The sequence below is a fragment of the Halictus rubicundus genome, chromosome 13 (assembly GCF_050948215.1).
Source record: "Halictus rubicundus isolate RS-2024b chromosome 13, iyHalRubi1_principal, whole genome shotgun sequence".
Taxonomy (NCBI): Eukaryota; Metazoa; Arthropoda; class Insecta; order Hymenoptera; family Halictidae; genus Halictus; species Halictus rubicundus.
This window is the reverse complement of record NC_135161.1, coordinates 7,164,982-7,283,866: the sequence shown is the minus strand read 5'-3', so window position 1 is coordinate 7,283,866 and position 118,885 is coordinate 7,164,982. Positions and strand designations below refer to the sequence as shown.

General features: G+C 45.1%; 8 protein-coding genes and 1 long non-coding RNA gene across 16 annotated transcripts; 4 read left to right on the top strand and 5 right to left on the bottom strand.

The window, feature by feature from the left end:
* Positions 1 to 4,377: 4,377 nt before the first annotated feature.
* Positions 4,378 to 4,716, bottom strand: LOC143360499 (uncharacterized). The gene is made up of 2 exons (XR_013083288.1): positions 4,668 to 4,716; positions 4,378 to 4,577 (listed from the first exon to the last, which is right to left on the bottom strand). It is a non-coding gene; the product is annotated as an uncharacterized LOC143360499 (long non-coding RNA).
* A 12,344-nt stretch (positions 4,717 to 17,060) lies between these two features.
* Positions 17,061 to 18,513, top strand: LOC143360507 (uncharacterized). The gene is made up of 3 exons (XM_076799440.1): positions 17,061 to 18,210; positions 18,386 to 18,401; positions 18,507 to 18,513. The coding sequence occupies exons 1-3, from the start codon at positions 17,061 to 17,063 to the stop codon at positions 18,511 to 18,513; spliced, it is 1,173 nt and encodes a 390-aa protein (XP_076655555.1).
* A 6,886-nt stretch (positions 18,514 to 25,399) lies between these two features.
* On the bottom strand, positions 25,400 to 29,445 carry Ints8 (integrator complex subunit 8). The gene is made up of 12 exons (XM_076798946.1): positions 29,258 to 29,445; positions 28,747 to 29,164; positions 28,428 to 28,665; positions 28,111 to 28,347; positions 27,798 to 28,043; positions 27,457 to 27,706; positions 26,974 to 27,384; positions 26,635 to 26,889; positions 26,310 to 26,559; positions 26,122 to 26,240; positions 25,689 to 26,038; positions 25,400 to 25,599 (listed from the first exon to the last, which is right to left on the bottom strand). Exons 1-12 carry the CDS (start codon positions 29,406 to 29,408, stop codon positions 25,480 to 25,482), a joined length of 3,045 nt encoding a protein of 1,014 aa, XP_076655061.1. The 5' UTR covers positions 29,409 to 29,445; the 3' UTR covers positions 25,400 to 25,479.
* A 3,248-nt stretch (positions 29,446 to 32,693) lies between these two features.
* On the top strand, positions 32,694 to 36,052 carry Ccdc85 (coiled-coil domain-containing protein 85). The gene is made up of 4 exons (XM_076799015.1): positions 32,694 to 33,511; positions 35,066 to 35,438; positions 35,556 to 35,821; positions 35,917 to 36,052. Exons 1-4 carry the CDS (start codon positions 32,930 to 32,932, stop codon positions 35,959 to 35,961), a joined length of 1,266 nt encoding a protein of 421 aa, XP_076655130.1. The 5' UTR covers positions 32,694 to 32,929; the 3' UTR covers positions 35,962 to 36,052.
* An 11,116-nt stretch (positions 36,053 to 47,168) lies between these two features.
* On the bottom strand, positions 47,169 to 53,559 carry LOC143360172 (PR domain zinc finger protein 10). The gene is made up of 12 exons (XM_076798783.1): positions 53,419 to 53,559; positions 53,009 to 53,216; positions 52,517 to 52,919; positions 52,117 to 52,446; positions 51,722 to 52,048; positions 51,426 to 51,635; positions 50,787 to 51,290; positions 50,343 to 50,607; positions 50,117 to 50,258; positions 49,841 to 50,029; positions 49,059 to 49,250; positions 47,169 to 48,950 (listed from the first exon to the last, which is right to left on the bottom strand). The coding sequence occupies exons 2-12, from the start codon at positions 53,171 to 53,173 to the stop codon at positions 48,675 to 48,677; spliced, it is 3,003 nt and encodes a 1,000-aa protein (XP_076654898.1). The 5' UTR covers positions 53,174 to 53,216; positions 53,419 to 53,559; the 3' UTR covers positions 47,169 to 48,674.
* Positions 53,560 to 55,707: 2,148 nt separating this feature from the next.
* On the top strand, positions 55,708 to 58,871 carry LOC143360546 (uncharacterized). The gene is made up of 5 exons (XM_076799500.1): positions 55,708 to 56,227; positions 56,305 to 56,503; positions 56,696 to 57,438; positions 57,722 to 57,920; positions 58,155 to 58,871. Exons 1-5 carry the CDS (start codon positions 56,022 to 56,024, stop codon positions 58,797 to 58,799), a joined length of 1,992 nt encoding a protein of 663 aa, XP_076655615.1. The 5' UTR covers positions 55,708 to 56,021; the 3' UTR covers positions 58,800 to 58,871.
* A 179-nt stretch (positions 58,872 to 59,050) lies between these two features.
* Positions 59,051 to 60,523, bottom strand: Gabpi (zinc finger DHHC-type palmitoyltransferase GABPI). The gene is made up of 3 exons (XM_076799497.1): positions 59,999 to 60,523; positions 59,751 to 59,927; positions 59,051 to 59,288 (listed from the first exon to the last, which is right to left on the bottom strand). The coding sequence occupies exons 1-3, from the start codon at positions 60,520 to 60,522 to the stop codon at positions 59,096 to 59,098; spliced, it is 894 nt and encodes a 297-aa protein (XP_076655612.1). The 5' UTR covers position 60,523; the 3' UTR covers positions 59,051 to 59,095.
* A 559-nt stretch (positions 60,524 to 61,082) lies between these two features.
* On the top strand, positions 61,083 to 107,016 carry Mv (lysosomal-trafficking regulator mauve). 8 transcript variants are annotated; one of them, XM_076799495.1, is made up of 27 exons: positions 61,105 to 61,211; positions 63,002 to 63,184; positions 69,667 to 69,911; positions 76,248 to 76,333; positions 79,161 to 79,529; positions 84,167 to 85,604; positions 89,073 to 89,841; positions 89,930 to 89,995; positions 92,154 to 92,308; positions 92,694 to 92,935; positions 93,017 to 93,186; positions 93,498 to 94,016; positions 96,394 to 96,534; positions 96,603 to 96,912; positions 97,212 to 97,366; positions 97,431 to 97,652; positions 97,752 to 97,948; positions 98,026 to 98,475; positions 100,777 to 101,214; positions 101,342 to 101,542; positions 101,841 to 102,101; positions 102,269 to 104,857; positions 104,926 to 105,112; positions 105,773 to 105,937; positions 106,017 to 106,153; positions 106,232 to 106,467; positions 106,536 to 107,016. In XM_076799495.1, exons 3-27 carry the CDS (start codon positions 69,756 to 69,758, stop codon positions 107,014 to 107,016), a joined length of 10,140 nt encoding a protein of 3,379 aa, XP_076655610.1. In that variant the 5' UTR covers positions 61,105 to 61,211; positions 63,002 to 63,184; positions 69,667 to 69,755. The 8 variants fall into 8 exon arrangements, with proteins under 8 accessions (XP_076655609.1, XP_076655610.1, XP_076655607.1 ...); XM_076799494.1 differs by lacking the exon at positions 63,002 to 63,184 and having other exon boundaries at positions 61,083 to 61,211; XM_076799492.1 differs by lacking the exons at positions 61,105 to 61,211; positions 63,002 to 63,184 and adding an exon at positions 61,542 to 61,640.
* Positions 107,017 to 107,041: 25 nt separating this feature from the next.
* LOC143360545 (ankyrin repeat domain-containing protein 49) lies at positions 107,042 to 108,639 on the bottom strand. Its single transcript, XM_076799499.1, has 4 exons — positions 108,247 to 108,639; positions 107,899 to 108,059; positions 107,484 to 107,820; positions 107,042 to 107,151 (listed from the first exon to the last, which is right to left on the bottom strand). Exons 1-3 carry the CDS (start codon positions 108,392 to 108,394, stop codon positions 107,485 to 107,487), a joined length of 645 nt encoding a protein of 214 aa, XP_076655614.1. The 5' UTR covers positions 108,395 to 108,639; the 3' UTR covers positions 107,042 to 107,151; position 107,484.
* Between the last annotated feature and the right edge of the window lie 10,246 nt (positions 108,640 to 118,885).

Genomic DNA, 118,885 nt, shown 5'->3' with positions numbered 1-118,885 from the left:
TTGTAGACACTTTATAAGTAGGCCTATTAATAATTATTAGACGGCAGTTCGACGGCTGGGCGAACGTGGGAGAATGTCCACGAAAATGGCTACGGTCGTGTATCGTCGAGGATTGAGAGAGACAGAGAGAGAGAGACAGAGAGAGAGAGAGAGAGAGAGAGAGAGAGAGAGAGAGAGAGAGAGAGAGAGAGAGAGAGAGAACGAGGTTTCGCGTAAGGCGAAACAAGAATGAAACGGTCGCTTCCGAGAATGTGTGTTGTCCTTCGATCACTGTTGTTGCTGGTAGTAGGTTCAGGACCGAGTGATTTTCTGCTATTATACAATTTTTTCTCCGACGCGATTTATCCTCTGCGGGAACAAAATTTTCGCGCGCGCTCGCGCGAATCGAAACGACAAATCTCTGCCATTGTTAACTAAGCTAAGTCGAACCGCGTGCGGCCGTCGCGCAACAAGCAGATCTCGAGGGAAACACGAGAAGAACATTGTTCGAGGAAGAAGTACTCGTCGGATTGCCTCCTCCTGATGCGGTAACGACTGTGTGATTGAGAGGGTAAAGAGAGAGAGAGAGAGAGAGAGAGAGAGAGAGAGAGAGAGAGAGAGAGAGAGAGAGAGAGAGAGAGAGAGAGAGAGAGAGAGAGAGACAAGACTCCAAATCCCGTGTGTAACGATCCCGTGACGATGACGGATTCCGCGAGTAACACCGATGCTGCAGTGGCGCGAATAGCGGTCCGTGTTCCGCCGTTCTGGGAGAAGAACCCGACGACCTGGTTCCGACAGCTGGAATCTCAGTTCGTGCTGGCAGGAATCACACAGGATTCCACCAAGTATCACTACGTCAGCGCGAATCTGGACAACAGGTATGCCGACGTGGTGATGGACATCATTAATAATCCCCCGGCGACCGACGCATACGAAACTCTAAAGGCGGAATTAATCCGAAGACTCTCCGATTCCAAGGAACAGAATATACGGCGCCTGTTGGAACACGCGGAGATCGGTGACCGGAAACCGTCAATTTTCCTCCGACGACTTCAAGGCCTCGCGGGTGACACAGTGTCGGACGATTTTCTCAAGACTTTGTGGGTAGGACGTCTTCCGGCGAGTATACAGGCCCTCATCGTTTCGCGCCAGAAGGAATCGCTCTCCGAGTTGGCCGCGCTCGCCGACGCCGTCGCGGAGGTGTCCGCGCGCCCGCAAGTCGCTGCCATACCTTCGGGGCAAGCCGACCTGGTGGCCGAAATCGCCGATCTCCGTCGCGAGATCGCCGCCCTCCGCGTAGGGAAAACGGCTAATAGATAGTCGCACGTCTTTGACGGCAGTGGGACGCGTCGCAGAGGCCAACAACAACAGCGTCAAGGCGATTCCCGGTGAATCGAGGTTCTCGCGATCCTCGCGGAATTCCCGGATATTACGCGGCCGTCGGGAGGACACCGCACGACGAAGCACTCGACGTGCCACCACATCCGGACGACGCCGGGGGCCCCCCTGGTGTCCTGCAAACCGAGACGTCTCGCCCCCGACAAACTGAGGCTCGCAAAGGCCGAATTCGAGGCCATGGTGAGGGATGGAACAGCTCGACCGTCTGAAAGCTGCTGGTCATCGGCCCTGCACCCGGTCCCCAAAAAAGGCGACGCTTGGCGGCCGTGCGGTGACTACCGCGCGTTAAATTCGAGAACAATACCCGACAAATACCCCGTTCCGCGTATAGAAGATTTCGCGCAGTGTTTGGCCGGAAAGACAATTTTTTCAACGATAGAGTTAGTGCGTGCGTACAAACAGATTCCGGTGCACCCAGACGATATCCCGAAGACCGCGATCACGACACCCTTCGGCCTATACGAGTTTCCGTGCGTGTCGTTCGGTCTACGAGACGCGGCACAAACCTTTCAACGGTTCATGGACGAAACGTTGCGCGGCCTCGAGTGGTGTTACGCGTATATAGACGATATCCTCGTGGCATCGACTTCACCCGAGGAGCACGAGCACCACTTGAGGGAACTTTTTCGCCGTCTGGACTATTACGGAGTGTTGGTGAATACGGCAAAGTGTGTTTTCGGGTCACCGGAAGTGGCTTTTCTGGGACACGCAGTGTCCGCGCGTGGCACCCGACCGCTGCCAGGAAAAGTCGAAGCAATTCGAACTCTCCCTCAACCGACGGCTGTGAAGGAGCTGCGACAGTTCCTAGGAGTGGTAAATTTCTACCGAAGATTTGTGCCAGCCGCGGCCCGAATCCAGGCTCCTTTGAACGGGGCGCTGCAGGGGAACCAGCAGGGGGCCGGTAAGGTTTGAAATCCATATACAGTTATACAGAGCAGTTTAGAACTGGTCAATTATGTTTCCTAAAAGTCCAATCTATGTCTGTATAGAGCCGAAATTGCAACAGCGAGCACCCGACGCGAATTTCACGAAAAAATTGACACCGACCGAACGTAAATATAGTCCGTTTCACCGCGAACTCTTAGCCGTGTACAAAGCCGTAAGGTACTTCCGCCATATGATCGAAGGACGCGAGAGAAAGAGAGAGATAAAAAAGAAAACAACGGATTCGTTCGCGTACGGATGATCATGCGCCCATCGAGTATAAATGATAATTACCTGCGAGAAGCTTTCTTTTTTTATTAAGAACCGTAGCGCAGATCGTAAAGTTAAACAAAAAACTGAAAAAGAAACGAAAATGCGCATTACATGTAAATGCTCCAAAATCTCAGAATAACTTGTAAGTGTTAAAAAAAGGAGAAAAGAAACGAAAAAGGATGAAAGATGGAGCGAGCGTTTTCTTTGTGCCCGCGACCGGCATTGATTTTTAAACGATATATATTATTATTATTAATGAGCAGGGAAAGAGGTAAAATTAAAAGTTGTATAGTAAACCATTTTCATTAAATATGTTGTCCGCGAAATGATCTTTACAACGAAATTACATCGTTTTTTCGAGACAAGTTTTGGCACCAAAGCGAACTTTTTTATTTAAACGAAGAGAGAGAGAGAGAGAGAGAGAGAGAGAGAGAGAAATGGAAGATGAAAAAAAAGAAAAAACAATCCTTGAAACAACCGACTGATCACACTCGCAAAAACTATCGATCGTCGAAAGTTAGTTTCATTACACTGCGGACAAATTGCCGAATTTCGGGCAAAAGTCTAGATGTGTTTACTAATGTATATGGATTGACAATTACTCACAGAAAATGAAATTTAACAATACAATTATTGATTATACATAAAGTTCATTGCTTATAAAATATAAAAAATATAAAATGTAACGAAACAATACTAAGATACTTCATCTTTATTCGATATTCGAAGGTTCGAATAAGAAAGATACTTTTTTTTATTCGAAGCGGATTTATTCAAACTTCGAGACATTTTTTCATCTTTCATCTGTATCTTTTCTTCGAAGGCTTCGAATAAATGTTCGAATAACTTTTGCCGAGCGCCGAGCTTCAAAGACCCAGCGACGACAGACGACATACAATGTAAGCGGATGGAGAATCGCGCACGTATGAAAGTTTAAACTTGTGTAATGTAATGTGTAATGTAATGTATTGTGTGAGTGTAATGAAATTATGCAATAAAAAATAATTATTTTCATTCTACGCATTATACGTTTATTTATTGCCTATGTCACTGACGTTTCTTCCGTAATTCACGAGCGAATGTTCTATTTAGGTAGCGAGCGCGGCATGTTTAGCGATGTTGGTATTTGAGATCAGTGATAGTTCCACGTTCTTAGTTCCACAACCGAATAGAGTATCTCGACATTGGGGCCGTTACGGACCGCTCCCAGCACCCACCTGGAGACTCGCAGTTTAACACGGGGGCTGGCAGTCTTTATATATATCTCGTCGGTGTTGTGGTTATGTTCGACGCCTATTCGCTCGGCAGCAACGTGTGTCTGTATATGTTTTTTTTTTTTTTTTTATTAAATATCTTTATTGCTATTAAGCTTAACAACAACAAAAATATAACAAGGCTTGAATCCACTCGGATCCATTAGCCAGTGTCTGTATATGTATATAATACAACAATAGCTCCATCTCGTGTTCATCAGTCAGCTACACGTTTGTAGGTAATACCATTTCTCTAAAGGAAATTGTACGGCAGACACCGACCACCGAATCTTGAAAAGTCAAGTTATTATCCCGGGCCCGTAATGCGATTAAACAAACGAACGAAATCAAAAAGCCGTGATTGGTACAGGTTGAACATAGGAATGGAGGGAGATTCAATTGGACACCGGGCGGGTCCCTCCGGGGTATGATGATAGCTGGGAGGTGTCCTGTTAATAACCCCGGCTTCCCCCAGGGAGTCGGGGTATGCGTAATGTCATTTTCCCCACGGAAAAAAAAAGGGAGATTCAATTGTTTCAATTATCTGGTGTAACTATAAATATAAAAACAGTATATTTGAGTGGTAAAAAGATATACAATCGTATAAATCCTCGTACGTACAAATTCTCATTAATAAACATACTGTTTCGCCAATGCCCTTAAAAATTTTGCCTTCCGAATGTTCGCTGCCTCGCGCTGTATCTCCTCGTTATTATTGGAATTCAATTCCAATAGGCCAATCACTTTAATCTACAACGGCAACACCATATGAATCGATCGCTCTTTAAAAAAAAAAAAAGAAAAAAAAAAGAAAACATTAGTGTACGGAGCGCTACTAACTGCTAGCTGTTTCCTGTGATGCTCGCCGCGTTTCGTATGCAAATGTATCTTCGAGCAACATTTTCCATCATTCGGTCGCATGATGCCTGCCGTAGCTTCGCTGGAACAGCCGTGCCTCGGCACACTCACACACCGCCAGGTCAGCGTGTACGTGTACCAACGAGAATCGCAAGGGTCCGGGACGCCACGATTTATTCATCTATAATACAAAGGTGGGGCATGGCAGTGGTCAGAGGCATTAGATGAAGTATAAATCTAATACTCGAACTACTGTTAAGTCCCATTTTTGCGTCTTCGAGCAACATTTTCCATCATTCGGTCGCATGATGCCTGCCGTAGCTTCGCTGGAACAGCCGTGCCTCGGCACACTCACACACCGCCAGGTCAGCGTGTACGTGTACCAACGAGAATCGCAAGGGTCCGGGACGCCACGATTTATTCATCTATAATACAAAGGTGGGGCATAAAAGTGGCCAGAGACATTAGATGAAGTATAAATCAGATGTCTCGAACCACTGTTAAGTCCCATTTTTGCGTCTTCGAGCAACATTTTCCATCATTCGGTCGCATGATGCCTGCCGTAGCTTCGCTGGAACAGCCGTGCCTCGGCACACTCACACACCGCCAGGTCAGCGTGTACGTGTACCAACGAGAATCGCAAGGGTCCGGGACGCCACGATTTATTCATCTATAATACAAAGGTGGGGCATGGCAGTGGTCAGAAACCGCAGTTGAAGTATAAATCTACTTTCTGATTCACTGTCAAATCTCATTTTTGCGTCTTCGAGCAACATTTTCCATCATTCGGTCGCATGACGCCTGCCGTAGCTTCGCTGGAACAGCCGTGCCTCGGCACACTCACACACCGCCAGGTCGGCGTGTACATGTACCTACGAGAATCGCAAGGGTCCGGGATGCGGCGATTCATTACTCGACATACACTAAATAGAAAAGTGAACTTTTCTTTCTTTTCTTTCTTTTCGGTCGGAAGTGACCTTTTTCATCTAGCAATCTGCGAAATTTAGTTTATAAGATTGTAAAGTCGTCGTTGTAACAAAAGGGAGTCAGTAGGAAGCGTATTGAATTCCTTCTAGTTTCCTTTCGGGTCTCTTGTGCAGCAACCTCCTCGTGGTGAGACCCGGGCAATCGGTATTATTCTGTATTTGTAAAAACTTATAGTAATCTTACAAACAGAGTATAATATCGAGCTAATGGCTGCACAATTATAATTTCCTATAACATTTTAAATTAAAATTTAAGACTTACTTGCCTCTTGGTTTTCTTGACGATCATTATTAACCACGACTTGTTAATCGAATCGAGGCGCTGAAAAGTAGAGCGTAATCCGTTTTTCTGTCATTGATTGTTGGTGATCGTAGCTCGACACATAATATAGATACCAGAGAGACCACGAGCGGATATCATTGTGTATCGCTGCGCGTTGTGCGCTATAGTTACGGTCACCATACTTCCTTGGGGAACGACAAAACGGAAATTGTTTTGTTTCACAAAAAGAAAATTCAAGTTTTGTACTTTGTAATTCTTTTAAAAATTCGTAAAACTGTAATTCGTGTGTGGACGTTGCGTTTCGTTTAAATGCGTGCTTTCATTGATTCGATTTCTAATTGGGTTTTCTCACTGGTCCACGTATTGTTCATTAACGTTTGTTCAGTTGTCGCATTAACATGTTGACTGGCATGTCACCCATATGTGGGTGACGGAATTATTTGTCCTGGTTTTAAAATGAATTTTTACGTTAATATATTCATTGTAGCAAATTTAATTGGGATCTGTAAAATGCAAGAAAGCTGGAGGACTACCCAATATCATGCATTCAATTTTTTCAATTTTTATTTCATTAACTGACTTGCTTTGATTTTATGGAATTTTTGAGGTTTCTAGTTTGGCAGTCAAAGTGTTAAATACGCGTAAGCAAAAATGGACGATGTGTAAAATGTTTTTAAAACGTACATCTCTGTGTGCGAAGCGTTTAAAAATTTTGAACCTATGTTTTGAATCTATGTTGACAGGACTTGTCATTTTGTATCGCCATTTTGGGATTTTTTCACTGCTGACGTAATTTTTATTATACATTCCACTGATTTGCGTGCTCCGAGATTCAAATTTATTTCAATTTCAAATTTCAAACAACAAAATGGCCGATTTGGAGGAGGAAAATATAAAGATCAGAGCAGCGAAGGACTGTCCTCTTGAAGAAAGGACGCGTATGGTCACCGTAACTATAGTCGAGAACCTAGAAGACTCGACTTCGTTCGAACAGCCGTGCCACGATGAGAATAGCAAGGGTTCGGGAGGCGGCGATTCCAGACTCTATAATACAAAGGTGGGATTTGTTATTGGTTACAAGCTGTACACGAAGTATAAATATGTACAGCCTGTCCAATGACAAGTCCCATTTTTGCGCCTTCGAGCAACATTTTCCATCATTCGGTCGCATGATGCCTGCCGTAGCTTCGCTGGAACAGCCGTGCCTCGGCACACTCACACACCGCCAGGTCAGCGTGTACGTGTACCAACGAGAATCGCAAGGGTCCGGGACGCCACGATTTATTCATCTATAATACAAAGGTGGGATTTGTCATTGGTTACAAGCTGTACATGAAGTATAAATATGTACGCGTGTGTCCAATGACAAGTCCCATTTTTGCGCCTTCGAGCAACATTTTCCATCATTCGGTCGCATGATGCCTGCCGTAGCTTCGCTGGAACAGCCGTGCCTCGGCACACTCACACACCGCCAGGTCAGCGTGTACGTGTACCAACGAGAATCGCAAGGGTCCGGGACGCCACGATTTATTCATCTATAATACAAAGGTGGGATTTGTCATTGGTTACAAGCTGTACATGAAGTATAAATATGTACGCGTGTGTCCAATGACAAGTCCCATTTTTGCGCCTTCGAGCAACATTTTCCATCATTCGGTCGCATGATGCCTGCCGTAGCTTCGCTGGAACAGCCGTGCCTCGGCACACTCACACACCGCCAGGTCAGCGTGTACGTGTACCAACGAGAATCGCAAGGGTCCGGGACGCCACGATTTATTCATCTATAATACAAAGGTGGGGCATGGCAGTGGTCAGAAACCGCAGTTGAAGTATAAATCTACTTTCTGATCCACTGACAAGTCCCATTTTTGCGCCTTCGAGCAACATTTTCCATCATTCGGTCGCATGACGCCTGCCGTAGCTTCGCTGGAACAGCCGTGCCTCGGCACACTCACACACCGCCAGGTCAGCGTGTACGTGTACCAACGAGAATCGCAAGGGTCCGGGACGCCACGATTTATTCATCTATAATACAAAGGTGGGATTTGTCATTGGTTACAAGCTGTACATGAAGTATAAATATGTACGCGTGTGTCCAATGACAAGTCCCATTTTTGCGCCTTCGAGCAACATTTTCCATCATTCGGTCGCATGATGCCTGCCGTAGCTTCGCTGGAACAGCCGTGCCTCGGCACACTCACACACCGCCAGGTCAGCGTGTACGTGTACCAACGAGAATCGCAAGGGTCCGGGACGCCACGATTTATTCATCTATAATACAAAGGTGGGGCATGGCAGTGGTCAGAAACCGCAGTTGAAGTATAAATCTACTTTCTGATCCACTGACAAGTCCCATTTTTGCGCCTTCGAGCAACATTTTCCATCATTCGGTCGCATGACGCCTGCCGTAGCTTCGCTGGAACAGCCGTGCCTCGGCACACTCACACACCGCCAGGTCGGCGTGTACATGTACCTACGAGAATCGCAAGGGTCCGGGATGCGGCGATTCATTACTCGACATACACTAAATAGAAAAGTGAACTTTTCTTTCTTTTCTTTCTTTTCGGTCGGAAGTGACCTTTTTCATCTAGCAATCTGCGAAATTTAGTTTATAAGATTGTAAAGTCGTCGTTGTAACAAAAGGGAGTCAGTAGGAAGCGTATTGAATTCCTTCTGGTTTCCTTTCGGGTCTCTTGTGCAGCAACCTCCTCGTGGTGAGACCCGGGCAATCGGTATTATTATCTATTTGTAAAAACTTATAGTAATCTTACAAATAGAGTATAATATCGAGCTAATGGCTGCACAATTATAATTTCCTATAACATTTTAAATTAAAATTTAAGACTTACTTGCCTCTTGGTTTTCTTGACGATCATTATTAACCACGACTTGTTAATCGAATCGAGGCGCTGAAAAGTAGAGCGTAATCCGTTTTTCTGTCATTGATTGTTGGTGATCGTAGCTCGACACATAATATAGATACCAGAGAGACCACGAGCGGATATCATTGTGTATCGCTGCGCGTTGTGCGCTATAGTTACGGTCACCATACTTCCTTGGGGAACGACAAAACGGAAATTGTTTTGTTTCACAAAAAGAAAATTCAAGTTTTGTACTTTGTAATTCTTTTAAAAATTCGTAAAACTGTAATTCGTGTGTGGACGTTGCGTTTCGTTTAAATGCGTGCTTTCAATGATTCGATTTCTAATTGGGTTTTCTCACTGGTCCACGTATTGTTCATTAATGTTTGTTCAGTTGTCGCATTAACATGTTGACTGGCATGTCACCCATATGTGGGTGACGGAATTATTTGTCCTGGTTTTAAAATGAATTTTTACGTTAATATATTCATTGTAGCAAATTTAATTGGGATCTGTAAAATGCAAGAAAGCTGGAGGACTACCCAATATCATGCATTCAATTTTTTCAATTTTTATTTCATTAACTGACTTGCTTTGATTTTATGGAATTTTTGAGGTTTCTAGTTTGGCAGTCAAAGTGTTAAATACGCGTAAGCAAAAATGGACGATGTGTAAAATGTTTTTAAAACGTACATCTCTGTGTGCGAAGCGTTTAAAAATTTTGAACCTATGTTTTGAATCTATGTTGACAGGACTTGTCATTTTGTATCGCCATTTTGGGATTTTTTCACTGCTGACGTAATTTTTATTATACATTCCACTGATTTGCGTGCTCCGAGATTCAAATTTATTTCAATTTCAAATTTCAAACAACAAAATGGCCGATTTGGAGGAGGAAAATATAAAGATCAGAGCAGCGAAGGACTGTCCTCTTGAAGAAAGGACGCGTATGGTCACCGTAACTATAGTCGAGAACCTAGAAGACTCGACTTCGTTCGAACAGCCGTGCCACGATGAGAATAGCAAGGGTTCGGGAGGCGGCGATTCCAGACTCTATAATACAAAGGTGGGATTTGTTATTGGTTACAAGCTGTACACGAAGTATAAATATGTACAGCCTGTCCAATGACAAGTCCCATTTTTGCGCCTTCGAGCAACATTTTCCATCATTCGGTCGCATGATGCCTGCCGTAGCTTCGCTGGAACAGCCGTGCCTCGGCACACTCACACACCGCCAGGTCAGCGTGTACGTGTACCAACGAGAATCGCAAGGGTCCGGGACGCCACGATTTATTCATCTATAATACAAAGGTGGGATTTGTCATTGGTTACAAGCTGTACATGAAGTATAAATATGTACGCGTGTGTCCAATGACAAGTCCCATTTTTGCGCCTTCGAGCAACATTTTCCATCATTCGGTCGCATGATGCCTGCCGTAGCTTCGCTGGAACAGCCGTGCCTCGGCACACTCACACACCGCCAGGTCAGCGTGTACGTGTACCAACGAGAATCGCAAGGGTCCGGGACGCCACGATTTATTCATCTATAATACAAAGGTGGGGCATGGCAGTGGTCAGAAACCGCAGTTGAAGTATAAATCTACTTTCTGATCCACTGACAAGTCCCATTTTTGCGCCTTCGAGCAACATTTTCCATCATTCGGTCGCATGACGCCTGCCGTAGCTTCGCTGGAACAGCCGTGCCTCGGCACACTCACACACCGCCAGGTCAGCGTGTACGTGTACCAACGAGAATCGCAAGGGTCCGGGACGCCACGATTTATTCATCTATAATACAAAGGTGGGATTTGTCATTGGTTACAAGCTGTACATGAAGTATAAATATGTACGCGCGTGTCCAATGACAAGTCCCATTTTTGCGCCTTCGAGCAACATTTTCCATCATTCGGTCGCATGATGCCTGCCGTAGCTTCGCTGGAACAGCCGTGCCTCGGCACACTCACACACCGCCAGGTCAGCGTGTACGTGTACCAACGAGAATCGCAAGGGTCCGGGACGCCACGATTTATTCATCTATAATACAAAGGTGGGGCATAATAGTAGCCAGAGACATTAGATGAAGTATAAATCTAATGCTCGAACTACTGTTAAGTCCCATTTTTGCGTCTTCGAGCAACATTTTCCATCATTCGGTCGCATGATGCCTGCCGTAGCTTCGCTGGAACAGCCGTGCCTCGGCACACTCACACACCGCCAGGTCAGCGTGTACGTGTACCAACGAGAATCGCAAGGGTCCGGGACGCCACGATTTATTCATCTATAATACAAAGGTGGGGCATGGCAGTGGTCAGAAACCGCAGTTGAAGTATAAATCTACTTTCTGATGCACTGTCAAATCCCATTTTTGCGTCTTCGAGCAACATTTTCCATCATTCGGTCGCATGACGCCTGCCGTAGCTTCGCTGGAACAGCCGTGCCTCGGCACACTCACACACCGCCAGGTCGGCGTGTACATGTACCTACGAGAATCGCAAGGGTCCGGGATGCGGCGATTCATTACTCGACATACACTAAATAGAAAAGTGAACTTTTCTTTCTTTTCTTTCTTTTCGGTCGGAAGTGACCTTTTTCATCTAGCAATCTGCGAAATTTAGTTTATAAGATTGTAAAGTCGTCGTTGTAACAAAAGGGAGTCAGTAGGAAGCGTATTGAATTCCTTCTGGTTTCCTTTCGGGTCTCTTGTGCAGCAACCTCCTCGTGGTGAGACCCGGGCAATCGGTATTATTCTCTATTTGTAAAAACTTATAGTAATCTTACAAATAGAGTATAATATCGAGCTAATGGCTGCACAATTATAATTTCCTATAACATTTTAAATTAAAATTTAAGACGAAAATTTAAGAAGTATGTAATTGAACTGTTTTTGAATTTACTTTGGGTTAGCTTGGGATGGGCCAAGGTGGGCCTTCAATGCTTTCCTTGTTTACCCTTGGCCCACCTTCACCTTCTTCGTAAGCTCCTGTCAATTATTAACAGAAACACACAGCTTTCGTTTCGGAGTACTTTTCATTCAATGAACATCGGCAATTCTTTTTCTGTATTTCTAATTAAAATTTTCTTCTGAACTTTCCGAAGTTCCTGTTCTTAAAATTGATATTTTGTGGCTTCCTCTTCTTGTAGGGATAACTCTGGACTACTAACCGAACGATACCGCCCATAACTCTCACGATCGGTGCAACGATCGGTGTACCTTTTTCCGGTATATTCTTATTTCCTTCATCGATTTTGAATATACAGTAGAGCTGTGCGGATTCAACCGTCACGAGCTCGTTTACTTGTAACTTCGAATGCCTTCCTCTCCTTAAAATCGATTATGTCAGAACCGTGCAATTTCGTGTCAATATACAGGCCCTCATGGTTTCGAGCCAGTTTCCATGAGCCATAAATGCGTACAGATACGCAGTCTAGTCATTACTTCCACGGAAGCAATAGTAAATACTCAATCACCGAGATTCCAGCGAACGAGCTGGGAATTACAGTTCCGGACAAGTATAAGCGATAAAAGCTTGAGCACGCGCGATCGACGTGTTGTCCGCAGATAATCGCGGTCTCGCGGAGAGCTTTTTCTCTCACACCCGGGTGTGCCCGTTGTCGACGATTAATCAACGAGACGGCTCCGTAATTAAAAAACGGACCGCGTTCAAGCGGCCAGGACCGACTACGAAGTCGCCGGAGACTCTGGGGAATAGAGCAGACCGTCGCGATCGTCTTCATCACGTCACCGGAGAGAATCCACCGTGGGGAAAAAATAAAGTAAGAAACAAAACAACACAACAACGACCGGGGCAATTAACGGGATATCGTCGGTTTTATTCAGGGCGCGACACGGCTCCCGATAAGGTAAGACTCCTGACTCACCTCTGCGAGAGTTTCCTCCTTGCTCACTTCTCCATGCTCCGGCGCTTCTTCGCGCGTTGGTTTATTCTTGTCCTTCTTGCTGAAACTGATGGACCTGAAGGACCATTTCTTCTTCATCTATGAACGAGGAAACGGTATCAATAATGATCGTAATGACTCTCGTTACGAGCTACTACTCGCGTCTTCCTCTCCTAAGGTCGTTACACGCGCGATTCACCAGTCAACAGGTCGTGTGTCTCAGTCGTCTCCTTGCGCCCCATTGCAGTCTGGAACCGCTCGCCGGCGATAACAGTCGAGAGACTTATGCGAATCGGACAACCACGTACGAGAGGAAACCGCGAAACTCTCGGATTACAGAGGACGGACAGTGGTTCTTCGACGGGGACCTGTCTTTGCTCCGCGGTTTCTGGAAGGGAGCCACAAAGAAGTCGATGAACAACGTCTACTTTTTCGATTAATAATTATTTAATGCGAATTTTGTGCATTCATGAGAGAATTGAGTAGATAAAATATAAAATTGCCGGGAGATTACAGAAGATTTTGAGCGCAATGTATTTTCAATTTATTCAAACGATTAAAGAGAGAAGCAATTTTCAAGGAACGTTGAAGATAATTTTTTAAAGCTAGCTATACGGAGCATTAAAAGTGTTAAACATTTTTTGATAATATGTACAGCGTTTACTCGATATATGTCCGAAACACGGGCCCAGCCAGGGACATATATTGACGAGGAGATAGAAAAGTAAATTTAGAAAAATAAATTTGAAAAATAAATTTATTAAATTTTCAATCTTATATACTTGTCTCTAGTAAGCTTCCAAAGACAAATAAGCTTATGCTACCATTCAACAATTGAAAAACAAACTTCATAGAAGTAGACTTCAAAGTCCTAACCGGTCTCAAGGGACTTATAAGTCGCCTCAGTAAATAAAGGGTTAAACAAGCAATTATGCTCCGAACGATGCGATGTTTGGACTCATTTTGACCGGAAAAATGTGGCGAACGTCGTGTTAGTAAAGGTTACATAAAGAATGATTATCCTTAGTGTTATTGTGATTATTATTATTCATCTTAACCTCTCAAGCACGGCGCGCTCGTCCGCAACACTGTCTCCCAGGGACGGCGCGCCTGGCCGCGGATGGCACAAAAGCCACTATAGTGGTTCGTACTGTGTGAACTGATGCTTTCCACGGAAAAGCCACTATACTGGATCGAACAATTCAAACTGACTCTTTCCACGGAAAAGCCACGATAGTGGTTCGAACCATTCAAATTGACGCTTTCCACGGAAAAGCCACTATAGTGGCGCACCGTTCAAACTAATGCTTTCCACGGAAGCCACTATAGTGGCGTACAGTGCTTAAGAGGTTGAAATGGTCATGCAGAGGAAAAAGTTTGTGAAAATCTTGAGATTTATAATGGATCCAAAAATCATTGGAGGTAGGTTCCCCATAACTCCCACTGAAATGACCTGGTGCGCTTGACAACCGAATAAATTGACCTCGCATTGTTTCAGCAAGAAGAGGTGAAAGCCGAGGAGACCAAGCAAGAGTCTGCTGGAGACTCGCCCGCGGAATCGGCTGAGGCCGCGACATCCACAGATGCCACCAGCCCCGCCAGTTCGGACGTTGTCACCTCCCCAGACAGCAAGGAGGCCAAAAAGAAGGAAAAGGTGAGGTTCTCGTTCAACCCTAATGTTACCACGTCCGTGGACTCCAGAGCGCACAATGTCCTGGAACCCCGTTTTCATCGGGCCAAAATTATTTCAACATTATTTGGGGGGTTTACAGTAGGTCGTTGAACTCGTCTCGACACCCGCACGAACTCAAAAATATTGCAAAAAATCCAGGTGACCTCCAAAGTCAAAAATATTTTTCGAATCTATAAAAAAGTGTAATGACTGAAACTAGGGTAAGGAACCCAATTACTGTGCGCATATTAACTATACTTCCTTTTGAAGCATAATGAATATTAAAAAAGAAATATTAAATTTTTTCATTAAAATCAGTTAATATAGATGTTATGTATCTCTTTTTCAATATTCATTATGCTTAGAAAATAATTAATATACGCACAGTAATTGGGACCCTTACCCTATAACGAATTAGAGTAATTAATTTCCCTTTGAATTTGAATTGACTGAAATGGCTAATACAGTGAATTCTCGATGTATGTCAACAACGCGGGTCTTGTCAGCGTCATGTGTCGTCCTCTGTGGCGACCGAGGCCTCTCGAGCCTGGGGGCCCCTCACGGGGTATACCCCGCGGTAGTGGGGATAATTTCGCGACGTTTATCGTCAAGGCCTTGGCGACATATACAAAGAAATCACTGTATTTTGGATTTCGTATCGTGGAAGAGTTGTCGATGGATGTATAGAAAAATTCGTTGTGTAGGAAATCTAAAAACTAAAGGTAATACAACCGTATTTGATATTAGCTTTATTTAAATGGATGCTACAGCGAACACGTCTTTCGCTTTCTTCCGTTCTACCCAGACTGACTGTCGTGGACCGTTGCGGGTCGCCGACAACGGGCCACTCGTCATTTGTTTATTTCAGGTGATAAGCGTTTTATAAACTCCGATAGCCCTCTCCATCTCAACGGTACGCCGACCGTGTGCGGTCCTAGGCGATCGGGTTTCTATAGCTTGTGCCGACAGCTTCCTACAGTTGGTAACATGCAAGTTGAAAAATTCGGTTTTGGCCCTGAAGAACGGGTTTCCAGACTGCAATGGGGCGCAAGGAGACGACTGAGACACACGACCTGTTGACTGGTGAATCGCGCGTGTAACGACCTTAGGAGAGGAAGACGCGAGTAGTAGCTCGTAACGAGAGTCATTACGATCATTATCGGTACCTCGTTCATCGAGTCCTCGTTCATAGATGAAGAAGAAATGATCCTTCAGATCGATCAGTTTCAACAAGAAAGACAAAAATAAGCCAACGCGCGAAGAACCGCCGGAGCATGGAGAAGTGAGCAAGGAGGGAACTCTCGCAGAGGTGAGTCAGGAGTCTTACCTTATCGGGAGCCGTGTCGCGCCCTGAATAAAACCGACGATAACCCGTTAATTGCCCCGGTCGTTGTTGTGTTGTTTTGTTTCTTACTTTATTTTTTCCCCACGGTGGATTCTCTCCGGTGACGTGATGAAGACGATCGCGACGGTCTGCTCTATTCCCCAGAGTCTCCGGCGACTTCGTAGTCGGTCCTGGCCGCTTGAACGCGGTCCGTTTTTTAATTACGGAGCCGTCTCGTTGATTAATCGTCGACAACGGGCACACCCGGGTGTGAGAGAAAAAGCTCTCCGCGAGACCGCGATTATCTGCGGACAACACGTCGATCGCGCGTGCTCAAGCTTTTATCGCTTATACTTGTCCGGAACTGTAATTCCCAGCTCGTTCGCTGGAATCTCGGTGATTGAATATTTACTATTGTTTCCGTGGGAGTAATAACTAGACTGCGGATCTGTATGCATTTATGGCTCATGGAAACTGGCTCGAAACCATGAGGGCCTGTATATTGACACGAAATTGCACGGTTCTGACATAATCGATTTTAAGGAGAGGAAGGCATTCGAAGTTACAAGTAAACGAGCTCGTGGCGGTTGAATCCGCACAGCTCTACTGTATATTCAAAATCGATGAAGGGAATAAGAATATACCGGAAAAAGGTACACCGATCGTTGCACCGATCGTGAGAGTTATGGGCGGTATCGTTCGGTTAGTAGTCCAGAGTTATCCCTACAAGAAGAGGAAGCCACAAAATATCAATTTTAAGAACAGGAACTTCGGAAAGTTCAGAAGAAAATTTTAATTAGAAATACAGAGAAAGAATTGCCGATGTTCATTGAATGAAAAGGTACTCCGAAACGAAAGCTGTGTGTTTCTGTTAATAATTGACAGGAGCTTACGAAGAAGGTGAAGGTGGGCCAAGGGTAAACAAGGAAAGCATTGAAGGCTCACCTTGGCCCATCCCAAGCTAACCCAAAGTAAATTCAGACACAGTTCAATTACATACACAAGTTTTTATAACAGAAGCAACGCAACGGGATCGGTTAATGCCTGCGTCACGATCGGATCTACACGATCCACGAGGAGGACCGGCGGATCAGATGGCCCCTCGCACTCTATTCTTCGTCGGACACTAACGGAGAATCGTTAATGGCCTTCGGAATCGCTCGCGCTAAACGCAGCGCGAACGATTTGCTGGCGATCATCATTTGCGACGACATAACAAAATGGCCGGAAACCATGGAACCTAGGAGCAGCGCCATCACTACTTTCAGCTTTCAGTTTTCTGTACTCGACCGTCTCGGTCGATCGTGATTCTCGGCGACTGTTGTGAGATCGATTGCTAATTGTGATCGGTGATGTTTCGGGGTGGCGAGGAAGTAGACCCAAGTCCCGTCGGGCAGAAGTCCGGTGTAAGCCCATCGGCGGAGGCCGAGGCCGCGCCGAACTTGTCGTCGGCCTCGACGGAGACCAAGGACGAGGTCTCGTCGACGCCGACCGCAGCAACGGCGGTCAGTAGCCCGGGTGGAGAAGAGCCGGGGGAACCCAATCTGTCTCCCGTCCCTATCGACGACACGAAACAGGAAAAATTAGTCGAGGTCAGTCCAGCCGGTGGACCAGTTCATACCGGACCCGGTAGAAGTCTCCGTTTTCAGACAGTCGCTACTACGCCGTCGTCTATCATTGAGAGGAAAACCAGGGAGGACATTCCTTCCCTGCCACCGTCCAGTCCACCACCGACGCCCATAGACCCGTCGCCGTTGCAGCAGGCTCAGCAGGCTCAGCAGGCCGCGGCTACCGCAACATTGCTCGCGGAGGCCCTCAAGTTGCCTGCCGAGGCTGCTGCCGGCGCAGACAATTTCGTTGCACCGCCGATAACAACAACAATACCCGTCCTATCCTCCACCTGCCCACCTGAGCGTGACGAATCACCATCCCCGACAACACCATCACCGTCACCGTCACGATCGTCACCTCTGTCACCTCCGTCACCGCCGTCCGCGGAATCTCGCGATCTCACCGCTGCACCCCATATACCACACGTTTCACCCCTAGACGAATCCCGCACAGAACAAACCACCCCGGCTCCTCTAGCGAAGCTAGAGGCTCTGCCGGTGGTAGATACGTTCGTCTTCGTCGATAACGTCCCAGAATCGTTCTCGGACCGCGAGCAGAACAAGCTCGTCGAACAGATTACCTCCCCTCCGGCCGAGCAGAAAGAGCAAGTGCCGCCGGAAGAGGAAATGGCAGAGGCGCCGCCCCCGCTCCAGGAAAAATCACCGGAACAGAAGACAGTCTCCGCGGAACAAAAAGAGGAAGTCGTCGAGCAGCCGATACAGTACGTAGCCTGCGAGCTAGGTAACGCCGCTGTGAAACGCGCCGAGCAAGAACACGTACACGAAGAAAAGACACCGACCAGAGACGTCGAGGAGCCGATCATCGCGACACAGGAGCAGCAGGTCTCCCAGGACGAGCCAACAAACGAGCCATTGAGGCCATTAGAAAATGGTGAGTTAACTGCCGTGAATATTATTGGAATATTTTTCTCTTTTAAGAATGTTTTAAATTCTTTTGAATTTATTCCTGGATATTGATCCGACAAGATTATACCAATTTCGTTATTATCTGTGACCATCTTGATTAGTTTTATAAAATCGTTTGCGTTTTGTGTCTTGCATGTTAGAATATATCCATATCTCGTAAAATGGTGCACCAAAAGGTGTAGAAATATTTTTGTGTTGATATGGATCCGCCAAATCCTCCGATTGTGTCAATTGACATAATCTCGAATGGCTCTTTTGCAGGTCCTAAATATGATATTAATCCGTTTTTCCTTTGTCCTCTTGATTTGTTTTTTATACATATTACACAATTTTTACAAATGTGTTTTATATTTTCTGTTAGTTTCTTTGCTGTATAATATGGTATAATTTTATTTTCCATTTGCTTTATTCCTATGTGGCAGTATTCTTCATGTACTTTTTTTGGAAAAGACGGAAACACGGAACAACAACAACAAAAAAAAATAATAATAATAATAATACACGAGTTATTGAAAATAGAGAATGAAACGGAACGGACGGAAGACTCTCCGATTCCAAGGAGCGGAATATACGGCGCCTGTTGGAACACGAGGAGATCGGTGACCGGAAACCGTCAATTTTCCTCCGACGACTTCAAGGCCTCGCGGGTGACACAGTGTCGGACGATTTTCTCAAGACTTTGTGGGTAGGACGTCTTCCGGCGAGTATACAGGCCCTCATCGTTTCGCGCCAGAAGGAATCGCTCTCCGAGTTGGCCGCGCTCGCCGACGCCGTCGCGAGATCGCCGCCCTCCGCGTAGGGAAACGTGACTTCCGTTGGCCGCGTTCCAAGTCGCAAAATGGACGCCCCAGGTATTCGCGATCGCGTAGTCGCGGCGGGAAACACGATTCCACCGATGGAAAGTGTTGGTAGCATTGGGAACATGGGGCCGCCGCGAAAAAGTGCCGTGCCGTGTCGGGAAACTCGAATAGAATGGAGAATTCGGTGTGTGTGTTATCTTCGCCAAGACACGTGGACGCCGAGAACAGAGGGCAAGAAACAGATAGTGTCGGGCGGGGTGAGGAAAAAAAGATGAATTAAAAGAATAACGTCGAAGCGGACGAGTAATGAAACACTCGGATCGCGATTCTCGTGGTGTTGTTGTTCGACAACTGACACGAGATCGAGCTCTCTTCCTGGTTCTCAGTCTCCGCCGGAGACTTGGCTAGAACGGTGTTCCTCAACACACTGTCGTCGTGCTCGTTTACGGTACAAGGCGAACAGGGCGAACTCTCGGGTCTTTCTCGCTATGTCGATAGCTCTCGTCTTGGTCTTGGTCTTGGTCTTGTGCGTGGTTGTCTAAGTGAACGTGCGTCTGCGAGGAGTTTAACGTGGACGTTGTCGTCGGGCCATCGTGCACCGGTTTCGTCACGGCGACGACAGTGGAGTAAGGACTGGGACTTCCGGGCGGTGTCAGAAGAAGCGTCTCTGTCGGGTTTCGCGTGCTGGGCTTGTCGTCCTTGTCGGGAACCGGGAACAACAACTCGCTCTTCGCCTCGGCTACGATACTGCAACTACTGATGGTCGCTAGCGGGCAAGAGAGCTCTTCCGGTGGTAAGGGATACTCGAATGAGTCTGCTGGTCGAGCATTCTGTCGACCGGGATTCGTCGTCTTCGTCCTCCTCGTTCACGAGACTGTCGCTGTCCGCTTCGCGGGGTTTCTCGACTTGTGACGCTTTCGCTGGAGACGCCGAAGAGGGAACCTCGACAATCGGACGCTCCGTCGTCTCCGCTTGATCTGCTGTGGGTTCGGCTAACGAGGACGCCACCGTTTCGTCCTGCGACCGTTCTTCGGGGCGAGGCACTGCGGATTCGGTCGATTTCATCGCTTCGAGATCGAGCTTCTCTGGAGCACAGGCCGCCGCCGGCGAGCCTAGTACAGGTGGCGTTTCGTTGCTTCTATTGCAGGCCGTCGAAGAGAGTGTGCCTTCCAGTAGGGGGGCGGCGGGGGCGGGGAGGGCGCGGGGGTCTCCCCCGCGTCAGCAGGTGCCCCCGGTTGTGGGGGGCGGGGTGTTGTCGGCGCGGGGAGTCTCTCCGCGCCCTGTTGTGCCCGCACAACTGGGGGCGGTGAACTTGGGGGCCCGGGGCGTGAGCTGACCCGGGTCCCCGGGGGGAGCATAGCTCCCCCCGTCATAGGCCGACACCCCCCGGGTTAGTTTCCCGGTGTGGGGGGGTGTCGGTCCTTCCCTCCCCGATTGGGGAGTGGGATCCGTGGGGGTTTGGGGAAAGGAAGGGTCGGGGCGTGCCGGATCGCTCCTCCGACGGCCCTTCCTTCCGGTGGCGGCGTCTTCCTGCCTCGGCCGGGGTGGTTCCTTCGGGACACCGGCCCCGAGCGGGGCACGAAGACTCCGGGAGCTGCGGGTGGACCGAGCTGGGGCTCGGGAAGCCCAATCCGAAGGCTCCAGGGATGGGGACACCGGGCGGGCCCCTCCGCCCGGGGTCTTGTAGCGTAGGCAGTGGGGGAGGTGAACCCCTCCCCCGGGGTATGATGATAGCTGGAAGTGTCCTGTTGAGTACACGCGTGATCCAGGCACCTCCCATTTAGCTTAGGTGGGCGTGGGTTTTTAGTGGGTAGCCTTCTGGAGAATTTTTCCCCAGGGGTAGTCCCACATAACCCCGGGAAAAAAACGGAAACACGGAACAACAACAAAAAAAAAAATAATAATAATACACGAGTTACTGAAAATAGAGAATGAAACGGAACGGGCGACGATGTTGCCGCGACATCGCGAGAGCATTGTAGACACTTTATAAGTAGGCCTATTAATAATTATTAGACGGCAGTTCGACGGCTGGGCGAACGTGGGAGAATGTCCACGAAAATGGCTACGGTCGTGTATCGTCGAGGATTGAGAGAGACAGAGAGAGAGAGACAGAGAGAGAGAGAGAGAGAGAGAGAGAGAGAGAGAGAGAGAGAGAGAGAGAGAGAGAGAGAGAGAACGAGGTTTCGCGTAAGGCGAAACAAGAATGAAACGGTCGCTTCCGAGAATGTGTGTTGTCCTTCGATCACTGTTGTTGCTGGTAGTAGGTTCAGGACCGAGTGATTTTCTGCTATTATACAATTTTTTCTCCGACGCGATTTATCCTCTGCGGGAACAAAATTTTCGCGCGCGCTCGCGCGAATCGAAACGACAAATCTCTGCCATTGTTAACTAAGCTAAGTCGAACCGCGTGCGGCCGTCGCGCAACAAGCAGATCTCGAGGGAAACACGAGAAGAACATTGTTCGAGGAAGAAGTACTCGTCGGATTGCCTCCTCCTGATGCGGTAACGACTGTGTGATTGAGAGGGTAAAAGAGAGAGAGAGAGAGAGAGAGAGAGAGAGAGAGAGAGAGAGAGAGAGAGAGAGAGAGAGAGAGAGAGAGAGAGAGAGAGAGAGACAAGACTCCAAATCCCGTGTGTAACGATCCCGTGACGATGACGGATTCCGCGAGTAACACCGATGCTGCAGTGGCGCGAATAGCGGTCCGTGTTCCGCCGTTCTGGGAGAAGAACCCGACGACCTGGTTCCGACAGCTGGAATCTCAGTTCGTGCTGGCAGGAATCACACAGGATTCCACCAAGTATCACTACGTCAGCGCGAATCTGGACAACAGGTATGCCGACGTGGTGATGGACATCATTAATAATCCCCCGGCGACCGACGCATACGAAACTCTAAAGGCGGAATTAATCCGAAGACTCTCCGATTCCAAGGAACAGAATATACGGCGCCTGTTGGAACACGCGGAGATCGGTGACCGGAAACCGTCAATTTTCCTCCGACGACTTCAAGGCCTCGCGGGTGACACAGTGTCGGACGATTTTCTCAAGACTTTGTGGGTAGGACGTCTTCCGGCGAGTATACAGGCCCTCATCGTTTCGCGCCAGAAGGAATCGCTCTCCGAGTTGGCCGCGCTCGCCGACGCCGTCGCGGAGGTGTCCGCGCGCCCGCAAGTCGCTGCCATACCTTCGGGGCAAGCCGACCTGGTGGCCGAAATCGCCGATCTCCGTCGCGAGATCGCCGCCCTCCGCGTAGGGAAAACGGCTAATAGATAGTCGCACGTCTTTGACGGCAGTGGGACGCGTCGCAGAGGCCAACAACAACAGCGTCAAGGCGATTCCCGGTGAATCGAGGTTCTCGCGATCCTCGCGGAATTCCCGGATATTACGCGGCCGTCGGGAGGACACCGCACGACGAAGCACTCGACGTGCCACCACATCCGGACGACGCCGGGGGCCCCCCTGGTGTCCTGCAAACCGAGACGTCTCGCCCCCGACAAACTGAGGCTCGCAAAGGCCGAATTCGAGGCCATGGTGAGGGATGGAACAGCTCGACCGTCTGAAAGCTGCTGGTCATCGGCCCTGCACCCGGTCCCCAAAAAAGGCGACGCTTGGCGGCCGTGCGGTGACTACCGCGCGTTAAATTCGAGAACAATACCCGACAAATACCCCGTTCCGCGTATAGAAGATTTCGCGCAGTGTTTGGCCGGAAAGACAATTTTTTCAACGATAGAGTTAGTGCGTGCGTACAAACAGATTCCGGTGCACCCAGACGATATCCCGAAGACCGCGATCACGACACCCTTCGGCCTATACGAGTTTCCGTGCGTGTCGTTCGGTCTACGAGACGCGGCACAAACCTTTCAACGGTTCATGGACGAAACGTTGCGCGGCCTCGAGTGGTGTTACGCGTATATAGACGATATCCTCGTGGCATCGACTTCACCCGAGGAGCACGAGCACCACTTGAGGGAACTTTTTCGCCGTCTGGACTATTACGGAGTGTTGGTGAATACGGCAAAGTGTGTTTTCGGGTCACCGGAAGTGGCTTTTCTGGGACACGCAGTGTCCGCGCGTGGCACCCGACCGCTGCCAGGAAAAGTCGAAGCAATTCGAACTCTCCCTCAACCGACGGCTGTGAAGGAGCTGCGACAGTTCCTAGGAGTGGTAAATTTCTACCGAAGATTTGTGCCAGCCGCGGCCCGAATCCAGGCTCCTTTGAACGGGGCGCTGCAGGGGAACCAGCAGGGGGCCGGTAAGGTTTGAAATCCATATACAGTTATACAGAGCAGTTTAGAACTGGTCAATTATGTTTCCTAAAAGTCCAATCTATGTCTGTATAGAGCCGAAATTGCAACAGCGAGCACCCGACGCGAATTTCACGAAAAAATTGACACCGACCGAACGTAAATATAGTCCGTTTCACCGCGAACTCTTAGCCGTGTACAAAGCCGTAAGGTACTTCCGCCATATGATCGAAGGACGCGAGAGAAAGAGAGAGATAAAAAAGAAAACAACGGATTCGTTCGCGTACGGATGATCATGCGCCCATCGAGTATAAATGATAATTACCTGCGAGAAGCTTTCTTTTTTTATTAAGAACCGTAGCGCAGATCGTAAAGTTAAACAAAAAACTGAAAAAGAAACGAAAATGCGCATTACATGTAAATGCTCCAAAATCTCAGAATAACTTGTAAGTGTTAAAAAAAGGAGAAAAGAAACGAAAAAGGATGAAAGATGGAGCGAGCGTTTTCTTTGTGCCCGCGACCGGCATTGATTTTTAAACGATATATATTATTATTATTAATGAGCAGGGAAAGAGGTAAAATTAAAAGTTGTATAGTAAACCATTTTCATTAAATATGTTGTCCGCGAAATGATCTTTACAACGAAATTACATCGTTTTTTCGAGACAAGTTTTGGCACCAAAGCGAACTTTTTTATTTAAACGAAGAGAGAGAGAGAGAGAGAGAGAGAGAGAGAGAGAAATGGAAGATGAAAAAAAAGAAAAAACAATCCTTGAAACAACCGACTGATCACACTCGCAAAAACTATCGATCGTCGAAAGTTAGTTTCATTACACTGCGGACAAATTGCCGAATTTCGGGCAAAAGTCTAGATGTGTTTACTAATGTATATGGATTGACAATTACTCACAGAAAATGAAATTTAACAATACAATTATTGATTATACATAAAGTTCATTGCTTATAAAATATAAAAAATATAAAATGTAACGAAACAATACTAAGATACTTCATCTTTATTCGATATTCGAAGGTTCGAATAAGAAAGATACTTTTTTTTATTCGAAGCGGATTTATTCAAACTTCGAGACATTTTTTCATCTTTCATCTGTATCTTTTCTTCGAAGGCTTCGAATAAATGTTCGAATAACTTTTGCCGAGCGCCGAGCTTCAAAGACCCAGCGACGACAGACGACATACAATGTAAGCGGATGGAGAATCGCGCACGTATGAAAGTTTAAACTTGTGTAATGTAATGTGTAATGTAATGTATTGTGTGAGTGTAATGAAATTATGCAATAAAAAATAATTATTTTCATTCTACGCATTATACGTTTATTTATTGCCTATGTCACTGACGTTTCTTCCGTAATTCACGAGCGAATGTTCTATTTAGGTAGCGAGCGCGGCATGTTTAGCGATGTTGGTATTTGAGATCAGTGATAGTTCCACGTTCTTAGTTCCACAACCGAATAGAGTATCTCGACATTGGGGCCGTTACGGACCGCTCCCAGCACCCACCTGGAGACTCGCAGTTTAACACGGGGGCTGGCAGTCTTTATATATATCTCGTCGGTGTTGTGGTTATGTTCGACGCCTATTCGCTCGGCAGCAACGTGTGTCTGTATATGTTTTTTTTTTTTTTTTTATTAAATATCTTTATTGCTATTAAGCTTAACAACAACAAAAATATAACAAGGCTTGAATCCACTCGGATCCATTAGCCAGTGTCTGTATATGTATATAATACAACAATAGCTCCATCTCGTGTTCATCAGTCAGCTACACGTTTGTAGGTAATACCATTTCTCTAAAGGAAATTGTACGGCAGACACCGACCACCGAATCTTGAAAAGTCAAGTTATTATCCCGGGCCCGTAATGCGATTAAACAAACGAACGAAATCAAAAAGCCGTGATTGGTACAGGTTGAACATAGGAATGGAGGGAGATTCAATTGGACACCGGGCGGGTCCCTCCGGGGTATGATGATAGCTGGGAGGTGTCCTGTTAATAACCCCGGCTTCCCCCAGGGAGTCGGGGTATGCGTAATGTCATTTTCCCCACGGAAAAAAAAAGGGAGATTCAATTGTTTCAATTATCTGGTGTAACTATAAATATAAAAACAGTATATTTGAGTGGTAAAAAGATATACAATCGTATAAATCCTCGTACGTACAAATTCTCATTAATAAACATACTGTTTCGCCAATGCCCTTAAAAATTTTGCCTTCCGAATGTTCGCTGCCTCGCGCTGTATCTCCTCGTTATTATTGGAATTCAATTCCAATAGGCCAATCACTTTAATCTACAACGGCAACACCATATGAATCGATCGCTCTTTAAAAAAAAAAAAAGAAAAAAAAAGAAAACATTAGTGTACGGAGCGCTACTAACTGCTAGCTGTTTCCTGTGATGCTCGCCGCGTTTCGTATGCAAATGTATCAGATATTCGAGGATCGTCGTGTCCCAGATGCAATGATAATACGCGTCCATAGCGTCAGCCGGCGCGCAACTTTTCTGATCGCTCGCTGCCATTTTAAACGCTAAAGAATAATCAACATCCTCTAGGAACTGGCACAATACAGCAGCTTGGGTGTAGCATTGCAAATGAGCGCAGCACTTGATCATGCGTCTGTAAACGAGATCGTCAATTTGCGATCGTGGTACTGGTTGACTAAACAAATCGCTGGCCACCATTATAGCTTCTAAATAATACTTCATTGCACTCTCGTAATATCCTAAAACTGAATACGCTTGCGTTAGCCCTGATGTATCTCGTGCGACGAGCAAAACTGTTCGTGTTCGTCTATTATATCTGAAAACTAACCAAAATTAAGATCCCCCATTAATCTCAACCAAGGAACGTTGCTCGGATAATATTTTAAAGCTTGCGTCAATAGCTGAAACAGTAGTTCCCCTATGGTCCTAATGTTGTAAGAGTTTGCGCTGGAAAACGGTGAACGGTATCGTTAATAATAATAACGCGATTATTGATGTACATACATGGAAACTTACTTTGGTACGCCGGCTGGCCAAAGGGAAAGATACTGCGTGTGCAATTCGAGACTAGATTCGTCACGCAAAACGTTGCGTAGACGCGCCAATAATGAAATAACAACAGTAAGAACCATAGGTTCCCGTAATCTGCCAAGAGTATTCCCGATGCTAGCAATAACGTCTCTCGTGGCGCTACCGGAAGTCCCGCTGCTACCGCTGTTGCTACGCTTTTGCGGTTGGTCTCTGCTCGGCCCAAACGCGGCTAAAACTATAAAAGAATCCGTTTAGTATAGACGGGAATCTATCGAGAAGTGTGCACACTGTCAGGTCACATAAAACAAACCCATGTCCCATGCTTCTCTTGGGAACTTCCGTCCGCTCTTATACTTTACAATATCCTGACAGACACTGCTAATGGCTGCCGCGAATTCTGTATAGCTCCAACGTTTCTCCAAGCTGGTAAGATAATCCCATTCAGCCATATTTAAAAGAAAGACAGTGCAATATTCGATGATCTCTTGTCGAGGTATAACTTGATCGGTCGCTTGTAACGCTCCAAGACACTGCTTGGATCTTGTAACCAGACTTTGCGTGTCGCCTGGAAAAAGTATTTTTATTATCTCATTGTTCGCAGGATAAAAGACAAAAAGAAAAAGAAGATCGTAATTGTAATTGTGCTCACATATGTTCGTTGCTGGCCAAGCATGAAGACATCTCCATATCTCGACCAGAAGACACTCCCAGTTCACTAATTTACATAACTTAAATATCAACGTGTTCCCAGTTTGAGAATGTTGCTGTGCTTCTTTTTCCAGTACAGTCAAAATCTCGATCGAGCCTTCGAAATCATTGGACATTGCCAACTCTCTGCTTTTGGCGAGTAACACATACGAATAATCTTGAAGGAAACCTCTGGGAAGGGACATTACCACGCTCTGCAACGGGATAGGCAGTTCCCAACAGCTATTCACATGCCACAATGGTTTCATCCGGTGCTTCCCATCCAAATGCATCAATATCTCATGGATTTCAACAGTGTTGTAAGTCTGTATTAACTTCTGCTCTAATTCGAACATCTCGACTCTCGTACTCTCTGCGAACGGAAGCAATATCGTGTTAGATGTACAAAAAACATGTGTACCGTGAAATGAACATCCATACTAACTGGTAAATGTTACCAATGGTATGCTCCAGTCGTTCTTCAGCAATAAATCTGGTAATTCGAGTTCTTCGACAGCGACAGATTTCCGAATTTCACCCAATTCTTTCTCATTAAACAATGCCACGTACGCAGAGTCTTCGAGTACTTTAGAAGCGATTCCATCGATATCACTGGTGTGTACAAGATAAAGTAGAAAATGAGAAATACGTTTCCTGTCAATCGTAGAAGTCTTTTCTAAAACATTGGAGAGAGCCTGAAACAAGCATCGTATAGATTTAAGTGTAGAGTAATACATGTATATATATATGTGAACATTTTTTAAGCAGTGAGGAGAGCTATTTTACCCAAAAGAACACGTCAACTCCTTTTGGACCGGCTGCTCTTATTTCTGTGACGTAGTCACCGAGAATGATACTACCATCTAAGATTTTTCTAACTAAATTTAAACACTGGATTTGAAGCAAAAGATCGCGCGCTACTACGATCTTTCTATTCACAGATCCCCCTTGTATATCAAGCTCCAAATTGTCCCTGTAAACTTGGGGAATTTCTCTTGTAACGTTATCAGCCTGTAAAATCTGTAATATATTCTGAAAAAGAAATACGTTATTACTGCATGCTTGAACATTGTTTCTACATCCTTCTTAAAATACCTACCGTATACTGATCTTTGATCGATGCTTGCAACTGTTGAGTAAGGCTCACTGTGACTCCTTCAACGGACACTTCGCATGCCAAGCAACAACCATCTAAAAATTCTTTTTGTACTTTACAATACAGCCAGTTTTCTGGATTCTTCAGCCTATAAAATAGTTCTTTCGCTTGTATAATGTGACGCTTTGCTATCTCATACTCTTCTTTCAATAAATGAAACTTTGCCAGATCATAATGTATCTAAACAGAAACTGAATATTAAAGGAATCAATAGCAACGGAATCGTACTCATTCAGCATCTTCTAAAAGCCTTCTAATACCTGACATTTAAATTCCTCTATATCTGTAGGAAACATGTTCTCCCAATTCTGTTTAATCTCAGTGCTATCTTCGGTCAGCATTTGGAAAGTATCAAAAGATAAAATCTTTGGACTCAATTCTGTAGCTTCCAGAACATTGTTTAAAACATTTACACTGGTAGGCAGGTGTGCTTCCAATTTTCTAATTATATCGTCAACCATCCCAGGCGGTACATACGTCGACTCTTGAATACCTGGACTGATATGCACAATTTGAAATATGAATATGAACATTCCAATGTAATGGATGGTCTAATTACATAAAAGTTTCTGGTCTTACATATGAAGAAATTGTTGCTTCAACTGTTTATTATTCAAAGCTCTGTAGGTGATTGCTCTGATGTGCCACCTATGGTATAAAACTACTGTGAACAGTACTTGGTCAGATATAGCGTGTATAGAAAATTCAGGTACAGCAGGTATTTCGACGGTCATATCGGACGTCACGTAAATAAGATCTTGAAGCAGTGTCATTTGTATCGGCAAAGGTAACTTTCTCTCCAGAACGTCCAAATCCCATTTTAAATGTGCAGCTACTCTCAGTGATAAAATTTTCAAAGCAAGATTCCTGTGGCTCCATTTGTGTGTGGTGTTGGGTTTCGTTTCGTTCGTTTCGGCATCAACGATTTTCACTTCGTTATCCTTCTGCTCAGAATTTATCGTCATAAACTTTATTATCAAATCCGTAGCCGAAGGATCTACAACAATAATGAAAGTGTAATTAAGACGCAAAAGTTCCCGGAATATGTCTTTGACTGTTTCTTCGAACGCGAGGTTAGCTGATTATTTACCAGGGGAGGGTTTCGATAAATGTTGCTGTAATAAAGATGGATTTAATAAAAATTCAAACCAAAGGATCGTGTCAGGTGAAATTGGCACTGTGCCTGGTCTTAACAAATCCACATCCATCATAGCATTCTTCCGAATGTCAGTACATCCCATAAGTTGTAGAAGCCACCATGACCATGATAAATATACGGCTTTTAAAACATGCTTTGAAAACTGTAACAGATGTCGCTGAAATCGAACATGGTTCTTGTATTGGGTATTTGGAAAAAAAAGGATATATAAAATAATTATTTGTGGTCACGTCCTGTATGTATCTTACTCCAATTACTGTATGATTGCAATACCTAAATAATGGGATAATTTACAGATTCTGGAATAATCAGACATTTATTGTTTCAATACGTCAACAACAGGATTCTGTGCGAAGAATAAAAATATTTCTCATACGGAACAGCAAGGCATCGTTGACTACACAATTATTATGCAATAAAATAATATTTAGACGAACAAGGATTCTTTATTGGACTATTTTGAACCTATATTGTGCAAAAACAGTTGGTCAGAATCGTGCAATAAATAAATATTTAACAAAAGAATAACAAATGCGCAGAAAAGTGAATGGTGGCGTCTCTACGGTGGTGGGTTCAAACATGCTAAGCGACATTACTTAGTAATTTTGGCTAACAGTTTGGGCATTTTGCCGCTGCATGATTTGGCGCTGTACGGAGGTTTAGCAAAAGCAAATGGATCTTGCCGGAATTTGTACTGTACCTTACGACAAATTCGGCAAGAATCATTTGCGCGAATAAAGAGAACCGAACAACGTTTCAGAAAATAATCAATAACTAATTAATTGATGCAAATTTTGGTCCAAAACTTTTTGGGGAGATGCATGAAGGTTCATTCTAGCTCTTTCAGTTGCAAAATGTCCACAGGAGTGCTTGACGATGTCAGTAACAGTAGAAATTGTTATAAACTAGATTTGGAACAGAACTAGAAAGGAACAGAGGAGGAATAGAAGCATACTAATCATCATACGATGGGGAAGAGAAGATCTAGAGAGAAGGACTGGGTGGAATCTAGGGAAGAGAAGAGGGGAAGGGTTTTTAGGGATGAGGGGAAGAGGAGCTTGGGATGAAAAGGATAAGGGACATGAAACGGAGGAAGTGGGATGGACAGGTAAAGGAGGGAAAGGAAAGGGTTGACCAGGGTCCACCAGGGTCTACGGGGCGCCTCCAATGACTTGAAGTCACGAGGAACTAACAATTTTTGTCATTGCAGTCCTACTTATGTAATTGATCATATATGTACTTTCACAGAAAAAGGGTTGCACAGAAGAATAATTAATCAATGCGGAACCTGTCCGAAGTACGGGATCCAGGACCAAGTCTTGGTCCGAATCGTTTAAAGGGGCGACGTCACGTGTCGTCTCAGATGACCCGGAATTGAAGCGCATTCCACAGGCTTCTACCTGCCCGCACTGGATGGAAACGGCAAAAGAATAGAGGTGCCGTGTGAGCGCACCTGAGCGCAACAGGTAGAATATTTTCGGCGGACAGGTCTTGAACACCTGGCGCGTGCGACTATCCAAGGAAGAATTCCAACGAAATAGTCTGTGTTCACAAATATTTTTCTACAGCGAGCAACACCGACGGCATTCGAACGAAAGGCAGACGGGGGACCCTTTTCAAATTTATGGCTTCGTACGGTTCGGGATCAATTCTCCCGACGCGACATAACCTTTTTAAGGTGACCTGTAGAATCTACATATTTGCTCAGATGCGAAACTACCATATTAGGGGGTATTTTACCTCGACACAATCGGAACTGCGCCAGCTAATTTAGACTGTGTTTTCACGGAAATAATGGTTCCAGCTACTTCTTATCGCAAGCGTGAAAGCCTACGCTCAGCGCCATCAGCGACAGCTGATATCCTCTTTCATACATCCCGACACATTTCTCATTTCTATCTTCGCGTTCGCTTGCAACGCGAACGGGACACATCACGTCGGTGGAACATATATTCGAAGAAAATTTTGCGTTCTCCGAGTTGTCACGTTGTACAATCAACGAGCCGTCTCATCCCTCGGAAGAAACATTGGATTTTCCGACTATTACTGCGACGTCCCTTCCAAGCGCAAAGGGTTAATGTTTTATGGAAACGGCCCAAACTGTGCGTCGGGTTGCCGACACCGAGGAGTTGTTCGGGCCCCGGCCGGGCCCGTCGAGATCGGGACCTCTCGCGACCGCAGCCAGCATTCTGCTCTCCTCGTAGCCTCCCACGAGGTGAAACACGCCGTTAAGTCCCCTCCCGAAAGAAGGCGACGGCCCAATCGGAGGTGCGCCTCGCGTTCCCGCGTCGCGACCTTAAGGCCCGAGCGTCGTCGGCGATCGCTTCAGGGTTCGCAGACCCCGGTCGTCGCCATATTGGCAGTGCGCGATTTCCTCGCGAATAACCCGCGACGATCCCGAGAGAGTCTCATCGACCGCGGTTTCCTGTCAGAGATTCGCTCCGGATCGACGCGGGACGCGATCCCGACGAACAACTCGCGCGAGTCCCGAACCCGAAGACGAATACGCGCTAGTGTGTCAGGGTGTCGTCGCCGAACGGGCCCTGTTCCCTAACCGAAAACAGGACCGAACTCTGTAAAACGGCCCGATATCACCGGAGGAGCAGAAAGAGAGAGAGAGAGAGAGAGAGAGAGAGAGAGAGAGAGAGAGAGAGAGAGACTCTTCTCTGGTCCCGCGCGAGAACGATTAGGTTGTGCGTGAAAGTCTATCGCAGGTCTGGTGCGCGGTCACGGACGACGGGGTTTCACCCGGGGAATGCCCCACTCGGTGTTACGGCACTGAGCGGCTTGTGAAATGCGGCGGCGGCGGGCCAGCAGCACCAGCAGCGAGAAAAACGGGGGGCCGGTCGGGCGCATTAGCTCTCGAGAGTGCAATATCGTCGGTGTCGTCGCGATCTCGTGAGACAGAGGCTGGTGTGCAGGCGTAGAACAGCAGCTGGGCGAAGAGGTTGTCGGGGCCAGTCGGTAACCACCGGAACCTTCTCGGGGGCCCTATTTCAGGAACTATGCCCGCCCTTGTCGGCCGCCGTCGCCGCCGCCGCCGCTGACAGATGGAACGCGGGCATACTACCACCACGCGCGACCATCACAGCTCTCGGGAGAGCCTAAGCGTGACGCGAGGACGACGACTCTTTAATCCCGCGACGAAGCCAAGGCTGTTCCGCTCCTATCGACTCTCCATCGCGCGCCTCGAACGAACGAACGAACGGTGAAGGAGAATCGTCTCTCTCGGCCGACTGACAAGAGTTGCATCTCCTACGGGTGCTGTCTCGACGACAGGGTTCGGTGACTGGGACGTCCAGAGCCTTCGTTTTCTCGTGGGCCAGACGACGGCGACGGTGTTCTCGAAGGGACCGTTCAAGCGGCGGAGGCTTCGAACAGGACGGGGCCCAGCTGCCGTGAGCGAGCGGTGGGTTTGATCATCTCGCGAGAGCGAACGATAGTAGATAGCGGTGAACGAGCGCGAGAGAAAGAGGGACCGGAACGGTGACCCAGATCTTGCTGGGTCTCGAGCGAGCGCCGAGTCGGGCTACAAGGAAGAAGCCGCCGGTGGTGGAGTTTTTGAAATGGGACACGGCGCTGCCTGAAGCGAAATTAGCCGCGATGTCCAATAAGAGTAAGTCCCAGCCGCAGCAGCAGCAGCCGCAACAGTCCTCGCACGTGATCAAGCCACCAGCGGCAGTGGAACAAGTGCCACCGCGTTATCAACCGCCGCCGCAACCGACCGCCGGCATCCTAAAGAATCATCCTCATTTCGGCGCCGGTTCCTCCGTGTCGGCCGGCGTGGCGACCGGTCTACAAGGTCCCACCGCGGTGACCTTGAACCATCACCAACAACAACAGACGCAACCGAGGCCGATACCGCAGCAGAAGGATGCGCAGGGCAAGTACTCGCCGAGGATAGAGCACCGACACCATCCCCAAGGCGGTAACGTTGCCCTGACAGCGACGGCCCTGCCGAAAACCGGCTACCTGCAGGCCAAGGTCGGCCAAGGTCAATACTTGCCGCCTAACGGTCAGTATCCTCCCACGGTAAACAGTGCCCAAACGCCGCCGATCAGACAGAGGATCACCGACGACGAGTTCCTCCGACTCGGACCCGTGGAGATGCTCAAGTTCGTCCGCAAGACCGAGACCGACATCGCGAGGCTCGCCGCCGAGCAGAATCGACAGATACAGAGCTTGGTGAGTATGGTCCCCCCTTGGTAAATACCTCGAAACATACACACATGCAACACACCTATCGATAGATCGCCGGGGACAGGTACGTACACAGGTAGTCGCGCGCGACGGAGATAGAAAGTGAACTCATCCGGGGCATCGAGGTTCGTACAACTTTTCGACGCACCGGGGAATTTCTGAAATACCGTACCAGAGACGGAAGACGTTCCTCCTCCGTTTCTCCGGTCGACCAACCAGGAAAAGTCGCACGATTGATCGCGACTTTGCTTCAACGGTGCGAGAGTTCCCGTTCAAGTTTCCTTCACTCGCGTGAAAAGAACCAGAAACTCGGTTTTCGTCGTCCGACATACCTATTCGTGCTACTCGTCAGCGGATCTTCTCACTGACTCGTTCCAATCCCTTCCTCTCAATGACGAGAGGATATTTAACGCGTGGCTCGACATAATCAGAGATGCTCGATTAAAATGCAAACATTTGTCGAGCATTAGAATATTCTTTCGTCTTTTGGCTCGATAATGCGGACGATGCTTCCTTCTCAGGGCTTTTGAAACAGTTCCACCGGCCCCGAACCGCTAAATCTCGATTCGGGACCGACGCGAATCTCGCGAGCACGTCACGCGGAAGTTTTCGGGCCTCTTCTAGGTCACGCGAGTCGCACCGGCCACGCACACGTGTGTGCCTCACCGACCGAGATCGATTCATTTCTCGCGAACCAAACACGGTGAATAAGACCAGGATGGCGTTCGACGAAGCTTATTTCTACAGTCGCGATAGCCCTTCCGATTTTGCGGTTGTTTCAAAAATTATATCGTTTCACAAATACAAGCTAATGTAAGGGACTGTCTTTCGAAACACACGTTCGATTACTCCAGTTACTTGGCTGGTGCCATGAGCTGATCAGTAGACTGCGGATTTTATGCATTTATAACAATAACGGGTAAATCTCAAACATCTATCAATCTAAAATAGATTAACCTTCAAGGGCGGCAGCCGATCGTCCATTTCTTTCAGTATGGCGGATATTGTACGATGCTAGGAATGTTACTATAATCTGGGGATATAATATAGGGATATGACTATAATATGTAGATATAATCTAGGGATGTTACTATAATCTGCGGATATAATGTGGGAATGTTACTATAATCTGGGGATATAATCTAGGGACGTTACTACAATCTGGGGATATAATCTAGAGATGCTCGTACAATCTGGGGATATAATCTAGGTATGTTACTATAATCTGTGGATATAATCTAGGAATGTTACTACAATCTAGGAATACAATCTGGGGACGTTACTATATTCAAATTCTGGAAAGCAAACGACGAAAGTCGTGTCTAATAATTTTGACCAAGTGTGATCAATAAATTATTTTCGACTTGCTAAAAAGATTGAAGAAAGAACTTGTTCCCGGCAGTCTACTGATCAGCCGCGAACCTCGGATCCCCTAAAGCATCTACGCGTGTACACGCTTAGAATCGCAACGGACGATTAATTTCGTTGATTAGCTCGGTGAACTACACCCGACTGAAGGCAAAACCGTTTTTCCCGCAGCTGAGCGAGCTGCGAGCGTTGAAGGAGGCGAACCAAAGATTAAGCGACGACAACCAGGAGCTGCGGGATCTTTGTTGTTTCCTGGACGACGACCGTCAGAAGGGTCGCAAGCTGGCGAGGGAATGGCAACGATTCGGCAGGTACACGGCGAGCGTGATGCGCCAGGAGGTCTCCGCCTATCAGAACAAACTCCGTCAGTTGGACAATAAGCAGCAGGAGCTGATCAAGGATAATTTGGAGCTGAAGGAGCTGTGCCTTTACCTGGACGAGGAGCGAGGGGGTGGCCAGAGGGACGACGGTGACGGTTCCAGCTCGAGCACCAACGCCGAGGAGACCGCGCCGCCGAGACTTCGCCACGCGTCCACCTTCAATGGTAATCTCCGTGAACCTGAGGAGCAACTATCTACCCGCGTGTTCAAGGAGAAACTGCTCCGAGAAAGTAGCATAGTAGCCGAGGAACGCAACGCAGACCGCCGGTATACTTTTACAGATCAGACGATGCAGTACGTGAGGAGTTTGGAGCAGCGGGTGAAGCAACTGGAGGAGGACAAGAGCGTCCTGCAGGCGCGAGCGCAAGGATGGGAGGTGCCTCCGGGCGAGATTTGGGAGAATCCAAACAGTCCCGGCGAGAATCCTCATCTGGGAGGCCGGCCGGAAGCGGTGGTCCGAGCTCTTCAGGTTCTCGAGGTCAGGGAACAGCTTGAAAGAGAGGGCGGCCACGACGGGGAGAAGGCTCTAGTTAGAGAAATGTGTAACGTTAGTTCTTGCTTTTATGGTCGTCTGGACAGCCGGTCTAGGCTGCCAACTAGTAGACAACCCATTTGTAATCGAGCTTACACCATTTTCCTCAGGTTGTCTGGCGGAAGTTGGAGGAGGGTCCGCAGACAAGACACTGAAGGCGGCTGTACCATAAACGCGATCACCTCCGGATCGCCGGAACACGTTATCGCGCGAGCCCGCTCGCGCATCGAATGAGTATTATAGTCGTTGGCGCGAAATGTTATGGATTTCATAGATTAATACGCATGTACCTACGAGAATACTTCGATGTGAGAGTCACAGCATGTGTGTCGTATTTTTACAGTATTTATACAGGGTGGCCCACATAACTCTGAACAGCTCAATATCTCGAAAACTATGCCATCGATTTTAAAGTTCTTAGTCTTAAATTGCATGGAACTGAAGGGCCTTTCTGACCACATAAACGTGAAGTGGCCTGCCTTCCCCTTTAACGGGGAAGGGGAGGTACCTTTGTAATTTTCAATGGAACCCCCTATAAAATGTTACATATTTAGATTCTACCGGAAAAAACAAGTCAATTTTGTCTGAAACATTTTTATGTCAGATACTTCCATGATGAGATATAACAGTTTGAAGTTTCGAGTTGTAGGTACTTGAAGCGCTCGGAAATAGCGTTATGGAATTATACGCGCTCGAGTCCTTTGCTTATTCGTGCAGAAATAAAATGTACTTTAAATTAAATGTTCAAAATGTCCACCACGGGCTTGTAAACATTTATTTACTCGAAACATCAAAGTTGTTCTAACATTTTTTAACATTTCGGGAGTCACTGAAGCGCAAGCGTCACGTATTCTTTGTTTCATATCCTCTTTTGTCGTCGGTGGTTCAAACATAACTTTGTCCTTTACATATCCCCATAAGAAAAAATCTAATGGTGTTAGATCCGGGGATCGAGGAGGCCATTGACGAGGTCCCCCACGACCTATCCATTTGTTCCCAAATTTTTCGTTCAAAAATTGCCTGGTGATGATTGCAAAATGTGGAGGAGCGCCGTCTTGTTGGAACCACATTTATCTTCTAACGTACAGTGGCACATCTTCCAAAAGCGTAGGCAAATGATTTTTTAAGAAATCACAATAACTTGCAGATGTTACAGTTTCTTGAAAAAAATAAGGTCCAATCACAAAATCTCCTATTAGGCCACACCAAACATTTAAAGACCATCGATGTTGAAAGGGAACACATCGCATCCAATTTGGGTTTTCCACGGGCCAATAATGCAGATTATGTCTATTTACATGCCCTGAATTCATAAAAGTGGCCTCATCGGAAAAAAGTATTTTGCAGAAAAAGTCATTTTCCACAACACCCTGCAGCCACTCACAAAATCTTACGCGGTGATCGTAATCTGCTATCGAAAGCTCTTGTGATAAAACCATGTGATATGGATGATACTTTTGCCGTTTCAAAATTCGTTGAATTGATGAACGACTAATATGTGATGTTTGTGCAAGTGTACGTTGACTAATGTGAGGATTTAATGTAATTGCAGCAAGAATACTGGCACTATTATTTTCATTGGTGACAGCTTTAGGTTTATTGTGAGTTTTTTTACACAATTCACCGTGCTCGCGAAGCCGCTTTTCTAAATTATGAAATGTTGCATGACATTTTTTGACCCCATAACGTTCAAAAAACATCACTGCTGCACGCCAATAATTTTTTTGGCATTCACCTAACGTTAATAACATATTCACTTCTGTGTCAAAAGTAGCCATAAACACAATGTTACTGCTTGAATAACAGCTCTAAACTGAAAACATTTTCATAGATAAGTGAGTCAAACTCAAGAATTGTAAATATTATTGTTTGTGTTTCTTCAGGAATAAACAAAGGACTCAAGCGCGTATAATTCCATAACGCTATTTCCGAGCGCTTCAAGTACCTACAACTCGAAACTTCAAACTGTTATATCTCATCATGGAAGTATCTGACAAAAAAATGTTTCAGACAAAATTGACTTGTTTTTTCCGGTAGAATCTAAATATGTAACATTTGATAGGGGGTTCCATTTAAAATTACAAAGGTACCTCCCCTCCCCCGTTAAAGGGGAAGGGAGGCCACTTCACGTTTATGTAGTCAGAAAGGCCCTTCAGTTCCATGCAATTTAAGACTAAGAACTTTAAAATCGATGGCATAGTTTTCGAGATATTGAGCTGTTCAGAGTTATGTGGGCCACCCTGTATATAAAGAAGATCGTAGCTCGTCGTTAGAACACTTCGTACTGGACTGTTAACAAACTTTTATTTTGATTACGAAGCGGTGTCGTTTGATTTCGCAGATCCTCGACACGATCGTCCCTAAACTCGTGTCCCTCGTCCTCCATCCGTCGTTCATCTCTTCCGCGACTGTTGCAAGCGTCGCCGAGAGTATTACGCGCGATCCAAAGGCAACACCCATCAAATAATAACGCGGCCGCGGACCCCGTCGACTATACCTTCGGTATACCGCGGGTCCCGTTTTCTATACCGATTCGCTCTCTATTTTTAGCGAGTCAAAGAACCTTTTCTTTCGACTTGTCCGATGACCTACATCTCCCTGCGACTCCGGTCCACGCGGAATTTCGTTTACAGTTTACCGACGCAACCTGAGCTACCTGGCCGCAACACGCTTCCGGAACACCATGCAGCATTCTCAACCGTCGCGCGCATCGGACCGATATTTATCAAACTTTTATCCCGCATCGCACGTGTTTCGACCTGTGCATCGCTGAATTATTTCGACGAAGGATCGCTCGATCCTCTCCCGAAGCCGAGTTTCGACTGGCGCCTCGAGAGGTGCTCGGCTTTCCTGCCTGTACAACGAAAAAATTACCTGAGTACGCGAGATACTACATAGAACCTTGACGAGTTCACGATGGAACTAGAATTGAGGTTCCTTCGACTGTGGATCTCCGCGATAAACTTTAGCAGGTGAGATTTCAAACAGTAGGAGGATCAACCCTTTGCAGCTATTCTGACGCCAAATACCAAACACTTCTTCTGACTTAGACTATTTATATTCTTTTCATTTTATGGATACTGTTCAGGATTCAAACTGTGGAACTCGGTGCCTATTGTCTAACTGGCGACCGCTGTTTCATACGGTTTTTGTCGCGTATGTCAACCGTTTCATTTCTCATTGGCCGAATTTCACAGCTTGAATCCTTCAAATTGAGACAAACAAGGATCGTCCGATATGCGAGCTCCAATCACGGTGCTCCACATTCGACGGTCTTTGTTGTTTAAGGCACCTCCGTACGCCTTCTCGCTCTCTTAACGTTCTGAACGCTCATCAGTCGAAAGGTATTGCTCCAGCACGTTTGCTCTTCTGTCCGCTCTCGTCTCGATAAGTAAAGATTCACATCTCTCGCGCTCTGAGACTCTCGCGATCTCGCATTACTCGGTCGCAGTATTCTCGCGATCTCCCGCGCCGCGTTACGTGCCGTTCAAGATTTCCTCTTCGCGATCCGACAGCGGAAGTTTGCACGCGCAAGATCTCCGTCCGTCCGCCGGCTCGCGACTCTCGTTCGCGCGTTCTCTCTCGCGCTCGCGAGTGCCTCGCACCTCGTGCGTCGTACAACCAGAACCGAGGGAATAAAGTGCAATTTTTCCGAAAGGACAAAAGTTTGATTCTCCCGTTTTCTCCTTGCCTCCTCGCGCGCTCATTTCTGAGTGGTCCCGGCCCCCGGGCGACTCCGACCTTCGGTCGACGCCAACCATTTTGGTCCTTCGAACCGGATCGTGAAGCGCAGGCAAGTGCGGGAGTGTAAAACCTCGCCGATCATGGCAGAAACGGTCGAGACCCAGCTGTTGATGCAGCAAGCTATAGAACGTTCTCTTCAGAATTTTAAAAAACTGGGGAAGAGCAAGTGGACCAAATCCGTCTTGAGGACCCGGATTGTCCATCTTCAAGATCTGTGGAGGAAGTTCGAGCAGGGGTACGCGCGACTCCTCTCTATCATCCCGGCGGAGGAACGAGCGAAGAACCCCTCCTTCAAGGAGGACTCTTTGGCCCACACGGAGGAACTCAACTCTCTCTCGTTCATGACGACACAGCCAGAGTTGGGTATTGTTTAGATAAAAAATTATTTAAATAACGATTCGAATAAAAGATACTTTATCTTTATTCGTTATATCGAAGGATCGAATAAAAAAAGTATCTTTATCCGACGAGTATCGGATAAATACTTTTATCCGACGAATAAAGATAATTTTTTTTATTCGAAGCGGATTTATTCGAACTTCGAATAATTTTTTCATCTTTTATCTGTATCTTTTATTCGATGGCTTCGAAGCGCATCATAAGGTCCCCAAATCATTACACTTCCACCGTGGAAATTTCTGGATAATTTAGGGTCATTTTTTTGACGTAAATCGTGCCAGTAGGAACTGCATCCATCTGGGCCGTCTAAATTGAATTTTTTCACGTCCGAAAAAATGACTTTCTTCCATTCATCAGTCCAGTGCATATGATTTTTTGCATATTGCCGCCGAGCAACCTTATGATGCGCTTTCAACATCGGCTTTTTCTGTGGTTTCTTAAAAACTATGTTTGTATTATTATGCAAAATTTGTTGAACACGTCGCTTTTTGACTGATAATTGCATTTTCCCAACAATTTGACTTGCAACTAATCTATTTTTTGTACCTTCATAGAAAACAATATTCTTTTCCCGTTTCGTTATTTCAGAATTTCCTTTCGTAGAACATTTCTTTCCATAATTTTCTTTCAATTTCAAGAAATTTCTTACTACACACTCTGAACGATTAATTTCCTTTGCTATTTTTCTATTCGACTCACCTCTTTTGTTTAAAATTGCTATTGCAGCTTTTTCGCCTTCGGTCAGAAAATTTCCTCGTGGCATTTTTCTCCTTTTCATTAAAACAAATGTATTACTAAATGTGTTACTAAATACAGTTTAATACTACACAATTCAACAATATGAAGCACTTGCCACTATTATTTCTGTCAATATTAATCGAAATAAAGCACTGCGATTAAACGAATTTCGCATGCGTAGACGTTGTCATTACGCGTTTCGCTCTGCGACATGGACTTGCATGTAAGTGCGGACAAATTTCGAAGCATAGATGTTGAAAGTAAAGGTCGAGTAAAGTAAATAACCCCATTTTGACAACATCATTTGTCCTTTTCTTCTCCATAGGCATGAAAATTTGTATATCTTGAAGTGCGTTTAAACGAATCTCGGTGACTGTACTCATCGGCGCAGTTGCCGAATTAGGGGTCCTGAGAGAGTTTGCTTACTCTGTAGTAGGCTAGGTAGCAGTGGTAATAGAAGGTTACATAGTAGTCGAAGGCTAAATACAAAAACAGGGTAACGAAATCCTAGCGTAGGCAGTGGGGGAGGTTGACGTCAGTGGGGTATGATGATAGCTGGGTGGTGTCCTGTTCAGTACGCGCGTCATCCAGGCACCTCCCCCTTTAGCTTAGGTGGGCGTTAGTTTTGTAGTGGGTAGCCTTCTTGGGAATCTCTCCAGGGGTCGTCCCACATAACCTCGGCTTCTCCCAGGGATACGGAGTATGCGTAATGCCATTTTCCCATGCTACCGCCCCGGCCATCGTGTCGGCGGTTTGAAACGCGATGCAACCTTGATCGCCGCGAGTTTGCGCCGAGTTTGGTGGATCAGGGAAGGTGGGGATCTCACTGCGAAGTCGCCAGGGTCCAGCGTCAGAGAGCTGAGAATCGCCGATGATGTGCGCGTGTAGTTGATCGGACAGGACAATCCGCGATTCATCCTTCTTTTGACCTTTCCTTCAACCGACCTTGAAACACGACAGGTATGTGAGCACACGTTCGACTTTTTCCGTATGAAATACGGTCGAGACGAGAAATCAAACGTTCCGTCGGGAAGAAATGAATCTCTCGACAACTTCCGTTCACCGCTGCAGGAGACAGAGTTTCGGGAAGCGTACCACGCGTTCCGGGAACGATACCTGAACGCGAACTGCTGTGCGCCCACGGGAACCGTTGCGTCTCCGACAGCTTGCACTTCGTCTTCACCATCGTCTCCACGATCGGTGAGTTCACCGCGCATAGCATATGATGTGAATGTGAAAAGCATGTTTCCTCTACAAGATTCCGTTGCTCGAACGCTACAGATGGCACGGAAAAATGCGCATAAATGTCCACAATAGTCACGCGAAGTCGGAACAACTAAATACGAATCACGTTCGCCACCATCATTCCTTCGTCGCCTGCCAAAAATGTTTCGTCGAATATATAGTGCACCTCTTATCGACGTGCAAGTTTCTGACTATCATGCTGTGTGCCTGAGATCATGAACCATCGATCTACGATCTGTGATCGTTACTGTTTAGTAAAATGTATGAAATTAATTATCTTTAATTAAATCGCAAGATTATAAACGGCACGTGTGGCGGTGGCAGCGAACGTGATAGCAGCCCACAGATCCTAACAAAATTTTGTTCAAGCTATAGTAATTTGGTAGTGCAGTGAGTTCTCGATATATGTGAACAACATGGTCTTTCCAGCGTCGTGTATCGTCCAGGAGACATACGCTTCCTGGTCCCTCAGGGGGTGTACCTCGCGGTAGTGGGGATAATTCCGCGACGTTTATCATCCAGACCTTGGCGACATATACAGAGAAATTACTGTATTCCCAAAGAGTTGACAAAGTTGGACGATTCCCGACGGAAAGCGTGTAAAATGTTTCTCCGAGAGCTGTAATCTCGCATACGTTTGAAAATTCGTGTAGAACCGAGTCAGTGGAGTTTGTGCGAAACACATCGTTTCCGGGAACATTGAGATTGGTAAAAGCGACGAGAATCTGGTCTCGGGCGTGTACTATCGGCTTCCGGTATCGGAAGAGTTCGGGTGTGTCGTTGGATTCGCGAACTCCGTCGTCTCGAGCCCGAGACTTCGCGAAAAGTCGAAGCTAAGGGGATCGTCGCACCTAAGGCGTCGCGCGGCTGAGAATGCGCCATCGGATTCCAGAATGTTAATATCTCGCGGCCCAGTCTCTCTGCTGCTCCTCTGGCCCGGTATTTGGAATTGCATCCACATCCACGTAAAACCGATCCGTTTTCCAGGGTACGGGAACATCGTGCCGCAATCCGCGTCCGGTAAAATCGCCGTGATCTTCTACGGCTACGTCGGCTGTTCCGGTAAGCCTATCATTGTAGCTGTTTAAAAAAGGGTGGTTCCATTTAAAAAAGTGATGGTCACCTTGATATCTCTAAAAGAATGACATAAAAACAACATTCTTTTTATGGCATCGTGTCAGCCCCATTGTACCATTCAACTTTGTCCTTACCATATTTTACGTATCTTTAGAAGCAACAAAGATATTTGAGGTGCAAACGTTTGGTGACTCACCCTGTATAGTCTGGTGTCGCTCATGTGCGGTGATATCAACGCTTTATCTACCGGAAGTCTTCGCGGTTCGACGCGATACAGTGTCTACTCGATATATGTCCAACACACGGGTCTAGCCAGGGACAAATATCGGCCAAGAGATATTATTCTTTGGTCCACGCCGAACGTAGAAAAGGACAATAGCGAAAATAGAAAATAATGGAAAATAAGGAAGTTTTGTTATTGGATTAGTAGTGGTCTCCTGGTCTCATAACCATATACCCGACCCGTATCGTGCCCTCGGTGACCTTGGCCCCTCGCGGGGTATACCCCGCAACAGTGGGGTTAGTTCTGAGACTTTTATCGGCTAGGAATTTGGGACATATACAGAATAAACACTGTATCTCCCTTTTGTTTCGGAACTTGCTGAAACATTGTACAACTCAATTATATTCCCATATGTAGCCTCGCTAGCCAATGTAGAACACAGCTGGGACATACTGCAAGTGTTGTTATGTACCATGAAATTGTGGCGTTACGAATGACTGTAACATAAATAACTATTGGGAAAGAGTCAATATTTCCAATAACTGTGCTATGCCAAACGGAAGCTTATAAATCTGCTCTTACACAATAGTCCCAAACGATTGCATTATCGAGTTGTTTACGATTGAAGTTTCTGTTGAAGGATCTATTAAAAGATCCTCAGCCATCCTGACTTCCCAAAAATTCTGGAATAATCGCCGGTACCACTTCCAGCTTGTATCCTGTTCTTCAACCTGTTCCTCGAGAGGATCACCACGTTCCTCGCGTGGGTGCACCGCTTGTACCATCAGCCGAAATCGATCAGAATTGATTAGAATTTCTCGTCGAGGACCTCGAGGATGTTGAAGTACGGCTCGGAGCTGGACGAATTCGGCCAGTCGAGCTTCTATTTGATGATGGTAATTCTAATCATGTTCACGTTCTACGTGGCCTATTGGGCCACGGCCGCCTACGTCCAATTCAGGAGTTGGCAACGCGTGGACGCCGCGTACTCCGATTTTATCAGTTTACAACCATTGGATTCGCAGCCATAGTCACTACAGACCATGCACAGCATTCTCACGCCTACTGGTGCGTCCTGTACGTTCAATTCTTTGAATTAAACGCTATCGTATGAAAATGCTTGTTCATTCCTACCTGGCACGATGTCCCTCAAGGTCATACAAGGTCAGAGACGTTGGCATTGGCCGAGCTAGAATCTGTCCGCTGTAATCGCGCTCTGATTGGTCCGTGTTTTTCGGTAATAACTCCTTAACGAAGCTGCCGAAAACATTTCCGCAAAAGTTACTTCAAATAACCTCGGACATCACCCCTTTCAAAAAGGTACAACCTAGTAAATAAATTGCTATGAATTTTCCACCAAAAGTCTACAAATTCCAATCCATCTGTTTGCGCATTAATTAGAATTAGTTTGCAGCAAACATTCCATGTCAAATCAAGGCCAAATCGAAGCCAAACCTTGACTTCGTTATAGAGAGCAGGTCCGGTACCAAATTCAAATACCACCGCCAACAAACCTCTGTTTGTCAACGTATAACCTTAAAGTCAATTAGAATGTATATGTTACCGTGAATGACCGAAATTGGAGAATGTCGACTTTCACCGGTGAATGTCAACAGATACCAAATACGTCGGTGAAAGATCGAATATTTTATTACATTGTTGTATATTCGGACCCTGTCCGGTGTATGTCGACAATCACAGATATGCTCTGGTGGAGGTCCAAAACAGAAGAGTCAAAAAACAAGCGACTGGCTCTCTCCCGCCAAATCCTTTGTTCTGCTCGGAGTCAATCAGCTTTGTCAGTCTTATGCAAGAATTGCCTCTAAATCCCACCGAAAATAATGAACTTCCTGATACGTATCATAAATGTCCACAGAACAAGCCTTTCATTCAAGTAACTATAAACGGGAATTACTTCCTCATGTACCTTACAATAAAGAGGAATGGCTTAGGCTTATTTGTACCTGATACCTCACTTTCAAAATAGTGGTAGTATGTAGCCCTTTTCTCTCAATTTGACAAAAACCAATACTTTGCTGCGTGTTATTTATTCAGAGTTCTTCTTATTTCTTCCATAATTTCTGAAGACCCAAGGCTTAGAAACTAGATTAATGAATTTTAATATTAACAATGTTAAACAGGACCGCAATGATGAACATATACAATTAGAGAATCGAGGAAATAATAGATACAGTGAAGATTCGAGTTTTGTCACTCCCGACGTTCCCAGCTATTGTCACCCGGACACCTCACACCACTCGAGAACCGGCGCGACGCGGCCACAACATTGTCGCGTATATCGGTGTGAGGCTAGAAGACCACTACTAATCCAATTACAAAACTTCTTTATTTTTCATTATTTTTTTATGAAACTTTTACCAACATATTCGTGGCATTTTTCCGATTAAAATGACACCAAATATGATATAATTCCGATGATATTTACTTGTGTAACAAGCATTAAAAGTTTCGAACACAGAGAAGGACAGCGTATGAGGAAGAAAGAGACGCGACGAGTCGAAGCGTTCGGAAAAGATCAAAGCTCGCGTGAGCGCAGGCCTTTAAATGAAAAATGTAACTTCTTTATTATTAATTATTTTTTTATGAGACTTTCACCAATGTATTCGTGGCATTATTCTGATTAAAATGATACCAAACGCGTTATAATTCGGATCACATTTACACTAATTTTTCGTTAATGTAATTGTTATGGGAAGTAACTTTCATCGTTCATTATACAGGTAAATATCATCGGAATTATATCATATTTGGTGTCATTTTAATCGGAAAAATGCCACGAATATGTTGGTAAAAGTTTCATAAAAAAATAATGAAAAATAAAGAAGTTTTGTAATTGGATTAGTAGTGGTCTTCTAGCCTCACACCGATATACGCGACAATGTTGTGGCCGCGACGGTTCTCGAGTTTCGCCGTCACCACCTGGGACGCCGGCGAGAAACGTCCGACGTTCCCCGGATTTGTCACTCTGAAGAACCGAAAAAGTGACAAAACTCGAATCTTTACTGTACTGCAAAACTATTTTTGTATGTATTTTAGTTAAAAATGTTACCTCAATATTTTTAAAACATTAAAAAAATATTGTTAAAATCACATAAATAAACCATATATGAAATTGAAAAAATAAAGATGACGTATGGAAAAAAACCTTTCCCACCGACGGGATTCGAACACTAGCGTATCCGCTCCGTAGCCCGACGCCCTAACCGCTTTTTTTTTTTTTTTTTTTTTTTTAAATGTTTATTGAATGAAGGATTAGTACAGTCAGCAATAACAGGTAACAACAAACATAAAAAAATAACCACTCAAAATTGCGTTGATAACTAAATGTTCGCTTGTATGCGAATCTCTGAGTTATACATATCTTTGGACGGTGGTTGATTTTGTAGGAACTATGTACCGGCTTGGTTAATATAAGTAATAATTTTTGAGAAATGTAAATTTTTCCGATTTTTTTGAGGTTTTTCATTTTTTGCGACCACAGTTTGCAAGAAAAAAATCTGAAAAAATTCTCAAAAATCTGTCTTGGGATCCAAAATATGCCACATTTTTTCAGAATTTTAGGAAGCATCAGAGTGTGGGAAATGCGCGAAATCTAATTTACCCTGTAACTACCCTCACGGGCAAGATAGGGGGTTGAAAGTTTGCAATTTTAATGGTTCATTAATCATTGAAAAACCTCTAAGGGCAGTTTTGACCATCTTAATCGGCTAGGCCCTTTTTCAGAGATATCGCGCGCGCATCTTTCTCACACCGAGACAATACCGTATCGAGCGAATTGTACATTAATTTTCTTGTACATTTAATTTTTAAAACAACAGAATCTCGGGAACGAGCCGATAGAAATTATTCTTGTAGCGACCTCCGGGCCGATCGAGGGGATGTTTTAATCTGTAACGTAATGAATCGTGCGTGCCTCAGTCATCGAGTAACTTTATTTAAGTTATGTTTACAATACAGTTCTCCATGTACTCAACAACATTAACGAACATGCACTCTTTTGTCTTCGCTGCGGCGCAAAACGCGCGCTCGTCTACTGCACGTCGAACAGAGAATTTCGAATTGTTCCTGCCGATCTGTCGAGCCGATCGATGATGTTTCCGTCGATGACCCCGTTCCTCGAACGTGTCCGCATCCACTCGAACCGTGCGTGTCGTGAGCCGGCTCGCAAAGACAAAAGCATTTCTCGTCTAAGTAACTATGGAATACCTTCGATTCGTCAACCGCGTTTAATTTCAATTCGATGAGGGTGTAGATGGATGCGAATCGCGCGCAAAGTAATGAACGCCGTTGCGATCGAGAATCAAAGTCACCGGAAGTACAGACAGTGTTACGAGCGATCGCGCGACGGAACGTGAGTGTTGTTGTTGTTCTTTTCTTTTTTTTTTTTTTCTTTATGACTCGAGTGTGTTACGGATGGTGTGTGAATTACGAGAGAGGTAAAACGCGAACGATCCCATTAAGGAACTAGAACATTCTCGTGTAATCTACAGACAAATCGTTTTTTTTTTTATCATGAAAGCCAAACGCGACACGCAGATATACCTACAATTCGGGTCTATAAAAAAAGGTATCGCATCGCATAGACGGTTTATCGCGCCGATCTAAGATTCAGCGGACACGCACCGTTGTGCGTCTTCTTCAAATTCGAGCCAAGTTTAAATTTCACTTTAAACTGGGACCCGTGTTTATTAACGTGTTTGATCAGTCTAACATCCATAATTGAATCACATCGAATTGAAGCATTTTCCTCGTTAAAATTTCTCAATGTAAACTACTAGGAGTTAATGTCAGAGACAGAGATAGAGAGATAGTGAGGAAAGAGATGTGCCGACAGTACAAGGGAGTTTTTTATTGTTCTACCTTAGTTTTTGTTTTGCGCTCTGTACTCGTAACAGCTTGAGCAAAGGATCTCAACAACTACATGTTTCCCCAGTTGTGTTTAGTCTTAAATCTCCGTTGTTTGCGTTGTTTGTATTCTTGTTGTGTGCATGTGTGTATGGCTTTAGGCGTGAAATCGTTTCTTTGTTTTAATTCGTTCCTGTTTGTTGCCCTGTCGGGTGGGCTCAAAGTATTTTTTTTTTCCAGAAAATAGCGTGTATACTCCGTTTCCAACAAAGTTGTCCAATATCGCTGGCCGGCGCCTCTCGAAGGCCGCCGAACGACTTTGTGTTGTCGTGCAACCGTCGCGTACAACGTACAACCAACAAATGGGCGCCGAGTGTTTCGCACCGGCGCCCGACAAAGCTGCGCAGCCGAAATTGCGTCCCGGCAGCGCACCGATCGCCGATCCGGTGGCCCCGTTAGTTCGGCAACCGCAGCAAAATAGCACAGTGTTCCTCCTCTCTAACCGTGCACAAATCCCATGAGATTCATATCTCAGTAAATTGACAAGACCCCGTGTTGAGGCTGCCACGGCTCGTTTCAACGTATGTCGCGCATACGAACAAACTGTTGCCCGACCAGTTCCAACCCGTTGCTTATCAGATCAACGTCGTCGGACAGTTTGATTATTTTCGACTTTAAGAACTCGGAGCTCGTGTCGCACGCTTGGATGTAATCGGACAGCGCGAAGTGATCCTCGATAAGCACCGGCGGTTGGTTCTGGTTCTGTGGCTGCCGATTCCGGGACCGTGGCACTTGATCCGCCGGTTCCATCAGGTTCGAGTGCTTCTTCCGTTGATGTTGCAACAACTTCGCCTACGGTACAACCAATATCGTTTCCTTTCAATCAATCTCTCCTTCTCTCTCGAGAGAGAGAAAATTGTTGTAACGAAGAGTTGTGTTGTAGCATGTCGCGATACACACCTTGCTAGCGTATTGTTTGTGGCACCATTGACAACCCTGGGGCGTGGTCGTGATACTACCGACCGTTTGACTAAACGTCGGATTCGGTAGATCAGAGTAATCGGACTCCTTTTGTCTATTGCTCGGTGGCAAAGCAGCCCCCGGATGATTCTTCATGATATGTGCTTTACGTTTGCTGCTGCTTTTGTAGACCTACAAATCATTAGGATAGAACAGCGTAGGTTAAATGGTTAGTAAGCAGACACGCGTCACCAGACGAAACCAGTGTGACCAGATAGGAGAAATTCAGGACAATGAAGGCAATGTCGCGTAACATTGAAGACTAAACACTTCACGTGACCGGTTCGCGACGGAAGCGAGGGTTGTTCAGGGAGTAAGGTAGATGAGAGACCTCCCCCGGGTTAGTTTCCCGGTGTGGGGGTGTGTGGGGGGCTGGGGAAAGGAAGGGTCGGGGCGTGCCGGATCGCGCCTCCGACGGCCCTTCCTTCCGGTGGCGGCGTCTTCTTGCCTCGGCCGGGCTGGTTCCTTCGGGATACCGGCTCCGAGCGGGGCACGAAGACTCCGGGAGCTGTGGGTGGACCGAGCTGGGGCTCGGGAAGCCCAATCCGACGGCTCCAGGGATGGGGACACCGGGCGGGTCCCTCTGGGGATCCCCAAGGGCAGTCCCACATAACCCCGGCTTCCCCCAGGGAGCCGGGGTATGCGTAAAGACATTTTCCCACGGAAAAAAAAAAGGTAGATGAGAGAACTGATCTGGCCACACTGGACGAAGCGTATCGGACCTTGTCACAATATTGACAGTAATAGTCCCTTGTTTGCCGCAAAATGGGCAAGTTCAATTCTGGCACGGACTCCGGTGCAACGTCGGGATGACGTTTTGCCAAGTGGTTCACGAGCATTCCTCTTCTTTTGAAGCCCACCAGGCATTGATGACATTTGTAAATGAAGCGATTGTAGTCGTTAGGATTCACCTGCTCGTACAACATAGAGTAACAATCAACGAACACCGTATCACGTATGAAATAGCACGATGTAACGATTAATGAAAAGATACATACCTTCGGAACGAATTTCTTTGTCTGTGTGACCTGCGACATTTGTTCTTCGGTGGCCGTTTGCGAATTGTGCAGTTTGGTCATGTGCTCTTTCAGCTTGTCTTTCCTCTTGAATTGCTTGCCGCAATTGGCGCAGTGAAACTCCCTGCGCGGTGGAAAAAAAGCTTTGTGCAATACTCGCGTGTAACGCGTTTAGGTAGGCGTAAGCGTAAACGATCTCGCGGTGTACCTGTGTTCGGAATGCTTCAGGAGATGCACCTGCAGCTTGTCGACAGTGGCGAAGCGTTTCGCGCAGACCTGACATTTGTGCTTCCTCTCGCAATGATGCGCTCGAATGTGCTTACGGATTACGGAATATTTCAGAAATATTCGTTGGCAGTAAGGACAGCAAAAGGTGCCGTCTTCCTTTTTATGAGTCTGGATGTGATCTTTCAACGTGATGCTCTGGCTGAACAGCTGCCGACACATGGGGCACTCGAATATTTGCTTGTTCTCTGAACAAACGGAAACGGACGTGAATATTTTTGGAAACCTTTGCATTATACAATTCTCGCCGTTGAGGCTTCCAGGTGTAAGCCGTATCCTGGAGGAAAATAATTCCTCCAGGACACGGCTTACACCCGAAAGCCTGAAAACTTGTGTCTTCTTGTTGTCAATCGGGAACATGATTTACCTCGGTGCGTTTTCAAGTGGCAAGACAGCGCCGAATTGTTCATGAATCGTTTGAAGCAAATGTTGCATGGCAGTGGTTTTTGGTCTTCGGCGCCATGAACCAAACAGTGCTGTTGCAACCGTACTTTCGTCGCGAAACGTTTGTAGCACATCGAACATTTGTGCGTGGACATCGGGGCCAGTCTCTTCGTCTTCGTCAACGACAACCGTCCGTGTTGAGAAACATGGCTGACCAGCTCCTTCTGTTTCGAGAATCGAAGCCCGCACTGCGGACAAGCGACGCTCTGAGTTTTCGTTTTGATCTTGTCCGTGCCGTGGGCGAGGCTGTGCAAATTGAGCAACAACGGCTTTCGAAAAATCAGCCCGCAAACCGAGCATTTCCACTCTTTCGAATTGTTTTGCCTCGAATTCTCCTTCTCCTTGAAATTTCGCCCGTGAAATACTTTCACGCGGCGTGAATGTTTATCCTCTAGCCGCGGCCAGGACGACAACTGACTCTTGGATTCTGCAATTAGAAATTGTCAAAAAGTTTCTTTTACCGACCAGATTCGTTGCGGTAAGAATAGAATGATTGCGGTGGCGGTCAAAATTTTGGGTCCCTCAAACTCAAGTTAGAATTAGCCACTGAATAAATGTCTACCTTTGTCATCCTTAGCCTCCTGCACGGGTTTCAACGACGTTATATTCCTCCGAATCGCGTAATCGGTACTAGGGCCAGCCTTCAGTTCTTCCTTCGGTAGAATGTGCCTCGTCGTCAGGAATACTATTCCGTCGCGTTGCTGACAAATGATTAAATTTTGTTCTTTGTATGTCAATGCAGGCCTGACGAAACGCATCCAATTCGAAGTATCTGTAACACGTCGATTGCATATTTTTGAGATTACGGCCCGCTTTTAAAGGTATTACGCGTTACCATATCAAATATCAAATACACACTTTCGTTTGAAACGTCTACTTTGAGCAGCTCCTCGTTTTCGGTCTCATACAGCAACGGTAATTCATTTTTAAACGGAGTACCGTCGTAGGGATACAGGATGCCTTCTATCGGACCAAATTGGGTACGTTTTTGTATGTAACGTTTCGCGAATACTCCGTAGTCCGAACCGCCCGATACGATTTCGGAGCTGGATAATTTATTTATAGAGAGATACGATCCTGGCAGTGTTGCTATAGCACGAGATGGTACAGGTTGATCTGCTATGGTGCATACGTTGTGCGATGGACAATTGTCTCCGGTGCAAACATCGTCGCTTTCGTCGCAGCCTACGAAAACGAATGAAGCATATTTAGCATATCGCGTGAACGAACTTCGAAAACCGGCGACTACGTACAGGCATTCTTCTTATCGTTTATGCGACGCTTGGAGCGTCTGACGCTCTGCTTCTCGTTTTCTTTCTTCTCGTCGGTGTTCAGCAAAACTTCGTTCATCTCCTGATCTTTCGGCTCCGCCAAAGTATCCACCTTGTTCTCTTTGTTTGAATTCTCCGCGGCAGAAGACAAGGTTGAATCGTCCACGTCGAGATTTTGATGTTTGAACGAGTTCATAACGTTCATTTGATCGTCCTGCATCACAAGGAAGTCTCTGCTCAGCGTAAAGTCTGTGCTAGGCATTCCCGTTAACATCAGCGGAGCAGCTGGTGACTCTAATCCAGAATTAGTCTCTGTGAACAGATTTTAGAATGTTAGATTTTAGAAGATTGTCCATCGAAGCAGAAACAACAGGAGATTTACCTTGCATCAAAATCAATTCGCTGCCAACGCTGGAGACCAACTGCTCCTCGTTTTCATTGGTAACAAAGTCGGGACTGTTGTCTGTTTGTTGTACATTTTGTGCATCGATCGGATGAGTCAGCTGAGAGACATAGTTGACGTTGGTTCTCTCATTGGACTCGGGTGGGGATATTAAAGGAGAAGAGGGACCTTGCAGAACAACAACAGAATTATGAAAAGGAGACGGCGGAAGCTGTACAGGGGTAGGCGAATACCTAGCTGCCGAACTCATATTGGGGTCAAGAGGACTGACACGATGCTCGAAATCTGAGAGCGGGGAGGTAGCTCTAGGGGAAAAGGAGACCTGTTCATAAGTTGGAAATAGTCGAGGATATTCTCTGGACTGATCTTCCACGTACTCCACCTAACGAAACAGAGAAAAGAGTGGACAATTGTTATCGCTGTTTTTTGGAGCAAGAGCTTTACAGATAGCAACAACATGTGTTTACTTACGGTCAAAAATAGTAGCTTGTTGCTCATCTTTTTGGATTGGTCGCACACCGACGAGTGGAGGGAATGATCTGTTGGCCAATTTACCGAGGTGTCGAACACTTTGTCAATGCTTGAAATCTCAAAGGAACTAACAGGGGCCCCCTCAGGAGGGCCCCTTGGATCCATTTTAGTTTTCGTGTTGCGCCAGGTGTATCGTCACGTCCGTTACCTGGTGAAATCGTACTTTTGAAAATGCAACCAGTCCCGCGATCGCGGAACGAATGGAGGCAACGAGATCGGGAGCTCTTTAACCACAATGATCGCATTCGAGCGACTTTGGGACAGCTGATAAGCCACGATAACGTTACCGATTATCTCGAGAATTAGGCGGGCTACGGTTTCATGTTTGTCCTAGAAAGAGAACAACTTACCATCCTCAGTGTATAAGTTTTCGAAGTCGACGCACTTTTTCTTCTGTCCTGTGATGTACCTGCTGCAGGCACACTGGCTCGTCAACAATCGACGTTATGAGTCTCATAACGCTGGATGAGCATCGCTGAAATGGCGGGAAAAGTTTGAATCGCCAAACGAGCAGTACAAGCAGATTAACATAATGATGCACATTTTAGATTAAAAAATGTAATTTCAGGAGGGTAAAGCCACTCTAGGACACGGAAAATTAGTCTAATTTTGAGAATTTTTGCGGGAATGTAATGAAAGAATTCAAATCTATTTACAGGTTTTTGAAGTGTGAAGGAACATTTTATAGAGCAAAATACTAAAAACTTTTTGATATCTACATTCCTAAAGCTAGAGAAGTGCATACAGATATTTCAATATAAGTACTGCTTTCTTTTATAAAAATGGTACACATTTGAAAAGTTAATTTTTCAGCGGAAAAAAGTGGGTGAAAAAATGTTACTTTTCTAGATTTTGAAATGCAGATTTAAACAATATTTGGTTTTTTGTTCAAGGTAGAAAATTGTGGGAATTATGGTTCCTACCGCGGAATGAGAAGAGATTACACTATAGAGGTTGTGCTATAATAAAATTATTACAAGAAAATGTTCTTTCGCTCTTCAAAGTCTGTATGTCAAAGATCTGTAAATAGATTTTTAATTTCTTTCATTGCATTGCCGTAAAAAATTCTTGAAATTAGACTTGTCTTTCATGCTGTACAGTGACGTAACCCAATTATCAAAAAAATTTCTTTTAAATAAAAAAAGTTAAGCGTCGATCGGCTCAAAGGCTTCGGTGACGAGAGGGGGGCGGAGAGGGTAGGGAGGGCGCGGGGGTCTCCCCCGCGCCAACGTGTGCCCCCGGTGGTGGGGGGCGGAGTGGGGCTGGCGCGGGGAGTTTCCCCGCGCCCTGTTATGCCCCCACAACTGGGGGCGGTGAACTTGGGGGCCCGGGGTGTGAGCTGACCCGGGCCCCCGGGGGGGAGCTTAGCTCTCCTCGTGATAGCCCGGCACCCCCGGGTTATTTTCCCGGTGTAGGGGGGTGTCGGTCCGTCCCTCCCCGGTTGGGGAGGGGGATCCGTGGGGGGTTTGGGGAAAGGAAGGGTCGGGGCGTGCCGGATCACGCCTCCGACGGCCCTTCCTTCCGGTGGCGGCGTCTTCTTGCCTCGGCCGGGGCTGGTTCCTTCGGGATACCGGCCCCGAGCGGGGCACGAAGACTCCGGGAGCTGTGGGTGGACCGAGCTGGGGCTCGGGAAGCCCAATCCGAAGGCTCCAGGGATGGGGACACCGGGCGGGACCCTCCGCCCGGGGTCTTATAGCGTAGGCAGTGGGGGAGGTTAACCCCTCCCCCGGGGCATTATGATAGCTGGGAGGTGTCCTGTTGAGTACTCGCGTGATCCAGGCACCTCCCGTGTAGCTTAGGTGGGCGTGAGGTTTTAGTGGGTAGTCTCCGGGGGCTCGCCCCCCGGGGAGAATCCCACATAACCCCGGCTTCCCCCAAGGAGTCGGGGTATGTATAAAACATTTCCTCACGAAAAAAAAAAAAAAAAAAAAAAAAAGGCTTCGGTGATCATAGAGGATCAGAGAGCCAAACTGGCGGAGAAGAACAGAATCATCGAGGAGCTGAAGCTGAAGCAGGCGCAGAAAGAGATCTACAAGGCCGGGAGAGAGACGGTCGACGTGGCTAAGGAGACGTTGACTCTCTGCGGAAAGATGACGAGGAGGACGCTGATCCAGCTGATGCAACAAGCTGGCTACAGGTAACGCTACAACATTTCTTTGTACTCTGAACTAATATATAGACCGCAGATGCTAATGACGCAAAAGAATGGCGCAATTATTTATGCTTAGGCTATTGCGAATTTTATGAGAAACATGAAGAGATAGAAAATTGATGAGGCTTCAGAAGAATTTAAGGATGCCGTTATATATTATTTTCAGCTTTTACGATTGACGAATCAATTTTTATTTTCCCCCAATATCCGCAGTCTACTCGTAACTGCTTGTAGAAAATGATAGGGTGGTGTTGTTGTCTGTTGCAAGAAACGAAAGTTTTACGGTGCCGGAGGTGGGCGTGAGGTTTTAGTGGGTAGTCTCCGGGGGCACGCCCCCCGGGGAGAATCCCACATAACCCCGGCTTCCCCCAGGGAGTCGGGGTATGTATAAAACATTTCCTCACGAAAAAAAAAAAAAAAAAAAAGGCTTCAGTGACGAGGTCGAAGTTCAAACGGCGCAGTTGATCGATTTAGAACGGTTCCGAATCGTCGATCAAATATTTTTTTCCCAGGGTGCAGAATATTTGCGAAAGCGATAAAATGAAAAAGGGATCGGTCGGATTTCGCAGGACGAGGGACACGCATCGAACGATGGTGTCCCCCATCGTTGGCTCTCCGCCCACCCCCCTGATTTATGGTTGGGGTGGCACAGCTGCGTGTACAGGGGGTATCTTTCATAAGTTTCCTTAACAACGGAACAACAACGCGTCAACAGGAGACCCGCGCAGCGTTTCGATACATATACATATAGATACGTTTTCTCGCTGAACACCGCTTTATTCATTCGAAAATAAATCGGCCATGACGCGCCCTAGCCAAGTGACCGATCTGATGGACCGGATGATGAAGGTGGACGTTTTCCAGCCCTCGAAGAAGCTACGAATGACACGGGACCAGGAGAGAACGTTCCTCGATCCGAACTTGATCATGGATGCGAGACATCGGATACTCCGCGAAGATTTGACCGTCTCGCCCACGAAATGCTCGGTTTTCGCGGAGGCGAAGACGTGCGTTACGTTCCCGGATTGATAAATCTTCAAAGTGCAATCTTCTTAAAAGGAGAAACTTCTTCTTCGAATTCCAGATTGTTGGCGCAGGAACAGGAGACGCAGTTGTTCCTGAAGAAACAGCAACGGTTCCTGGAAAGGGAGCTGAGGAGGTTCGAGACGGAGGTGCTCAGGTCTCGGCCGAAGTTCACGGGCCCTTACATATGTAAGAGGAGCAGCATCGCGCCCTCCGACGACGAAGAGTTCTGGGGCGCTTGCAAGAGGACCAGGCGCAAGGTGAGTCCCAAATGCACGTACAGTATAGATCCTTTTAGTACCTAAACGTAGCGTTAGGTTGTTGCATAGCAGGATTATTATATACCTTCTTAAATCCCTCTTCAACGTTACTGTTCGAGACGTATGGAACAACCCAATACTGTAGTGGATTCTTAGTTGTAAGTTCGCGTTAATTAGGACCCGATGCTTAAGAGGATCGCTGCGGAGGAGAGCATGGAAAGGAGTTGCAGCCTGGAGGAGACGACGGAATCGGATGGCTGTTCGTCGAAGCATTACGGCCCGGAGACGACGGAGCGCGAGTTGTCGCTCGTCGGGAACATCAAGGTGATGATCACGGACAAGCCCAGCTCCGAGATCGAGCTTCACCGTCGTCTCGGGGTCCTGAAGAAGTGTTTCGACGTTCTGAGGGTGAACGCGGAGGAGGAACACCGGCTGCGGGAAATCAGGACGAAGATCCAAGGCAGCATGATCGCGAGGCTGACGAGGAAGTACTTCGTCGCGTGGAGAACGCACGTGAGAAGGTCGAAGGTGCTAGAGAAGCCGGAAGTCTCGGACGAGCGGAAGATCGAGCTGTTTATAAACGCTATCACGGAGCGTCAGAGGGAATTGATGAAGAGTCGGAAGCCGAGGATTAGAGAGGACGCGAGAGAGGTCACCGGCACGGTCTCGAGGAGGAAGAGCGTCGTTTCGAGGACCGTCGTGGTCGAGTCGCCGGCCCAGAGCCGGTTGATCGCTCAGAAACGGATCATAGAGGATCAGAGAGCCAAACTGGCGGAGAAGAACAGAATCATCGAGGAGCTGAAGCTGAAGCAGGCGCAGAAAGAGATCTACAAGGCCGGGAGAGAGACGGTCGACGTGGCTAAGGAGACGTTGACTCTCTGCGGAAAGATGACGAGGAGGACCCTGATCCAGCTGATGCAACAGGCTGGCTACAGGTAACGCTACAACATTTCTTTGCACTCTGAACTAATATATAGACCGCAGATGCTAATGACGCAAAAGAATGGCGCAATTATTTATGTTTAGGCTATTGCGAATTTTATGAGAAACATGAAGAGATAGAAAATTGATGAGGCTTCAGAAGAATTTAAGGATGCCGTTATACATTATTTTCAGCTTTTACGATTGACGACTCAATTTTTATTTTCCCCCAAAATCCGCAGTCTACTCGTAACTGCTTGTAGAAAATGATAGGGTGGTGTTGTTGTCTGTTGCAAGAAACGAAAGTTTTACGGTGCCTCATAAAGCACCGGATCCGCCTAAGTTTTTGTCGAGGATGGAAGCTCGAGCGGAGGCCAGGCGGGAGAGGATGAGGCTGGCGGAAGAGTCCCGCAGGATAAGGCTCGAGGAGCAGAAGAGACAAGAAGAGGCGGCTCGAGCGGAGGAGGAGCAGACGAAGAGGCGATTGCAACAAGAGGTTAGTACGAGAGAGCATTCATTTCACCTCGCTGGATGTTTATACAATTTTCAATTTCCATAAACAAATTTTAAGAAAGTGGAATGAAATAAAACCCTATTTGTAACGGGAACAGCCTTTGCAGATCCGAAACGAATAAAAATCGTACTAAATTCTCTCGAATTTTATATGATAGCTTGTTTTGAAAATTCCTATAGCAGTGTAGTTGCAGTGTAGTTGTCAATTTGTTCGCAGGCCGCGGCCGAGGCGAGAAGGTTGCGACGAGAGCAGGAGCAGAACAGGCTCCGGGAGGTCGAGAGACAGAAGCGGTTGAACAATGTCGCGGACCAGTTTCATCGCAGATACCTGCTGCGGCGATACTTGATCGACCCGCTGACCAGCCTGGTCGAGCAGAAGAAGAGCAACGCGAGAAAGGCGGACGACTGGTACAGACGCAGCCTGATCGGCAGGATGTTCGTGGTTTGGAGAACGGTGACGGGGACCGAGCGCGAAACGAGGATCGCGATCGCCGAGTCCTTTTACCAGAGGAGCTTGATCGCGAGCGCTTTCGGGGAGTGGAAGCGGATGGCGAAGGAGGTCAACTCGAAACACCAAGTCGCCACAGACTTCTGCGACATGAAGATGTTGGACGGGTACTTCGCATCGTGGCGGACAGTGACTTCGGTACTGAAAGCAGAACGGAAACGCAAGGAGGAGTTAGCTGACGGTCATTGGGAGCAGAGGTTGAAAGCGACGTACTTCTACACGTGGAGGAAGTATCTCGCGATCGCCGCGGATATCGCGGAAACCGAGAAAAGGAAGGACGAGTTGAGGCAGCTGGTGCAAACGGTGATACCTGACTTCGATCCCAGACTGAGGAACGTAGCGTTAGAGGACTGAAGCTAGAGTATGCGAACCACGCAGCGGTTATATTCTGTAGCGTAAAAACACGGTGAACACTCTGTCACGCGTGACACTCTTTCGCTTTCGAGATAATTTATTGCGATGATCGTACAATTGCCGCTTTATCACAGTTACAATAAATATGTAGATAATGTATACTATAGTGAAATAAACGTAAATCGATGCATGCCAACTGAGATCAGCTATTTTGTGTGCCCGATGTCCTTTTGGCCTCCTTCCTCCATCCACAGAGAGTAGAAAGTAAATTGAATAATCTAGTCTACATTTAGCATCTAAGTCTTGCAACAGAACAACCGGGACACGATCTTCAACATCCCGTGATCATATTGGCTCCCGGCTTCAAGGAGACGTCGTTCGTTCGATGTTGTACCGAGGCATATCAGCCAGATGTGGTATATTAAATAGAATAGGACCACAGTGCCAACCAGCAGGCTGTACAGCGCCGAGATGAAGCAGAGGGCAATGCTGGAACAATATGTATACTATTATATGTATATTGATTGGGTACTTGAAGCAAACACAGTTGCGCGACACGTTATCTATTCAACTTTTATATTGTCCGAAAGCAAATAAGAGATATTACAATATTTACGACGGGTTCACGCGCGAGTCCCGACAATTATCACTATCTTGTGATTATTGAAGTTTGTGTATTGTAGATCCTCGGTATCTTTCCAGTTTAATTTTGAGAATCTCAATAAAGACAAGTATTGTGCTCCCCCACCCCCCCCCCAAGAATAATCTCGCATCACGTATTATAATTAATTTCAGCAGATTGCATGCCCTCGATTAAGGGGGACAAACGCTGCGACGACTAAACAAAATAATCACTTTTTCTCACATCGAATCGTTCTCCTATTAAAAACTCGATCTGCATTGCTGTCACAGCGTTTATCTCCCTAAATAAACCTAAAAAGAGATGCTTACTCCAACTGGTGATACACGTCGCTGCAGTCGTCCGGTAAAAGGACAGTACCGATAAGTATAAACGGATGGCAAACGCTGGTCATGGTTAAATTTGATCCGTATACAAAAGCCACTGCCGAGAAGAACAGGCATCCGAGATACCATCTCAAGTTGCTGGAGCCAATGCAACAGTCCAACCTTCGGTAAAAAATACAGTTGGCATCATTACACCAGACAAAGATTGTTCTTCGCACAAAGCAAGAATATACCATTTACAATGATATTCCCTATTCAGAATGCAAGTCTGGCACATTCTACAGTGGTGAGCTTTCGGCGGTGCTCTTCTCCTACACGTGACGCAGAGCTCCCCGCTGCCTTCTCCCAGCTCCAATCCCTGAGTCAACGTGCTCTCCTGAGCGGCGGAGTCTGCGTGCAGTTTGCTTTTGTAGCCGCAGAACATGCCTCCTACCACACAAATTATAAATACTAAATTCTCCTCTGGCAGGATCTCTAATAACGGGACCACGGCAACCTCGAATATCAGCATTAGCATGACCACGCTGGTGATTGTCCACATGAAAAAAAATTTGGTGCGCAGCAGAAACCTCAGGAAATTGTGATGCAGGTAGTAGACTAGTAACGGGGTGGTCACGAATATGACGACAGTCCAAACGACCGTTTGCGCGGCTATCACCGCCAACGTCGGGACCACGAAGATAGGTATTATGGCATCGACGGATATTTGCTTGGCACCGGACCTCCAGCCGTTCCTCAGTCTCTCCCACATGGTCATTTCTTACCGAGACGATTCTCTACACCGTGACTCTGTTTACGTTTTCATGGAGAGTCGCGGGTGCATCGGGTTTGAGGTTAGGAACGCTCTCTAAGATAGCACGCTGGGCCGCCAGTACAATTTCGGTAGAGCGTCTCGCACGAGAACAGATGGCACCATTCGAGGGTGTATTATGTGTCGTCGCCGGTGCTAATTCAATTAAGAATTACGTCTTATGTGTCAAATTCGGGCTTCGTCCTGTCGGCCACGAAAATTTTCTCCGTCGAACCGTTCACGTGCACTTGTTTTGATGAAATATCAATGCTCCTCCCTCGTCGAAGATCTTCTCGTGGCAGCGGCGCCGGTCGACGTACACCGGGCCCCGTTCTGTTCTCGAAGAAATGATCGGTTAGGTTAACGACGCGCACCGTACATCGTCCGATCTTTCCATTCATCCGATGGTTAACCGACAAGAAAAAAGTCTCGCGGAAGTGCGCGGAGCCGAGAGCAGACGTTTCGAAAGTGGCGGAAAAATCGCGGCCAGGGTAAGAATAATAAATCCCGTTTCCAGTGCCTAATCACGATCGCCGCACTTCGAACAGTATACGAAGGGAACAATGGTGTCAATGTTGTTATCCTGATTATCTATGAATCGTGACGCAACCGTTAGTAATTCTCGCATCGGATCCCGTTCGGACGACACAGTTCAGGTAACGAACGTTCCGTGGTCGAACAAAGTCGGTCTTGTTTGTCGAAAAATCATTGCCATCTTGATTCTAAGTGCTACCGTACCCGTTACTTTCTCTCGTGTGACCAGGGTTGCCAGAAGTAGGGGAAACATGGCCGTGTAGGGACCACGATGACGTATATATGTATATACAGTATAGTCGATGATATAGTGCGTCGATGGTAGGCGGACGAAAATTTAGGGGACGATTCTCCGGAACGATGTAACACGTAAATCAAGAATAAAAACATTGCGATCGCGGGTCTGCTTCGAAATTATTGCCATACAAAGTTGAGCAATGACAGCGCGCGATCCAGATCTGCGTCTTTGTCTATCGCACAGTGCGCCACGGTGCTATTGGCGGTCCAGAGAGATCTTTAATCGTTAGTTGTTGGAAAAGGTAGCTGAAACGGTAATTATTTAATTCTTTTCTTTATTATTCTTGCGAGGAATCGTCCCTAAAATTACTTTTTTTCAATAATAGGATTAATAGGTAACCTCTTGTCCTATAAAATCCGGTTAGAATCAACTAAACATAAATTATGTCATGTCATTACGAAATACTATTTTTCAATAATACGATCAACAGTTAACCTCTTCTCGTATAATAGACAGCTAGAATTCACTGAATATAAACGTGTACGCTTTGTTTTTAAGCGAAATAAGGTTCTACTCGTTGTGAAAATTCGAGCATAGAAACAAACATAAACTTTCTTTTCCTTCTTAATGACGAAGAAGTTGTAATCACCGTAACTGTGGACGTTCGTTCAAACGAGTTCAAAGCGGCGCCCGGAGGAAAACGTGTTAAATAGAGGGAGGAAAAACCGATTATCTTAATGATCAGCTGCGTAACGAGAGGACCGAAGGTCAGCCACTATCTCGGCTCGCTGTTTGTCGCGGGAACTGCATCGTTCTCGATCGATAATCGAAAAGAAGAGAAAAGTTCGAACAGACTAAGCAGGCGCCACTCTCGCGCCTTTTTCACCCCGCGATCGGATCGATTAATCGATCGGAGGAATCGGATGATGATTTTCGGAGTGGTTCGAAAAATCAAGGCCAAGATAATGAGCTTGATCGCTGTCCCGTTGATAATACTACTTCGACGAAACGTAACTATGATGTCCACGGAGCGTGGGAGGTCTTGGCAGTCAGATGTCCCATTAACGATCGGTTGATCGATTAGGCGACCATTATCGGTGCATGTAAACAATGCGTTCGTCTATTATTATAGATAGAGCTACTGTTCTAGCTACAACCGGTCGATTATGCACAGCTTTCCAAAATCTATAATTCAAAGAATTTTCAATTCTTTCATTCACAATTTTTAAAGAAAATTTTCTGCTTTCTTTTTTGCTATACAGCGAGAACCCTGATCCCGTGTTATTATTGTTTACGCTTTAAATATCCGTCCCATATTCCACTGCACTGAATCAACTCTAATCCTTGTGTAAACAATTAAGATAATTAAAGCGTACGATAAAGGGTTCAAAGGATTGAAATAATCTAATTATCGATTCGAACGCTACTCGTACTTGTAGTAAACATCGTACGAATAATAACAAATTCTGTATGGAATATTCGGGAAAAATCAGAAATGCGTACATACCATCCGCACGGTTGCGGCGAACCGGTGTAATATTGGAAATTTCCTCGGCCGGTTCGTCGACGCTCGATCGGGCAACACTTGAAGGGAATCGAGCGAACACTTTTCCGTTTTCACCCGATCCTGTTTATCTCGCCCGCACGTTACAGTCTACTTCTTCTTTTCCTCAGTTGCGAACGCGAGAAACGCCGACCGGGACGAGCGCATCTTCACGGTTTTTCGCGAACGCGCGCGCGGAAGCGCGAGAAGCAGCGAAATCATTATCGAGAGAGGCTAATTAAAGAAGCACAATGGGGTAGAGAAACGTCCATTAAGATAATCGCGGTGGCACACAACAACGAGCGAGCACTGTGGTACGAGTCGGAGATTTATCGACAATTACGGCCGGAGAACGCGCGACCACCGCTCCGCTGCTTCAAACTGAATGTTTCCAATTGTTTGCACGTGTTCGAGCCACGTTATCGGTTGTTTGTCAGAGCCATAGCTCGTTGGAACAGAGAGAGAGAGAGAGAGAGAGAGAGAGAGAGAGAGAGAGAGAGAGAGAGAGAGAGAGGAGAGAAAGGGGGAGAGAGGGGGAGAGTTGCACGAATGACCGATAAATTAGAAATCACGGCCGACACCCCATCCGTTCAGCGAAACACGGGGAAATACGCGAAACAACACCGGCAAAAACTTCCGTTTTCATACTGGATCCGTTTTCATACTAGCCCGGTATCTCGGCTATAATTTTATTAGGCCGTCCCATAAGTTCGTACCGTGGATATATGTTTATATTATTCACCATTGAAAAGTATTTTAATGAAGAACCGCAGACATTTTATAGTGGCGGTATGATGTCTTTGCCGAAAAGGTCAGAAGAGGTTGTGGAGTGAAAGGGTGATTACATAGTTTAGTTTTAGAATTTAACACTAAACCTACCACGGTCAAATGACCGGTTTTATATTTTACAATGATTGAAATTAGAAATATTCATTTATGGAAAATAGTAGAATAAATTTCCTTGTCCGAGCATTTATTATATGGAAAATTACGGACAATCTCAATAAATTTAGGGTTGCCATTTTTATAAGGCAATATTTACCAGATACTGTTAATGCTTGGTAGGTTTAGTGTTAAATGGTACAAGAGTAAACGGCACGAACTTATGGGACGACCTAACATTATTCGAATCCGTCGATTCCGAACTGCCATCAAATTTTCTGGGGCCCTCGAAAATTATTTTTTTCCGTATCGTCGATCAAAATAGATTCTCATCTAAATACCCTAATTTCTCCAAGCAGGCATACAGTGACTCCCAAAAATATTCGGACACTAGCTATAACTAACTTTACGACTTGATAATTCCTTTGTTAATGAAGCAATCGTCCCGGGAATGGTTTCTAGCAATAAAAGATCTATTAATGTTGATAAACATAAATAATTTATTTGAAAAATGTACATAAATTCCATAATAAAAATTAGTAAAAGAAATAATGTACCATTTTTGGCTCACAAAAATATTCGGACAATATTAATTTTTCAATTTAGATAATGTAATTTAGCATTACAACATTTGTTTAATACTTCGTGGCATAATCATTTTGTTTAAGAACATGTCTTAACCTGTTTGGCATATTGTTTGTAATTCTTTTTAAATATTCAACAGTTATATTCGACCACTCAGTTGCAAGTCTTTGTTTTAATTCAGCTATCGATGTAATTGGGGTTTTTCGAATTTTTCTATCCAATTCATCCCATAAATTCTCGATAGGATTAAGGTCCGGTGATTGGGGCGGCGAATGAAGAATTTTGGGGCAGCAGTATAATAAAAATTCTTGCACAATACGTGACTTGTGCTTGGGGTCGTTGTCTTGGTAAAACTTAGAAGTATTAGTAAGCCCCATCTTTTCAGCACTTTGAATTAAATTATTTTTGAGTATATTTAAATAATGATTTTAGTCCATGATACCGTCAATAAACACTAGGTTACCGACTCCATATGACGAAATGCAACCCCAGACCATTACGCTGCCTCCGCCGTGTTTCACTGTAGCTCTTGTATTTTCAAAATTAAACTCTTTATTCGCTTTCCGCCACACCATAGTTCTTCCGTCGGAATTGTACAGATTGAATTTGCTTTCATCAGAAAATATGACATCTTTCCACCATGTCTCAACCTTAGAAATTAGCTCTCTTGCAAAGGTTTTTCGTTTATTCCTATTCTTTTCGTTGATAAATAGTTTCTTTCTAGCTACTCTTCCATTGTAACCAGCTTGCCTCAGCACTCTCCGAACTGTTTCGGCTGAAACATTTTTGGAGCTTTCGCCTAATAGTTCACTAACTAGTTTTGGAGCACTTAAGCGCGGATTTTTTTCACTTTCCGAATAATTTTGCTTTTCTCCCTCGTACATAAGAGACTTGGTATTCCAGTTTGCGGAATAGAATCAATGCGATTCTCAATATAAAATCGTCGACAGATATCTGCAGCAGTACTCTTACTTATACGAAGCATTGCACTAATTTCGCGATAGGCTTTTCCTTTTTCTCGATGAAAAATTATAAGCTGTCGCACATCGAAACTCGTATTCTTTCCTTAGCCATCTATTTTGAACGAATTCACGTTTACTACTGACAGTAGTGAGGTGGCATGGACATCTAATGGTCCACGAGATTCTGTTTGTAAACAAACGTTTTCCCGATCTTCGAATATCGCGTCCCCAGAAGGCGATTGCCAGAGAAATATAATACGTGTCCGAATATTTTTGTGAGCCACAAATGGTCCATTATTTCGTTTAATAATTTTTATTACGAAACGTATGTATATTTTTCAAATAAATCATACATGTTTATCATCCTTAATAAATGTTTTATTGCTAAAAACAATTTCCAGGGCGATTGCTTTATCAACAAACGAATTATTAAATCATAAAGTTAGTTGTACCTAGTGTCCGAATATTTATGGGAGTCACTGTACATTTGTAAAGGAACCCTCCGAGGCCCACGAGGAAGGGGAGGGGGATGTAAATTTGTAAAAGGAGAGAGAGAGAGAGAGAGAGAGAGAGAAAGAGAGAGAGAGAAGGAGAGAAAGGGGGAGAGAGGGGGAGAGTAACCGTTGCACGAATGACCGATAACTTAGAAATCACGGCCGACACCCCATCCGTTCAGCGAAACACGGGGAAATACGCGAAACAACACCGGCAAAAACTTCCGTTTTCATACTGGATCCGTTTTCATACTAGCCCGGCATCTCGGCTATAATTTTATTAGGCCGTCCCATAAGTTCGTACCGTGGATATATGTTTATATTATTCACCATTGAAAAGTATTTTAATGAAGAACCGCAGACATTTTATAGTGGCGGTATGATGTCTTTGCCGAAAAGGTCAGAAGAGGTTGTGGAGTGAAAGGGTGATTACATAGTTTAGTTTTAGAATTTAACACTAAACCTACCACGGTCAAATGACCGGTTTTATATTTTACAATGATTGAAATTAGAAATATTCATTTATGGAAAATAGTAGAATAAATTTCCTTGTCCGAGCATTTATTATATGGAAAATTACGGACAATCTCAATAAATTTAGGGTTGCCATTTTTATAAGGCAATATTTACCAGATACTGTTAATGCTTGGTAGGTTTAGTGTTAAATGGTACAAGAGTAAACGGCACGAACTTATGGGACGACCTAACATTATTCGAATCCGTCGATTCCGAACTGCCATCAAATTTTCTGGGGCCCTCGAAAATTATTTTTTTCCGTATCGTCGATCAAAATAGATTCTCATCTAAATACCCTAATTTCTCCAAGCAGGCATACATTTGTAAAGGAACCCTCCGAGGCCCACGAGGAAGGGGAGGGGGGTGTAAATTTGTAAAAGGTTGAGTTTGCTTTGTAAAGTAAAAGATTCAGTTTATTTTGTAAATTTGTATTAGAAAATTCTAGTCGACATAACCGAGAGGGATCATTCTCCAAATTGTAGGGGGTTCGTGGTTTAGGGGATCGCGAAACGCCATCGTGAGAGTCACAATGGCGATCGCCTGATCAGCATAAACTTGGTAACGACGCCTCTGGTTACGAAACCAGACGGAATCGAAATTATTATACAATAAGCCGGTTTACGCTCGTGACGGTCCGTGCTATGCCATAGCGTTCGCTAGCGTCCGACGCACAGTGATCCGCGAAACGACGCTATCAATTAATAAGCAAACTATCAATTAGCACTATACCTACCATCGCTGGTCAAAATGACCGGTTCCGGATTTTTCATTTTCCAATTATTAAAATTACGAAGATGCTTTCGTGGGAAATGATTAAATACATATATTTAGTAGAGCATACATTATAATACTATATATAATACTATATATTATTATTCCAAATAAATTCAATCTCGTCATTTTTTTAACACAACGTGTATCAGGTACTTTTAAGCCTCGGTAGATTTAGTGTTAATGGTAATCGTTAACAACTCTAATCAGTGATTAACATACAGTGACTCCCACTAATATTCGTACGCTCTTAAAAATTTCACAACTTTGTCAATATTGGGCTAGACTACTTGAATTTTTTTTAGAAGTTAGAACAATTCGATCGCTACATAACGTGAGAAAAATGTTTATTGTATTGTTAACTGTATAATTCATACAGATCTACAAATCGTACTTTCTAAATTTTCAATGTAACTCCACGTAAAAAAGTTGCAGAATATAACTTTTAGTACTTTCTCTGCAATTTCGACCAATCACAATTTTAGTAAAAATTTTTTTTCACTCCATGTAGCAAACCAATTGTGCCAACTTCTTAAGAAAATCCAAGTCGTACGGTCCAACGTTAACAAAGTTATACACTGTATATACTATGCTATATATTATAATCCAAATAAATTCAATCTCATCATTTTTATAAGACAACATGTATCAGTTACTTTTAAGGCTCGGTAAGTTTAGTGTTGATAGTAATTGTAAACAGCTCTGATCCACGATGCGAAATACTCACGCAGGGGTCAACGCGTTAACATACATTTTCGACTAATATTTGAGCTGTTGCCGAGGCGACCTCGACGACCTTGAAACGACGCTAAAATAGAATTTTTCCCACAGAAAACGGAGTCCATTGTGCGACGGTCTACGTGACCACGGTCACGGTTTCCACTGACTAACCCGCCTACCTGTCGAGCCAACCACCAAAAGCGATTACACCCTGGGGGTGTGCGGGACACTTCTTATCGATGGGGGCCCATTAGCTTTCCGCAAGAATTCGGCGTTTTCTCCCAATCTCTCTCTCTCTCTCTCTCTCTCTCTCTCTCTCTCTCTCTCTCTCTCTTTCTGCGAGCGTGAATCATAAAAGCTTCCGTTGAGGAAGGAAGCGGATTGGAGGACCGGTGCGAGCCGCGGGGGCTCGTCCGTCCCCTTCCTCCAGGGAATCCCGTTGCCGAAGAGTCATCGCGATCATCAGCCGGCAGTCGAAGTAGCAGTAGTTCGTTACCGCGTGCCCCGTATCCATCGGCGCTCTCGAAGCGAGTGAACACAAGTCGCGAGTTTGTCCTCTCGTTGACGAAGAAAGATAGAGATAGATAGTGGTCCTTGTATTCGTTTCGGAGGACCTTAGGGTGTCCGGCGTGATCTCATGGCGTTGCGGACTTCCGGAGGATCCGCACCCGGGTCCGATTCCCAGAGCGAAACAACATCGCCTTAACGGGGTCGTTGCGGTTCACCTTGTTCACCTGTCGGCCGCGGGCTTTTCATCTTCGGCGGGGCCTAGCTTCGGAGGATCCGGTCTCGTCTAGGATCAATGACCACTCTCGCGAGTCGCGGTAAAAAATTCCTGCTAGAAGACACGCTCGTAAATCACTGTCGCTCGACTCCGAACGATAGCCGATCACTCCGAGGGGTCGTGATCTCTCTCCACCGAGCACAAGACCGTCTCGAACGTGCGAGATACCGCCTGTAGCCGAGAGCAGTGTCCACGGAGGGCATTGGCAGCGAGTCTGGTCCTTCCCGGTGCGGTGGACCGGGTTGGGATCGTGATCGGTGATCTCGGTCGGCTACCGGGACGGCTCGATCGACGGAAAACGAACGCTACGTTCGTCGCCCGAGAGCAAGAGCGTGCGAGAGAGAGAGGGAGAGAGGGAGAATGATAAGAGAGGCCGTGTAGTCGTGTGGCATCGGAGGAAGAGAGTCGGCTGATAAGACCTCGCGTAGACTGTAGAGACCCGGGCTACTTCTGTTGCGTGACAACGACCACACCGATCAACGAATTGTGTCAGCCTCTCTCCCTCTCTCTCTCTCTCTCTCTGGTTCCCGAGTGGTGTTTCGCTGCGGTAGCCACGATGATGATGATGACGGTAACCCGGGGTTACTGATCTCGCTTCTCTCTCCACCTCGGTCTCTCTCTCTCTCTCTCTCTCTCTCTCTCTTTCTCCATGAGCGGTGTGGAAGCTTGCAGGCTTCCTTCGCGCGAACAACGCTGGAAAACTGGTCTCTCCGTCGTGGACTCGTGGGGACGTTATGTAAGCCGCGTGTGTGCAGTCGAGAAAGAGACAGGCACATGCACCAGCGATCGTGGTAACGCGGGAATTCTTGCTCGCCGTGCGAGAAAAGGAGGAGCTTCTGTTCCCGTGTCTCGTTTGACGAGAGCTCGTCTATGCGGAGGAGATCTCCGAAGGCGACTCGGAGAGGATCGGCTTCTTCGTTGTCTGTCAGTCACGGAGAGGATCGCGTCTGAGACTCCTCTTTTCGAAGAGTCTCTCTATCTCTCTCTCTCTCTGTGTTTTCTTCCCTCGATCGAAGATCGATACGGAACACGGTCGTCGTAGTCGTGGTCGTTGTTTGTATAAAGGTCCACGATCGTTTCAGGTGATCGGATTACGTGCGCCGCCGGTCGCACCGTTCCTCGCAACCTGGCCGAGGACACCCTGTGCCCGTGGTTCAGCTTCGACGAGCTTATGAGCTATGAGGAGGACTCCAGACTGAGGACCGAAGACAGGGAGGAGGACGACGACAAAGAGTACGAGGATCGTCCCGGCATGTCTTCGGCCTCGACCAACAGGCTGCAGATCTTCTGGGATCATTTCATACACGCCGAGCCGCAGAGCTACGAGGTACACACCAATTGCTGCAACCCCGACTCTGAGCCACTTTCGTTTCAACGCCACCGGAAATCTATTAGCACGTTCGCTACCGACGTCCCCCGGGTCAGCAGACTGCGGATCTTTCTGCAGAATTAACGTTTAACACTAGAACGACCGAGCAATAAATGCGACTGACGTGTATTGCTTTGCAACAGTGAGAAGACTGTGCCCATTCGGACTTCGTACAACTTTTATTGTAATATGTGCTTCAATGAAGAGGTTCGTTAAAAAATTTGTGATGAAAACATTTTTACAATTTCAGTAATTGTAAAAGAAAACATTAGGAAGCAGTCGTTTTGACTGATCCGGTCGTTCTAGTGTTAAGGGCTCGGGATAGTCACGTGACTTTTGCAGAGTCAGCAGGTCGGTAACTGCTGTATAATTTCCGTTCACAGCCTTCAGCCACTGACTCAAGATCCGTCTTGGTCTTGATCCGGGTCTTAAGTCTGTGACTAAACTTGTCACATTTTTCTGCTTTGTATTATCGGTATTATGAATCCTGACGCCAGAAACGTGCTTCAAGTTTTTGGATTTATTTCGCGGAGAATCAAGGCAAAATATAGCTCAATTTGTAGCCGGAGATATTTTCTAGCGCGCGTTGCTCTCGACTTCATCCAGAAAACTCATCCAATGGCATAAAAATGCTTGGATTCCACAACATGCGCATCGTCAATTTTTGGCCTACTTCTGACGCTTGTGTTACCAAATATCTGCATAATCTCGTCAGCTCATGACCAGCGCGCGCTAGATTGAACCTTCCTCTTTCGAACGAGCCCTTTACCAGTGACAAAATATTCTCATATACGGGCGAAAAGTTCAGGCACGTGTAACCATTTTTCGCCTATTTTTGTCGGTAACCTGGTCGCTCTACCTTATCGCGAATCTACAAAGACCGGGCCCCTTGTGCTACAACTAATTTTACGTTTTCAGTGATTAGAACCTTTTTTTCTAATTGCCTGAAAAAAGGGGAACGTTTATATCTATTGTATACCTACAGTGACTCCCACTAATATTCGGACGCTTTTAAAAATCGAATATCTTGGTTAACATTGGACCATACGACTTGGATTTTCTTAAGAAGTTAGCACAATTGGCTTGCTACATAAAGAGAAAAAAAATTGTTTACACAAATTTTGATTGGTCGAAATTGCAGTGGAAATACTAACAGCTGTATTTTGCAACTTTTTTAGGTGGACTTACATTGAAAATTTAGAAAGTACGATTTGTAGATCTGTATGAATTATACAGTTAACAATACAATAAACATTTTTCTCGCCTTATGAGCGATCCAATTGTTGTAACTTCTCAAAAAAATTCAAGTAGTATAGTCCAACATTGACAAAGTTATGCGATTTTTAATAGCGTCCGAATATTAGTGGGAGTCGCTGTATATGATCTTTAATAGCTGCACATTAACAACGCCGAAATAGAATTTTATTTCGGTTTGAAGGAAATTAATAACACAAGGATTATTACATATTTATTAGACTCTGTTCAGAATCTTTGTCACGAGTATGACTCGATATTGTAGGGTAGGGGGTTAATGTTAGAAACGGGAACCAAGCAAGGAGGTCTCTCTTCAATCATTTTACTATAAATTTTACTATAAATTTTTCTCTATTTTAAATTGTAGCTACTTTTAAATTGTCGCACTGCATAATTTCAATATTCTTCTGCTAGATTGTTTAAATAATTCGTGAAGGAGGTACGTCGCGTTCGATAAAACGTTTCAACAAAGGGGACGAGCAACGCAACAACTACTGCTAGCGAACGCGTTAATAGGATTTTCAGTAATCGTACTGTAACAAATGGGAAGCTCGGGAAGATCATGTTTTACATAATAATCCCAAAACGGAATTACCGGATTTCGTTACTGGGTGTGATGTCACGGTCGAAGTTGCTGTTGATGGATTAACCCTTAGGACTCGAATGGCGGCTCTGAGGCGCCACTAAAAATTACTGTATCAAAATATTTTCTGCATCAGTTTCGTATGCATAAACTGAAAAGAAATGATCTAGGTAGGCAGAAGAGTATAGTTTTCCAGTTAAAATAGTTCCGAGGGCAAAGGGTTAATATTCATTATGGTAAACTAATCTGGCTTCTGAAAGGGGCCTTCACTTTTGAAAAAATTGTTCTGTTTTAACACGTTAAGTGGCGAATATCATTCCCAGAGATTCTTACAAAATCAGAGTAATTTAATTAATGATAGCGAAACTAGAAATTTTAAATGTACTATAGGGGATGCTGTTTTAAACCTTTCGAATTCTAAAGATCTTAATAAAATTCGGTTTATCTTTACGTCGCGATAAAAATGAATGTCTAAGCCTAGTCAAAAAGTGACTTATGTATAGTGTGACTTATGTATATGGCAGTTAACGTGTTAAAGAGTTGATGAGCAATCGACTGTAGGAGATAGATAGAGAATAGAAATTCTTCTGTTCTAGCAACTATGCAGGATCTTTCCTTCGAGCGATGATTTTCCAGTGGGATGGATCCTAGATCGTTAGGCCGGCTTCAAGTAACATTGCCTTTGCCTTGGCGACCGTGGTCGAGTCCTTTCTCCTCGAGGCTTCTGATCGAGGAGGAAGGACTTCCAGTCGACTCTCGTTCCCGATTCGATTCTATTCGCGGCGTCTTTGACTAGGTCCGGTCCGTTTCGTAATCGCGATCGATCATTATTCCGCCTACCCCGCGATTTATACGACGCTCTTTAGCATCGCTCGGCGTCACGTCGAGATGACATAGAAGTTGCGCGCGGTTGATAGCGTTTGTCGATGCATACTTGGCAGGTAGCACACACCGCGCGTGATCTCTCTGTCTCGTGTAACGTAAACAGTATCGATTTCTGCGCGCGTAATCGCCCCCAGAGAAAACAGACGCACGGTGGACCAACTGGGACAAAGGAGACGGCCGATTTTATGCGGTCATTAAAAAAATGAGTAGGTGCAATTTAAAATAGCAGAGGCGTCAGAAGAATTTGAAACTACCGTTATATTATTTTTGGAACTTTTAACGCTAAACCTACCGCGGTCAAAATGACCGGTTTTGTCGTTTACAATTATTGAAACTGTAAAAATTCATTTAGGGAAAATAGTAGAATTTCCTTGTCGAAGCGTTTATTATATCGAAAATTATGGACAAACTCAATTTTAATTTATAAATTTATAAATTATCAAATTAATTATTGATTGTCAAATTTATAAATTATCGATAAATTTATGAATTCTTCTTCTTAGTTGCCATTTTTATAAGGCAATATTTAACAGATACTGTTAATGCTTGGCAGGTTTAGTGTTAAACATACTGAGAAGGAAAATAAATTTCTATTTCACTCGAGAAAATTTTCCACAAAGATCCGTTGTCAGGTTGCGGAGTTTTATGCAAAATAGAAATTGTCTATGTCGATTGCGAGGTATAGGAGCCAGATAAAAGGTTCCTCCACTATTTAACGCTAAACGTACCATCGCCGGTCACAACGACCGGTTCCAGATTTATTATTTTACAATTACTGAAATTATAAAGATGCTCTCGTGGGAAATGATTAAAACTAGATTGCCGGTTGAAAAAGAAGCGATCTGGTCAGTTAGTGATTCCCTCCGACAGATTGGTGGTATTGTATGATAACGAGGGTAATCAGTAGACTGCGGATTTTATGCATTTATGACAAAAATGAGTAGGTGTATTTCAAAGCAGTAAACAGATTAAAGAAGTGCAACAATGTTGATATACCACTTTGAACATATACAAATTATTAATGAGCAAAATAAATTTGTACTTAGCTCCTATAGATTGCAATTGATGTATAAACATTTTATTTTGCGTAAAGATCCGCAGTTTAATGATCAGACATCTACCTTCATAATTCTATTAAAAACCAACATATGTTTTTAAAAAATTATTTAAGTTTTTCTATATACAGTTATTTCTCTATATATGTCGCCAATGCCTGCATGATAAACGTTGTGGAATTATCCCTACGACTACTATAGAGGCCTCGGACGACTCGGGTATGTCTCTTGGACGATATATGACGCTGGCGAGACCCGTGTTGTTGACATATATATCGAGAATTCGCTGTGTACAGCAATAAAATCGTAAATGAGTCAAATTGACTCGTTCCGGCAATCTAGTGTTAAGGGCCAGTTTTCCTACGTGGCCTTGAGTCGCCACGCTCCAAACAGGAACTAGGAGAAGCTTCCTAGCGATCTTCACGCTACGAACGGCCGCATAAGAGAAGCTCAAATGACAGTGTGTGTGCCGCGTGCGTGTGCCATGGTGTGCTGCACACAACGCTAGATCGTACAAGGTTGCAAGGGTTCGGGAGGCCACGATTTATGGCCCGATAATGCAAAGATCGGGCTTTTCAAGGGTGAAAAGCGTTAGATAAAAGATAAATCTAGATCGCTTGACTACCGGCAGGTCCTACTTTTGCGTTTTCTAGGCGTAATTTGCAAAATTCGGCAAAATTTGCACATAAGGACAATTTTCTTAAATAACTTTAATAAATTATATATTAGTAGGTACACGTACACTCCGACCTGGCGGTGTGTGAGTGTGCCGCGACACGGCTGTTCGAACGAAGCTACGGCAGCGCCGTCGTTTGCGATGTCAACCGCGCAAGCTCAGATCGCCTCTATTGTCAGAGATCAGAGAGCATATATCTAGTAGAGCATATATTATAATTAGACCGCGGATTTTATGCATTTATGACAAAATGAGTAGGTGAAATTTAGAAACGTAACAACATTAGAAAAATTTAAAGATACTGTTATGTTACTTTGAATTTATTAGACATAATCAAAAAGAAATAACATTTTTATTTCACCCCAGTTTGTTGCAATTCAGATAGAAAGTTTTTATTTTGCATAAAGATCCGCAGTCTAATTACAATACAAACTGCACAAAATCCAAATAAATCTCTCGTCACTTTTACGAGACAACATGCATCAGTTACTTTTAAGGCTCGGTAGGTTTAGCGTTGATAACAAATTGGAAACAGTCCTCCCAAATTTATATAATGGATTTTCAATTTGAAATCGTGCACACTATTTTTTGTGATGAATGCATAAAATCCACGAATTATGTTCATTCGGTGGGAGTTGTTCATTCAATTGATCACCAGGCGCGATCTGGTCGCGCGCGGCTCTTCGGATGCAACGAGAGAATCGTTATCTCCGAGAATTGACACAGAGCTGGCATAATCTATGATCGATAAGGCTCCCGCGATTGCTTCCCTTGTGAATCATGTGTTTGCACGGACGCGGTTGCACACGGCGACCGCTCATGCACGAAATTCGCCCTGCCCCCCTCGTAAAGGGTTAAAAGATCGACAACGATCGACGAGATCGCTCGATGCTGATTTGCCTGTTATTTTCTTTTTTCGCACGCGATCATTGAAATGATTTCAACTGACCCTAATCGCAACTGCGATCTACCGATCGCGAATTAACCCCACTACTAGAACTATTTTTTAATTCGTAATTTCCGGAAAAAAATTGGAAAATTCATGTCTACTGTTAACATCGCCAAAATAGAATTTCATTTCTATTGCAAAACAAAAATTGTTTGCATTGATTGTAAGACACAGGAGCGAAATAAAAATGTCTTCCTTTAATTATTCTATTAAGGTAAAACCAATACGCTGGTGTCCCTAAATCTCTTTAACATGTCCACTGCATTAAATTGTGCATACCCATTTTTGCCATAAATGCATAAAATCCGCAGTCTATTAACACTAGAACTACCGAGCCCTAAACGTGACTTAGACTTATCCCTTTATAGTAACAGCAAGATTGAATTTGCTCAGGTTTCATACGATTTTTACGGTATCATTTTTCATAGTTTCAGTAATCGTGAAAGAAGAAATCATGCACCAGTCATTGTGACTGGTTCGGTAGTTCTAGTGTTACCGTACGTCTATTATTTATTATTTATTATTGTTCAGAATCTTCGTCGCGATTAGGGGTTGATGTTGTAGGGCAAGGGGTGAATAGTGTTCGCTGTGTATCGAAGCTTAGATGTCTTCCGTTAAACGAATTGTTGTTTTCGTCATGACGGTTTCATCATGCGGCTCGGTATCTCTGTTTTGTTCCGGCGAATTTCGGGGCTCGTAGAGAAAAAAGAGAGAAAAGAACGCGGAGGCGGCCGAATTATTTATATACATCGGCGATTGCGGTGTAATTAGTGGTCCGTTTAATGTTATCGAGTCGACAGAAGCGGACGATAATGTTGTATCTCGCCTTCCGAGACACTCGATTCGCGACGAATGACGCACGAGTAATCAATGTGTATCTTCGCCGTTTCAGAAATCATCCTGGCTGGACGTGTTCCTCGCCGAGCTGCTCGCTCAAGTCAAAGAAGGCCGTGACGTGAAAGATGCCCTATCGTTTTGGTAAGATCGCGTGATCCACGGGCCGATACATGCCCCAAAGCCGATAACGAGCGCACGCACGTTCGATGCGATCGATTCTTTCGGTAGATCTTGGCGCCTGTTGGATTAACGGAGAGAGAAAAAGAAATAGGGAGAGCGCGAATTTAATTGAATTACCTTTCGGTAGATCTTGGCGCCTAATGGATTAACGGGGAGAGAAAAAGAAATAGGGAGAGCGCGAATTTAATTGAATTACCTTTCGGTAGATCTTGGCGCCTGATGGATTAACGGGGAGGGAAAAAGAAATAGGGAGAGCGCTAATTGCATTGAATTATCTTTTTCTGGCGTCCAATCTCGTACAAATCCCTCGTGTTATGGATTCCGTTGATCGTAACACCGGTACGCCATTTTCTTTCGAGGAATCGCGAGCCAAGCCCGAACCGACAAACCGGGAGAAAACGGCCGTTTTTACGATTCGATCGCGACGATCGTTGACCGCAGAGTGAAAATCCGATCCCGATACGCGATCTCGTTGCGATCGATCGTTGGATCTAGATGCTGCGGTCACTTTCTCACACGTGCACTCGGCGCGGCGCACAGCGGTTCAGAAATAGGTGGGCAAAATTCATATCTCTTTCAACCATGCAGTATTTATTACGAAGAAGGCAGTTTTCGGGGGTTTTCGATTCGTGGAATACGAATCTGATATTATTTTTTTGCTAATATAAAAACCTAGCCTTATGGGGGCTGTTTTATCCGATAAAATCGAAAATTCTCTGATTGATTTGAAACATAATTTTAGACAAATAATGTTATGTAAACGTACCCACACGAAACTGTATGTTTAAAGAGTTACAGTGAATTCTCGTTACGAGTCGGTTGCGCGGTTCTGTCGACTGACTCTTAGACGAAATCTGAGGTTCTCGCCGGGCGTCGCATTTTATATACACAGGGCACGCTGGAAATCGAAGAGTCACATCCGTTTATAAGTCAAAAGTCATCGCGGTGGCGTGGGTAGTTCCACTGACTCCAAATCGTAAGGTTGGCACTGACTCGTAACGAGAATTCACTGTATTGTTAGTGAAATCAATGAAAGTTTATATTTCAGAATTCTAGGTGAAAGTAATTATAAAGAACGGAGCTCTAAAAATTCGTCACACCAACTTTAACTAGATGTCTTTTTACACATTTATATAGTTTATTTACAATTATTTCATTATTGAATGAGACTACTTCCAATTACGGGTTTTATAATATGTAGAAATGCATGTTTTTAAAAAATGTCTCACGGTTACAAACGCAGACGGACGCAGCTAAATTTTAGTTTAATTATAACAATAGTGTTTACAGAAATCGATACTGAAAGAAATTCGATGCAATTTTTCGAATTTTGCCCACCAACTTTACTATTCTGGACCACTGTGCGGCGGCTGTACTTTAATACTGTACATCGGTGTCCAGTAGGGTGGTCCTTGGTTGTAGGCTTTAGGCTCGGTTTAGAGTACAGGTTAGGTCAAATATAAATTGCATTCCAGTCGAGCAAATCTTGATCAATCCCAGTTAGCCAAATGCTGTATCAAGTAAATTTAGCGCAATGTTTGCACCACACTTTGCGATCAAAAGACTTGCCAATTTGGTACCAAACTCTGCTTGGAGCAGAATTTGATATGATTAATATTATATGAATTTGGCACCAAAAGTCGACAAATTCCTAATCAGCTTCGGAGACAGATGGATCGCAAATTCAGTGCAAAGTTTGCAGGCCAAATTCCGTACCAAATTGAGGTGAAACCTTGGCTTCGTTATAGAGGGCAGCACTAAGTCCTTGCTCTACGAGTACATATCGAGAAAAATCAGAGTAAACCTTACTCTAAAAGGAAAAATACAATTTTATTTAAACTTCTAAATTATATAATTTTAAGTTTCATATATTTTCAATAATTTAATTCCGTTTTCCTTCCTGCAAGCCAGGTTTATTCTCAGAACAAGGTTAGGTTCGCTCTTACTGCGACCGACCTGCCCTCTATAACGAAGCCAAGGTTTGGCTTCGATTTGGTCTTGATCTGGCATAGAATTTTGCCCGGAAACTTTGCACTCAAATACCGAGCCTAACGCGGAAACAGATGGATCGGAATTCGTAGACAAATTTTAGCAACAAATTCATAGCAAATTGTTTACCGGTTTAATTCTATCGAATTATACCTTCTATCAAAGGAAGATAAAGCTTAGGATGGCATATTTTCCAACAGAAGCACGCCTCTAAATTTCACAGCTAGAAGTATAGAACACGGGTAAAGATCGAGTTACGATAAAAGAGTCTTCACAGGTGAAAACGATTATCGTGTCACGTGCGTTTCAGGATTGCGTTGTACGATAAGCCTGATGCTAAATATAACTTCCAGATTTTCTATGTAGATCCGAACAGCGACGCATAAATTGCTAACAATCTCGATACATAAAGAAATGTACAAGTTCACAGGTTCCCGATCGTCGAATCAGAGATTCCGCACGGTATCACAATTTAGGGGCCCTGTGGTTGAGCCTAAGCAGAGTCGGTAACGAACGAACGACCAGCCCATTGTGCACCTTGTATCCAAAGTTGTTCCGGCGCAATAGTCGTGTCGTAGTGACGCGGGTTCGAATCGACTTTCGTCACTCGCGATTCCACGTAGAAAACTTCCTCCGAAGATAGCGCGTGTTCCACTGAAAACAAGATTGCGTACCGTCGCGCGCGGGAGGGTGTGTTCGGACAATAAGCTTATCTGTTTTCGCGATAAGGCCAGCTTTTTCTCATCGGATAAGATCGGCCCGTATAAAATACGTAGGTCTATGGAAATACCCATTCCAGTTCGGTCGGCGGCGGTGGAGCGTCGACCCTAATCGCCTGCGAACTGCTCTCGGACGTGTACGAGCTGTGCGCGAAGAGGATCGACGAGAACGACCTGGTCAGTTTGAGGAGGTACCTTTCCCAGGATCGTGGCTGGCGTTGTCTCGCGATACTGCACCTGCTGGGAGTACGGGGTCTATCCTGCGGCAGGGAGCTGGTCGCTTTGCTGGTCGCTTTGTACCCGGTCGCCCTCGAAGAGGATTCCAAGAACTCGAAGAACTCGAAGCCGTCGAGCGACGCCGCGTCGAACCCCTACGTCAAGTTCCACTGCAACGACGACACCGTCGACACCGTCGAAATAGTGCCCCACGCGAAGCGCAAGCCGAGCAGGTGCGTCAACGACAACTTCATTTCGATCGAGAGATAGAGGTCGAAGGCCGACAGCTACATTTCGTTTACGATAGTTCGTCAGAGAGTCAGCGTGGCCTCTTCACACGTTATCTACCGGAAGCCTATTGAACCTCGAACGGCGGACCATTTTTAGAACAATATTTTATGGATGTTCAGCACCATTTATCAATTTTTTAAAACGTGTACCTTCGAAGGTACTTCCTGTCTTCTGGTTCCTAACGCAGCGACTGTTCATTTCGGTACAGTGTTTATACAGGGTGTTCGATTACAAGTGGGAGGAAAATTTAAGGAGCGGTTGTCCATGACAATATAAGACGAAAACGGAGAGTACAAATTTTTCAGTTATAAAAATCCGCCTGAAATGCGACAACCCGGCCAACAGAGGTGCACGTTGCGAACCTTGTGGAGGCGCGCGACAGTCGTTTATCAAGTGACTGATACTCCACGTGCCTCGCAAGAATTGGGCCTGTACGATTGGGTCATTTCACACGCATTCTCGGTTCTAGCCGAATTATTGGCCAAAGTGTATGACGTCGTAAGGCATTGTTTGCGAGCGAGGACCCCCTTTGATACGTGACTGTCGCGCGTCTTTATTATGTAAGCAACGTACACCTCTGTTGGTCGGGTTGCCGCTGTTACGTCCCAGGTAGGACGGATTATGATTTTTATGAGATAGGACGCAGTTTTGAACCTACCTGCATTCACCGGCTACGGTTCGGGAAATTGAGGATTGTTTAAATAACTTGTATTCTTATTTTCCAAAACAAACAAAATTATTGATTTATTCAAAATTAGGTGCTGAATCAGAAGTTTTAAACATGATTTGACAAATAGAGATTATGTGTAGTTAACGCATAAACTAGATAGCTTACAAATATTTCGTTCAATAATAGTAATGTTAATTTACCGAGTTGTTCGGTTCGCTTCGCTAAGTGGACACCGCAAGTCCACAAGTCGCTGGTACCGCTAATCGCAGTTGCTGCGGATAGCAGGTTGCAGGTTCCACCAATTCCAATATCGCAGCCGCAGGTCGCGGATTTCACTAATTCCAATTGTCGCTTCTTTTAAACTTTATAAAACTTTCACTAAACTTAGACTTTAGTGAAACTTTATTAAAACTGAATTGACACTTTTATGACGGACTGATCCGGTCAAAACTTTATGACGGAATGAATTGATCTTTGAAGTATTGGTTCCCTTTTATAGGATGGACAGTCCATTGTTTCAATAGGATATTGATTTGATCTTTTATCTAATGCGCGTCATTCTTACCATGGGATTAGTGTGCCTTCTTGGAACTTGGTGCAACTAGACACACTTTCTGTTTATTTTTCGGGGTGACGTCGATCTTTGCTGCGTCTCTCGCAGGAGGATAATTGGAATTGTTTTGTTCGCTATCTAATTTTCTAGAAATTTTAACGCCTATCCTAATCCTATTTATTTCCTTCTCCTTGCGTGACATTATTGGGTTTCAACAATAGTTCATAATAATTCTTTGTCTCAAGTTTTATTCGTTTGATTCTTAAGCGGTCGAATCACCGGACATGACACCGTCTTACTTCCTAGAATCTTAAGGCTTATCTTAATCTTATTTATTCTTCTCTCCTCGCGTGGCATAATTTTTATTTGAAGTTTTATTTGTCTTATTCATGAGCGATCGAACCACCGGACGTGACACCGCATTCTAGGCGGATTTTTAACCCTTAGCACTCGAATGGTGACTGTGAGGCACCACTAAAAATTGTTTTGCATTATTAAATTTGTTTGTACTTAATAAATTACTAAACATTTCAGTATTGTACGAGTAAATTGCATCATTTTCGTATGTATAACATGAAAACAAATATACAGGGTGGCCCACATAACTCTGAACAGCTCAATATCTCGAAAACTATGCCATCGATTTTAAAGTTCTTAGTCTTAAATTGCATGGAACTGAAGGGCCTTTCTGACTACATAAACGTGAAGTGGCCTCCCTTCCCCTTTAACGGGGGAGGGGAGGTACCTTTATAATTTTAAATGGAATCCCCTATAAAATGTTACATATTTAGATTCTAGCGGAAAAAACAAGTCAATTTTGTCTGAAACATTTTTTTGTCAGATACTTCCATGATGAGATATAACAGTTTGAAGTTTCGAGTTGTGGGTACTTGAAGCGCTCGGAAATAGCGTTATGGAATTATACGCGCTTAAATTAAATGTTCAAAATGTCCACCACGGGCTTGTAAACATTTATTTACTCGAAACATCAAAGTTGTTCTAACATTTTTTAACATTTCGGGAGTCACTGAAGCGCAAGCGTTACGTATTTTTTGTTTCATATCCTCTTTTGTCGTCGGTGGTTCAAACATAACTTTGTCCTTTACATATCCCCATAAGAAAAAATCTAATGGTGTTAGATCGGGGGATCGAGGAGGCCATTGACGAGGTCCCCCACGACCTATCCATTTGTTCCCAAATTTTTCGCAAATGATTTTTTAAGAAATCACAATAACTTGCAGATGTTACAGTTTCTTGAAAAAATAAGGTCCAATCAGAAAATCTCCTATTAGGCCACACCAAACATTTAAAGACCGTCGATGTTGAAAGGGAACACATCGCATCCAATTTGGGTTTTCCACGGCCCAATAATGCAGATTATGTCTATTTACATGCCCTGAATTCATAAAAGTGGCCTCATCGGAAAAAAGTATTTTGCACAAAAAGTCATTTTCCGCAACACCCTGCAGCCACTCACAAAATCTTACGCGGTGATCGTAATCTGCTATCGAAAGCTCTTGTGATAAAACCATGTGATATGGATGATACTTTTGCCGTTTCAAAATTCGTTGAATTGATGAACGACTAATATGTGATGTTTGTGCAACTGTACGTTGACTAATGTGAGGATTTAATGTAATTGCAGCAAGAATACTGGCACTATTATTTTCATTAGTGACAGCTTTAGGTTTATTGCGAGTTTTTTTACACAATTCACCCTGCTCGCGAAGCCGCTTTTCTAAATTATGAAATGTTGCATGACATTTTTTGATCCCATAACGTTCAAAAAACATCACTGCTGCACGCCGATAATTTTTTTGGCATTCACCTAACGTTAATAACATATACACTTCTGTGTCAAAAGTAGCCATAATCACAATGTTACTGCTTGAATAACAGCTCTAAACTGAAAACGTTTTCATAGATAAGTGAGTCAATCTCAAGAATTGTAAATATTATTGTTTGTGTTTCTTCATGAATAAGCAAAGGACTCGAGCGCGTATAATTCCATAACGCTATTTCCGAGCGCTTCAAGTACCTACAACTCGAAACTTCAAACTGTTATATCTCATCATGGAAGTATCTGACAAAAAAATGTTTCAGACAAAATTGACTTGTTTTTTCCTGTATAATCTAAATATGTAACATTTTATAGGGGGTTCCATTTAAAATTACAAAGGTACCTCCCCTCCCCCGTTAAAGGGGAAGGGAGGCCACTTCACGTTTATGTAGTCAGAAAGGCCCTTCAGTTCCATGCAATTTAAGACTAAGAACTTTAAAATCGATAGCACAGTTTTCATATCATATTTGGTGTCATTTTAATCGGAAAAATGCCACGAATATGTTGGTAAAAGTTTCATAAAAAAATAATGAAAAATAAAGAAGTTTTGTAATTGGATTAGTAGTGGTCTTCTAGCCTCACACCGATATACGCGACAATGTTGTGGCCGCGACGGTTCTCGAGTTTCGCCGTCACCACCTGGGACGCCGGCGAGAAACGTCCGACGTTCCCCGGATTTGTCACTCTGAAGAACCGAAAAAGTGACAAAACTCGAATCTTTACTGTAACTAGAAAATGAAGCCGAAATCGCAACCTTTTTATTCTTCATTTTCGTCTTATATTGTCTTAGAGAACCACCCGTAGTCGAACACCCATGTCCCAAATGCCTGGCCGATAAAAGTCCCAGAACTATCAAAGTTCGAAGTTTCGAAAAGAGGTCTACTATTGCTTTTAATTGGCTTCGAAAGCACAATGATTTCTCTATATATGTCGCCAAGGTTTGGATGATAAACGTCGCGGAGTTATCCCCACTACCGCGGGGTATACCTAGTGAGGGGCCAAGAAGCTCGAGAGACCTTCGCCCAGGAGTGTAAGGTCGCGTGGATCATAGTGTCTCCGATATATGTCCGAGGTTGGACCCGTGTTTTCGACATGAATCGAGTAAACACTGTAGCTCGCTAAAAATTAAGCAATTGAATGACGATTTTTACACTCTGGGTCAAGATATACCCTGACTCCGCCGTCGCAGGGCCAATAGGCTGTTCAGAATAATTCTGCTGTATCAAATGGCGGTTTAAAAATGTTGGTTTGCACAAAAATCCCAAACGAAATGAGTATGCCAATCATGAAATGATTGACCGATGGTGGCGTTAAATTATTACTTGACGAAGATTAACAACAGATGCATTCAATTCTATTATCCGCTAGATTCAAGAACAAGGTATAGGAATTCTATACCCTGTTCTTGATTCTAGCGGGCATACGCCTTCGACGTCTTGTTCACGACTTGTTTGTTTCGACCCTAAACGACTTGTTCAACTACTGGACCTCATCTGAGAACGAAACTGTCCAACAGGTGTATCCGGAGCGTCTGCCACGAGGGCAATGCGTCGTCGAGGAGGAGAGCCGGTCGCAGACAGAGCGTGGGCGGCAAGGTGCCGTTGCACCCAAAGCAAAGATCGGTCGGGATGTTCGAGACGCGGAAGAACACGCCGGAGACCGCGAGCAGCGAGTCCGAGCTGCTGACAGACGGCATCGACCAGGCGCGGTCGCTCACCCTGAAGATCCGGCTGAACCCGATGGACTTCGAGTACTTCACATCGGTGGTGCGCAGCGACGAGGAGCAGAAATGGCAGGCGGCGTTGTACGAGCTGCCGACCCGGCCGGCGAAGAAGACGCCGCGGGACTACATCGACGAGAGGATCAAGAGCGTGTTGGACGCGAGGATCAGCAACTTCGAGACCAGCCTGTTGATCATCCAGCTGCTCCAGGGGTTGAGGGACTACGACACACCGGCGGAGCAAACGCCGGCGGTGCAGGTGTTGAAGTTCGCGTTGGACACGTTATGGTCGCTTCAGTTCGGGATCGACGGCTCCGGGTTCACCGGTACCGAATGCGCCACGCTGAAAGCGGCGGCTGCTAGATTGATGCTGACGGCGTTGGAACGGGTGCTGAGAGCGAACGAGCCGACCACCACCGTCATCCACAACGGGCTGCTGCCGATGACGCTCAGATTGCTCGAGGACGCCTGCGGTAAGCCGGTGAACGTGTTGTCGCCGGAGGAGGGCTCGCTGCTGCAAGAGTTCATCTTCGCCACCATCTACGGGATCGTGACCTTCCTGTACTGTCTGCTGCACCAGCAGGGCGCCGCAACCGCCACGGAGAAGCTCTCCGACTTCCTCGAGCTGTTCCAGCTGTTCACCGAGAGCCAGGACGGCAAGCTCGTCGAGAGAACGATCCTGGCGATCGTCGAGCTGCCGAGCATCGACGCGGCCAAGTCGATCGCCCGCGCCAGGAAGGTGATCGACATGATAGGCGCGTTGACCAGCGGCCTGAAGTCCGTCAGACGAGACATATCGCACGCGGCCAGTTGCAACAGGGCCAAGCACAGATACTGCGCGAACAACGGCGTGACGAGTCATCACCACACCGACGTGTTCGGAGCGCCGCACGCCGAGACCGTGATCGTCGGCACCGTCGCGAAACAGGCTTGCTGCATATCCTCTCTGTTCATGACGCTGACCAATCTTCTCAAGGACTCGCACCCGTTCGCCAGCGAGCTACAGGTCCGGATGATCAAGGTGTGCACCGCGGCGGGCACCTGTTGCTGTTTCCCGCCTAAGACGCTCTTGTCCAGCATCGCTTCCCTGCTGAAGAGACACGACCCGGCAACCTACGCGCCAGCGGTCGCGCTTCTCGAGCGCACCTTCTTCAAGGAGCTGGCCGCCTACTCGGAGTCCGACCTCTGCTCCACCTGCGACAGACCGAACACCTACTCCTGGGACTTCCTGCAGGTATGCGGAGACGTACGACTTTTTATCCAGATTTCGAGACAGCTTTACTGAAAGGCTATAGCCGGTTTTGGGGGCTTTTATTCCAATTAGCGCCATTCGACAGCCTACCAAAAAAGATACCTTTCAGCCAAGTTTTAGCCCTATAGCTCATCTGTAAGGGTAGTTATAGAGGAAAAACGAAAATCCAGTTTTTGGCCCATTTTCCCCATTTAATGACAATTTAAAATTCTGAAAAAAATCTGACACATTTCGGACACCAAACCACATACTTTGAGTCGTTTTCAGATTTCTCCGTTGTAAACTCTGGCTGTAAAAATCGAAAAACACGAACAAAATCGAAAAAATGCAGATTTCATATGGAAATCTAAGAGCGACCCAATCAGAATTAATTTAGCAATAAGAGATTGTCCTAAGTATTATGCTCAATTTTTTTCAAATTCCTGCGATTGGTGCGTCATAGTAGGAAAAAATAAAAACCACTTTTTTCGGCGTTTTTTCCGTGAAAAACCAAGTTATGATTATCGTAAAAATATATTATGTAATATTAAACATCTCTAAGTTCAGGGAAACATCGTCCAGACTTTAAAAATTGCGTAACACAAAAAACAACAATTATACTACGCAGGATATATCCCAATATTTCGAAGGTATTTTCAACGGCGCCGGTTGGTGCAGTAGCTATGGTCTCTAAGCAGTCGTGTCCGAGACGCTGACAGAGACACGTCGAGCAACCCTCAGTGAACGGAGTGACTAGTGAACGGTGCAGCGACTAACGGGATACACAAAGTGATCGTGAGGCTCTTGCAGCCCCCAAGTGCGTGTTAAAGCGAAAGTGAATCATTAAACCACATCAGGGATTCCAAAAGCAAGAAAGAGGCCAGGCCCCGATACCCGACGAGGAACGCTCGTCCCGTATCGGGCCCAATGGCGTCCACCCCACTCCCGCGTCCCAAAAGACGCCGCAACGACGAAGGAGAAAATAAAGAAAACAACACAGAGGACGCAAATAGCAAGCCAGGCACTTCAAAAATACCGAAGCTTACTTCAATACAAGTAGACAAGCTATTCAGGAGTGTATTAAAAGAAAATAACAGGCCAACAGCCCCTAAATTCACAGCCCAACCTAACCTAAAAGCAGCCAGAGCAAAAAACACAGCAGCGCCATCCCCCGGATCCGCGCAGAGCCCGACCGCCACGGACATTGGAAACGCACCAACAGACCAATGGGAAACCCCCAAAAAAACTCAGAAAGTTGCACACTACACCACCGACACCCCAACCCTAGTAACACTCAGCAACCAATATCAGACGCTCTCGGACGATAGCGACAAGGAACTGGACGAGAACACCCCAAATACGCAGCCAACCAGCGCCCAACCCAAAACCAAAGTCTACGCACCAACACCAATCTATACCCTCAATTCTAGCATAGGGGAGATAATCCGCACCGCACATGCCCTTAACATTAAAAAGCAGGACTTCATCGTGAAGGAAAACGATAAAGACAACCACACAATTTACACTAAAAACCTACAGACCCATAAGGCTCCGACAGATAAACCGGGCACCCAGGCACCCAGCCTCGTACAAAGGCTGCCCCTACATTAAATTTGCACTAAAACTAAAAAGAGACACTAACAACCACAGCCAGCAAACAATGAACAAGAGAATTCAAAGGATCGCCGCAACTGTAACACCCAACATATCATACGCCCAAATGATAAGAGGACCAAAAACACACGCACAACCACCCCAAGAACCACCGACACCGCCGCAACCAACTCACACCACCAACATTCGCAAGAACACCGGAGCGCCCAGCCCGCACAACATCGAGAACCCATCCACCCCACAACCCCCGACCGATTGGATAGAAAGTATAAAAACCGAACTAGCCATGCTCATCACCACACAACTAAATCAAATAGCCACACAGGTATCTATAAACTCCGAGAAAATAGAATTCGTTCTTAACACTCTATTCGAAAAACACAATGGATAATAACGCCGCCAGCCCCCCCCCCCCCCCCACCACCATAAAAATCGCGGCCATCAACGTAAACTCTATAATCACACACCCCCGCAGACTCGATCTAAAACAATTTCTTCTAGAGTATAACCACGATATAATACTATTATCCGAGACAAAGCTCAACCCCAATCACACCCTTAAATTCAAAAGCTACAAACTATACAGGAAAGACAGGCACAATGCAATCCAAGGCGGCGGAACCGCAATCCTAATAAAAAATAACATTCCCTGCGAACAGATACACACCCCCTCCTCAACCAACAACAAAATCTTAGAATACACAATCATAAAGACAAAAACCGAACACAATAAAACTCTATACATAATAAGTGCATACGCGACGAACGACAATAGAACACTATACATCACCGAACTTGACCACCTATTCCACACACTAAAACTCCACGACCCCAATAATTATTACATAATTGCTGGAGATCTAAACACAAAAAGAAAGGACTGGGGAGACTCAACAAACAATCAAAGAGTACGCTACTTTAAAAAGTGGGAAAACAAACACGACCTCACATACAGACTTCATACTATAACAACCACCACCCATGTAAAAAAATGTTAAGTAGATAAGTAATACAGCCCGTAGATGACTAAAGGCCGAAAGTACTCCAAAAATATTTTTCCGGAAAGTTATTAAAAAATAGTTTAAACATAGTTAAAAAATGTTTTTACAACAGCGTAACAACAATCATACGGTTAGAAATCGAAAAAACATGTGATTAAAGAAAAAAAAAGTTGGACCGGGGCGAGATCCGAACCGGGACCAAAAAGTCTTCAGCGGTTCCGCAGTTGGAGACCATAGCTACTGCACCAACCGGCGCCGTATAATTGTTGTTTTTTGTATTACGCAATTTTTAAAGTCTGGACGATGTTTCCCTGAACTTAGAGATGTTTAATATTATATAATATATTTTTACGATAATTATAACTTAGTTTTTCACGGAAAAAACGCCGAAAAAAGTGGTTTTTATTTTTTCCTACTATGACGCACCAATCGCAGGAATTTGAAAAAAATTGAGCATAATACTTAGGACAATATCTTATTGCTAAATTAATTTTGATTGGGTCACTCTTAGATTTCCATATGAAATCTGCATTTTTTCGATTTTTTTCGTGTTTTTCGATTTTTACAGCCAGAGTTTACAACGGAAAAATCTGAAAACGACTCAAAGTATGTGGTTTGGTGTCCGAAATGTGTCAGATTTTTTTCAGAATTTTAAATTGTCATTAAATGGGGAAAATGGGCCAAAAACTGGATTTTCGTTTTTCCTCTGTAACTACCCTTACAGGTGAGCAATAGGGCTAAAACTTGGCTGAAAGGTATCTTTTTTGGTAGGCTATCGAATGGCGCAAATTGGAATAAAATCCCTTCCAGGGCCGATTTGGCCCCCAAAACCGGCTATAGCCTTTGTATACCCTAGGTATACGGGGATCTGTTGACCCTGGACGAGCCGAGGCTCTGCTACGTGGTGATGGCTCATCTTCTGAAGATCGGGCCTGGCTCCAGGTTCCACGTCCGACGAGAACTGTTGAGGACGGTGTTCCATCCGACGTTCCTCAAGGCGAAGCGATGCTACGCGACCGACAGGAGCAACCCGACAGCCAAGTTCCTCGTGCAGTCCTGCCTCTCCGCGATCTCGTGCCTGATCGTGAACACGCAGATATGCGAGTGGTTCACGGAAGCGAACGGATTGGAGGAGGCGTTGACCCTGCTGCCGGACGCAACGTTCACCAGGAGCGTGTACGCGCTCCTCGAGGTCACCGTGATCATCGAGATCTGGCGGACATCAAGACCGTCCGGAACAGCCTCGAACACCGAGGCGGACCGCAGGTCCGCGTTGAAGTCGCTGCTTGAATCCCTCGAGAACGAGACTACGGAGCTGCTGCGAGGTCTGGAGGTTGTGGATCGAGAGGAATCCAGGCATCGGAGTCCCGACGTAGATCGGGAGAACATGATCGGGGAACTCGAGACAACAGAGGCAGAAGATCGCCCCGAGGTCGAGGATGACGACGCGGATCCGTACAGGGAACTGAACCTGTATCAGGCTAGCGCCGTGTGGAGAGCCGCGGCAGGGGTAGCTTTAAACAGCCCGAAATTCCGCGCGGAATTGTCGTCGCATCCCCTATCCGAGAAGTCTCTGCGGTTGTTCAAAACGTTGGCCGTGCGCATCTCCACGGACAGTATTACAGGTGCGTATTTTCTGGAACGGCAACGACGCAACGATCCGCCTCGGTGTTCAGAGTACTGACACGCTTCTCTTTCGCCCCACGGTTTCAGATACGAACAAATCAGCGCACAGACTCTTCGAAGCTTTGCTCACGTGCTGCCTGACGTCCCCGTTGGGTAAGTAACGGCTCCTCGTTTTATACAGGGTGGCCCACATAACTCTGAACAGCTCAATATCTCGAAAACTATGCCATCGATTTTAAAGTTCTTAGTCTTAAATTGCATGGAACTGAAGTGCCTTTCTGACTACATAAACGTGAAGTGGCCTCCCTTCCCCTTTAACGGGGAAGGGGAGGTACCTTTGTAATTTTAAATGGAACCCCTTATAAAATGTTACATATTTAGATTCTACCGGAAAAAACAAGTCAATTTTGTCTGAAACATTTTTTTGTCAGATACTTCCATGATGAGATATAACAGTTTGAAGTTTCGAGTTGTAGGTACTTGAAGCGCTCGGAAATAGCGTTATGGAATTATACGCGCTTGAGTCCTTTGCTTATTCCTGAAGAAACACAAACAATAATATTTACAATTCTTGAGTTTGACTCACTTATCTATGAAAACGTTTTCAGTTTAGAGCTGTTATTCAAGCAGTAACATTGTGATTATGGCTACTTTTGACACAGAAGTGAATATGTTATTAACGTTAGGTGAATGCCAAAAAAATTATTGGCGTGCAGCAGTGATGTTTTTTGAACGTTATGGGGTCAAAAAATGTCATGCAACATTTCATAATTTAGAAAAGCGGCTTCGCGAGCACGGTGAATTGTGTAAAAAAAACTCGCAATAAACCTAAAGCTGTCACCAATGAAAATAACAGTGCCAGTATTCTTGCTGCAATTACATTAAATCCTCATATTAGTCAACGTACACTTGCACAAACATCACATATTAATCGTTCATCAATTCAACGAATTTTGAAACGGCAAAAGTATCATCCATATCACATGGTTTTATCACAAGAGCTTTCGATAGCAGATTACGATCACCGCGTAAGATTTTGTGAGTGGCTGCAGGGTGTTGTGGAAAATGACTTTTTGTGCAAAATACTTTTTTCCGATGAGGCCACTTTTATGAATTCAGGGCATGTAAATAGACATAATCTGCATTATTGGGCCGCGGAAAACCCAAATTGGATGCGATGTGTTCCCTTTCAACATCGATGGTCTTTAAATGTTTGGTGTGGCCTAATAGGAGATTTTGTGATTGGACCTTATTTTTTTCAAGAAACTGTAACATCTGCAAGTTATTGTGATTTCTTAAAAAATCATTTGCCTGCGCTTTTGGAAGATGTGCCACTGCAGGTTAGAAGAGAAATGTGGTTCCAACAAGACGGCGCTCCTCCACATTTTGCAATCATCACCAGGCAATTTTTGAACGAAAAATTTGGGAACAAATGGATAGGTCGTGGGGGACCTCGTCAATGGCCTCCTCGATCCCCCGATCCAACACCATTAGATTTTTTCTTATGGGGATATGTAAAGGACAAAGTTGTGTTTGAACCACCGACGACAAAAGAGGATATGAAACAAAGAATACGTGACGCTTGCGCTTCAGTGACTCCCGAAATGTTAAAAAATGTTAGATCAAGTTTGATGTTTCGAGTAAATAAATGTTTACAAGCCCGTGGTGGACATTTTGAACATTTAATTTAAAGTACATTTTATTTCTTCACGAATAAGCAAAGGACTCGAGCGCGTATAATTCCATAACGCTATTTCCGAGCGCTTCAAGTACCTACAACTCGAAACTTCAAACTGTTATATCTCATCATGGAAGTATCTGACAAAAAAATGTTTCAGACAAAATTGACTTGTTTTTTCCGGTAGAATCTAAATATGTAACATTTTATAGGGGGTTCCATTTAAAATTATAAAGGTACCTCCCCTCCCCCGTTAAAGGGGAAGGGAGGCCACTTCACGTTTATGTAGTCAGAAAGGCCCTTCAGTTCCATGCAATTTAAGACTAAGAACTTTAAAATCGATGGCATAGTTTTCGAGATATTGAGCTGTTCAGTGTTATGTGGGCCACCCTGTATAACGAGAGCGTGAATCACGAAACGCGTCTTTGCTAGCGTGCGTGCGTGCGTGCAACAGCTGCGGATTATAATCCACAATAAGCTTCGCTCGCCGTCAAAAACAGTTTCTGGAACACTTGACGACCCCGTCGATTCGGCGTACGCCTCTCTTCTCGTAGAAAATCGCTCGAGTAATTTCATTCGTCAGCGTAAGTTTCGCGGCAACAAGAAGTGACCGTGTGCTCTTCGTCGGCGCAGGTGGCTGCGACGTGGTCATGGAGCTGGGAAGAGCGCTGACCGAAGTAGGCGTTCAGTTGCGCCGCGGACTGGCCTTGATCGTCGAGGCACTGCTCAAAGTCTCGTTGCTGAAGCCCGCCCAGGAGGAGACCGTACCGCAGTACACTCGGCCCAGAGTGCGTTGCTTTCTACACGTAGTATACCAACTGATTGGAAACGGTAGACAGAACCGGCGTCAAAAATTAGTTTCGTCCGACTTGGCGCGCAAATACCTAGATATCGAATTCGATTGTAAATCAGCGAGAACTATGGAAACTTTGACTAGGCTCTATCCGAGCGATCGCTGACGTTGAAGATTGCGATAAACTAAACAAATCAGGTATATCGCTGCTGATCTCCAACGTCAGCGATGGCCCAGATAGAAACAAAATTTCGCTTGCTCCTAGTTAAGGATTCGCTCCCGCAAAGAATGTCACAAGTTACTCGCTGGTGTGCTCGTATCTTTGGATCACCGCTAGGCCCCGAGTCTCCCGGTTCGACTAATCGTGCTACCCGCTTCAGCTCCTGACCATGACGTTGGACGCGATGCCGGATTGCGCCGCGGACGACAGCAGCACGGGCGAGTATGTGACCGCGGATGACGGGTACGAGGCGGACATCGAGGTGCCTGGCAGGAGTCCTCGCGCCAACACCGTGAAGAGAAGCAACTCCATGGGACCGGTGGTCGAGGCCAGAGGGAACGCGAACGCGCACCCGGCTCTGTGTTCGCTGGCGGTCGACTTGTTGATCCACTTCAGCGAACAGTGAGCTCCTCAATAGCCAGACATCGAAACGCAAGAGAGACAACATTAGAAATTTCATGCATGTCCTTGGAAATTCCGCAGAGGCCTGGACGCCGAAAGAGGAGCCATCGTGACCGGCGGGTTGAGGAAGGTCGCGGCCACTTGCAGAGAGAGCGCCTCCAGTTGCGCAGTCCTAGCCGGTTCAGGGGTGATCACGAAGCTGTTGAATGGTTTCCGGGATATATTTGCCAGCAGAGATGCTCGACATCAAGGTACTCTAACGCTCGATGCTGTAGGATTTTAGGGAAAAGATCCCATGTGGTCTTGGTTGGTCCTGATCTAACGATACTATAGTCCACCTAACGAGGCACGAGTCAGTGGAACACCAGCATCATTCTTTGGTATCCTTTGCTATCCTAACTATCTATGAAGCGTAACTTATGTTCAATTTTACTGCCTTGTCTCGTAGGGTTGCTCTTTCTCGAGTTCCTTGCCAGAAAAAGAAGCCCGCCTTTATATGTCCAAACGACACCATAGTTGACGTAGGAGTCTTTCATCGTTAATATTGAAGAACGCGTTTCAGATTTGCAACACGCCGTGCTCGAGGTGTTCACATTGTTGGCGACGCAGACGATTTCGCCATCGGAGCTGGTCGCGTACCTCTCTCTGTTCAAAGTGGACGCGCCACCTCTGTTGTCGCTGCTCGAATCGCTTTTCCACCTGGTGATGGCTGCCCGGCCGCAGCCGAACTTTATCCTCTCGTTCCCGGTGCTGATCGAGGCGACGGAGTCGCCGAAGACTCAGTCGGAGGAGTACAAGAACACGGAGAAGGCGGAGAACCTCTTGAGGAACTTCCGGGAGGGACACCTCGCTTCCGGCGTCTGCAGCCCGTGGTCCGTTCACGCGTCCTGTTTGCCGATCGGTCCTGAACTCTCATGGCCGGTCTGGTTGCACGGTTGCTCGGCCTCCATGTGGCTGAGGGTCGAGAGAGGATCGGTCGGGTCTGCGAAAGGAACGACGATCAGCGTGTCCCCTTTGCTCGACTCCGACAACGACAGCTTGTCCGACTGGGGCGTCTTATCCGACAACTGGAGCCGCGAAGGTTAGTCTACCGATCGGCTCGTTCGTTCGCGATGATCGTATAGATCTGCTGGCAGTGGCGCACCCTCCATTTCCACTTGATATTATCGATACATTTAATATAATAAAAAGATACAATAATCTCTGTGCAACACCCCCACTAATTTTAGCTACGAGCCGCCACTGTCTACAGACTATAATAGGAAAATGTTAGAATACCGGCGCACAATGGAACAGAATCGCAAAAACCAAATTGGTGTCTCTATTAGTTATACATTATTGATCACAGACAGAACGGTTTCAGGGGTCTTGAAAGTTTTAGCTTACAAGAACGCCTATTTCGCATAAACAATTTCTAATTAATATCACCTATTTTATAGAAACGGCACACTGTGCGCCGTTGTCGTCTTTATGCCACTCCGGATGCTTGATTTCCTCGTGTACGTCTGCAATACAGGGTGGCCCACATAACTCTGAACAGCTCAAACTCGAAAACTATGCCATCGATTTTAAAGTTCTTAGTCTTAAATTGCATGGAACTGAAGGGCCTTTCTGACTACATAAACGCGAAGTGGCCTGCCTTCCCCTTTAACGGGTGAGGGGAGGTACCTTTGTAATTTTAAATGGAACCCCCTATAAAATGTTACATATTTAGATTCTATCGGAAAAAACAAGTCAATTTTGTCTGAAACATTTTCTGTCCGATACTTCCATGATGAGATATAACAGTTTGAAGTTTCGAGTTGTAGGTACTTGAAGCGCTCGGAAATAGCGTTATGGAATTATACGCGCTTGAGTCCTTTGCTTATTCCTGAAGAAACACAAACAATAATACTTACAATTCTTGAGTTTGACTCACTTATCTATGAAAACGTTTTCAGTTTAGAGCTCTTATTCAAGCAGTAACATTGTGATTATGGCTACTTTTGACACAGAAGTGAATATGTTATTAACGTTAGGTGAATGCCAAAAAAATTATTGGCGTGCAGCAGTGATGTTTTTTGAACGTTATGGGGTCAAAAAATGTCATGCAACATTTCATAATTTAGAAAAGCGGCTTCGCGAGCACGGTGAATTGTGTAAAAAAACTCGCAATAAACCTAAAGCTGTCACTAATGAAAATAATAGTGCCAGTATTCTTGCTGCAATTACATTAAATCCTCATATCAGTCAACGTACACTTGCACAAACATCACATATTAGTCGTTCATCAATTCAACGAATTTTGAAACGGCAAAAGTATCATCCATATCACATGGTTTTATCACAAGAGCTTTCGATAGCAGATTACGATCACCGCGTAAGATTTTGTGAGTGGCTGCAGGGTGTTGCGGAAAATGACTTTTTGTGCAAAATACTTTTTTCCGATGTGGCCACTTTTATGAATTCAGGGCATGTAAATAGACATAATCTGCATTATTGGGCCGTGGAAAACCCAAATTGGATGCGATGTGTTCCCTTTCAACATCGATGGTCTTTAAATGTTTGGTGTGGCATAATAGGAGATTTTGTGATTGGACCTTATTTTTTTCAAGAAACTGTAACATCTGCAAGTTATTGTGATTTCTTAAAAAATCATTTGCCTACGCTTTTGGAAGATGTGCTACTGCACGTTAGAAGATAAATGTGGTTCCAACAAGACGGCGCTCCTCCACATTTTGCAATCATCACCAGGCAATTTTTGTACGAAAAATTTGGGAACAAATGGATAGGTCGCGGGGGACCTCGTCAATGGCCTCCTCGATCCCCCGATCTAACACCATTAGATTTTTTCTTATGGGGATATGTAAAGGACAAAGTTATGTTTGAACCACCGACGACAAAAGAGGATGTGAAACAAAGAATACGTGACGCTTGCGCTTCAGTGACTCCCGAAATGTTAAAAAATGTTAGAACAACTTTGATGTTTCGAGTAAATAAATGTTTACAAGCCCGTGGTGGACATTTTGAACATTTAATTTAAAGTACATTTTATTTCTTCACGAATAAGCAAAGGACTCGAGCGCGTATAATTCCATAACGCTATTTCCGAGCGGTTCAAGTACCTACAACTCGAAACTTCAAACTGTTATATCTCATCATGGAAGTATCTGACAAAAAAATGTTTCAGACAAAATTGACTTGTTTTTTCCGGTAGAATCTAAATATGTAACATTTTATAGGGGGTTCCATTTAGAATTACAAAGGTACCTCCCCTCCCCCGTTAAAGGGGAAGGCAGGCCACTTCACGTTTATGTAGTCAGAAAGGCCCTTCAGTTCCATGCAATTTAAGACTAAGAACTTTAAAATCGATGGCATAGTTTTCGAGATATTGAGCTGTTCAGAGTTATGTGGGCCACCCTGTATAAGTGTGATGTGTTTTTCTATTTAACGCATGCTCCTCGAATTATCTTGGAAAGAGCAATCGTCTGATATTTTCTCGGGTACGTCAGTCGTAGCAGGTTCGACGTCACCGCCCACGCCGACGTCGATCATACACCTGATGTCGATCTCCGCGTTCGAGTCTCTGGTTCTGGAGACCTGGCTGGATCTCCGATCAGGTAACCGAAGCGCATCATTCTTTCTTGTCTGACAAGACTGTTGTTCTTAACTGTTCCTATTCATCCAGACAAACTGATCTTACGGCTAACCCGGCCGGACGAGAAGACGAATCGAACGGTCTCCGAAACGTCCATAACCGGTATGCTTCCTTCTGGCCGATGGCACCATTTAGCACTGAATTTTAAGGACACTGTTTTGAACAAACGTAGCGCGGTGGTGGTAGTGGGCCTTTGGGTTGACGGGTGGAACGAGGTCAGCGCCCATTTGCCGTTCGATGGTCTGCTAGTCAGAAAACCGGGAACCACGTGCGTCCTGTTGGGCCAGATCGGCTCGAGCAGTATCGGCGCCTGGTATCTCGGCAACCTGATGGTCTTCAGGTACCGTAATCGGTCCGCGCACGCTGCTCTGCCTGGCCCGAACAACTTCCTTTTGCATTTTGTCGTCGCCAGACCGCGGATCTTTATGGAAAATCAAAATTCTGTGCATTAATTGCGTAGGAACTAAAGTCTCTTTATCTGTAACTTTATTCGGTAGTCGAGAATTAACTCTTTGAATCTTTCTGTCTGAAATTACAGTCACCCATTCTTTCAACAAATGCATAAAATCCGCGGTCGAACCATCGGCTAGAGATTATACAAACATTATTAAATTAACTAATTGAATTGCGCGGACACAGGTGTCCGGTGTTTACGAAAGAAAGGGCCTTGTACCTGGCGAGTCTCGGACCCAATTACACGAACCTCGCCGAGTGTACATTGAACACGGAGAAGCCCGATTTCGCGCCGCTGATCGCGTCCGGGGCGTTGGACGGGGTGCGAGAGATCCGATTTGGTAAGCTAAACGATCCCCCGGAAATGATGTCAGAGTTCATTGACCGGGTTCTCGCGCGTTCCAGAGGGCGGTAAATTCGACGCGAGCCGCAGGAAGTCATACGGCGGCACGTATCTGCGACACGCGGTGGAGACCAAGGTCTCCGACACGAAGATCGACTGGGACACGGTGATGGACGCCACGAACTCTCAGCTGGGCGAGCTGCAGAACAACTTGTTGCTCAGCTACGAGGCGCAGAACCCGAACATCGTGCATCTGTATCCTCAAGCGATCGGGAACCCCGCGGGTAGGTGTCCGCGTCGACGTTGCGCAACGCATGGCAATCGGCCCCGAGGCAATCTTGTTAGTCTTTAGGCGTATAAACATATCGTGTACTCGTTTCTAGCCGTGGTAAGAAATCTGTTTCCGGGTCAACCAGGTTTCAGGGTTGTCTCCGCGCCGGAGCACAGGGTGTCGCAACAACCGCCGTTGTCCGTCGCGCCGATCCTCTCCGTACGGTTGGAATGCCAACAGTACAGGGGGCTGATACCAGCGGCGACCTTGGTGGGCGGTGTGCCCATATTCCTCTACCTGTTCGCCAGAGTATGCGCTAATAAATCCCTATAATTTGTCCACTGCTCGTTCCCGCATTTCATTGATCATTTTGCGCCTGTCGTTAGGTGGTCGAGCTGAACTCGACGGAGGACGAGCAAGCGCTGGCTCTCTCGATAGTGCTGCACCTGATACGAAGCGATTCCGAGCTGTTGAATCAGTATCGCTCGGAAGGCGGGACATCGTTGATTCTACGGGTTCTAGAATCGCCGCGATGCCACGCGGGTAAACAGATTCTGAAAGCCATCTTGGACGCGGCTTGCGACAGCTCGCTACTGATCAGGGACATCGGCAGCGGCAATCATGTGGTCTCGCCGAACTGCGAGGCCGTGATCACCGATCCCGAGCTGATCAAAGGCGCCCTAACCGCCTGGAGAACGTGGGCGAGGTACGACGCTTTGAATCTGCTGCTGCAAGGGTTGCTGCTGCTGCTGAGGGACCAGCACTCGCAGCGTGAGTTCAACGCGTCGCAGTTGAACAGGGTCAAGATCGTCGACACGATTCTGACGCTCTGCAAGGTAAGCCTCGACGTGGCGATAGCCTCTCTACAGATACACGTAAACTGAAAACTGCGAATTTGATCACTCAAAGAGAAATACATTGATGTTATGGCCTGTATGTGTCTCCTTGCTCATGTCTCATGTAATATTGTTACTACATACGTACTTGTGAAGCTAAATAAACCTATATAGGGGTTTGAGGAGCTTGACGCTACATTACTATTTATTTTCAGTGGATTAGAAATTCTTCGTGGTTCATAATTTCTTAGAAGAAGAAGAAAGTTTATATTTATTGTAGGCTTATGTATTCTCCGCAGGCTATATGTCGACTAAAACAAAATAGAATTTTATTTAGGTAGAAGATAAATCAATAAGTAGTGTAGCCGCCACTGTGGTCCGTCAAATACAGGGTGGCCCACATAACTCTGAACAGCTCAATATCTCGAAAACTATGCCATCGATTTTAAAGTTCTTAGTCTTAAATTGCATGGAACTGAAGGGCCTTTCTGACTACATAAACGTGAAGTGGCCTCCCTTCCCCTTTAACGGGGGAGGGGAGGTACCTTTGTAATTTTAAATGGAACCCCCTATAAAATGTTACATATTTAGATTCTACCGGAAAAAACAAGTCAATTTTGTCTGAAACATTTTTTTGTCAGATACTTCCATGATGAGATATAACAGTTTGAAGTTTCGAGTTGTAGGTACTTGAACCGCTCGGAAATAGCGTTATGGAATTATACGCGCTCGAGTCCTTTGCTTATTCGCGAAGAAATAAAATGTACTTTAAATTAAATGTTCAAAATGTCCACCACGGGCTTGTAAACATTTATTTACTCGAAACATCAAAGTTGTTCTAACATTTTTTAACATTTCGGGAGTCACTGAAGCGCAAGCGTCACGTATTCTTTGTTTCACATCCTCTTTTGTCGTCGGTGGTTCAAACATAACTTTGTCCTTTACATATCCCCATAAGAAAAAATCTAATGGTGTTAGATCGGGGGATCGAGGAGGCCATTGACGAGGTCCCCCGCGACCTATCCATTTGTTCCCAAATTTTTCGTTCAAAAATTGCCTGGTGATGATTGCAAAATGTGGAGGAGCGCCGTCTTGTTGGAACCACATTTCTCTTCTAACCTGCAGTGGCACATCTTCCAAAAGCGCAGGCAAATGATTTTTTAAGAAATCACAATAACTTGCAGATGTTACAGTTTCTTGAAAAAAATAAGGTCCAATCAGAAAATCTCCTATTAGGCCACACCAAACATTTAAAGACCATCGATGTTGAAAGGGAACACATCGCATCCAATTTGGGTTTTCCACGGCCCAATAATGCAGATTATGTCTATTTACATGCCCTGAATTCATAAAAGTGGCCTCATCGGAAAAAAGTATTTTGCACAAAAAGTCATTTTCCACAACACCCTGCAGCCACTCACAAAATCTTACGCGGTGATCGTAATCTGCTATCGAAAGCTCTTGTGATAAAACCATGTGATATGGATGATACTTTTGCCGTTTCAAAATTCGTTGAATTGATGAACGACTAATATGTGATGTTTGTGCAACTGTACGTTGACTAATGTGAGGATTTAATGTAATTGCAGCAAGAATACTAGCACTATTATTTTCATTGGTGACAGCTTTAGGTTTATTGCGAGTTTTTTTACACAATTCACCGTGCTCGCGAAGCCGCTTTTCTAAATTATGAAATGTTGCATGACATTTTTTGACCACATAACGTTCAAAAAACATCACTGCTGCAGGCCAATAATTTTTTTGGCATTCACCTAACGTTAATAACATATTCACTTCTGTGTCAAAAGTAGCCATAATCACAATGTTACTGCTTGAATAACAGCTCTAAACTGAAAACGTTTTCATAGATAAGTGAGTCAAACTCAAGAATTGTAAATATTATTGTTTGTGTTTCTTCAGGAATAAGCAAAGGACTCAAGCGCGTATAATTCCATAACGCTATTTCCGAGCGGTTCAAGTACCTACAACTCGAAACTTCAAACTGTTCTATCTCATCATGGAAGTATCTGACAAAAAAATGTTTCAGACAAAATTGACTTGTTTTTTCCGGTAGAATCTAAATATGTAACATTTTATAAGGGGTTCCATTTAAAATTACAAAGGTACCTCCCCTTCCCCGTTAAAGGGGAAGGGAGGCCACTTCACGTTTATGTAGTCAGAAAGGCACTTCAGTTCCATGCAATTTAAGACTAAGAACTTTAAAATCGATGGCATAGTTTTCGAGATATTGAGCTGTTCAGAGTTATGTGGGCTACCCTGTATAGCATATGCCTCTGGCAGGAACACTTCTTGTACGAAGAGCTGGGCGCCGTGATCGACTCGACGACGGGGACAGCGGTCGTCGAGCTGATCAGAGCACTGATGGGAGCCCCGCCGGAGGTCGCCTACCTGGTGGCCATCACCGACTTCCTGGTTCTCGTCCATCAAGCCTCGGCGACCTACATCACCCACTCGAGGCACAACATGTACTTTCTGCTGCCTACGCTCGGCGAGAAGAAGATCGTCAAGATCCCGAATCTGGTGACCACCAGTTCCTCGGAGGAGTCGATCGGGGCCACCCTGGAGAACAGCAAATTGAACAAAGGCTTGACGAACGCGCAGATACAGAAAAACAAAATGCCGAAGAGGAAGGAACGTCGCAACGGACCGTCCCAGGACACCAGCGCTGGAGAGGACTCCGGCATTGCTGCCAGCGACGGCTCCAATCCTCTCAGCAACGTAAGCACCAAACGCTCGCTGCTCTTCTACCATCCCAACGCTACTGTTCACCGCGCAGTGGTGTTTTCCCGAGCGTCGTGCGTTTGAACGACGACACGATTGTTTAACGAAAGCTTTCCTCGCACAGGAAAAATATATTACATGGCCGGACGAGAAGAAAGCTTGCCAAGGTCTGGTTTGCGAGGGACTCCTACTGCTGCTTCGGGACGCGGTTCGACTTCTACCCGACAGTCAAGTTCGCTCGTTGCTGAAGCACGTTCTGAGGGCCGAGCTGCTGCTGGTGCTAGCGAACAACCCCGATGCTAGAGTTCGCACGGCACTAATCAAGGTACCTGTCCCTCAGGTTCCCGTCATCTTTTGCTATCCATAGCTGCACGTGTCTGGCGCTGAATTCTGAAGGGGTTGATCAACGAGTGCACAATTGTCTTGCAACAGTTACAGAGCAATGAGAGCTAGTCGTCAATATTAAAAAACTAAAAGTCACAAAGCTTCAGATATCAATTGTGCTACAAATAGTAGAACAACAAGATTACTTGGGACTTGTGTCAAATTGGCACGAGCTTTGGCAGTGCTGTCTCAAGAATGAAAGTACTCACGCTATACCTGTAACAACGATTTTTCTGCAGGTGCTGCGAGCCTACTTCCAACGCGCTAGCGACGAAGAGAGCAACAAGTTCTTCAAGCAGAGGTATTCCATGCACCTGGCGAATCAGATATCACTGTACCCTGGTAGCGAGCCGCTGTTCGTGGCTCTGAAGAACCTAGCGTTGAGAGGGCCGACGGAAGTCGCGTTGCCATCGTTGATGGCCATCGTCGCGAAAGGTGCCGTCGGCGAGCCGAACATGGCCAGACAAGTGGTGTCGTTCATCACCGACTTGATCGCGAGGGTGAGTCGACGGAAAGTCTCCGGCAGTGTCATTCCCCACTGTCATTCCCCAAGGCTCCACCCACTCGGCCACCCATAGCACAGTTATACACCATCCACACCCAGCACTAAGTCTCCGGCAGTGTTTGAAGCTAACAATAAAACAAGAGTCATCTGTTAACATTTCAGATGAACGTTCTGAGAAAGCTGCTGGAACAGGGGCTGATCGAGTCGCTGGTGCAAGCGTTGGTCGGCGGTGCGCACAAAGCCGGCTCGACGTCCCTCCACCGTGACATCCACGTGCTGCTGGTTGCTATCGCGTCGAAGCTGTTGAAGTCTCCGGGTAGCCATCAGATGCAGGCGGTCCTGGATCTCCATTCGATCCTGAACCACGTGGAGTTGAAGGAGAAGACGCACGGCGCGAAGAACAAGAGCTCGGTGGTGAGGGACGCGCAAGTCGCCCTCTTCGACGGCGAGTTAGACGTCCTGATGGCGAAAGTCTCGAGCCAGTCGGGCTTCCGGTTGCGTAGCACCGCGTCGTACCTGGCCTCTGCGTCGCACATCGCTTCGGTGTTCACGACGTCGAGCGACCAGAGCGACCACGGCTCCAGATCGTCGAGCTTCACGAGCTTGCACGGTCAATCGTCGATGGGTACGTTGCGCGAGCCGGGCCAGGGTGAACTTCTGGACAGGTTTCGGGTGGTTTTGACGCGCGCGGTCGAGTTCGTGACGGTGGCGGACGAGTCGCCGTCCGCGAACGAGCTGCAATTGACCAAGAGGTTGTTCTCGATCCTGCTGCACGGCCTCTGTAACCCGCTCGATAAGAGGAACCACTGGAGCAGCGGATGGTCGACGCTGAGGAAGTACACGGCGAAGGTAATGGTGTGGCTGTTGGCGCCCCATCAGAGCAACAACACGAGGATATTCGTAGTGAGATCGATATTGGACGAGGCGATGGCCCAGGACATTCTCACCTCTCTGCTGGTAGTGCATCCGCAGGTGGAGCAGAAGTTCACCGTGTTCTTCTGGGACCTGTTGCAAAGGCGGAACGAGATGCCCAGCGCGGACGCGACGATCTGCACCGAGTTCTGGGAGGTGTTGTACCTGTGGGACCTGGCGAAAGGCATGGAGGAGGCCAGCCCCGGGGTATGGAACGAGGAGCTGGCGTTGCTGAGACGCGAGCTGATGAGGGACCGGGACATTTGGATCGACAACAATCTGCCGGCGATACAGAGGATCGGGAACAGGTTCGACGCGATCGCGAAACAGCTGACGGAGAGCGCGATGACGATCACGCGGACGGTCGTCGAGGAGCAGAACCTCGAACGGAAAGTATTAATGGAAAGACTGAAGCACTCGAGGGCGATGGAGGCGCAGGCGGTCGCCAAGTGGAGAGACCTTGCCAGACGTTTGACGCACGAGAGAGCCGCCTGGCACTTTGAGAAGAGCTACCAGAGGAGCTGGGAGCTGGACCCCACCGAAGGACCGGCCAGAGTCCGGATACGACTGCAACGGTGCCATCTGAACATCGACAAGAGGTTCTTCATGGCCGGTCACCAGGAGAAACTGGAAGCGGCGGAGATCGAAGCGCCGTTGTCCTATCTGTTCATGACCGATCGCCAAGACGCGAACGCCTCGGCGTTGATCGAGCGGTTGCACACCAGCGAGAGGATACGGAAGATGTCCCAGGCGAAGGTGGTCACGCCCAGAGCCGAGCTTGCCGGCGAAGTCCTAATCGGCGAGACATGCCTCTACTTCGTACCTGACAACCCCGACGTGCCTTTACACACCGACATAGCTCTGGGTGGTCTCGACCTTGCCATGGTGGGCGGAACAGCCTGGCGTCTCGAGGACATCAGGGAACTCCACCGGAGACGGTACCAGCTGCAGGAGAGGGCGATCGAGATATTCCTGATCACCGGCAGAACTTATCTGCTGGCGTTCAACTCGTCGAAGCAGAGGGACGAGTTCGCGACCGAATTGAACAATTGCAATCTACCGAGGCGTGTACCCGGCGACGACCTCAGCGAAGCGATCACGCTCTGGCGAAGCGGAGCGTTGACCAACTGGGAGTACATCACGTGCCTGAACAAGCTCGCCGGTCGATCGTACAACGACCTGATGCAGTACCCGGTGTTCCCGTTCGTGCTGGCCGATTACACCAGCGAGAAGATCGACCTGAACAATCCAAAGATCTACCGGAACTTCAGCCGGCCGATGGCTGTGCAGGATAAGAAGAACGAGCAGCACTACATCAACAATTACAACTACCTGAAACAGGCGTTGTCCGAGGGTCTCAATCTGATCGCGTTGAACCAGGAGCCGTTCCATTACGGGTCGCATTACAGCAATTCCGGCACGGTGCTGCATTTTCTGGTGAGACTGCCGCCGTTCACCAGCATGTTCCTCTGCTACCAAGACGACAACTTCGACATACCCGATCGAACGTTCCACGCGCTTGCCACCACCTGGAGACTGACCAGCTGCGACTCCACCACCGACGTCAAGGAACTGATACCAGAGTTCTTCTACCTGCCGGAGTTCCTCTTGAACTACGAGGGATTCAACTTCGGGGTCCGACAGAACGGCAACAGGGTGGGCGACGTTGAGCTGCCGAAATGGTGCGGCGGCGACGCGAGGCTCTTCGTTCTTGCTCACAGGGCAGCGTTGGAGGCGGACCTCGTCAGAGAGGTGTTGCCGTATTGGATCGACCTGGTGTTCGGGTTCAGGCAAACCGGGAAACCAGCCGTCGAGGCGATCAATGTCTTCCATCCAGCGGTAAGTCTTGCGACGAAGACGAGTTAGAAGCACCGAGGACTCACGGATCTCGGCGAAATTTCTTTCAGACCTACTACGGATTCAACGTCGAGCAAATAGCGGACCCCTTGGTGCGACAAGCGTGGGAGACCATGGTGCGAACTTATGGTCAAACGCCGGCGCAATTGTTCACCACCGCTCACCTGCTGCCGCTCCAGAACATCAGCGCCACCATGCTACACACGTCGTTGCCCCAAGTGATCGAGGGTGTCGACGGTGAGCTCTACAACTCTTTTTTTTTTTTTTTTTTTTTTTCGTGGGAAAATGCTTTACGCATACCCCGACTCCCTGGGGGGAGTCGGGGTTATGTGGGACTGCCCTTGGGGGAAATCCCCAAAGGCTACCCACTAAAAACCCACGCCCACCTAAGCTAAAGGGAAGGTGCCTGGATCACGCGAGTACTCAACAGTACACCTCCCAGCTATCATCATACCCCGGGGGAGGGGTTAACCTCCCCCACTGCCTACACTATAAGACCCCGGGCGGAGGGGCCCGCCCGATGTCCCCATCCCTGGAGCCTTCGAATTGAGCTTCCCGAGCCCCAGCTCGGTCCACCCACAGCTCCCGGAGTCTTCGTGCCCCGCTCGGAGCCGGTGTCCCGAAGGAACCAGCCCCGGCCGAGGCAGGAAGACGCCGTCACCGGAAGGAAGGGCCGTCGGAGGCGCGATCCGGCACGCCCCGACCCTTCCTCACCCAATACCCCCCACGGATCCCCCTCCCCAATCGGGGAGGGACGGACCGACACCCTGATAAATTCTCATTGTTATTCCATCTAATAATCAATTAGATTAGTAGAGTGGCTTCATAAACATTTTGGTGTATACGGCAACTGTTTGCATAAGAGTTAACGAAATTGTTCTTGTAAAATTCTTGCAGGGATCAAATGGGGAAACTATGTGGGCGCGCCCGGAAACGAACCGGTCCTTTGTTGGAAGCATAAGCACAGAGCGCCGTTAGCGAGCTTGGTTCCTCTAATGACGGGAGACGTCTTCGGACTGCCCAGCTACACCACCCTTCTGCTCGGCTACACCAAAGAGAAAAGTATGGCTGGTTTCACCCAGACTTTGCTCGACGCATGGGTTAGAAATGATTAGTGATTTGCGAACAAATTTGATTCCAGGCGCGAGCATGTTGAGCGGTACTTCGGTATTGGGGGCTGCTCTGGTGTCCTGGAGCGGCACGGATGGGATCGCAAGACTCAAATGCAAGAAGGAACAACCGCCAAAACCGTTGATCAAATCTTCGGGTCTCGACCCGGTGAGCAATATACAGTTGAACATGATTCGGTCTCGTGCCAGATCTGGTGACATTAAAACGTTCCCTCTTCTATTTTAGATCACTATATTGGGATCAGCGCCAGATTGTGGGCAACTGTGGGCCGGCCACCTGTCCGGAAGAGTGACGGTGCACACGTACACCGTCGTGACAGGTAAAATTGATTTCAGTTCGGCGCCACCGTGCGTACTGTTGGCTCACAGGAGCAGAATCACGACGGTGTCGCTCTCGCGGGCATTCAGCATTTCGGTGACCGGTGACGCGATCGGGGTCATCGTCATCTGGGATTTGAACAGGTAAGAAATATGAATGAGTGACTCAGAAATTCAGCCGGGAGATATACTGACATCAGCTCCTTTTCCAGTTTAACGTACGTAAGGTCGATATCCTGCGAGGAGAATTATCCTATTCGTCTACTGGCGATCAGCGAGACTCTCGGTGATATAGCGGTCACTTACGAGACCAGTAAGACAGCGGAGAACCCGTCTTCCAGCCAGTCGGAACTGAAAGTATTCACCATAAACGCGAGACCGGTCGGCTCCGTATTGTCCAGGAGAAAGATGACGTCCCTTTGCTATAGCAATGCGCCCGAGGGAGTGTCCGTGAACGTAATAGCGACAGGATTGGACAACGGTGTGATAAGATTGTGGAGCAGTTGGGACTTGAGATTAGTTCGGGAAATTCTGAATGGTATCAAGGGCTGTGGAGCGGTGATCGCGATCGCGTGGGCATTAGATCAGCATCATTTGTACGCGGTCACCGAGGACTCGACAGTTTTGATATGGGAGGGTTCGAAACGTCTGAGCAACGGTACCCCGAAGTTCGTCAACTTGACGACCCTCTAATTTGTAAATAAAACAAAACCAAAATGCCTTTCGAATCCATCGACGTAGCTTAAGAACTTTTATTTTATATAGCATCTCGAACATTCATTTCTACCAATAAGCTTTTTTCCAATCGATTTGCCATCGCGTTTCCACCTATAGAACGAACGAATGTCACGTTAAAGTATTATTTTTATCGATATGTTCATTGAAATTCTATTTTTCGTTATATATTTCTAGGAACGCGTTCGCATCGACGTTTTTATATTTTGTTGTATCGAAGAACATATAATGCACTTACTAAGGAGTTAGGTACATGTTGTGTTATGAATGTATTTATAAATGGAACGATAATACACTGAACATATACAGTTCCATCGAACTGTTACACATTCATAAATTTTTTATGTTCACAACATTCACGACGTTTGTATATAAGAATACCAAATAAATTTGTAAAACATGAAATTAGAATTGGGTGCACTTACTTCAGATTACGTTTAAGCAGTCCTCGACAATCTCGAACATGGGATAGTACTTTCCTGTCCTTCTAGCAATTTGCTCTGCAGTGTCACCGCTCGAATTGACCAACCGGGGATTGATATCCGGGTGCAGAAGAAGAAGCTGCAGCGAACAAGAATTGTGAGAGCTAGCCGAGACCAAATGCAGAGGAGTCTGATCCCCCTTGCTTTTGGCATTTATGTCCGCTCCGTTTGCAATTAAAACCATGGCGCATTCGACGTTGTTCCAACAACAAGCCGAATGCAGGGGTTGCCAGTCGTCCATGGTTTTAGAATCTATTTTCGCGCCAGCCTGTAGCAGGTACTGTAGCAAATAAAACATAAAACATTAAAAGACTAACATGGATTTTGACAAGTGCAAAAGAAACACAAGAACCTCTACCTCCACAACTTGCACATGATTGCCATAGCAAGCTCTATGGAGCGGAGTGTAACCGTCGTCATCCGTGCTTTCTAACAATTCCCGATTTTTCTGTATCAACGTTCGTATTTTCTCGAGATCGCCTTTCTCGGCTGCGTGGAGAATTTCATTCTCGTCGACCCCTAAAAATAAGAAGCAATCCTAAGCACGAATGTCATAATTAGACCGCCGACCTTTATACAAAATGAAAATTGTCTGCATCACTTTGTCCGAAGCAGGAGAGAGTGAGAAAGAGAGAGAGGGAGAAACATGTTACATTTTTTAATAATTTTGACAAATTAGAAGTAATACGTCACTTTCGTTCCTAACCTCTCGCATTCCGCGCAACTTCCACTCCGTCATCGTCATCCTCCCATCCGCTAACTTGCATACGCTCGCTCCGAGGCTCGCTTAAAATTTTATCGCGAATTTGTTCCAGACTCATCGGCTTGTCAGTTTCTTCATCGGACGACCACATTTTGACTCGTAAAATACGAAATTAAACAACCGTTCCAGGAACGTCGTGTTATCATGGTTCTTTGTGCCTACATATATATGTATGTATTTAGGATTGTTGCCATTTGTCATCCTCGTCGGGGTTACCCCGGATTAGTCCTAGCGATTTCTATTAGCGCCCGCCAAAATGATTTATGATCATAAATAGTACGCATCGGCAATTTGTTAACATGCTGATCGCGGCCAAAGACTTGAATTTTAATTAAATGCTCGAATACACATGTTGACTCGACAGCCCTAATACGCCGGTCGTTTCCGTGCATCGGAGGAGCCGCGTATGCGATTGAAAGTATTTGAAAGACAAATTATGAAATTAGTAGTTTCGGACGAGACCCGAGAGATACTTCTTATTCTCGATTGTTTTGCGAATATTAAGTTACGACGGCTGTCAATTGATTCAACGTGTAAGGTCATTTACGATTCCGGCGTACACTGTGCGATTCAAATGCAACGTTCGGCGAGAACCACAGATTTCGTCTAAATCTGTAACCTCGCCAGTAACTGTCTAAATTTTATCTGCACCACTGATTCCCTTGGAAGCATTTAGTCAAGCGGTAAACAGGCTCTACGGTGCAGCAAAGGGTCGAATATCGATGAGATTCATACTAATGCAGGCAAGGCAAAAGGTAATAATTTTTCTAATTCTGTAATTTTTTTATCAAACTTTTACCATCGTATTCGCCTTGTTTTTCTATTTCAAATGACACCAAACACGATTCAATTCTACGTGTGATACGATTCTAATTACTCGTGTAATAGGCGATCAATATTTCAGGCGCGGAAGATGTCGCCAGATGTCGCCGAATGGAAAAGAGAGAGACGCGGAGAGTCGAATCGTCGAACGGCAGTCCCTCCTTCTCTTTTAATCCCTCTCCTTCTCTACGTTCGGCACACCACAAAAAATGTAGCATCCCTACTAGAACTGTCGCTCGACAGACCCGACGATACGAAAGTTACGGGCAGATTACTGTGATTATTTATTGTTAAAATAACTTAGTAAATAAATAAATTTTCACAATATGTTTCTAAATTCATTATTTGAATTATTTCAATAATTTATTGTTCAAATAACTGTTTAGACAATGTACACGTATTTACATAATTAATATAGGAATACATTTCTATAGAGTATAAAAATTTATAATCTACGGAAATTTTTATAATCTATACAGTAAAGATTCGAGTTTTGTTACTTTTTCGGTTCTTCAGAGTGACAAATCCGGGGAACGTCGGACATTTCTCGCCGACGCACAGTGATCCAAATCGAGAAATTCAGTGACTTTTGGCCCGAAAATGAACTTTCATGTATCGATACCTGATCAATGAACATTGCTTCCCAAATGTCCATAGACCTCGGAAATGGAGAAATTAGTACAATTTATTAAATATTGTAGTTGTAATAAATATTGAAAGTTGGACATTTTAAGAAGAGTATTTTTCACGAGAAAAATTGCTTCACTTTGATGCGATGCCCTGACGTTCCTATTTAATATTTTCTCGCGCTTTTTTTTTTTAAATTAAAGAGCAGATTTTTGCGATAAGAAATCGTGTCTTACATTATTAATTAGTCTGCACAATGTATTAAAAGTTAATGCTGGACTAAATGGAGAAAATTAAAAAAAATTTTTATATTCGGTAAGAGATATCTTTAAAGTCCCAGGAAGTCCCAGTTTCTAACAAATTGGACTATTTTCAGTACACCTTCCTCTATATGATGGTATAAAAATTATTTCCGCACTCTTCCGCCTTTGCAAATTATAGCAGTTTAAAACTGACAATGTTACGATTATGATTGGTATCCCATGCCTGCTTCAGTCCATAAGTTATTAATGCATGGTGCAGATGTAATAAAACACGCATTATTACCAATCGGACAATTATCGGAGGAGGCTCAAGAAACACGTCACAAAGACTTTAAACAATTTAAATACAAACATACAAGAAAATCAGACAGAATATTAACAAATGAAGATGTATTTTATAGACTTTTATTGACATCGGACCCGCACATGTCAGCAATGCGAGTGAAATCATGTAAGAAAAGAATACAAAATTTAGAACCAGAAGCTGAATTATTAATAATTAAATAATAGAAAAGGCAGGCTTTGAAATGGATGGACTATAAAAAATAATGCTAGACAAAACCATTTGAGAATGAAGACTGACAAAGTATAAACAAATGTTATTTTTTCATATTTCATGTTATTATTAGTATATTATAAAACCATCATTGCTATCACATTTTTATCACAAAAGATTTACAAAAATGTTACTAAATTATTTTATATTATATACAATATTACAAATATTATCAATTATTATAAAAAATATCTTTTGACACAGTTATGTGACGTTTTTACCTTACCCGACTCCTCAAATTTACATTTTTCCCAATTCATTAAACATTGCATGTGTGAAACAAATATAAAATACACACTTAGAAAGAAAAAATGGTTTGGAAGATTGTATTTAAACAATTTTTTTTTAGTGAAAAATATCAATGAAAATGAATAAGAAATTATTGTTTAACAAATTTAAAAAATATTAATTTTTCTTTAGTTCAAATTGACTATTTTTTTTAATGAATTTTAGTGCAAATTTCATCCCGATAACTCTTATGGTACAAAAGTTATAACAAAAAGTCACTGAATTTCTCGATTTGGACCACTGTGCGGCGTCCCAGGTGGTGACGGCGAAACTCGAGAACCGTCGCGGCCACAACATTGTCGCGTATATCGGTGTGAGGCTAGAAGACCACTACTAATCCAATTACAAAACTTCTTTATTTTTCATTATTTTTTTATGAAACTTTTACCAACATATTCGTGGCATTTTTCCGATTAAAATGACACCAAATATGATATAATTCCGATGATATTTACCTGTATAATGAACGATGAAAGTTACTTCCCATAACAATTACATTAACGAAAAATTAGTGTAAATGTGATCCGAATTATAACGCGTTTGGTATCATTTTAATCAGAATAATGCCACGAATACATTGGTGAAAGTCTCATAAAAAAATAATTAATAATAAAGAAGTTACATTTTTCATTTAAAGGCCTGCGCTCACGCGAGCTTTGATCTTTTCCGAACGCTTCGACTCGTCGCGTCTCTTTCTTCCTCATACGCTGTCCTTCTCTGTGTTCGAAACTTTTAATGCTTGTTACACAAGTAAATATCATCGGAATTATATCATATTTGGTGTCATTTTAATCGGAAAAATGCCACGAATATGTTGGTAAAAGTTTCATAAAAAAATAATGAAAAATAAAGAAGTTTTGTAATTGGATTAGTAGTGGTCTTCTAGCCTCACACCGATATACGCGACAATGTTGTGGCCGCGTCGCGCCGGTTCTCGAGTGGTGTGAGGTGTCCGGGTGACAATAGCTGGGAACGTCGGGAGTGACAAAACTCGAATCTTCACTGTAGAAATGTGTTTCTATATTCATTATGTAAATACTTGTACATTCTTTAAATAATTATTTTAACAATGAAATATTGAAATAACAATTCAAATAATGAATATAGAAAAAAATTGTAACAATTTATTTATTTAACCCTTTGCGGTCCTATGTCGAGTGTGACTCGACATCGCTTTTCGCTCTGACACGTCCTATGTCGAGTGTGACTCGACATCGCTTTTCGTTTTGACGCGTCTTATGTCGAGTGTGGCTCGACATCGCTTTGTGTTCTGCCGCATCGTATGTCGAGCGTTGCTGGACATCGCTTTGTGTTCTGCCGCGTCCTGTATCAAGTTTCACACGAATATGTCTCAATTTTAATCTAAATGAGATAAGATAAGAGCTACAGTGTAGCAAATCTGAAATAGGCCATGCGTCTTGAACTTAAGAGCTTAGCTTTAGTCTTTTCAAACCCACCGTGGCGTACAGTTCGAAATATCACGAACGAAATGTCACGTCAGTTTTTATATATCTACTAATTCATAAGTACGTTACGTTAGTAAGGTCATAAATGTTTTCCAAAGTAAACGCTACCAAGCGAATAAGTGACTGGTGAAATCTGTGCGGACTGGCTGGTACGCACCGGCTGGCACGCACTTGCGAATCCAGCGCGGACCTGCTGGAACGAAACGGTGGAGAGCGCTCAGTCCGCAAAGGGTTAAACAATTATTTCATCAGTGAACTATCGAAATGATAATTCAAATAATAAATATATTATCTTAACAATAAATTATTGAAATAATTCAGATGGTGAATATAGAAACAAATTATGAAAATTTATTCCTTTTATCGGTTAACTGGAAACGAATCGAAGGTTCGAAGTTTGGAAGTGTCGAAGCTTCGGAAAAGTAACAGCCCTACTGTGGAAACCCGCTGGTAACTCTGTATCGATGCAATAATTTTTTTTTATGACTTCAGCCCCGATACTCATCGGACAGATGTTAATCATTAGCTTGCCTTTCGTGACATTTATCCAGGATCTCGTTTTCCCACTCCCCCACAAACATACCTCTCTGCTCCCCCCCACACTACCCACGCACATCCTGGACCCCCTCTACCGGTTGCACTCCCGCTATCATTTCAACTCCCTCTCCGATTCACTCCTTCTCCTTTCGTTCACTCCCCGTCCCCACTCATCCACGCGTCGATTCCCTCCACTCATCCACTCTCCCAATCCAATCCTCCCCCACGCCTTCCTCTCCCACTATTTCTCCGCCAACTCCTGCCAACCCCTTCCATCATACCCTCTCATGCAGCCGTCCCGCGCGTGCTCCCATGGCTCCATCTCCCACCCGCAGACCCTGCATTTTCTCTCCTCCCCCCCCAACCAATATTTTCCGTCCCTCATCCCACTTCCTCGTCTGTACCAGGCTACCCTCTGCCAACTGCTTCCCCCCAACCCTTTCCCTAGGAATATGTTGTAGTCTTTAGTGATCTATGAACGAATCTCAAAGGATTTCGTTGATTTTACAGACATGTAAAAGAAAGTGTCACTCTTTTTTCAATAAATTATAAGACCGAATAATTATTAGAACTAACAAACCGATAAAAATGAGTTTTTAGGACCTTATAGTGATAACTAGACTGCGGATCTTTATGCATTTATGGCTTATGAAAATGTTTAAAAAAAAAAAAATGCTATAAAATAAAATTCGATAGAATTTAGCACGATTTTCATTTGTTTTGGATTTACAGAGGCTTTTCCCATGAAAAATAGTTTTTTATTTTATTTCATTTTCTGGAAATTTGTCTGCAAAAATTGGAAATTGCATAAACATCCGCAGTCTAGTGATAACATAAGAGTGTATACTAAAAATGTTGTCGTTTGAAAAAAATGTTTCTTTCACCATTTATTTTGCAATTGTTTCAAACAAATGCGATGTTTTCATGGCACGAATATTCTTAAAAATTGAGGATTCTGAATTGAGGATTCGATTCTGAAAAAAGGAAGATATAGCCCAAAGCGTCGCCTTGACAACTCTTTTTTTAATTGTGATCCTTATTGGGCTCACCGTGAAGTATGGAACAAAAAGCGGATCGCGTGTTATTGTATGCGCCTCGTATTCGGGCGCACACGATCCCGGCCGACGGGATATAATACCCTGCGGGAATAATGATTCCCCTCTGTGACGCAAATTTTTCGAGCGGAGACTGAAATTCGAATTTTTACGGATAATCAAGAAAGCCCGTCACGTACGCGATTTCAACGGGAATATCTACATATGTCGGATATGCAAACAAGAACTTTTTCATCCCATTCTTCCGCTTTTTTCAAACGCCAATGCAATTCGATGAATAAATATGAACTTCCCGGAATATGCGAAAAATCCCTCGGCGAAATAGCCAATCGAAGTTTTCTTGTGAGGTTTAAAGCAAACGCGAAGTATTCGTCAAACAATTTGATTATTTATTAAATTATTTCTTAATCTATTTAATAATCAGAATAATTATTGTTAGAATACGATAGAATTTCGTGGCTTGATTTCGAGAAATATTGTAATCGAATACCGTTGTCTGGCCCTCCGGAATTTTAATTAAAAATTCCGTAAAATGAACAGAGCTATGGCACGCGATCAGTTCATGCTCCTACGATACTCGGCACGACACGTAGAAAATCTCTTAAAATCTCTATTAACAGTTAGAATTTCTAAAAACGATGATACTATTAAAATAAATTGTTTCATGGGATTTTCCGTAAAAATTGCTTTCTCTCGGAACGTTCACGATTCACAGGCTCAATTCACTGTTACAAAGGAAATCATGATTTGTCACTTTTAGATAGACACAAGACGTCAGAAATGACGCTTTTATATCGACAATAACTATATTTTCCTGTCAAAGCAATTTTCTTTCGTTACGTCAACGGTATGACGAATCGCCCTAAAAGTTTCAATAGAATCGGACGCACGGTCTCCGGGAAAGCAATTCCGAAAGTTCAGTAAATTTCACAGTGTCCAACAATATCTTCTCCTGTCCCTTGCGGCACTATTTTAATTGATTCATCAAACGCTACGTCCGTATCACCTGTAACAGCTTTTTCACGATATGCCCAAAGGGAGACGGTTCACTCTATGACGTAGGTAGATTTTGCCTACAACCCTTAATTTTTAACGTTAAAATGATGATTTCACATCACTTTATAGAAATATCGAGAACACGTTCAGTCAGATTTTCAACGATTTCGAGCGTATGTCCGAAGAAACAAAAAAATTAATTTATCCTCCAAAAATCTTCAGAAAATCTAATATTATATTATTCTATTAATTTTATACAAAAATGTTATACAATAAATACGCCATTCAACTCGGGCGAGTCCAAAGAATCGTCGCGTGTGAAAAGAGTTCGCGTATCTTTTGCGGTTAAAGCAGGACAAATGGTTAAAATTATAGATTGTCGTCACTAAATAAAAATCAAAAATACAAGATATAGATCCACAGTCTAGTTATTACATTATTCTCTGTTCATTAGAATTGTTGAAAGAAGGAATACATTTTTAGTTAACTTCTGTTCTCTGCAATTTTCAATAAAAAAAAAAAAATTGCAGAGAACAAAAGTCGATGTGTAGTCATTGCAGAATATACGTTTTATAATAACCTTTATCATAACAATAAATTTTATATAACTTTTTCATCCGTGAAAATGTTCTGCTCGGCTTCGTTAAGGAGTTATTAACGAAAACGCGGGTCATTGAACAGTACATTGAAAATTTAAAAACATATTTATTTCAATTCTTCCGTAAATGACCATGGGATTTCGCGAGATTGGAAATAAAATAAAAATCACGTTCGCAACAAATGACGCGTTTATTTTATCGCGTTTTGTGTATAATCGCGTGGGTGGTCTATTTGCCCGTTGGCCGGACATATCCGCGCTTATTAAAATCGAAAATTTAACGGATTACATGTTTACGGAGAGAGAAGAGCCATCGAGTCGTTCGGGCGAAATATTATTCAATATATTGCGAATTTTAATGCGAAATAAATATCGCCTGCGTTCGTTGAAAAATACAGAGACCAAATTTATTTCCCTTTTAAATCGTTTATGCGTTTCTAGATTTTCTAAATGCTTCTATACTGTTTTGCGTTTGATCCATCCATTTTTAACACGAATCTATAAAATCCTCGGTCTTGTTAATCATTGTTCGTTTAGCCTGGGATGAATAATCCTTCAAAATATAATTTTTTAAATTCGATGCTCTCAATGGGCTGATATAAAAGCTTTTAAATTCCACGAATTTGAATGTGAAGATATTTAATCTCCCGATCAAGAGCTTTCGACAGAACGTAACGAATCCGATTTTACCGTTTCCATTCGCGGGATTGGCCAGCAGGGACACGGTAGGAATCAGTGTTAGGTGTGGCCAATAATTTCATTGTTACGTTTTCAGCGCCGTAAGGAAAAAATCGGCTTGATACTCCGCGTTTTCCAGCTACACTGAAATTTTATCTTCGACTTTTCCTCGTTTTTCATTCTACATTACCCCCGGTTCTGCTTGGTAGCGTTCACGTTCGTGTCGGCCCCACCCCCTCTGCCCTTCGCCGTTACGTCAGAGTAATAAGTTTCGGGAGCCACTGCTCGATCGCTGGTCGTTTAATCGGCTGCGAAATATCGGAAATTGTTACATGCTTCTCGTATGCTGATTTATTTTATTTCTGCCCCCATCGATTGGCTGCCTCGATTTTACAATCACTAAATAATATAAATCCGTTTCGAAGAGGATACGTTGAGCAACGGTATCCGCTTCGTATTTTCCGCATTTCGTCACAGGCGAGGAGAGGTGTTCTCACTTTTATTAGGTTCGCTGCTGATATTTTTCCAGCCACGCGGATCAGGGACAAACGATTTCTCGGGAAATAAAACGCCGCCCGTGGAAAGGGGAGAATTCTTTCGCGCGACAGGGGTGCGCACGGTTTTCAAGAGTCTCTTGCACAAAATCCGTGTTGCGGTGTGCACCACCAACCTGCTGTCAGCAAATACCACCCTTCTCTTCAATCGGAACAGGAGAACCCCCGGTGGTAACAATATCTTCGCCAACCTGTGGTGTACCTTTCCAAATCTCGCTGGAGACCACGTATCGTCCCTTTGACAGCGAAACCGTATGCACGCGACGCCCTTTCTATCCCACCCCCGCGAACGTCAGAGATGAGGAAAGAGACCCGGGAATCAGATGACGCAATCAAAATCCCACTGTGAAACGTAGACAAAGATCGATCCTGCTCAAATGCGGGAACCGAACCGTTGGTTTACCCTGTCTGTTAACGCTGTACGTTTGATCGTTCGTGTATTTACACTTTTCTGATTACGATTTATCCCTCGACCGTCGCTCGTCACTCCGATTTAATATCTGACCAACTGCTACGACGATAGAACGCACGACCACGGAGAGAGAAATAATTTCGGCAATAGCCTTTTTCAGCTGTACCATTTTATCGAACGTGAAACGTCCTCGTACGAAATGTGAAAAACAAATGGTGACAAAAACGCGAAGAGTTTCTCTCGCATCGTATGTAATATCGAATGTCTACGCGGGGGATATTAATTTGATTTTTCTTGCACGAATGAAATCGCGATTGCCATACACGCGCGACAATTTCCGCGACCGACTCTGTGAATTCATTTGCGGAAAATCAAATAAGACAAACGAAAAGCAGATAAAACAAGATTATTTGCAGCGTTCGGAACGCGATCGTTGTTACACAGTTCGAATGAAATGGTATTTTGAAGGAGAAGCGACTTTTCGCGAGGAAGAACTTAATGAAATAATAAAAGAATGTCACTGTAGTCGAACGCGTTATTCCCGAAGTGTGCAAACGATTTGGAATAAAATGAACCATTTACTGAAATAATATTTTCCTCTGCTTTTAGGGCGGAGCCTGTTATGAGGAATGCTCAGCGGTGCATTATGAAATACAAGGGGGCGTAAACAATTACCCTGAACAGTGAAGAATATTTTTATAATAGTATACTTTGCACGCTATGTAGAAGACGGTGAAAAATGTCAGGAGGAGTATTCGCTCGAGTGCAAACGGATGCTTCCAGGAAGATTCTAGTTAAAGGGACATTCTCGTCAGTATATTTATTTTCTTCGTTTCGCGTATGCTTTGGGTCGGAGTTTTCTTGCCAGGATAATGTAAGGGAATTATGAGGAGTTTCTAACGGGTTCTTTATCGAAAGAAATTGCTTTTCTGTTTTAAGTTGCACCCCTTCTCGGCAGGGTCGTGGCTACTTTCACCGCGGCAGCACCTCCACTTCGATTTTGTTTCGTTATCGCATGTCGACCGGCCACGGTCGATAAATACCTAAGGCTGCCTCGCAACGCGGCATTCTTTTTCATTCAGCCGTGACGCGAACGGTGGGATGAAATATACTGGGGTTGCAATGCTACTTGGTTATTCCGTTTGCCCCCCCCCCCTATTTGATTATAGTTTCGTACCAAGAAGAAATAATAAAAAGACATTAGCGTAACCAGTGTCGCACTATTCAACCCCATATGCCACACCCAAGGCGTAGGAGTTCATATAAAATATTCCTACAGTATTATACAATTTATTGTAATATATAATGTAGGATCTAAGTTGCAAACGCATAGCAATATTCGGATTTTCAAACATGTTGTTGCTTTCAAAATTGTGAAATGCACGCTTCATTGCGCGAACGAACGAATAACTGTTTTTTGTATTTTTATTAATTTCAAAATACTACAAGCAAGAATTATTTTTTAAATTACACATTTGGAATAGAACCTGCACCTGTCAGGAAGGAAACACAAAAATTCGTTGAAAATTGAAAGGTTCGATATGTAGGGGCGAGTAACTGTTAAACGTATCTGGTTCAATATACTTTATTTATGTCGACGGCGCGTGTTCGACGGCGAGATTTTGACTGACTCTTCTCGGTCGATGCAGTCCTTTTATACTCGATCGCACATACATTATATGGCGAAGTCGGCAGATCACCAAAGGGCGTCTTTGGCGGCCGCCGCGTTC

Coding starts and splice junctions, on each gene's coding strand:
- Ccdc85 (XM_076799015.1), top strand. CDS start 32,930: ATGTCCAATAAGAGTAAGTCCCAGCCGCAGCAGCAGCAGCCGCAACAG. Junction 33,512..35,065: donor ATCGACAGATACAGAGCTTG/GTGAGTATGGTC, acceptor TTTTTCCCGCAG/CTGAGCGAGCTGCGAGCGTT. Junction 35,822..35,916: donor TAGTTAGAGAAATGTGTAAC/GTTAGTTCTTGC, acceptor CATTTTCCTCAG/GTTGTCTGGCGGAAGTTGGA.
- Mv (XM_076799489.1), top strand. CDS start 68,603: ATGACCACTCTCGCGAGTCGCG. Junction 69,912..76,247: donor CCGAGCCGCAGAGCTACGAG/GTACACACCAAT, acceptor TCGCCGTTTCAG/AAATCATCCTGGCTGGACGT. Junction 76,334..79,160: donor AAAGATGCCCTATCGTTTTG/GTAAGATCGCGT, acceptor TACCCATTCCAG/TTCGGTCGGCGGCGGTGGAG.
- Ints8 (XM_076798946.1), bottom strand. CDS start 29,408: ATGGGATGTACTGACATTCGGAAGAATGCTATGATGGATGTGGATTTG. Junction 26,560..26,634: donor AAGAGAAGCATGGGACATGG/GTTTGTTTTATG, acceptor ATTCTTTTATAG/TTTTAGCCGCGTTTGGGCCG. Junction 25,600..25,688: donor ATCACAGGAAACAGCTAGCA/GTTAGTAGCGCT, acceptor TTGCCGTTGTAG/ATTAAAGTGATTGGCCTATT.
- LOC143360546 (XM_076799500.1), top strand. CDS start 56,022: ATGACGCGCCCTAGCCAAGTGACCGATCTGATGGACCGGATGATGAAG. Junction 56,228..56,304: donor GTTTTCGCGGAGGCGAAGAC/GTGCGTTACGTT, acceptor TTCGAATTCCAG/ATTGTTGGCGCAGGAACAGG. Junction 56,504..56,695: donor GCAAGAGGACCAGGCGCAAG/GTGAGTCCCAAA, acceptor CCGATGCTTAAG/AGGATCGCTGCGGAGGAGAG.
- LOC143360507 (XM_076799440.1), top strand. CDS start 17,061: ATGTTTCGGGGTGGCGAGGAAGTAGACCCAAGTCCCGTCGGGCAGAAG.
- LOC143360172 (XM_076798783.1), bottom strand. CDS start 53,173: ATGGATCCAAGGGGCCCTCCTGAGGGGGCCCCTGTTAGTTCCTTTGAG. Junction 52,920..53,008: donor ACAAGCTACTATTTTTGACC/GTAAGTAAACAC, acceptor CTGTTTCGTTAG/GTGGAGTACGTGGAAGATCA. Junction 51,636..51,721: donor AGTAGACGTTTCAAACGAAA/GTGTGTATTTGA, acceptor GACGTGTTACAG/ATACTTCGAATTGGATGCGT.
- Gabpi (XM_076799497.1), bottom strand. CDS start 60,522: ATGACCATGTGGGAGAGACTGAGGAACGGCTGGAGGTCCGGTGCCAAG. Junction 59,928..59,998: donor AGGGAATATCATTGTAAATG/GTATATTCTTGC, acceptor TTTTTACCGAAG/GTTGGACTGTTGCATTGGCT. Junction 59,289..59,750: donor GACGTGTATCACCAGTTGGA/GTAAGCATCTCT, acceptor ATATTGTTCCAG/CATTGCCCTCTGCTTCATCT.
- LOC143360545 (XM_076799499.1), bottom strand. CDS start 108,394: ATGTGGTCGTCCGATGAAGAAACTGACAAGCCGATGAGTCTGGAACAA. Junction 108,060..108,246: donor AGTTGCGCGGAATGCGAGAG/GTTAGGAACGAA, acceptor TCTTATTTTTAG/GGGTCGACGAGAATGAAATT. Junction 107,821..107,898: donor ATCATGTGCAAGTTGTGGAG/GTAGAGGTTCTT, acceptor TATTTGCTACAG/TACCTGCTACAGGCTGGCGC.